Source organism: Brachyhypopomus gauderio, chromosome 2, assembly GCF_052324685.1.
Source record: "Brachyhypopomus gauderio isolate BG-103 chromosome 2, BGAUD_0.2, whole genome shotgun sequence".
In the NCBI taxonomy this organism is placed as follows: domain Eukaryota; kingdom Metazoa; phylum Chordata; class Actinopteri; order Gymnotiformes; family Hypopomidae; genus Brachyhypopomus; species Brachyhypopomus gauderio.
Window position 1 is genome coordinate 7,789,778 of NC_135212.1, and position 140,000 is coordinate 7,929,777.

The window sequence follows — 140,000 nt, forward strand, 5'->3', positions numbered from 1 at the left end:
AACTGTATGATACACACACGCAGACCCACTTTCAAATTACTGTCCCATAATATTTCACAGCCATTACACAGGCTTCAGCATTAGCCCTCCTCCACTGATGTGGTGTCTGCCATACCCTGACCCTGACCCTGACCCTGACCTTGACCTTGACTCCTGCTGAAAGCAAGCAGGGCTGTTTCAGGCCCCCTGGCTGATGCTCAGACCAGCGCTGGTGAGTGTGTAAAAACACTGGCTCTGATTGGCTACCATAACGCTGCCTTAGACAATCGCTTACTGACTTGTTAAGTTAAACAGGTGTTACACCGAGAACTGTGACCTATCGAGATCTGTTACTTCTCACTAGTCTGGGCAGCGGTCCGCTCGCATTACTGTTAGTATATCAATATATAGTAACGTACCGCTTTTAATGACCAGTAACGTCAACGGCGTTGTAACGACAGGAAAAGTAATTAATTATATTATCCCGTTACTAACAAAATTACGGCGTTATTCGCAACACTGCTCAGGATACATACCTCTCAGGACACACACTTCTCAGGACACACACCTCTCAGGACACACACCTCTCAGGATACATACCTCTCAGGACACACACCTCTCAGGACACACACTTCTCAGGACACACACCTCTCAGGATACATACCTCTCAGGACACACACCTCTCAGGACACACACTTCTCAGGACACACATCTCTCAGGACACACACCTCTCAGTATTCCTGAAGAGCCTATGGTAAAGGCCGGAGTCAGAGGATTGGACCCACACCCAGAATCACACACTGAAGACTCCCAAATACAACACAGACTCACAGAAAATATCCAGCCACCAGCTAGAGTCTCTCAGGACCAGTGTCCTGTGCCATGTGAGAAGTGAAAACTGTTTAAAAGGCCAGAGGTGACAGCATCGGTAATCATCCCCTAGGACGTCAGTGCAGGGTCTCTTTGAGCACACTGCAGAAAAGGTCATTGTGAATACTAAATGGCATATAAATATCAATACTAAATTCCTCCAGTTTTCTACAGATTCTCTTTTGCTTTCCAGGTACATTCCACTGTGCTTAGAAAGTGATATTGATATTGATCCTCTGTTCTCTAAGAAGATTGAGTCCTTACTTCAGACTTTCAGCTAAAATGAGTTTGCACACTTCTGGAGCGATGTGTGTAATTACATGGTGGATTGACTAAAGTGTTCACTCTCTCTCCCCCAGCATGACTGATCAATGGCAGCCTGATGCGGTTGGACGGACATGCAGACTGGAGCAGAGCTCACATGGCCTGGCACTGCAGGAACACCATACCACGTGAATGATGTTGAACTCTTCCACATGAAGCCACATGTGTTGTGTAGCAAGAGATGGAGATATGAGAGTTCTACTGCAGTCTAATCTCTTCATGCTTTATTGCTTCTTCAGCTGTTATGGTTAAATAACTCCATGCAAGTATACACATGGTGGTAATACATGTGTAAGTTCAAAATAATAAATCATTATTGAACACATTAATTCATCTAAAAATAAACTTGTCCTCTGTTCCTCCAGGATACTTCACAGACAAAACAGCAGACTGTATTGTCGGCTTTCTGATGGGGGAGTGGCCTGTGTAATCTCTGCCCGGAGAGGCAAGGCCACACTGCCTCCAGCAAAAGAATCCTGGCCTGCACAGCCAATGAGAAGAACAGTGATCCAGACAGGTAAACAAGGGGAATGGAACACAACCAATGAGAAGAGCAGTGATCCAGACAGGTAAACAAGGGGAATGGAACACAACCAATAAGAAGAGCAGTGATCCAGACAGGTAAACAAGGAGAACAGAACACAGCCAATGAGAAGAGCAGTGATCCAGACAGGTAAACAAGGGGAATGGAACACAAACAATAAGAAGAGCAGTGATCCAGACAGGTAAACAAGGGGAATGGAACACAACCAATAAGAAGAGCAGTGATCCAGACAGGTAAACAAGGAGAACAGAACACAGCCAATGAGAAGAGCAGTGATCCAGACAGGTAAACAAGGGGAATGGAACACAAACAATAAGAAGAGCAGTGATCCAGACAGGTAAACAAGGGGAATGGAACACAACCAATGAGAAGAGCAGTGATCCAGACAGGTAAACAAGGAGAACAGAACACAGCCAATGAGAAGAGCAGTGATCCAGACAGGTAAACAAGGGGAATGGAACACAAACAATAAGAAGAGCAGTGATCCAGACAGGTAAACAAGGAGAACAGAACACAGCCAATGAGAAGAGCAGTGATCCAGACAGGTAAACAAGGGGAATGGAACACAAACAATAAGAAGAGCAGTGATCCAGACAGGTAAACAAGGGGAATGGAACACAAACAATAAGAAGAGCAGTGATCCAGACAGGTAAACAAGGAGAACAGAACACAGTCAATGAGAAGAGCAGTGATCCAGACAGGTAAACAAGGGGAATGGGACACAAACAATAAGAAAAGCAGTGATCCAGACAGGTAAACAAGGAGAACAGAACACAGCCAATGAGAAGAGCAGAGATCCAGACAGGTAAACAAGGGGAATGGAACACAGGAATCTTGGACAGAAAGTTCTGATTTCAGCGGTTCTAGATTACTGGCACAGTGACAGCATGGCTATAGTACAGTATGGCTATAGTACAGTGTGAATTGTACAGTATGGCTATAGTATAGTGTGGCTATAGTACAATATGGCTATTGTACAGTATGTATTGTATGTACAGTATGTACTACAGTATTGCTTTAGTACAGTATGGCTATTGTACAGTATGTATTGTATGTACAGTATGTACTATAGTATTGCTATAGTTTCAAGTTTATTTGTCATTTGCACATCATGTTGGGACATAACATACATTGAAATGCTTGGGGTGAGGCTCAGATAGTAATAGTTCTACAGCAGGGCAGTATCACATATAGTGGCAAGACAGTACAAAACAGTACAAAAACGGTGCAAATTGCATTTAGCAGCAACGAAAAACACAAGAGAATATACTCACAACATACACACAATGTATAGCAGTGATATACCAGAATAAATAAAGTATTTAAGATTAAATTAAAATTAAAATTAAAAATTTAGATGTAAGTTGGGGGTTTTCTAGCCTCACAGTTTGTTCAGAAGTCTGACAGCATGTGGATAGAAGCTGTTCAGTAGCTGGGTTGTTCTAGTCTGGATGCTGCGAAATCTTCTGCCAGAAGGCATAATAGTGAACAGGCCGTGTGCTAGGTGACCACTGTCTAGCCTGATCTTCTGAATTTTTCTGCGGCAGCGAGACTGGTAAATGTCATGTAAGGCTGGTAGTTTGTTCCCTATGATGTGTTCTATAGTACACTATGGCTATAGTACAGTGTGGCTTTAGTACAATATGGCTATAGTATAGTGTGGCTATAGTAGCAGCTACTACCATGAACTGATACAACATACTCAGTGTATTCAAGTTGCATGAATCTTTACAGCTGTTATATGATTGTGTTTCTCAGCAGCGCTATCAGTGTTTCATCGTGATCTCCCTCTAGTGGTGAGCAGAGGTAAATGCTCAGAATAACAGATCTGGGACCTTACTGCATTACAAATATGTTTTCTGAATTTCTTAATTAAGACTATAAATCATGTATTCACCAACCAGATTTAACAGATGATATTTTATGTTGAGAATAATTTATTAGGCTATATGTTTTCTAGGCCATACACAAGAGTGCCTTAATGATTCAATTAAAAATAAATGCTAAAGCACTTAGTGTGAGGTTGCTTTAACAAAAAAAATCTCAATGATATATATGTAACACAAACACTGCAGTTTCCTGTTTATTCTGGGTTACCAAACAGGATGTACTGTGGCCATTTGTACCTTTGATACTATCTCTGTAAGAAGCAACATATCTTCTTCCAACATCGATGTTCGGAAATGTCTTGTGTCTGTTAGCCTGTCTGTAGTCTTCACAGATGAGTACAAAATACTGAGTACAAACCCAAACTGGAAGATGTATGAGCAGGAATGATGGAAATCTGACCACTCGAATAAGCTGAATGAACTCATCGCCCTCGACAACCCTGAGGAAATCAACAACAATCTGAGGTCTGACCACAGCAATGAGCTTCACACACATGACCCCTCCCTCTCTGTCTCTCTCCCTCTTCCCCTCTCCCTCCCTCTCTCTCTCTCTCACCCTTTCTCTCTGCCTTTCTCTCTCTCCCTGTCTCTCTCACTCCCTCTCTCTCCCTCCCTCTCCCCCCTCTCTCTCTCTCACCCTCTCTCTTCCTTTCTCTCTCTCCCTCTCTCACTCCCTCCCTCTTCCTCTTCTTCTCCCTCTCTCTCCCACTCTCTCTCACTCCCTCTCTTTCATACACTCATTCACACACACACACACACACACACACACACACACACACACACACACACACACACACACACACAGATGCATAAACTACCCACTCTGCTAAGGAGGAGTGATCACTATTATCAGATAAAACACTGCTCCCACATTTCCATCCAACACATTAAGATCTTGATCCAGATTAGACAGACTTGGGCGTCTTGAACCACTTGGTCCTTAGTTAACCCTTTAGATTTTCTTATTGCCTACATATATACACACTTATCCCATTATAACATGGAGTCTCCCGGCGTAGGATGACAGTAGTGTCAGAGTGGTTCCCATAAAGTGGAATTGGACTTACACAATAAATGTATTTACATTATTGGTACTCTCATCCTAACAAAATTCACTATGAGAGTAAGACCTCTGGATTATAAAGGCAGTAGGAATACGCTCAGTAAGGTGTTGATATAGCCAAGATGGCAGTACATAAACTCTTTCCATACATCATACAAAAGTAAATTCCTTCGCATGTCAAGCAGAAGTGTGTGAAACACAGCAGGAAGAGGCCATGCTGTTTCTGAGCGACCTGCTCATCTCTGGGGTTAAACTGTCTGGACAGCAACTCCTTTGAAGTCCTTAACTGGAAACAGTTGATTGACCACAGTTCAATAGAGCCGTAAGATCCCTGATCCATCCTGATCCATCCTGATCCATCCGTCACTCTGTAACTCCCTCTCTCACCCGGCACCCACAGCTTAGACCTGGATCATGGACTCACAGTCAGCAAGTCCCCATGGAAACAGCCCATTAAAATGTTTTCTGTTTGACCTGTTACACATGGTTTGACATGTGGAATCCCTCACAGCTACATGTGTTGAGGAGTGAGGAGGATGAGGAGGAGTGGGGAGGAGTGGGGAGGACCTATATGACCTACATGACCCATACAGAACCCATACATGACCCATACATGACCCATACAGAACCCATACATGACCCATACAGAACCCATACATGACCCATACATGACCCATACAGAACCCATACATGACCCATACAGAACCCATACATGACCCATACATGACCCATACAGAACCCATACATGACCCATACATGACCCATACATGACCCATACAGAACCCATACATGACCCATACATGACCCATACAGAACCCATACAGAACCTATACATGACCCATACATGACCCATACAGAACCTATACATGACCCATACAGAACCCATACATGACCTATACAGAACCCATACAGAACCCATACATGACCCATACAGAACCTATACATGACCCATACAGAACCTATACATGACCCATACAGAACCCATACATGACCCATACAGAACCTATACATGACCCATACAGAACCCATACATGACCTATACAGAAGCCATACAGAACCCATACATGACCCATACAGAACCCATACATGACCCATACAGAACCCATATGTGACCCATACATGATCCATACAGAACCCATACATGATCCATACAGAACCCATACATGACCCATACAGAACCCATACATGACCCATACAGAACCCATACAGAACCCATACATGACCTATACAGAGCCCATACATGACCCATACAGAACCCATACATGACCTATACAGAACCCATACAGAACCCATACATGACCTATACAGAACCCATACATGACCCATACAGAACCCATACATGACCCATACAGAACCCATACATGACCCATATAGCTGAAGAACAAATCAAGATTAAGCTCAAAGAGAAATGAGAAGCAGGGGCCCCTATGTCTCTCTCACTCCCCATTCTCTCTCTCTTCCCCCTCTCTATCCATCTCTTTCTCCCACTCTCTCTCCCTCCTCTTCTCTCCCTTTCTCTCACTCACCTTCTCTCTCTCTCTCTCTCTCTCTCTCTCTCTCTCTCTCCCCCTCTCTCTCTTTCTCTTCTGTCTTTATGGTCTGCTCCTCCTCTCTGCAGCGGTGCTGGGCAGCCCTGATTGGAGGCAGATGTGGGGAAGGTGTGGTAATGAGGAGTGAAGTGGAGTGGGGACGTAATGAGCTGTGATCAGAACATCCCGCTTGGTCTCACACACGTCTGGTTCTGGCGCGCCAACGTCAGGCCTCTTGCTGAAGCAGGACTTAGCAGAACAGTTTCATCCATCAGCACGTGTACAACAAACTTCAACCTTTCTTGGGTGAGTGTGAAAGCCAGAGCTGAATACTTAGAGGGACACACACACACACACACACACACACACACACACACACAAGATCCACACCCATTCAGCCCACATCACACCTGTTTGCCCAGAAACAGCAGTCAAAACATACTGATAATGGAGAGAGGAACAGACTGACTGAATGAATGAATGAACGAATGAGTGAGTGAGTGAGATTCATCACTTACCAGCAGTGTTGCGAATAACGCCGTTAAAAATAACAGCGTTAGGTAACGGCATCATTTTGTCAGTAACGGGATAATATAATTAGTTACTTTTCCTGTCGTTACAACGCCGTTGACGTTACTGGTCATTAAAAGCGGTACGTTACTATATATTGATATACTAACAGTAATCCGAGCGGACCACTGCCCAGGCTAGTGAGGAGTAACAGATCCCGATAGGTCACAGTTCTCGGTGTAACACCTGTTTAACTTAACAAGTCAGTAAGCGATTGGCTAAGGCAGCGTTATGGTAGCCAATCAGAGCCAGTGTTTTTACACGCGCCGAAGCACGCGAGTGACACAACACAAACGGAGAAGAGGCCGAAATGGCGTCAGGTGCAAGCCGAAGAAAATGTAGCATTTTCAAGGCGATATAAACATTATTTAAGAAAATACTTGAAGTTTCTGAATGTCTACCAGACTGGGTATTTGATTTATTTAATTAAGAATAGAGGTTTTATTGTTAAGTTTACTTCTGTTGTGAACAAACCAGGGGTGGGTTTCCCGAAACGTACTTAGCGCTATGAACGTTTCGGGAAACCCACCCCAGTTGTCTCAGGTTGAGAGAATTTAATTTAATTTCATAGATGTAAATGCCCTTTATATAGTGTAACTTTACTTTTGCTTTTTTTTTCCAAAGATTTGGGATTTTAAAGGATTTTATCCTGCACTGGTCTGTGGATGTGCAATAAATATCAAAAGTTAAACAACTTTCTGATCTACTAATTTCAACTGACGGTGAAAACTGCTTTAAAAAAAAAACTTAATTAATTGGCATATAACCTTTTTTTAACTATAACGCAAATAGTTACTTTCCCTGGTAATGAGTTACTTTTATTATAGAGTAATTCAGTTACTAACTCAGTTACTTGTTTGAACAAGTAGTGAGTAACTATAACTAATTACTTTCTTAAAGTAACGTTCCCAACACTGCTTACCAGATTCATCTACCCTCTCACCCTACAGTTGAATAGATGGTGTCTGTAGTTCTTTCATCAAGACATAGATCATAAACACCCAGTCCCCCACTATAGAAATCCCATCCGGATGATCATTAAATCACACCCACATAAAGACACTAGTCATGTGAACAGTCACTCACTCCCCAGTACTGGGCTTCCGTGTACACGGGGCAACACGGTGGCTTGGTGGTTAGCACGTTTGCCTCTCAGCACTGGGGTCCTAGGTTCAAGTCCCTATCTGAGTGGAGTTTCCATGTTCTCCCTGTGTTTGCGTGGGTTTCCTCCGGGATCTCCGGTTTCCTCCCACAGTCCAAAAACATGGAGGTTAGGTAAATTGGCAGTCAACAAAAAAAAAATTCTCCCTGAGTGTGTGTCTGTGTCTCTATGTTCAATAAAAAGTAGTGTCTGTGTCTGTGTGCGTGCGTGCGTGTGCTTGTATGCCCAGTGGTGGATGGTGCTTTGCCACTAGGGTCTGTCCTCTCTCCCCTTCCTGCTTCCGGTAGAGAGTACGCTGTGCGCAATTGGCTGCCGCTTCTCGCGGGTGTGTGTGTGATTGATTGTCTGTGACTTGTACCTGTGTTAAATTGTAAAGCGCCTTGGGAATCTGGAAAGGCGCTATATAAATCGAACATTCATTCATTCATACACACATGGACAGATGGACAGCAGAGTGAGTTATCAATTAAGTCTGAATCCTTCTGTAACGAAAGGCAGGCACTCTGTCCGTTGTAATGTTATATTATGAAAAATAATATCACATCAAATGATTATAATACATGCACAAGAAACACCGCACTGTACAGAAACCTTCACCGCAATGTACAGTTTATAGGTAAATGTAGTTAGTGTGAAAGTTCAAGAACTTTAAAGGTGACTCTAGTTTATATTCTAATGTAGTGTATGGGTTAATGTATTATTAACTCTATAAGTTAAAATAGTTTAGAAGTGAATGTATGAGTGCGTAGGTTAATAGTTAAGAGGTTAATGTAGTTTATAGATGAATGTAGTTAGAGTATAGATAAAAACTTAAGTTTAATATGTTATGTTGTTTAATGTAAATTGTATTAAAGTAGTATATGGTGAATATAGTTTATATGTTACTTTAGTGTATGGTTTTACGTAGTTTAGATGTTAATGCAGTATATGGTGTTAAGTAGTTTAGATGTTAATGTAGCGTATGGTGTTATGTAGTTTAGATGTTAATATAGTGTATGGTGTTATGTAGTTTAGAGGTTAATGTAGTGAATGGTGTTATGTAGTTTAGATGTTAGTGTAGTGTATGGTGTACGGTGTAGTTTAGATGTTAATGTAGTTATGGTGTTATGTAGTTTAGATGTTAATGTAGGGTATGGTGTTATGTAGTTTAGATGTTAATGTAGTGAATGGTGTTATGTAGTTTAGATGTTAGTGTAGTGTATGGTGTACGGTGTAGTTTAGATGTTAATGTAGTTATGGTGTTATGTAGTTTAGATGTTAATGTATGTATCGTGTTATAAAGTTTAGATGTTAATGTAGTGTATGGTGTATGATGTAGTTTAGATGTTAATGTAGTGTATGGTGCTATGTAGTTTAGATGTTAATGTAATGTATGGTGTTATGTAGTTTAGATGTTAATGTAGTTATGGTGTTATGTAGTTTATATGTTAATGTAGGGTATGGTGTTATGTAGGGGTGGGAATCGTTTACTATCTCACGATTCGATTCGATTCCGATTTTGGGGGCCACAATTCAATTCAAAAATCGATTTTCGATTCAAAAAACGATTTGATTTATAAAAATGTCTGCTTCAGTCTATAAAATCTGCATGATCTTCTACAGTCTGCTTTGCAAGACAGAACGACAAATACAGAAATTAAGTGCTTTGGTAAAATAAAATGGTTTTTGTTGTTACCAAAATTCTTGAGCTTCATTTTGCGAGCTGTCAGGGCTGGCTCGAATGCAGTTCCCCCAGCCGTCGCTAGGGGCACCAGAGTCAGTCCCAGACTAAACCGACGTAACCATACGTTCTCAGTAGGGCTGGGTATCGATTCAAATTCCAAGAATCGATCCGATTCCGATTCTGAAGATTAAGAATCGATTTATTTCGATTTAATCCGATTTAATCCGATTTAATCGATTCGATCCGATTCGATCCAATTCGGGGTTTAGTGTTATTAAAAATGTATTTATTTGAGCTGTTTCCTGACTATGTACAGAAGCAACATGTTAAAACTAGTATTATATCAATATTAATCAGCAAATAGTTACTGGTAGTTGGTAGTTACTGATGGCTGGAAGACTGGTGAAAAGGGTAATCATAAATCTACCTTCAAGAAAGGTAATCCAGGACAATAAACAGAGGACATCTTTGAGGTGTCTATATCTGCAACAGTGGACTCCTACTGGGACACTAACCAGTGCATTATTATTATGATTGAAATAATTAAGAAGTCACCCAAAAGCTGTTGCTACCAAATGCATTTTTATTTTAAAAGTGCTCATGTATGGTGTTATGTAGTTTAGATGTTAATGTAGTTATGGTGTTATGTAGTTTATATGTTAATGTAGGGTATGGTGTTATGTAGGGGTGGGAATCGTTTACTATCTCACGATTCGATTCGATTCCGATTTTGGGGGCCACAATTCAATTCAAAAATCGATTTTCGATTCAAAAAACGATTTGATTTATAAAAATGTCTGCTTCAGTCTATAAAATCTGCATGATCTTCTACAGTCTGCTTTGCAAGACAGAACGACAAATACAGAAATTAAGTGCTTTGGTAAAATAAAATGGTTTTTGTTGTTACCAAAATTCTTGAGCTTCATTCTTGAGGTGTCTATATCTGCAACAGTGGACTCCTACTGGGACACTAACCAGTGCATTATTATTATGATTGAAATAATTAAGAAGTCACCCAAAAGCTGTTGCTACCAAATGCATTTTTATTTTAAAAGTGCTCATGTATGGTGTTATGTAGTTTAGATGTTAATGTAGTTATGGTGTTATGTAGTTTATATGTTAATGTAGGGTATGGTGTTATGTAGGGGTGGGAATCGTTTACTATCTCACGATTCGATTCGATTCCGATTTTGGGGGCCACAATTCAATTCAAAAATCGATTTTCGATTCAAAAAACGATTTGATTTATAAAAATGTCTGCTTCAGTCTATAAAATCTGCATGATCTTCTACAGTCTGCTTTGCAAGACAGAACGACAAATACAGAAATTAAGTGCTTTGGTAAAATAAAATGGTTTTTGTTGTTACCAAATAATAATTAAGAAGTCATCCAAAAGCTGTTGCTACCAAATGCATTTTTATTTTAAAAGTGCTCACACTTAATAAACTGAAAGTATAAAATGTAAACGTGTATTTTTCTTTAAAGTAAGAATATAATAACAGAACTGTCACGTTACGGTCCCCGACCCCTCCCTGTTGGGCGTGTGTTAACGTTGTCTGCGTCTACTCGTCTGCGTATCTCCGCGGGTGCGGGTGCGTCTTGTGATAATCCTCACCTGTGGCTCGTCTCATCATCACGTGGGGTTTGTGTGGTTTGTCCATTTAATGTGCGTTCGCGCAGCGTCCTGTGCTCGTCGTTGTTTGAGTCACACATATTCTATGTAAACGTGTTTTATGTGCGCTGTCTGCGCTTCGGTAAATGTAATAAACGTAACGATTTGGAAAGCGCAAAGGATTCTGTCTCGTCCATCGCCTTGCGCCCAACGTTACAAGAACATTTTAAACTTTTTTAAACTTTAAAAACACTGGGTAAACTGTCAGTGACATGGACTAAATGTAAAAAGTCACTGACACTGGATAAACTGTCCTTCTGTTTTTAGATTGCCGATTTGACTATCGTCGTTACCGGCACTGTCCGTCGCCATGTTGGTTTACAGTTAGTTAGACCGAGCACGCCTGCGTGAATTCAGTGACGAGGTGGGGGTAAAAGTTCACTAAAAAATCGATCTTTGGACGTACGAATCGATAATCAGATCATCATATGCGAATCGATTCTGAATCGGAAAATCGATTTTTTCAACACAGGCCTAGTTCTCAGCCAGTCTCTGCTTTCTCTGTGATTGCTTATCGTTTAATGGTGTCTTGCCACCTCTCTCTGTTATCACTATGGTTGAGTGTTATTTTTCATGCGTTGTATTTTCCGCATTGGTTTTTTGTTTCTATTTACTCCGTGCCCTCACGGTTTTGCTTTCTATTCTCTTGCGCGTTGAGTCTTCCGTGTTGTTTTGTTTGTTCGTTCTGGGTCGCTGTGCGCGTTTCCCTCTTGCTAATATATTTGACGAGTGTCAAACGTCTTGCTCTTGCGAGCCGGCACTTGGGTCCATCCTTCTCTATATTATTTCTCACCCTTAATGCTCCCGTGCTCACCGCGTTACACAAGCCTTGCACACGAGCTACATTGTGTCCAGTTCGGTCTTCCCCGGCATTCTGTAAAAACCAAAATGAACCCATATTTTTGCCTTAAATGAAGACCGGACAGGTTGAATATCTCTTTCCTCCATGTGTTTTGAACCTTTTCCGCGCATGAGTGTGTTCCAGAACATGTGGCGTAAAGTCTCGCGTAATTTTGTAATTAAGTAACGCGAGACTTCACCACGACTTAGAATCGATTTTGGGACATTTAAAATCAATTCTGAATCGTAGTAAATGAGAATCGATTTTTTATATATGAATCGATTTTTTGGCACACCTCTAGTGTTAGTTTAGATGTTAATGTAGTTATGGTGTTATGTAGTTTAGATGTTAATGTAGGGTATGGTGTTATGTAGTTTAGATGTTAATGTAGTTATGGTGTTATGTAGTTTAGATGTTAATGTAGTTATGGTGTTATGTAGTTTATGGGTGAATGTGGAGTGTAAGTTAAAGTAGATCATATAGTTTATGTAATTTTAAGGCAGTTCGTAAGTTGATCGCTCAGTGTGACTCCTGAATTTGACCTTTGGAGAATCCTGCTGATCTTACACAGGAATTATATGCTACTTATAGGTAAAGAATCGACTTATAAATAAAAAAATAAATTAAAAATCTCTTTTCACCAGGCACATACACTCTCACACACCTTTCTCTCTTACACACACCCACACACATTGTGAAAACGAAACAATAGTGTATAATTACACTCAAATGTGTTTCTTACACTACAGACCAGTGGTCAAGGACCCATGGTGTCCTTTGGCCTAACGCCTACAGAAACAGCGCCGCCCCGGTAGGGTCATCATGGTATTGTCACACCTCCAAACCCAAACCTGTCCTCGCCAGCACACTCTCTGCTTCACCACCACCGTCCTACAGAAGAAGGCAGAGTTGCAGCCCACTCAGCAACCCCCCCCCCCCCCCCCCCCCCCCCCCCAAGGGGCCATCTGGGGGAGATTAGAACAGAACTGTAACTGTAGCAGGTTGGAAGCATGTGACTATCCCAGTCTACTGAGAACCCTGCCTCACATCAAAGGAATGTCTGATTCCCTCCCTCTCCCTCTCTCTCTCTCCCTCTCTCTCTCCTTCCCCCGGCTCATTATATTACCCTACTGTAACGCATTATATCATCATGGATGTGAAGAGGACTATTGTGTGTGACTATTGTATTTATATAATATGCGTTCTTATGTTTTTTTTTACTAGACATATTCCTGCATGTCACTTGTAAGATCACAGAGGTTTCAGTGTCGGAGGCTGTAGTGTTAGTGATTGGGAGAAACAGCTGCAGCTGACAGACTCACTAAAGGGTGTGTGCATGTGTACATTCATGTGTGCATGCATATGTGTGTGTAAAGGGGAGAGAGTGTGTGTGTCGTGCATGGCGTGCATTGTGTGTGTGTACGTTGCAGCTGTCTATGTAACGGCAAGAACTCCCACACATACTAGCTTTGACAGACAAGTGCCAAAAAAGTGCTGTGAATTCAGTTCTTCACCAAATCGAATCATCAAATGTTCCATATTTAAACGATTTAGATAAAAAAAACTTGATGTTTAAGTTTTGATTTGGACTTTCTTCTTGTACTGTGAAACATCAGTCACCCAGCAGACAGTGAACCTACTCAGCCTCAGAATCCCCAATTTCCCCTGTCACATGGGTAGTGATGGGGATTGTGGGTAATTACGGGAATTGGATATACCTTCTAGTGGCTGTCTCCTTTCTGGGTGGCTTTGTAATATTAGTCCTGAGCCCGGCTGCGGAAGGAGGAAGTGCCTGTGTTTGAAATAGCCACATACTGATGGGGCAGTCATGGTCCGGTGGTAGGGAACTGGTCTTGTGACCGGAGGGTTGTGGGTTCGATTCCCAGACCTGAGGCCATGACTGAGGTGCCCTTGAGCACCTAACCCCAACTGCTCCCCGGGCGCCGGGCTAGGGCTGCCCACCACTCTGGGCACGTGTGATCCACAGCCCTGTTCTAACTGCACAGATGGGTTAAAACCAGAGGACAAATTTTGATTGCGGTGTAAAAATCACATTTGACAAAATATGGCACACACATGGTACCCCAAATTAGTATGCAGTATGTGACCAAAATGAAATTTTCAAGTGTGCAAAAGACACCCAATATTGCAGTATGTGAGCAGAGCTGTCTTCATGGTGTGCTACATCCCATCATGCAACTTGAAACAAAAATATTTCCCAAGTGTGACATTAAGGCGTAGTACATTTGTGCTTGTCTAATACTGGATACTGTACTGCATACTATTACAGGGACCAGTATCCAATATACAGTGTATTCTGAGTGCAGTATGCAGTATACAGTATGAGCTAATGTATTGGTTACAAGGACAGCCTCCCATGGATACCAGCTAGAGATCAAAGAAGAAGAAGAGGGGAGTGTGAGGTCCAGATGGGGGTGTGGCAACTTAATGGGGGGCGTGGCTTTACTTCAGGAGGGAATACTCCTCCTCAGACACTAGTGTCCCCTTCACCACAGTTCACAAGCATCCCTTCCTGTCAGTTACACCCTGGATGTTTGGCATTTAACTCTTCCAACACAAAATTAGCACACATTATGCTCACTTGAGAGAATCAAGTCTGAGAATGTGTTCGAGTGTGTTTGAATGTGTTTCTTTGTCACTTTTTAGTTAACTTGTTTTTTTAATTCATTTATTTTTTTTCTAAATGTTTTACCATGTATATACATTTGTAGATACAATCCAGGACTCTGAATTGACCAAATCAAAACACAGGTGGCAAAGAGAAGGTGTACAGACAGGCTGCTCTATTTCACCTGGTCCTGCTGGAGTCTTTTCTGTCCCTCTACCCACAACTCCTCCCTCTCCCTTCTTGTCCCTTTCTTCTTCCTTCTCTCTGTCTCTCTCTCTCTCTCTCTCTCTCTCTCTCTCTCTCTCTCTCTCTCTCTCTCTCTGCCTCTTGCTCTTTCTCACCATGTGTGTGTTGTGTGTAGATTTAACTCCCTCCACAGAAAGACCAGTGTGCACATAGCTGCCCCTTTCTGTTTCTTGGCTAATCTCTCACTCTCTCTCTCTCTCGCTCTCTCTCTCACTCTCTCCCGCTCTCCTGCCCTCTTTCTCTTCCACCTTTTTTTGTCTTTGGAGTGGATATAGCACACTCTCCCCTGTAGGAGCGATTCTGTGAAGACGCACAAAGACAGAGACCTCAAACTGGCACTGGGACAACGCGGGGAACTTCTGACGCCGTGTCACAGATGCAGACAAACTCTTAGAGGAAACCAAAGCCCACACACACCTACAGACACCAGACAACGAAAAGCAGCCAGAGCCAGAACAGAAGGATCAAATTGCACAGTGTGGACCGTCTGTGCTAGGGAGGTCAGATAGAAGAGGAGAGGGGAGTTCAGGAGGGGTCCGATGGCAGACGGCAGGGTCGTGGGGCTCCTAGGGTGGGCCGTCCTCGTGTGTCTGCTGCTGACGGAGACAAGCTCGAGGAGGGTGCACCAGCAGCTCAGAGACGCTCCCAGCCACAAGGTGAGGACACATCCTCTCATCAGACACACTCTTCATACCATCTCGTGCGCTCATGGTGATGTAAGAACGAGGGTTGACATTGCAAAATGCTTCAGGACCTACAGCATAAAGAAGATAATCCACAGGAAACTGTCTGAAGAGCTCAAACGACCAGCTGTGTGTTTGATGTGCCGTTAGAGAGTCACAGGAACTAGTATTCAGGACTGTTGTGTACTCTGAGCTTAAAAAGACTTTAGTCTAGTGTGGTCCTTTGTCAGATTTGAGTATTTTTTGGTTTAGTTGACTGGCTTGAGTTGATTTGCAGCTGTAGTTGAGCACTCTGTTAGTAGAAAAGTGTTTGAGATGTGTGTGTGTAAACCTTCGATAGGTCACCTAAGCCATGCCAGCACACCAGTATGTGTGGTGTGTGATGCTGGTTTGGTCAGACAGTTCCACCGCTGCTCTGAGCACGTGCGGACACGCCCACTCCTTCATTCATTCTTTTGCGTCCTTTTGATCCATTTTGTTCTTCTCTTTCACTCTTGGATTCCTTCACTCCGTGGTTGAGTTTCTCTCTCCTCTCCTTTGGAACAGTAGACATCAGCTCGAAGGTCTTTCTGTCTCTGTTTTGTTGTCTCTCTCTGCAACACCCCTCATGTGAACTGTCAAGATAGTGGCAGACTAAACAACACAGGACATAACACATCCACCATCATTAAAGTGGAACTGATAGCAGCTGACCTCATTTCACTGTGTCTGTTAAAAGCAAGAGAACAGCAGTAAGGTTTTCTTACAGTTTGACTGTAGTTGTGTTCCAGGAGTGCATTTAGAAACCACTGCCAACACGACCAGACGGAGCTAAACTGGTCTTGATAGCCTTTGTGCATGGTGAGATCTCAGACATTAGAATGACCTCACTTCTGGATGTTTTGACCTCTGTCTGGACATTTTGACCTCAGTCTGGACGTTTTGACCTCAGTCTGCCGCAGAACCGAGTGACGCTACAGAAACCCAAGGAGCTGAACTAGCAGGAACAGGAATCTCCACATCACTTCCTGTTAAAAGTCCACGGCTGTGTTCGAAATAGCCTACTACATACTACTGGCGTACTGATCGAGCCCCAAATCAGTATGCCATATGCAGTATGTGACCAAAATGAAAATTTCCAGTATGCGAAACATACCCGGATGACCTACTACTTCCGCAAAATATTCCAGTATGCGAACAGAGCTATCTTCGTGGTGTACTGCATCCCATCATGCAACGCTACGTTCACGTTACCCCGTAGTATGCTTTGCTTTTGTCGCATACTGGAAACTGTACTGCATTTACTACGAGGACCAGTATGCAGTATCCAGAATATACTGAGTCCAGTATGCAGTATCCAGTATGTAGTAGTCTATTTCGAACAGAGCCCTAATCTCACATTCACAGTGCAACTATATAAAACTGAAAATTGGTCTCCAAACCATATAACCTCAGTCATGTGTGCATAATAGAAGACCTTTCATCCACACTGCTCTCTAAAATACACTGTAAAGTTTCAGCTGTAAAGTAAAAGTGTTACATGACTTAAATGGAGTCAGCAGTGTACCATACATTTGTGTTCCAGATAGCTGATATTATCTGTCTTAAAACATTTAGAAAAGATCTAAATATGTTGTACTGATAAAAACAATAGAATGAGAAGGACGCCATTGGTGGCAGTCTGAGCGTGTGCCCCCCCCCCCCCCCCCCCCCCCCCCCCCCCCCATGGCAACCAGCCCCAGCTGGTCAGGACATGTTCAGGGGTGTCAGATCTCTACACCATCCGCAGCTGCACTCTTACCTCTGAGATGCAGCTGCACTCTGACAGGACCTGAGGAAGCAGGCAGGTGTGTTTAAGACTGCAACTTCCTGTGCACATGCTGAGTGTGTCTGTCAGTGAGGGTTTTATCACAGCGATCTTCTCTAGCTGGTTCCCACCCTCCATTCCTCCATCCCTCCTCTCCACACACTGGAGCAGAGAGAGTTTTCAGTACACAGGAAGAAAGCATTTTCAGTACTGTAATCTCAACATCTTCGAAGAACACAAAATCTTTCCATTAACTCATTCACAGCACACGTGCGTCCTGGCTGTGTTAATTCACTCACAGCACACGTGCGTCCTGGCTGTGTTAACTCATTCACAGCACACGTGTGATGGGAATGTGTTAACACAGCTAGGGTGTGGCCATGTTCTCAATGGAGACCATAATCCAAGTCTGCTGAGAACAGCATGTCTCAAAATGTTACTGTACTTTCACTGACTCAGCCTTACATGCAGCCCCAATGAAGACAGACTGAGGGTTTGGGAGGCGCCCGTGTCCTCTAGGTGTAGGGGTAGGTCTGGGTTTAAGTCTAGGTGTAGGGATAGGTCTGGGTTTAAGTCTACACTGTAAAAAATTGCTGTTAATTTACAGCAGAATTCCAACAGTATTAACCTGTTATTTTTGAAAACAGCACTCTACTGTTAATACAAACAGAAAATTGGTAATTTACTGTTCTTTAACAGGACTATAAATTCACAGGGAAAATCTGACAGTAAACTACTGTATACTTCATATACAGGAAGTTGCTGTGAACTGATAAGCAGTTCTAGAGTAATAAAGCAATGGCTGCTGGGAGATTAGAAAATCCTGAGTTTTTTCCCTATTTTTTTCTACTTGCTTGAGTGTTTTAGCAGTTGTAACACTGCATTGTGGTGCAAGTTACATCGTGGACCTAAAAACCTAATCTAAGTTTTTAGCTAACCGTACGAAGCTAACAAAAAATATTAGAAAAATACTTAGGCTAGAATTTTATATAAGGGCAGTCATGGCCTGGTGGTTAGGGAACTGGTCTTGTGACCGGAGGGTCGTGGGTTCGATTCCCAGACCTTAGGCCATGACTGAGGTGCCCCTGAGCAAGGCCCTTAACCCGCAATTGCTCACTTGTATAAAAATGAGATTAAAATGTAAGTTGCTCTGGATAAGGGCGTCTGCCAAATGCCATAAATATAAACCCAGCCATTGATGGTTAAGGGTCTTGCTCAGGGGCCCAGCAGTGGCAGCTAGGAGGAGGGGGGATTCAAACTCAGGACCTTTGGATTGCAACACCAACGTCTTAACCACTGAGCTACCGCTGCCCTTTGAGCTGTTGTTTTTGTATACAGAGTTCTGTTAGCTGTAACAGAAATTAACAGTAAATTGCTGTAGGTTTAAAAAAAACAGTAATATTGTGTAGATTGTGTTTACAGTATTATGCTGTAATTGTAATTACAGTATCCGTACTGTAAAAATAGGGTATAATACTGGTGAAACTGCTGCCAGTAAATTACTGTAATTTTACATGGAAATTTTTTACAGTGTAGGTGTAGGGGTAGGTCTGGGTTTAACTCTAGGTGTAGGGGTAGGTCTGGGTTTAAATCTAGGTGTAGGGGTAGGTCTGGGTTTAAGTCTAGGTGTAGGGGTAGGTCTGGGTTTAAGTCTAGGTGTATGGGTAGGTCTGGGTTTAAGTCTAGGTGTAGGGGTAGGTCTGGGTTTAAGTCTAGGTGTAGGGGTAGGTCTGGGTTTAAGTCTAGGTGTAGGGGGAGGTCTGGGTTTAAGTCTAGGTGTAGGTGTAGGCCTACACTCAGAAAAGCGGATACATGCTTTCCATTTCATCTAGATGCAACTATCTCTACCAGACACAGACACACAGCTAATTTTTCATCAAAGGTTTTAAGATTGTAAAGGAAATACTTGGTCACGCAACAGCTGTCCATCAAGCAGACCCAGAACAGAATATGAATGCAGTCAGGACAGATGCTGTCCAGACATCGTCCAGACATCGAAACATCAATCACTACATGCACGGCAGAACTGTAAAAGCACCGCTAGAATGTCAGCAGTGTGAGTGTAAAATTCAAAAGACTAAACCGTGCAGTTCAAAGAAACAAAAATTATCATTCTTAATTAAAAAATGGTTGCAGATGTAGATTCTTTTGCAATTCAAGTTGTAATAAGTAACAAGTATTAGGATATTTATGTATTTGAAGGTGCATAGCATGTTGTAAATGACATATGAGTGAGTTTGCGCAGGCACAGTATGACAGTGATCATGAGGCACTATTGCCTGATCTAAATGACACAGGCATATTAATGACTTTGACTCTAGCAGATGTGCCTTGTCTGATGAACTCAGAATGTGCACTTGAGAAAGTTTGAGAAGAGTTTGAATATGTGTTATAAATTGATATCACTCTTCCTAAATTATCCCAGCTGTCTGTTTAAAAAGCAATTTATAACATTAAGGATTCTGATAAAAATGTGTTGAGTTCAGTACTTTTGTGTGAAGGAAATTCATCTCAGTATTCTGGCTTCTGTTGGGCCAGTGCCTGTGGCCTGAGCTGTTGGTACAGCTACAGAGAACACCTCCCAGCCCTGTAGTCACTCCTCCCAGCCCTGTAGTCACTCCTCCCAGCCCTGTAGTCACTCCTCCCAGACCTGTAGTCACACCTCCCAGACCTGTAGTCACACCTCCCAGACCTGTAGTCACACCTCCCAGCCCTGTAGTCACTCCTCCCAGCCCTGTAGTCACTCCTCCCAGCCCTGTAGTCACTCCTCCCAGCCCTGTAGTCACACCTCCCAGACCTGTAGTCACACCTCCCAGCCCTGTAGTCACTCCTCCCAGCCCTGTAGTCACTCCTCCCAGACCTGTAGTCACACCTCCCAGACCTGTAGTCACACCTCCCAGCCCTGTAGTCACGAGGCACCTCTGACGTCTAAAGTGCCCTGGGACAGGCGTGGAATTTAAGAACTGTTTAACCACCAATATCAACAAAAGGAATGGCTCCAACAAAGGACAGTATTTCTTTAAATGTTTGGATTAGGGAAATGCGGTGAATAATGACAGCGATAGCTCTGAGATTCATCTCTCTGGCCTGATTGGACAGCAGCCGGCGGGGTGTTGACATCAGCGCAGAAGAACCCAATAACCCCCCTGACTACAGCACAGCCTCCCAGACTAAATGAAAATCAAATGTGCTCTTTCAAGAGCTGCCACCACCTCCCTGACCCAGAGACAAACAGGAACAAATAAAAAAGGCCTGAAAAAGGCAAACATGCACACAAATACTCACACACAGACACACAAATACAAACACACACACAAACACACACACGCACACAAACCTTGGCACCAATCTCCCTAGACTCTGGCTTGGACGAGGACACCAACACTTTGTCCTGATGCCAAGTCTCTTGAGAGGAAATTGTAGTTGGAACACCCGCTGTGGCGAAGCATCTACGTACAGCGCATAGTGAAGAGAGCCATGTGATCGGATCACTCTGGGTTAGAGCTGCAGGGTTAGAGCTGCTCTGATGGGACGCTGCTGCTTTAGCTCAGGAGAACTCAGGAGAGACCACCACACAAACATGGGGGGTTATATTCACCAAAATTACAGCCATCATTCAGCTTTTTCAGTATGGGAGTGATAAAACTGTGGAATGCAATTCCAATTTATTTACTTTCACTACTGCAATACATCAACCACAGGAAAAAAGTTCAGAAACTACAAACCCACAATATTGGAAAATTCTCTAGTTCAATTAAATGTGAGTATCTGGTACTTACACAATTGCATACACACACACACACACACACACACACACACACACACACACACACACAGAGTTTTGCTTGTAGGGAGTACCACTGCTCTTACCAAAGCCAGTGTTAAAGTGCACACTTTAAACATCTAAACTTCCCGCACAGACCTAAACGTTCCACACAGACAGTCACACATGCAGTCAGACAGACATGTATCGACAGTCACACATGCAGTCAGACAGACATGTATCGACAGTCACACATGCAGTCAGACAGACATGTATCAACAGTCACACATGCAGTCAGACAGACATGTATGGACAGTCACACATGCAGTCAGACACACACTGACACGGGCAGACACTTATCTACACATACTCAGAGGAAAATACAAACATACGCTATTTACCCCCCTATCTACATAAGCTAATTACAAGCTATCTACAACTAGGCAGACATGTATCTGCACTGACCAACGTGGCCTGCAAAGACTGAAGCGGACGTGTTCGTACATTCAGAATTCAGTAATTTGCCAAAATCACACAAATATCTCTGGAGCTTAAGAGTTTTGAACACAGTGACCTTACTGTGATCTAAACAAATACATGACTAACAGTTTGTTGATAAGTTGTGAACTTACGCAAAAGCCGGGATCTTGAACTAAAGGTCCTCCACAGTTAGATGCTGCCCCCTATTGGTCATAGTAAGTGTGTGTTAAATGAAAAAGATAAAGCCATCTGTGCCGTGACACTGACGAGACATGCGTTCTCTGCCAATACATTGCCAGGACTATGAATACCCCAACCAATCACATTCCACCCTGCACCAGAAGAACGACCGGTGCCCGCCCCCGCCACAGATGCTGCCAGAGAGAGCGTGTGAGGTGCCGAGTTGCCGTGCCGACTCTGAGTGTGAAAGACACAAACGCTGCTGTTACAACGGCTGCATCTACGCCTGCCTGGAGTCAGTCCAGCCTCCGCCTGGTATGAGAACACACACTAAGCACAAACCTATGACTGACAGGTGTGAAGCTTCTGTCTCGTTCACTAAAGCCTCTGTACAAGAGCACATGGAGTCCAGGAGATACTCTATTCCAGAGAGACACAGAGACATGCAGACGCACAGAGACATACAGAGATGTACAGAGACGCACAGAGACATACAGAAATGTATGTGTAGTGTCTTCTTAATGGAAGTCTTCGTAATCCTCTGATGGCCCCATCAGACCTACCAGACCCGTCAGACACGTCCCTGCCAGACACTAGTGGGCTCACAGGAAGGGAAAGATGTGGTTTTTTATTTGTTCACATATAAAGTGACAGGAGCAGGACTTGCTGGGTGAAGAGGCAGGTGTGTGTCTACACGTGAAGACTGTGAGACACTCAGTGACATGGACAGGGTGTGGGATTTCATTCCACCAACTGGGTCCCAGTACAGAAGAGGCTTCATTGTCTCCTCCGCACTGGTGTTGGAGGAGCTGTAACATACATGCATTTAAATGAGCCTGCAGATGATCTTTAGTACTCTAGTACAATTACTAATACTATTTAGTACTCTAGTACAGTTATTACTTTAGTACTCTAATACTCTTTAGTACTTTAGTACAATTTATTATTCTAGTACGCTAATACTCTTTAGTGCTCTTCAGTAGTACTCTATTACTCATTAGTAGTACTCTTTATTACTCTAGTACTCAGTAGTAGTCCTCTTTAGCAGTACTCCTTTATTTTAGTATTCTTTAGTAGTACTGTATTACTCTATTACTTTATTACTCTTCAGTAATACTCTATTACTCATTACTAGTACTCTTTATTACTCTAATACTCAGTACTAGTCCTCTTTAGTAGTACTCTTCTTCTGAGCACTCCCCAGACTGCGACACTAACGGTGATGCTCATTTCTCTGTGGTTCGCCACGGTGCTGCCCAGTGCTGGACTGGCTGGTGCCGCCCAAGCCGCGCTGGCTGGGGGGGAACGGCTGGCTGCTGGACGGGCCGCAGGAGGTCCTGCAGGGTGAGTGCCAACCACGTCACCCCCACCGTCACACCCACAGCGGAGCCCGCGGTTCCTGTGTTGCCCGTGGGGGGCGCTGTCTGACCGTGGTGTGTTTGTGCGCGTGTTGTAGCGGAGGCCTGCAGCACCACGGAGGACGGGGACGAGCCGTTGCACTGCCCCACGGGGTATGAATGCCACATCATCAACCCCGGGAACCCTGCGGCTGGGGTCCCCAACAGAGGCCAGTGCATCAAACAGTGGCGGAACTCAGGTGAACGTGCATATCTGTGCTTCAATCACACCTACATCATCTCCACACCCCTACATCATCTCCACACCCCTACATCATCATCTCCACACCCCTACACCATCATCTCCACACCCCTACATCATCATCTCCACACCCCTACACCATCATTTCCACACCCCTACATCATCATCTCCACACCCCTACATCATCATCTCCACACCCCTACACCATCATCTCCACACCCCTACATCATCATCTCCACACCCCTACACCATCATCTCCACACCCCTACACCATCATCTCCAGCCCCCTACACCCCCATCTCCACTCCCCTACACCCCATCTCAACACACCTACATCATCATCTCCACACCCCTACACCATCATCTCCACACACCTACACCCCCATCTCCACACCCCTACACCCCCATCTCCACACACCTACATCATCATCTCCACACACCTACATCATCATCTCCTCACCCCTACACCATCATCTCCACACCCCTACACCATCATCTCCACACATCTACATCATCATCTCCACACCCCTACACCATCATCTCCACACACCTACATCATCATCTCCACACCCCTACACCATCATCTCCACACCCCTACACCCCCATCTCCACACCCCTACACCCCCATCTCCACACACCTACATCATCATCTCCACACACCTACATCATCATCTCCACACCCCTACACCATCATCTCCACACCCCTACACCATCATCTCCACACACCTACATCATCATCTCCACACACCTACATCATCATCTCCACACCCCTACATCATCATCTCCACAGCTCTACATCATCATCTCCACACACCTACATCATCATCTCCACACCCTACACCATCATCTCCACACCCCTACATCATCATCTCCACACCTACATCATCATCTCCACACATCTACACCCCCATCTCAACACACCTACATCATCTCCACACCCCTACACCATCATCTCCACACACCTACATCATCATCTCCACACCCCTACACCATCATCTCCACACCCTACATCATCATCTCCACACATCTACACCCCCATCTCAACACACCTACATCATCTCCACACCCCTACACCCCCATCTCCACACACCTACATCATCATCTCCACACACCTACATCATCATCTCCACACCCTACACCAGGTATCACCAAATGGCGGACCGCGGTCCGGATCCGGACCCGAACGCCATCCTGTCCGGACCCAATCACATTCCTGATTAACTGGATACGGACCCAAATGCCAAAAAAATTTTAACGGGAGACTATATTTTAAACCGGAGAATTTATTTTCAGACGAGTGTTACGTTCGCCCCCGCTCAACAACTTTCGTTCGCCACCGCGGACCCGGACCTAAGGTCTGAGCTATCTGCCAAAAATGGACCGCGGAAAGATTTAATTGATTACCCCTGCCCTACACCATCATCTCCACACCCTACATCATCATCTCCACACCCTACATCATCATCTCCACACATCTACACCCCCATCTCAACACACCTACATCATCTCCACACCCCTACACCCCCATCTCCACACACCTACATCATCATCTCCACACCCCTACACTATCATCTCCACACCCTACATCATCATCTCCACACATATACACCCCCATCTCAACACACCTACATCATCTCCACACCCCTACACCCCCATCTCCACACACCTACATCATCATCTCCACACCCCTACGCCATCATCTCCAGACCCCTACACCCCCATCTCCACACACCTACATCATCATCTCCACACCCCTACGCCATCATCTCCACACCCCTACACCATCATCTCCACACACCTACATCATCATCTCCACACCCCTACACCATCATCTCCACACCCCTACACCATCATCTCCACACCCCTACACCATCATCTCCACACACCTACATCATCATCTCCACACCCCTACACCATCATCTCCACACCCCTACATCATCATCTCCACACCCCTACACCATCATCTCCACACACCTACATCATCATCTCCACACCCCTACATCGACATCTCCACACACCTACATCATCATCTCCACACACCTACACCATCATCTCCACACACCTACATCATCATTTCCACACACCTACATCATCATCTCCACACCCCTACACCATCATCTCCACACCCCTACACCATCATCTCCACACACCTACATCATCATCTCCACACCCCTACACCATCATCTCCAGACCCCTACACCCCCATCTCCACACACCTACATCATCATCTCCACACACCTACACCATCATCTCCACACACCTACATCATCATCTCCACACCCCTACACCATCATCTCCACACACCTACATCATCATCTCCACACATCTACATCATCATCTCCACACACCTACATCATCATCTCCACACACCTACATCATCATCTCCACACACCTACACCATCATCTCCACACACCTACACCATCATCTCCACACCCCTACATCATCATCTCCACACCTACATCATCATCTCCACACCCCTACACCATCATCTCCACACACCTACATCATCATCTCCACACACCTACATCATCATCTCCACAGCTCTACACCACCATCTCCACACCCCTACATCATCATCTCCAGACCCCTAAACCATGTGATGGTCATGTGATGTGATGGTCATGTGATGGTCATATGATGTGATGGTCATGTGATGTGATGGTCATGTGATATAATGGTCATGTTGTAAACACTTGTTGTGCATGTTTCCCACCCTAGATGTCCACAGCTTGAGGCCCAAGTACTTCAAAGATTACGAGGATTCTTTAGGTTAGTACAGATAATCTACTGATCACTGTATATCTACTGAACTGTGTATATCTACTGAACAGTGTATATGTACTCAACACTGTATATCTACTGAACAGTGTATATCTACTGAATGGTGTATATTTACTCAACGGTGTATATTTACTCAACGGTGTATATCTACTGAACGGTGTATATATACTGAGAGGTGTATATCTACTAAACGGTGTATATCTATTGAACGGTGTATATCTACTGAGTGGTGTATATCTACTGAACGGTGTATATATACTGAGAGGTGTATATCTACTGAGCGGTATATATCTACTGAACTCTCAGGGCGTAACCCAGAGCAACGTGTGATAGATACTCTGCAATCTCTTCTAAACAGGAAGTAACTCCAACAATGCTGTGGGGAGCTGAAAAATATCCCAGACACTTCAGCTAACAGGTACTACACAAATATGATGGTGTAGCTGAGAAACCCTGATAGTATTTATAACACCCCTATACAGCCTGTTTATAATGACACCCCTATACTGCCTGTTCATTATGACACCCCTATACAGTCTGTTCATAATGACACCCATATACAGTCTGTTCATTATGACACCCCTATACAGGCTGTTCACAAAGACACCCCTATACAGTCTGTTCATTATGACACCCCTATACAGGATGTTCATAAAGACACTCCTATACAGTCTGTTCATTATGAAACCCCTATACAGTGTGTTCATTATGACACCCCTATACAGTCTGTTAATTATGACACCCCTATACAGTCTGTTAATTATGACACCCCTATACAGCCTGTTCATAATGACAACCCTATACAGTCTGTTCATAATTACAACCCTATACAGTCTGTTCATAATGACACCCATATACAGTCTGTTCATTATGATACCCCTATACAGGCTGTTCACAAAGACACCCCTATACAGTCTGTTCATTATGACACCCCTATACAGGATGTTCATAAAGACACTCCTATACAGTCTGTTCATTATGAAACCCCTATACAGTGTGTTCATTATGACACCCCTATACAGTCTGTTAATTATGACACCCCTATACAGTCTGTTAATTATGACACCCCTATACAGCCTGTTCATAATGACAACCCTATACAGTCTGTTCATTATGACACCCCTATACAGTCTGTTCATTATGACACCCCTATACAGCCTGTTCATAATGTCACCCCTATACAGCCTGTTCATTATGACACCGCTATACAGCCTGTTCATTATGACACCCCTATACAACCTGTTCATAATGACACCCCTATACAGCCTGTTCATTATGACACCCCTATACAGTCTGTTCATAATGACACCCCTATACAGTCTGTTCATTATGACACCCCTATACAGTCTGTTCATTATGACACCCCTATACAGTCTGTTCATTGACACCCCTATACAGTCTGTTCATTATGACACCCCTATACAGTCTGTTCATAATGTCACCCCTATACTGCCTGTTCATTATGACACCCCTATACAGCCTGTTCATTATGACACCCCTATACAGCCTGTTCATTATGACACCCCTATACAGCCTGTTCATAATGACAACCCTATACAGTCTGTTAATTATGACACCCCTATACAGTCTGTTCATAATGACATCCCTATACAGCCTGTTCATAATGACAACCCTATACAGTCTGTTCATTATGACACCCCTATACAGTCTGTTCATTGACACCCCTATACAGGCTGTTCATTATGACACCCCTATACAGTCTGTTCATAATGGCACCCCTATACAGTCTGTTCATTATGACACCCCTATACGGTTTGTTCATTGACACCCCTATACAGTCTGTTCATTATGACACCCCTATACAGCCTGTTTATGAGACCCCTATACAGTCTGTTCATTATGACACCCCTATACAGTCTGTTAATTGACACCCCTATACAGTCTGTTCATAATGACACCCCTATACAGCCTGTTCATTATGACACCCCTATACAGCCTGTTCATTATGACACCCCTATACAGCCTGTTCATTATGACACCCCTATACAGCCTGTTCATTATGACACCCCTATACAGTCTGTTCATAATGACACCCATATACAGCCTGTTCATTATGACACACCTATACAATGTGTTCATAATGACACCCCTATACAGTCTGTTCATTATGACACCCCTATACTGCTGTGAGAGCTTCACAACTCTCTGCAGTTAACACCATAGACAGGACGGTGGAGATCAGTGATGAATGTAGTGATCACTGTGGAGATCAGTGATGAATGTAGTGATCACTGGAGAACAGTGATGAATGTAGTGATCACTGGATATCAGTGATGAATGTAGTGATCACTGTGGAGATCAGTGATGAATGTAGGGATCACTGTGGAGATCAGTGATGAATGTAGTGATCACTGGAGATCAGTGATGAATGTAGTGATCACTGGAGATCAGTGATGAATGTAGTGATCACTGGATATCAGTGATGAATGTAGTGATCACTGGAGATCAGTGATGAATGTAATGATCACTGGATATCAGTGATGAATGTAGTGATCACTGGATATCAGTGATGAATGTAGTGATCACTGGAGATCAGTGATGAATGTAGTGATCAACGCAGGTACTCTTTTCTTCTGTAGGTGACCTCATGACCTCTGTGACCCTGCTGGCACTTTTCAGCATAACTTGGATTCAGTGACAACCAGATCCGCACACACCCCCTACCAGAGCCGGAGTGGCTAATCGGGAGGTTCGGGAGGACAACCTCTACACCCGCACACACCCCTACACCCCCCTACACCTGCACCCCCTACTCCCGCACACCTCTACACCCACACAACCCCTTCACCTGCACCCCTTACACCCGCACACAACCTCTACACCCACACAACCCCTACACCTGCACCCCCTACACCTGCACACCTACACCCACATAACCCCTACACCAGGGGTGCCCACAGTTTTCAGCTTGCGAGCTACTTATAAGATGACCCAGTCAGAAAGATCTACGTAATTTGTTGAGCGGGGGGGGGGGGGGGGGATGGGGTGTGGCGAACGTAATTTGTTGAGTGGATTGCAGATTGGCTGCCGTGAATGTCAATCAAAATACAACCGTCAGTGCAGATGTGCGATTCATCTACTACTATTTTATGTGACGCGATCTACGCACATTCCTTCGCGATCGACCGACAGTTCCTTCAGGTGTAGGGGTTGTGTGGGTGTAGGTGTTGTGTGTGGGTGTAGGGGATGCAGGTGTAGGGGTTGTGTGGGTGTAGGGGATGCAGGTGTAGGGGTTGTGTGGGTGTAGGTCGATCGCGATCGACGTAATGAGCACCCCTGCCCTACACCTGCACCCCCTACACCCACATACAACCCCTACACCTGCACACCTACACCCACACAACCCCTACACATGCACACCTACACCCACACAACCCCTACACCTGCATCCCCTATACCCACACACAACACCTACACCCACACAACCCCTACACCTGCATCCCCTACACCCACACAACCCCTACACCTGCATCCCCTACACCCACACACAACACCTAAACCCACACAACCCCTACACCTGCATCCCCTACACCCACACAACCCCTACACCTGCACACCTACACCCACACAACCCCTACACCTGCACACCTACACAACCCCTACACCTGCACCCCCTACACCCACACACAACCCCTACACCTGCACCCCCTACACCCACACAACCCCTACACCTGCACCCCCTACACCCACAAACAACCCCTACACCTGCACACCTACACCCACACAATCCCTACACCTGCACACCTACACCCACACAACCCCTACACCTGCACACCTACACCCACACAACCCCTACACCTGCACACCTACACCCACACACGGACCTTAACTGGCTGCTCAAACTCGCTGCTCTGCACTTTTGTGCTGTAAGACAGGGAAGAAATGTCACCATGGCCTCATCCAGCAGCTCACAACATACTGCAGTGTGGCCACTTCTGCACTACATCCTTCTTCTAGTTTCCCAAACAGGAAGTATATACTCACAGAGGTCATTACTTTCAACATTATGGTGATATTACTGATTCTGTATTATATTTTAGAGATATTTAACATGAATAATGAGCAGCATAGCAAACATACTTTATAAGTCCTGCTCTGCTGACACCAGAAACCATGCAGTCTGCACACTGTAAGGATTTTCAGTTTTCTGGATCACAGGACACCACACACACACCCAGACAGTATACTGCATCCAAACACACGTATATCAGTATACTGCAAATACACACCTATCATGAGTATGTATCCTAGTCTCACACACCCCAAAACACTATCCAAACAGCTCCACATACACCCACCCTCTTATGCTAACCCTATGATGGTGTGCTGGTGTACATGACGTGCACTACATGATACAGGCTCTACCCTCCCCCAGCCTGAAAGAACAAGACTCCTACAATAAACAAAATCAAAACACACACCCACTGCATTTTTATTGTGTATCACCAATAAAAATATATCAAGACCTTTTTCTGCGGTCTACCATTGAGATATATTTATTTACATACATATATATATATATATATATATATATATATATATATATATATATATATATAAAATGAAGATTATTCATTTAATCTGAATCTATAACGCCTACTCTGGAGTGAATCTGGACTGAATTTAGTCTTATCGGCAGGGTACGGTGGGTAAATGGGTGAAGAGTCACACAGGGGTTTGTGTTTAGTAAATGTGTGTTTGGTAAACTCAAGTTACACAGGAGGTGGGGGAGATGCATCTTTGCATGGCACAATCCCAGACATCATAAACTACTGTACCGGTCCACAGTAGAACCGGGCACTGTTCAAACATCCCTGTACAATTGTGGACCACCCACAGTCTCCCTGTGTTGCTCAAGACCACCCACAGTCTCCCTGTGTTGCTCAAGACCACCCACAGTCTCCCTGTGTTGCTCAAGACCACCCACAGTCTCCCTGTGTTGCTCAAGACCACCCACAGTCTCCCTGTGTTGCTCAAGGCTCCACCTGTGCTGTACATTCTGCGGTCAAGTTTTAAAACATCATATTAGTCAGACTGTGTAGTAATGTTTTACAGGAGTACCCCATCAGTCATTTTATTACCATTACCTTTTACTGAACACTGAAGTTGTGTGGAGTCCTTGCCCTGTCCCATTAACACGACCAGCTGAACGAAAGACCAATTACCAAGACAAAACAAACACCATGCTGCATGTTACAGTAAATTTATATTTATTACTGTATCAAATAGTTTCTGCAAAGCATAGAAAGGAGTAGGCTAACAATATCTCACTCACTCAGGTACACACACACACACACACACACACACACACACTTATGTGGCGAACTTCTTCTGTCTCACTGGTGGAGGCAGCTGAGCAGCAATGTCCAGCAGAGGGCGCTCTATCACCACCAACGACTGCTCTTCCACGAGCTCCACAAAGAGCAGCTCCTGCATAAGGTAGAAGACCACAGCTGCATCTTACACCATCAGACCAAGAAACAAACCCTCCATCAGGGCTGAGGAGCAACTCACAGGCAGAAGAGGAGGAGCTCACACACGAGGAAGAGCACATGGAGGAAAACTGAGTTCTTACTATTCATAATATTTTTAACACACCTTGTAGGTCTTGCAGATTTTAAAGGCATGGCTGCGTGATCTCCGCTTCAATTCTGGCAGGCTTCTCAGGGTGAACTGGTTGAACAGCTCAGAGTTCTCGTCAGGGAGAGGCTGGAAAAAGAGTTAGAGTTCACATCATCACCCTAACCCCAACACCACTGACTCTCATTCTCAACCAAAACACTCACACAACTGATTCACATTGATTCACATGCTTTCATCAAGATGTGCATAAAACTGCCAGATTATGCCAAGCAAGCAATCAACTGACTGATCAATCATTCATCACCCAAACGGATGGTCAACTCTGTAACTCCAGTCACTTCTTTGTGCATAAACATTTCCTTAAACTCTACAGTTGTGAATGTGTGTAATGACGGTGGAACACAATGCTCACCAGGGATTGGTCGATGATGCAGAACATGTACATGTCATGTAGAATAATGTGGGCGGGGTTTCTGGGACTGAAAGTCACATTTGTGATGGGCGTGTCTCTCTGCAGCCACAGCGGATGAAGGCCACTCCTCTGTACCAGTCTGCTCCAATCAGTGTACTGCTTGTCTTCTATCGAGAACTCGAAGACCTGAAGAGACCGAGCATAAATCTCTGATACACCGAGATGTTTTCGGTAGCGCTACTCTTGCGGCGATCCAGTAACGTTTGGATTTCACCGCATTGTGATTGGATCACTCCACCCACATTCAGAGGCAGTCAGAGATGGAAAGTGGCCATGTTCAATACGAGCGTGGGACCTCAGAAATGAGTCTCCTCTATGCGCATAGTTACGCATGCGCAAATGAACATGCTTCCTAACTGTAAACACAGCAGCTGCCAATCAACCTTGCCCATGGTGATGACATCACAGCGGTGCTGAGGAACCAGAGCTAAAGGCTTCACGAAGTACAATAGAAACACTACACACAGTTGCATTAAAAAGTATGTGAACCCTTTGGTATTACTTGGATTGTTGCATAAATTGGTGGTTAAATGTGTTCTGATCTTCATCTAAGTCACAACAATAGACAAACAGTCTGCTTAAACTTATACCACACAAAATTATATGCTTGCATGGTTTTGTTCAACACAGCATGTAAACATCCACAGTGCAGGATGGAAAAAAGTATGTGAACCCCTAGGAAAATGACTTTATGAGCTAAATGGAGCCAGGTGTCCAATCAATGTGATAAGAATAGATGTGTTGGTTAAAGCTGCCCCGCCCTATAAAAACACACAGTCGAGTTTGCCGATCTTGAGCATTGCTTCATGTGAATCGTTCCTCGCACAAAAGAGCCCTCAGAAGACCTACGTTCAAGAATTGTTGACTTGCATGACGCTGGAGAGGGTTACAAAAGTATCTCTAAAAGCCTTGATGTTCATGTGTCCATGGTAAGACAGACGATCTACAAACAGAGTAAGTTCAGCACGGTTGCTCCTCCCCCTAGTCGTGGGCGTCCTGTAAAGATGACTGAGAGCACAGCGCAGAATGATGAGAGGTGATGAAGAATCCTGGAGTGTCAGCGAAAGACTTACAGAATGTAACATCTGTAATCTGCTAACAGTTTTGTTGACATCTACAATACGTAAAACCTTACACAAGAACGTGTTCATGGGAGGACACCACAGAGGGAGTTACTGCTGTCCAAATAAAACATTGCTGCACGTTTGAAGTTTGCAAAAGAGCACCTAGATGTTCCACAGCACTACTGGCTAAATATCCTGGACAGATGAAGCCAAAACGGAGTTGTTTGGAAAGAAGACAATGCTATGTGAGGAGAGAAAAAGGCACAGTACACCATCAAAACCTCGTCCCTACTGTGAAATATGGTGGAGGGGGCATCGTGGTTTGGGCTGCTTTGCTGCCTCAGGGCCTGGACGGACTGTAATCATCAATGAAAAAAATTAATTCCCAAGTTTACCAAGACATTTTGCAGGAAAACGTAAGACCATCTGTCCGCCAAGCTCAGAGGATGGATGATGCAACAGGACAACGACCCAAAACATAAAAGTAAATCAACAACAGAAGAAATTACGCCTTCTGGAGTGGCCCAGAGTCCTGACCTCAACCCAACTGAGATGCTGTGGCATGACCTCAAGAGAGCGATTCACACCAGATATCCCAAGAATATTGCTGAACTGAAACAGTTTTGTGAAGAGGAATGGTCCAAAATTCCTCCTGACTGTTGTGCAGGTCTGATCTGCAACTACAGGAAATGTTTGGTTGAAGTTATTGCTTCCAAAGGAGGGTCAACCAGTAATTAAATCCAAAGGTTCACATTTTTTCCACCCAGTGTTAAATAAAACCATGCAAACATAATGTTTTGTGTGGTACAAGTTTAAGCAGACTGTGTTCGTCTATTGTTGTGACTTAGATGAAGATCAGAACACATTTAATGACCAATTTATGCAGAAATCCATGTAATCCCAAAGGGTTCACATACTTTTTCATGCAACTGTAGGTTGGTGTGTTTCCACAGGAAACTAAGATCAGACCTCATCTGGTCACACTGGAGACTCGTCTTTGTGAACGTGTATAAACAGAATCCAGCCAAAGTAAATCCAGATACAACGCAGATATGAAAACATAGATCTACACTGTCGGTCTGGTGTTGTTTGGTGTGCAGACGCGGTGAGTGCACAGGTGAAGCCCACCTGCTGGTCAGCGTGCGCCATGAACAGGTTGTTGGTGGTGGGGTTGATGGACATGGCTGTGACCGCAGAGCTGTACACAGGCACCGTGCAGTAAGCCTGAAACACACAAGAGCTCCATTCAGAATACATCATGCTCAACACTGCCACCCTGAGGCCAAATGAGGTGTCTCATTTGTAACACTGTCACCATGGGAGGCTGCATGTTTTAAACAAAAATAGATACACAAATGACTAAAATTAAATAAGCAATAGTAAAAAGATTTATACATAGAATCTAATATAGAATTATTATAATTCTCTTTCTTGGAGATACCTCAACAAATACTTTGTAAGACTATTCAAGAACACTGCTGTTTTGAGGACATAAACATGTTCTCCAATGTCCTAAAGAACAAACGAAGAACCTGCTGACAGGATGATGAGGACATACCTTCATTTTCTGCAGGTTGTACACCTGAACCTCACAGTTAGCGTGCGCTGCTGCGAGCCACTTCCCATCCGCGCTAGCGGCTAACAGGTGAGCGGCCTGGCCAGAGCCTTGACAAGACAGACACAACCACCTCAGAGTCTAATAGACACAACCACCTGAGACTAACATTTAAAACGTGGGATGCACACTCTCAGTACTACAGAAACTTCGGCCAGTAATAAGTTCTCTTACATGACTTGGGCTTGAGGGTACATACAAACGTGCACCCCGATTGGCTGAGAGCTGCCACATGTACTGAAGAACAAGTGGAGGCAGTAAACAGGTAGGAGGAGTCTGAAGAGAAGCATATCTGATTGGCTGAGCCGAGGACCTTTGGAAGCTTTGACACCTACAAGAAAACAGGAATCAGTTCATCACAGCATGTTTCACAGGCAAATTAGTGAAGGCAGATGCAACACTGCAGTAATGAGAAGGCACCGTCTGACATGGACCATCACGCTGAGCCCCGTCCCTGCTGTGACTACACGCGTGTCTAATGTAACGGAGACTGACCTTAGTGAGTCTGACGGTGTTGTCGTCACACTGTAGCCTGTACAATCGCAAACTGGTCACCGTGGAAACCGCAACCCATCCCCCACACGGAGACAGTGCACTGCAGCTGATGTGTTCTTCACCCTTGAGGTCCAGTAAGAGAGACACGACCCAGTTTAGCACAGCTACAACAGCTCTGTTCACACGCTAGAACACGACACTGTGACCCCTCTGCTGAATTCTCAGCGTCTGGGATGTACAGGATGAATGCACAACCTTGATCTTCAAATGAAGCAGTTTCTCTGGTTTCCTTTTAATAGGTAGAGTACTTCCAGGTATTCCTGAAAAGAAAGAAAGAAAGAAAAAAGAACACTAGTAAGACGGGGGTGCCTGTACGGGGCGTGTCCTCTGTGAAGGGTGTGGTCTACAGTGGGTGATGTGGGCGTGTCCTCTGTGAAGGGTGTGGTCTACAGTGGGTGATGTGGGCGTGTCCTCTGTGAAGGGTGTGGTCTACAGTGGGTGATGTGGGCGTGTCCTCTGTGAAGGGTGTGGTCTACAGTGGGTGATGTGGGCGTGTCCTCTGTGAAGGGTGTGGTCTACAGTGGGTGATGTGGGCGTGTCCTCTGTGAAGGGTGTGGTCTACAGTGGGTGATGTGGGCGTGTCCTCTGTGAAGGGTGTGGTCTACAGTGGGTGATGTGGGCGTGTCCTCTGTGAAGGGTGTGGTCTACAGTGGGTGATGTGGGCGTGTCCTCTGTGAAGGGTGTGGTCTACAGTGGGTGATGTGGGCGTGTCCTCTGTGAAGGGTGTGGTCTACAGTGGGTGATGTGGGCGTGTCCTCTGTGAAGGGTGTGGTCTACAGTGGGTGATGTGGGCGTGTCCTCACCAGTTCCTTCACTCTCTCCCAGTCTCCACAGTTCCAGGTGGGTGCGTTGCTGGAACAGCAACGTCTTCGTCCTCCTGGAACACGACACCAAACACCTCTGCACAGCCATAGTAGCACCAACTTCAGCACAGAACCATCACACAAATCAAAGGGGTTTGCAGCCCTGTGGGCGACAACTCACATGGGGGAAGTGGATCTTTCGCAGGGCAGAAGCCGATGTCTTCACATCGAATTTGTCCAACAGAGGCCTCACCACAAACTGAGTGTCCATACCTGAGGAGTGAAGGCGTAAGGGATGTGGACTCTCCAAATATTCATCCAACCAAACAGAAACTGAACACTTCAACGAGCAGTAGACCCACCACCAGACACGATCGCCGTATCGAGCTCCAGCACAGCACGCACATCGTGTGTGTGGTTCTTGAATGTTCTAGTCTGGATCCACTCCTTGTGCTCCTGGCCCAGAATCACAAAGAGGAACTGGAACTGGACCACAGTTCCCTCGGACGTTCCGGCTACAAGACTGGTCTCGTCCTACAGATGAGAAAGCGATGGCAGACATGGAACTATTTTAAATGTTGACCTTTAAAACTTTCACTTTGTGTGTGGTCAATTGTTTTCCAGTGAATCGTTTGTCATTTTTAGGACCATTGTCAACCACAAGCCCCCAAATACAAAATCACACATCCTCAATGCGCAATGAACCTCTCACCTGTGAGACTGATAACGTCAGGACGTCCCACTTGGTAACCTGGTGGTTTTTAACCAGTGTTCCCATGTTCCCATCCCACACTTTAACCTTCCCAGAGGAGTCTCCACTGATGATGGTGCCATCGGAGAGGTACACCACACTCCACACCACGCACTCCTTCGAGCGGGACGTTCCTAGTCCACGTTCCACCAGCATCCTGTGCATGGACTGACCTACAAGACACAGGTAAGAAACTGGCCGATAAAGAGCCTTCGCCCAAGAGCAGTCATACCGACTGATCCAGGAGCAGCAGGTTGAAAGCTGCCCAGCAACGCTGGTTATGTGGTTGGAGTTAAATGGACCATGAGCAGACTAGGAACGGTATTACTGCGTACCTGTGCCAGCGTCAAAGACCCGAATCATGTCCATCATGCCAGCCACCAGCTTGGAACCGTCAGGATGCCAACAGAGAGACACAATTCGCCCCTTTTGTTTAGCCAGATTCACTTCAAACTGTATCCGGTCCTCACACACCACAAACAGTTTCACAGTCCCATCTTCACACCCCACCTGTGCAATGAAACACAACATGACACAACAGCCTTTATCGTTTTGTGTTTCCACAGTTCCACGTGGCGGTCCGAGTTCAGAACCTGCTACTCACTGCTAAATGAGTTCCTTGTTTATTGCTGCTGATGGTCCACACTGGTCCTCCGTACGCGTCTAGGGAGTATTTCACTCTGCTGTTGTCCACATCATACTCCACTACCTCTCCGTTCAGCCCTGCGCTGAACAGGCGCGCGCCAGCCCAGGCCAGAGCCTCCGTCTCGCGCTGCTCCCGTCCCGCGATCACCTGGTGGAACACAGTTCACTTCGGTTAGCGCGCACGTGCGCCCGCGAGCCCTCCGCCGCCCTGACGTCGCGAGCGCAGCCGGTTACCTTCTCTTGATAGTAGTTGTCATGGCGACTGAAGATCTCCACAGAGCCGTCCGTCCTCGCCACGGCGACCCGTCCACTGTGCGGCTCGGACGCCAACGCTCGGATACCCGACGGCATGTAGTCAAAGAACCGAACTCGGTGGACCTTAAACTCCCCCATTTCCGAACGGGTTACCTTGGGAAACCACACAGAAACAAGGTTGTTCGGTACCGGTACCAGTACCAGTTAGCTGAGCTACGTCAGTTAGCTTTGCAACCCCAGCGAGTAAAAATGTTAAGTAAATGTAACTTTCCTTCACATAACGCAAGTACTGTACATGATGAAATAAGCTGAACATAAACACATGTCAAACAAAGCAAAAACAAACGTGTGAATTACGTACCTTCTTTATACACTATATGTTCTTCTCAATTACTACTCTCATCGCGCACACGTTGAGCTGCTGCATACACCACGTTGAGAACCTTCGACCCGGAAACAAACTGACGCCCGATGAGTTTCATAAAAGTCTTTTTCTGTAGAATGGATAAAAGTTTTATCCTTCTCACCATTATAAACAATATTTTGAGAATACGTAAGTATAACATTTGCGTCGTTTAAATTTTTTTTAAGATTACTTTATTAACCGTGAGTGACCTTTTTATTTTTAAATGTTGAATTTTACACAGATTCCTTAAAAAACATGAGGTATATAACGATGCCAAAGGAACACCAAAAACAAACAAACAAAAAAGGCATTTATTTATTTACTTTTTTATGTATTGTTGCATTTAAGTAAGTAACATATACCCGAGGCAGTAAAATATGCGAGGTTTAGAAATAATACACAGTAACGAAACAAAACAATGGCTACCGTGTGCTGTATCTGGAGATTTTTCACATTCCCTATGCCAACAATAGGTCGAGCCATGCAACAACTACATAACAAACAGTCGGTAATATACAAGTAATCAAATGTATAAATTGTGCTTATTGTTAATTTTATCAATGTGTCAGGTTTGTTAGTTTCAGGTTAAACAAGTTCTTAGCCACAAGAGGGCAGTATCACATCGTTAACTGATTAGACTATAACTATAATCAATGTATTATTATTATTTCTTTACTTAAATTAAAATTACATTATAGTTTTAAACGTTTTAAAGGCTGTAATGGAAAACAAACGCTGGTGTTAGAGAGGCAGTTAGTATAATAGTTACTAATTTAACGGTTAGTAGAGGCAGTACATAAATAAAATTGTTTACTAATTTTATCCGTTTTTAGAAAAGTTGTAATTGTAACTGTCATTGTAAATGTTTTACAATATCTCATGTCCACAATAAATTAATTTGCTTTTATTAATAAATTTTTCTTCTTCCTCTTTGTTCCAAACAAATGTGTGTCCAGTAGATGCTTGTTGGCTGTTCAGATAAAACACAGAGTAGTCAGGAAAGAGGGCATTCTGAATCAGACCTGTGCATTCAAAGAAGCATTGCAGAATTTCCACTAGCATCGCGGAGCTGGATGTGCTGACATTATGGGCTTCACAGGTTTGACTTCCTCAGCTTTCTAGATTTCTCAAAAATCTCTGATGGCTTTGGAAGCAAAACATCTTATGTTTGGGAACTAATTGATTCGTTTCATGAGTTTGAAATGTTAAGAGCATATTTTTAAATACAGGAATTATATATATATAAAAAAAACTTTAACAACTGAATAATTTTAGGATCTTAGGGTTGGAGGTTATGGTGGTTTTTCGGCCATTGGGGTCATCTTTATTTTAGAAACAGAGGATTCAGTATGTTCAGTACGTTTCAGTATGTTTCAGAAGTATTTAAATGGATTGCTTCCTTGGATTCTGGGGGGAAATCATCTTGTGAGAAAGTCAGAAGCTCATAGAAGAAACCTTGTGAGGTGAGACTTTTAACAGACAGACTCACAGAGTGAGCACACAGCAAGTATTTCTTCAAGGGAAACAATACTGGACACGTTTGTGTTTTGGTTGCACATGTGAGGACTAGGGAGCACTGTTGTGTGAGTAACACACACATTCCTGCTGGCTTGGTCGTGTCCCTCGGAGACCTACACGCTTCTGAAATGTGAATGACTAGGGTGTGTCAGGGAAGGGGGGAGTATGGTTTTGAATTAAATTTGTTTGTTCTCATACATTTGTGTGTGTCCTGAGGGCACCGTGCCCTCTGCATTTCTGTGTGTTTTGAAAAATCATTTAAATAAATGTTTGTGATGTTTTTTCACTTTGCCTTGTACATGTAGTTCTGACAGAGGAAGTGTGAATATGAGCATGTGTTTGTGTTTGTGTATCTGTGTGATTGTGAGTTTATGTATCTTTGTGTTTGTGTTATGTCTGTGTGTGTTTGTTTGTGTCTGTGTGTTTGTGCGCTGGACACAATACTCTTCTGCCTGTTGAAGATGTAGCATGTTTGTGTCTGGTATACAGACCAGTAGTTTAGATCCTGATCATAGTTTAGATACTGATCACAGTTTAGAACATGATCACAGTATTAGATCCTGATCACAGTTTTAGGTCCTGATCACAGTTTTAGGTCTTGATCACAGTTTTAGATCCTGATCACAGTTTAGAACCTGATCACTTTAGGTCTTGATCACAGTTTTAGATCCTGATCACAGTTTTCTGAGTCACTGTGTGTGCAGTGGTCCTCATGTTATCATGATGTGTATTGTAAGACTGTATATTGTATATTTATTACTGAGAATATCAGTCTGCTGTTTCTGTGCTGTGTTTTCATATTGGCTGCCTTACACAGCACAATCTGTGTTGCCTTTGTTTGTCTTGAGAACACAAAAGGAGAGGTCTGTCTGTCCCAGTACAGTTTGTCACTGCAGTGTGTAAGTCTAGCTCAGTGTGTGTGTGTGTGTGTAGTTTCACTCTCTAACCACTTTACTCAAATGCAGGTCATGCTCTAACTGGGTCATATTTCCCTGGTTGCAGTGGTGTGGTGCTCAGAGAGGACTGTATGTAGATGAGTAAGGAAAGGCAGTAGGAGGGGGTTCAGTGTACTGGGCACTGAACACTGCAGAGAGAGACAGCACAGAGAGACTCACAGCACAGAGAGAGACATAGCACAGAGAAAGACACAGCACAGAGACTTGCAGCATATTTTGATGGAGAGATAAAAATAAATGACAGGTGATGAAAATGGTAGAACTAGAACCAGTACCAGTACCAGAACCAGAGCTTGACCAGTTCCTCTCATGAATCTTCTCCTGAAGAGTCTCTTTGAGTGGGATGGTAAATGCAGCAGCATTTAAGGACTTTGTTGAGAAATAGGAAACCTTTACAACTGTTGTTATGTTGATTCAAGCCAACCAAGATTAGAGGAACTGTAGTACTCGAGCAGGCCAGGGGCTGCCTGGGGTCTGTATGTGGTCTGTCTGTGGTCAGTCTGTGGTCTGTCTGGTGCTAATGTTGGCCCACAGTCCAATACTATTTCTCCATTCTAATCTGATGACAGCTGCTTAATACACAACACTCAAGCTACAGCACTCTAGTGGAACCACAGCCACAACACTCCAGCTACAGCACTCTAGTGGAACCACAGCTAAAACACTCCAGCTACAGCACTCTAGTGGAACCACAGCTAAAACACTCCAGCTACAGCACTCTAGTGGAACCACAGCTAAAACACTCCAGCTACAGCACTCTAGTGGAACCACAGCTAAAACACTCCAGCTACACCACTCTAGTGGAACCACAGCTAAAACACTCCAGCTACAGCACTCTAGTGGAACCACAGCTAAAACACTCCAGCTACAGCACTCTAGTGGAACCACAGCTAAAACACTCCAGCTACACCACTCTAGTGGAACCACAGCTACAACACTCCAGCTACAACACTCTAGTGGAACCACAGCTACAACACTCCAGCTACAACACTCTAATGGAACCACAACACAACAGCTACAGCGCACTAGTGGAACCACAGCTACAACACTCTACAGAACGCATTTGGGCGTCTGCTACAGCAATTTTTAGGGACAGTTTTGAAAAGAATCTACCATTAAATAAAATATATGCTAGCTTGGTAGCTAGCTACCAGAACAAGTCCTAACCAAATTAGCATATATTTTAATTATGTATTAATACACCAACAAACTTATGTAATACACTGATCTGCTGTTATTACCAAGCATGGTACAGTCTCGCTGGGATATTTGGCTGGGATATGCATGTCCATAATATTTAACATGTTTTTCAAAGGGAAAACACACAGAATAAATAAACTGTTGATAAAAGGAAACAAAGGTGAAAGCATGCTTGTCCAGAAACCTCAGAAATTGCTTTTTCTATAAAAGTTGAAACTAAAAATATCATTGCATAAAAAATCAGAGAGAACCCCTATCATTGCCAACCCCTTAAAACCAACACAGGTAGTAGGTGTTTTAAAAATGTAAAAGGGTGGACAAAACACTAAAATCAGTGTAACACAAACATGCTGGCTAAGAAAACCCACTGGCACTACCTTATATAACATAAGTCCTGAAATTGGGAGAAACACTTTTTTGTACCTTTGTATGTGTTTTGATTTTTCAGTTTGTTTGCAACCCCCTCAAAACTATCAGGGTGTAATGTGATATGGTTGGGTTGGTATGGGTGTCCTGCAAATCAAAACCTCTCAAAATCTCTTATTTACCTATTGTTCCCATGACGACGTGGTTATTATTCCTAATTGACCGGGTGTTTCCTGGGACAGGGACCACAAGTCTCTGTGGGGGTGGAGGGGCGGAGCCTGGTTCTACACCACTCTTATTGGTCACCTGATCAAAACTGTTTAATCCATCTCTTAAAACCCATCATCTCTTCTCTCAGCACCTCCACTCCCTCCCATCCTCTCAGTTTGAATGTTTATTTTATTTTTTCCTGCTTTACTTCCTCTATGATGAGAAATAATTTGGCATTATTATGTATTATAAAATAATAATAATTAGCTAATAATTTGCTAGCAATAATGTAATGTAAGCATGCGGTGTGGACCAATCACAGTTCTTCTTCAGCAGACACGTTTACTGTCTCACTCTCTCCCTGTCTCACCCCATTTCTTTTGGGTCTCACTGCAAACCCTTCAATTACGCTGTCCAGTCCAGCCCAGTAGTTCCTTCCTGCCAAAGCCGAGGTCAGGCACCATTCTGCACGCCTGTGTTTACGGTCTGAGGGACAGTGTGCGTTTCACTGCTCCACCCTCACTGTTCTTAGGAAGTCTTGTCAAGGTCAGGTCAGCTCTGCCCCTCTCTGTGCTCCTCTCTCTGCCCCTCTCTGTGCTCCTCTCTGTGCTCCTCTCTCTGCCCCTCTCTGTGCTCCTCTCTCTGCCCCTCTCTGTGCTCCTCTCTCTGCCCCTCTCTGTGCTCCTCTCTGTGCTCCTCTCTCTGCCCCTCTCTGTGCTCCTCTCTGTGCTCCTCTCTCTGCCCCTCTCTGTGCTCCTCTCTCTGCCCCTCTCTGTGCTCCTCTCTGTGCTCCTCTCTCTGCCCCTCTCTGTGCTCCTCTCTCTGCCCCTCTCTGTGCTCCTCTCTCTGCCCCTCTCTGTGCTCCTCTCTCAGCTCTGCTCCTCTCTCTGCCCAGGGGATCAGGCTTTTGTCATTTGGGTTATTGTGATCTGGCATGTTGTCATTTGGGTTATTGTGATCAGGTGAGTTGTCATTTGGGTTATTGTAATCAGGTGTGTTGTCATTTGGGTTATTGTGATCAGGCGTGTTGTCATTTGGGTTATTGTAATCAGGTGTGTTGTCATTTGGGTTATTGTGATCAGGTGAGTTGTCATTTGGGTTATTGTGATCAGGTGAGTTGTCATTTGGGTTATTGTGATCAGGCGTGTTGTCATTTGGGTTATTGTGATCAGGCGTGTTGTCATTTGGGTTATTGTGATCTGGCGTGTTGTCATTTGGGTTATTGTGATCAGGCGTGTTGTCATTTGGGTTATTGCGATCTGGCATGTTGTCATTTGGGTTACTGTGATCAGGTGTGTTGTCATTTGAGTTATTGTGATCAGGCGTGTTGTCATTTGGGTTAATGTGATCAGGTGTGTTGTGATTTGGGTTAATGTGATCAGGCGAGTTGTCATTTGGGTTATTGTGATCAGGCTTGTTGTCATTTGGGTTAATGTGATCAGGCGTGTTGTCATTTGAGTTATTGTGATCAGGCGTGTTGTCATTTGGGTTAATGTGATCAGGTGTGTTGTCATTTGGGTTAATGTAATCAGGCGAGTTGTCATTTGAGTTATTGTGATCAGGCGTGTTGTCATTTGGGTTAATGTGATCAGGTGTGTTGTGATTTGGGTTAATGTGATCAGGCGTGTTGTCATTTGGGTTATTGTGATCAGGCGTGTTGTGATTTGGGTTAATGTGATCAGGTGTGTTGTGATTTGGGTTATTGTGATCAGGTGTGTTGTTTTGCAAGTTAGTGAGTATTAGTAACAAACAGGACCAGTTGAATGAGAAGTTTTTACTACTCAAGTCTTGCTGTTGAAGAGTATTATAGTGGTATAGTGGTAGAGTGTATGGGCGCATGACTGGATGAGTTGTAAGTGTATGGGTGTATGGGTGTGTGTTTGTGAATGTGTCAGTGTATCAGTGTATAGGTGTATGGGTGTGTGAGTGTATGAGTGTACACATGTATGAATGTATGGGAGTTTGAGTGTATGAGTGTATGAATGTATTGGTATGCGAGTATATGTGTATGTGAGTGTATGGGGGTGTGAGTGAGGCTTGCTGTTTCCAGAATGTCTCCAGAATTTGATTGCCCTTTTCTGAATTAGTTATAGTGTTTCTGGCAACTTTTAGGATTGGTTAACAAAACTCAGCATGCAACGACTCAACTGGGTATTTTTGGACCCCAGACTATGTTCAATAATTGATTCATTTGATTAATTCAATTGGAATTTCCACAAATATTCATTATTCATTATTTATTGTTTCATGGCATAGAACGCTCTGTGTCCTTTTTCTATGAGTTCATTCACTCCTTAGTTAAATTTCCTCCCTCTCTCCCTCCTCAGTATTTTCTCTTTCCCTTCCTCTCTCTCCCTCCCTCTCTCTCACCTATATTAGGACATCCACTGAGCGCCTGCTTCTTGCTTCTTTGTGAACGAATCAGGAAGCTCTTCTGCCCTGAGCTGAGGGATTAATACTGATCTCCTACTGAGTGCTGGGAGCCATGTGTCACTTTACAACATCTGCTTACCTCTGAAAAGAAAGCACACACTCAGAGGGGCAGCTCCAGGCATGCAGGGATCACCCCACACGGTCACTCTGGAAACTGAAGTGGTATGCTCACCTGTGCTGCTACATAAATGCTAAAGCACTTTTATTCATGACAGAATATTCTGGAACTTTCCATAAAAGTGACATAATCTAAAATGTACAAAATTTTAATTAAACAGACACTATCTCCAAATGGCGCTGTTAACGTTTTATGTCAGAGAGAAAAGTAATCTTTTCCTAAATGAACATGATATCATGTCTTAAGAGTTTATTATGGAATGTTCAAAAATTATGTTTTTGTAGAAAACTGAAGCTACAGCTGAGTGAAGCTACTGCTGTTACTAACACTGCTGTTATGTGTCATTACTGCTGTTACTAACACAGCTGTTATGTGTCATTACTGCTGTTACTAACACTGCTGTTATGTGTCATTGCTGCTGTTACTAACACCACTGTTATGTGTCATTACTGATGAGTGTGTGTGTGCGTGTGTGTGTGTGTGTGTGTGTGTGTGTGTGTGTATGTATGTGTGTGTGCTTGTGCCTGTGTGTGTAAGTGTGTTAATGTGTGTGTGTGTCTGTGTGTAAGTGTGCATGTGTGTGTATGTGTAGTGGTGTGTGTGTGCAAGTGTGTGCGTGTGCCGGTGTGTGTATAACTGTGTGTATGTGTAACTGTGTGTGTAAGCACGTGCCTGTGCGTGTGTAAGCATGTGTGTGTGTGTGTAAGCATGTGCGTGTGTGTGTGTGTGTGTGCATGTGTGTAAGCATGTGCGTGTGTGTGTGTGTGTGTGTGTGTGTGTGTGTGTTAATTCCTGCATGCCATCTGTGGGATCATATCCTTCTGTATTGCATAACAGGCCGTGTAGCAGCTGGATCTCTTACACCCTGCTGTTTTACATCACATACATATTCCAGAATATGTTTGCAGATTTTTTATTAAGTGGTGTAAGTAAAACAAACAGATGAATGTTTCTCATATCCTACAGTATGATGAGAACTGTGTAGCTTCACTTCAGAAAACAAACTTTATTCGCTGCAAGCTAGTTTTTGTTGAAAATATATATCAACTTATCTCTCTCTATCTCTATCTTTATATTCATGGCTAAATGAATTTGTTGAGAAAAACATACCCCTCTGATGCCCATTAGGCAGTGCTGGGCTTGGTGGAATCTCTCAGTGCAGTAAGGAAAGCAGGGACAGCATTTGGAGGTCTGTAATTGGCCTGCAGCTGGAGGTCTCTGATTGGCCTGCAGCTGGAGGTCTGTGATTGGCTCTGCAATTGGGGAATGACTCATGTTTATTTGAATATTTGCCTGCTCATGTCACCTCCATTCCTGTATTAGAATGTGAATAAGCTATGGAATTTGTGATCAACATTTGGTAGCAATCCTACTTGATCTCTTAGCAGTGAGTCACAGGAGAAAGTGACCAGAATCTGTGTTTTACCTGGAGTGATCTGTGTGAAACACCTGGAGTGATACAGATCTTTAAATACTGTTCCTGGGTGTCAATAATGTGAGGGTAAGTGAGACATATTTCAATGTGCTTTCTATTGTTCTTCACAGTTTGAGAATTCTGAATAATAATTTCACGGTTCTTGCTCAATGGAGTAGGATCAGCGATAAAGGATACAGAATCACCTGTTATTGGGGATGCTTGCAGAAAGCATCAGTCTGACATGTGGGGGTGTGGCTGGCAGAAAGAGGTGTGGCTGATGTGAGGGGTGAGGCTGCCTGGAGGGGGTGTGGCTGATGGAAGGGGTGTGGTTCCATTTTCAGAAGATGGATTTCATAAGATAAGATTTCATATCTTTAGTGCTCTTGGGTATTATTAATTGTTGTCCCTGGGTGAAGTGCCTGAATCACACAATATTTAGTGTGCTGTTATGCTATTTATATTTCCCAAATCCAGTGCCAACAAAAGTGATTTATTTAAAACCTCAAAAATGTAATAATCTCATAGTAAAATCTTACTACATCATCTATTCATTATATGTTGCAATATTCATGGAGCCGTGGTCTAATGGTGTCCGTAAAAGGAACTGTCTATCTCTGGTGAAAGACAAGCTGTAGTTGTCCTGCTAGGAACTGTTAGACAGGGGCTGTAGTTGTCCTGCTGGGTGCTGTTAGACGGGGGCTGTTAGACAGGGGCTGTTAGACCGGGCTGTTAGACAGGGGCTGTAGTTGTCCTGCTGGGTGCTGTTACATGGGGGCTGTAGTTTTGCTGCTGGGTGCTGTTAGACAGGGGCTGTTACACGGGGGCTGTAGTTTTGCTGCTGGGTGCTGTTAGACAGGGGCTGTTAGACAGGGGCTGTTAGACGGGGGCTGTTAGACGGGGGCTGTTAGACAGGGGCTGTTACACGGGGGCTGTAGTTTTGCTGCTGGGTGCTGTTAGACCGGGGCTGTTAGACGGGGGCTGTTAGACCGGGGCTGCTAGACGGGGGCTGTTAGACCGGGGCTGTTAGACGGGGGCTGCTAGACGGGGGCTGTTAGATGGGGGCTGTTAGATGGGGGCTGTTAGACGGGGGCTGTTAGACGGGGGCTGTTAGATGGGGCTGTTAGACGGGGGCTGTTAGACGGGGGCTGCTAGACGAGGGCTGTTAGACGGGGGCTTAGACGGGGGCTGCTAGACGGGGGCTGCTAGACGGGGGCTGTTAGACGGGGGCTGCTAGACGGGGGCTGCTAGACGGGGGCTGCTAGACGGGGGCTGTTAGACGGGGGCTGTTAGACGGGGGCTGCTAGACGGGGGCTGTTAGACGGGGGCTGCTAGACGGGGGCTGTTAGACGGGGGCTGTTAGACGGGGGCTGCTAGACGGGGGCTGTTAGACCGGGGCTGTTAGACCGGGGCTGTTAGACCGGGGCTGTTAGACGGGGGCTGTTAGACGGGGGCTGTTAGATGGGGCGTGGCCCTTTGTGGTCGCCTTTTGTTTCTTAGCTCATAATGAAGCTCCTTTGTATCTAGCAACGATCACGTCACAATATTTGAACAGCTGCAGCCAGTGTGTGTGTGTGTGTGTGTGTGTGTGTGTGTGTGTGTGTGTGTGTGTGTGGGTGTGTGATGCAGAGACTGTACAGTAGTGCTCTGACAGTGCAGTGTGAAGTGTGCATGTGTGAAGTGTACATGTTGTGAAGTGTGCATGTGTGAAGTGCACATGTTGTGAAGTGTGTATGTGCGAAGTGTACCGGTACATGTGTGAAGTGTGCATGTTGTGAAGTGTACATGTGTGAAGTGTGCATGTGTGTCTACATGACATTTCAGCCTCACATTGTTTTATGCATTCATGCTCATGTTGTAAATCTGACCTTTAATTCACTGTACAATGGTATTCTGTGCTTTTGTTTGCGCTAACTCTGGCAGTTAGCTGGGCCAGAGCATGAGGACAGGGTTGGGGGGGGGGGGGGGGGGGGGTGGAAGTGGGTGGACATTGTAGACTGGCTGGTCTTTAGGGTCACTGGGTAACTTTTTGGGTGGTGGTGAATTGTGGTTTTGGGTGGTGAATCATAATTAGGGCCTCATAAAACACCCATCTAGAGCTGAGAGTACAAGTAGGCTACATGACGGCAGGACTGCTGGACTGCCGGTGGGGGAGGGAGCTCGGTAACACAGTGCACTAATGTCGTTCAAATTCAGGAAATGCACCAAAGCAGAGAAGCGTGCGGTTTGGCAGCGTGTCACTGTTTGTGTGGCAGTTATTCATACTGCAGTTGTCCAGCATTCCAATCCCATGTGATGAGCTGAGAAAACATTTCAATGAATATTATTCATTAAAGATTAATTATGCAATTTACTTCAACAGCAGAATCCTTGACCAAAAAACAAAAACAAATGTGGCGTCTCTACCAGTTAGTGCTAGTCCTTAACTGATGGAGTAAGTGCTTGCTTCGAACTGTTGGAGTTAGTGCTAGCCCTTAACTGTTGGAGTTAGTGGTATCCCTTAACTGTTGAATTAGTGCTAGCTCATAACTGTTGGAGTTAGTGCTAGCTCTGTTGTAGTTAGTGCTAGCCCTTAACTGCTGGAATTACTGCTAGCCCTTAATTGTTGGAGTTAGTGCTAGCCCTTAACTGTTGGAGTTAGTGGTATCCCTTAACTGTTGAATTAGTGCTAGCTCATAACTGTTGGAGTTAGTGCTAGCTCTGTTGTAGTTAGTGCTAGCCCTTAACTGCTGGAATTACTGCTAGCCCTTAATTGTTGGAGTTAGTGCTAGCCCTTAACTGTTGGAGTTAGTGCTAGCCCTTAACTGTTGGAGTTAGTGCTATCCCTTAACTGTTGGAGTTAGTGCTAGCTCATAATTGTTGTAGTTAGTGCTAACCCTTAACTGCTGCCCTTAACCATTTCAATAATAATATTTCAAAAATAATATTTTATGCAATTCATAGCACTCATACATATTCCGTTACACCACGTTAAACTGAAAAATGTTGAATGAGCCATAATCCTTAACTAGATTCTGGTGTGGAAAGGATAGCCTATTGATGATAATTTTGGAGAGAAGATGAGGGAAGATCTTTCATGTCATACGTCTTTTAAAAGTTTTCTGAACTCCCCAATGAGTCATCAATATTTTGCTGTGGGCAGTGTCAGCTCACTTATAAGATAAAACCTTCCCCTTATCTTAGTGTCAGCCAGCACACTGCTATGAAAGGGACCATTACGTGTAGCTCTGTGAAAGTAATCCATGGTATTCTCTGTCTGTGTGGGTTGCTCTGTGTGGATGGAACCTCAGGATTAAGCACATATATACTTGGCAGTTTTGTCTGTCGCAATGATCAGTCCATTCCAGCTTTTCATGGAAATTTCTATGAAAGTCATTCCTTTTGACATTTTGACATTGAAAAAAATTATTCTTCTACCATTCTAGCATAAATTGATATTAATAGGTGTCCTGAGGGCAAGGGAAAGTATATAGATTTGCTTGATACTCTGTCCCCAAGGACTTTTAACCTGAAGAAAAAATATATTTTGACCCTCGAAAATTGTATTGTTCTCTGTTAGGAATCTATTGACTTTTGACAATCGAGGCTTCATTGTCTAGGACCCAGAAGATGTGTGCCTGTTCCCCATGATTTGCCTGTGTAGATTAACAACATTATTAACAACATTAATAACATAGATTCATAACAATTTGGATTATATAATACATTATTTTTATTTATTTATTTATGCACTCACACACACACACACACACACACACACACACACACACACACACACACACACACACACAGTGGGCAGAGGTCCTAAAGTTCCTAAAGTTCTAACATACTTGTAACCACAGTTGCTCCCTATAATCCTCTTGAGGGTGTAGTGCAGTATTTTGTCCATTCCATATTTGAGTATTCCGGCTGTTCTTTGGATGAGTATTCTGGCTGTTCCATGAGTGATGAGGCTCTTCTGGAGGTCAGTGATGTTTCATTCCTCCCTATTAGACGGCACAGTCCCAAGTGCCCCTGTCACAGTGGAGACAACCAAGGTGTCAACCTTCCAACTTTTCTGTAATTACTTTTCACTCTTTCAGTCACTGGTATTTATGTATTATTACACATAGGTCTGTATTGAATGCTAGACATTTGGGCAGACAGGAACCACACATTACAAGCTCTGTCCGAGTTCTGTGTTGTTTATTCACCACTGCTGCGAATTTTGGACAGCTGTCCCAGATGACGATGTGAACCGGAGTTGTGCAGCGCAGCTGTCTGTAAAGCTGTCTGTAAAGCTGTCTGTAAAGCTGTCTATGTCATGTTCGTTCCCCCTTAAAGACCCTCCTGCACTGATCAATAGTGACAAAAGGCTAATGTGGTTGTGCTACTTTACGTTACACAGCCTGTCCTCGATTAGACTGTTGCAGCACTGAGGGCAGAAGGACTGTGAGATTTATGCCTCCTCCAGCAGCACTGTTGCACAGTACTGTCCTGCTATTAATACTCCACCTCACTCATGTGGCTCAGACACTGGCACTGACCCTTTGGCTAGCAAACAGCTGTTGTATTTTTTGAGAATCTAAAAATCTGTTTGTTCCAACAATCTATTACAAGAAGCAGATGTTTGGAAAACCATCATTTTAGGCGCGTTCTGTGCATAGAAATAATCTGATCTCAAGGGCCATAAAGTTGCTGTTTGCAAGAGCAGACCACACCTTCAGTGAATCGGTTACAGTCCAGTCCGAGGAGTGAAGGGGACGGGGGACTGAGCAGGACTCTTCCTGAAGCTGCAGAGCAGGACAGAACCTGCTACTCGAAAGATCCCTCCTGATATCAAGATGTGAGAAATGGGTACAGGATTTGAAGAGAGTTGGTGGGTTGCAAAAACCTCAGAGAATACTGTATCTGTGTAGGTCTGTGCAGGTCCACCCCTGAGGTGAATCAGGAGTAGCATCTGTGTTTCCCAGTGTGTGTGTGTGTGTGTGTGTGTGTGTGTGTGTGTGTGTGTGTGTGTGTGTGTGTGTGTGTGTGTGTGTGTGTGTGTGATTGTGTGTGTATGTGCGTGTGTGTGTTGTTTGCATGCCCTGCTTCACGAGTGTTTCATGGAAGTGCTGTATGCTCAATGGCCTGTGACAGACTCATAATAGCTGTGCTTGTTAATGGGGCGATGAGCATCACTGCTAAAGCCCTTTATGAGTCTGTATTGACCCAGAGGAGGGGCTCGCTACTTAAATCATCTCCAGTAACAGGAGATCCTCATCCTCTCTCTCTGCTCACACAGCCAGCAGCAACCTTTAAACGACACACACACACACACACACACACACACACACACCCATATGACATGTGAGTCTGAGTCGGAGTCTGAGACAAATATGGATGATAAAGATGCCAGTGTTCTGTTTATATGTTTGGTCAGAGTTGAGTTGCATTGTGTGTGTGTGTGTGTGTGTGTGTGTGTGTGTGTGTGTGTGTGTGTGTGTGTGTGTGTGTGTGTGTGTGTGTGTGTACAGTGTGTAATTTGTTACAGTTTGTGTATGGTTACAGTGTATAACTGCTAAATGAAATTCAATATCTTTCGATTTGTGGGCGGGCCAGAATGTTGCCCTTGTGAGATCATGACATCAGAACAGTCCGGCCGCGTCTTTTTCTCTGACTCAGAAAACACAATAAACTCCATTAGCCTGTGCTGCGGGAGACAAAGACCAGTCTTCACGCCGGAGCAATGAGAGCACACTATGATCACATCAGTGTCTCAGAGCACCAGACCTTGGCTGTAGCCCCACTCTCATGTACCATGGACACAGTCTGGCTTGTGAAAGATGGAATGTTACATGGACATAGCTTCTAAAGTCATGTGCTTCTTTGCAGCTATTGGTCAGTGAATGCACTTTAAATAATCACTTCATGCATGTTCCCTGCTACCTGCCTAAACACCACTCTAGTCATGCAGTTTCTATTCTCTTTTTCTCCCACAGTGGCAGGTTGATCTGAGCACATGTTCAGATACACCAAGGTTCATGGATAACATGTAGCTATGTGTAGTTGCCACCATCTGATAATGCTGTAGTATTTCTTACTATTTAGAATGCCTATTTGGCTATTTTAAACTGTGGCTGAATAGATATAAAGGAGAGTTCTGAGAGTTCTGAAATGAACAATAGTTCTGAGAGTTCTGGAATGAACAAGAGTTCTGAGAGGTTTGGAATGAATGAGAGTTCTGGGAGTTCTGGAATGAATGGGTTCTGACAGGCCTAAACCTTAGGGTTAGGGTTAGTGCCTATGTGCAGTTTTGCGAGGACTTTAGCTACAGAACAGCAGACATTTTGACAAGGTAGTAATAGTGATTAAAACAAAGGAAGCAAACCTACACTGTGAAGTCGGTCCCAGCGAATCTGTGTTGACATTTCACAACAGAACGTCAGAACATCTCACACTACGTCACAAGTATGCTGTTTGCAGTGGGCAGTAACGTCTAAACCGTTATCCCTACCTGCACCTCTCACACAGGGATTATGGGTAGTGAGATGCTTCCACATCCACGCTGCTATAAATAATGTACGTCTAAGAGGTCTGCCCAAGAACGCAGGGTCAAGCGCGTCTGCAATGCTTGGCTTTTTCATGGTGTGTTATTCCTGTAACCTGGCAGCCTATACTGTGTACAGGGTGTGCTTACCCAGACAGAGCTCAGAGCAGCCAGCCACACCACACCCCGCCCCCCATCACACACAGACACGCTTGCCACACCCGTCTCTTTAACACGTATGCTGTCTGCTTGCAGGCAGTCAGAGCGCCCTGTGTTGTCAGAGAGACCGGCCTCGTCTGTAGGGGGAGGTGCCACGGGCTGCCCACCTTTCCCTCGTGCCTGCCAGCCAAATCATGTGACGCCTTCCTCGTCCAGTAACCATGGTGATGAGCTTTGGTCCAGACTGCATCTTGCAAAAGGAGGAACTAGAGAAGGAGAGAGAGTGTCAGAGAGGGCGCCAGAGAGCAGATAAGCCATCCAAACGCAGACACACGCAGTCACAAAGGGAGGGAGTCTGTCACGGATCCCCACACAGGGGATCAGTACCAAGCCTCTCACTTCCCCACTTCATGTCCAAGCTGCCAGTCTCAGCGGGGGAGGGGGGGTTTCACCCCCACCCTCATGTGTGTCTGCTCAACGCGGCTGTCGTGTTGGGGGCTTCCTGCTTTGTTGTGAAGAGATGAGACTTCATCCCTGAGCAGATGTGAGGTTGTAATTCAGAAAATCAATGATAAGACACAAGTTCGTAGACGTGTGTGCATTTCTAAAGGTGGATCCCTGGGTCTGTTTCTAAGGGTGGATCCCTGAGTCTGTTTCTAAGGGTGGATCCCTGAGTTTGTTTCTAAGGGTGGATCCCTGAGTCTGTTTCTAAGGGTGCTTCCCTGAGTCTGTTTCTAAGGGTGCTTCCCTGGTCTGTTGTTTCAAAACAAGCACTGAGCTCATGGGGTTGTTAACCTTACATTAATAGTTCTGCAGATTTCAGCTGGACTGCAGTGTGGTCGTCCCGCCCCCTCGTGCTGTAGCTAACGTGCAGGCAGCCCCTGTGTGTCAGCTGCGACTGTGATAAAAGCCTTAGACAGAAGCACCTCTCACCCTCTCCACTGATGCGATTGGCTATTTAAAGCCAGTTTTCTACTGGCTGGTGTCTAATCCATTTTAAAGGTCAGCTGATCACAGCATTGTAACAAAAGATCATTTAAGTAACTACATTAGCAAACACAGTAGTGTAAACAGCAGGCTGCATAAAATCCACTGATGTAAGATTAGAGGGTCATTGACTTAATTAATTTATATTATTCTATTCTAATCTGATTCTCTTAAGTAATCTTGAAAGGTTTTATGACATAGGAAGCAGTTGACAGTGGTTTTGTGTTGTGAATATTTTGTTGTTTCAAGACCAGCAGGTCCTTTCTGAGATGCTTCCATGACCTGTACCTGTCGTTTCAGTAGCAGTTATCCTGATCTTGTCTGTATGCGTCCTCACCAGGAACACTGTTACATCAGCACTAGGAAATGTGAAATGAATGTGAAATATACCATATTTGTCAATTGTGATTTTTTCACTGCAATCAAACTTTTCCTCTACATTTACCCATCTGTGCAGTTAGAACACACACACACACACACACACACACACTAGTGATTACTAGGGGGCTGTGGTGCACACGTGCCCAGAGTGGTGGGCAGCCCTAGCCCAGCACCCGGGAGCAGTTGGGGTTAGGTGCTCAAGGGCACCTCAGTCATGGCCTCAGGTCTGGGAATCGGACCCACGACCCTCCGGTCACAAGACCAGTTCCCTACCACAGGACCATGACTGCCCCAAAATGCAGTCTCCAAGCATTTAGGATCCTATGTTCCATGTCGTGTTTACTGTAGGGTAATACTTATATTACCAACTGATGTAGACTTCATTTGTCATCCTGTCATTTTTTTTTACACACAAACTGCTTAGGCTTTTTGTTCTGTTTAATGTAGAATTTACATAGAAATCTTGCATACTATTCCTGTGTGTTTTATGATATTTAAATAACAACAGTATTTACTAATATCTTACTGTTGGTACACGCCCTGTGAGACTGCACGTCTCTGTGTATCTGTGTAGTCTCTGTGTAGATGTGTACTTTCTGTGTATCTGTGTAGTCTCTGTGTAGTTTGTGTATCTGTGTAGTCTCTGTGTAGTTTGTGTATCTGTGTAGTCTCTGTGTAGCTTTGTAGTCTCTGTGTAGATGTGTACTTTCTGTGTATCTGTAGTCTCTGTGTATCTGTGTAGTCTCTGTGTAGCTGTGTAGTGTCTGTGCAGTTGTGTAGTCTCTGTGTATCGGTGTAGTCTCTGTGTAGCTGTGTAGTCTCTGTGTAGCTGTGTAGTGTCTGTGCAGTTGTGTAGTCTCTGTGTAGTCTCTGTGTATCTGTGTAGTCTCTGTGTAGCTGTGTAGTCTCTGTGTAGCTGTGTAGTCTCTGTGTAGCTTACATCTTATAAATGTTCTTCTTGCATATGCTGGAAGTATAAACCCTGTCTTCCAGTATAAACCCTATTACCATAATTCTGTTCAGCAGTACACTGTAAATAATAGTTCAGTTCAATAAGTGTGATGGAATTTGGAAATATGAATGACTATAAGGGTTCTGATCTACTGCTCTGTGTTAACAGTTTCCTGGGAAGACTGTAACATTTTTGTAAATATTACATCCTTACATACTCCATTTTTCTAACATATTTTGTTATATCAAACAGTTCAGAATTAGTTAAACAGACACTATGACTGCAAATGTTTAATTTTGCCACTGTGATGTGCATAAGGGAATATTTGTCCATCAGAATGTCACAGTAAAGTCCAGAGTATTGACTGGTTGTCTCAGAGCACTGTGAGTCTCCTGGGGTCACATCCAACCCCACAGACACTGCCCCAGACAGTTGTAGTGATTCTGTTTCCTGCTTTGAGTCATACACAAGGAGGCGTGTCCTCATAGTCCACTCCATCTGCTCTGGTACCATTAATGCAAAGATGCTGCAGTGATCCAGAGCTCGGTGGCCATGTGTGGAGGGTGTTGTGCAGGCTGCCAAACACCCAGCGGCAGTCTCAGCTTCCCACCATAATGCTGATTCATTTCATACTTCAAGAAATCTGTTTAAGATGTTTATTGCTTACCATTAAAATAGTGGGAAGCACCCTTCTTCAGACTCTCTGTGTGTCTAAATTTGGCATCTCTTTGCTTTCAGGAGACAAACAAGAGGTGAGGTCACTGCAGCGGTCTGTGGCTGAACAGTTTCAACAAAACCGAATGTATTCATGGTTCTGTCATCTATTCAGGGTTTGTGTGTAAATATATCTCCCCGAATCTCTTTCTGATTGTTCTGTTTGGTGTGCCCAGAACATTTTGATCTTGTGTCTTGCTTTGTTCAAATATCCTTACATATTTGATTTTTTAAAACCCCAAATCCAGAATGGTGTAAATTGGTTTTAGTTACTATCAAGACGTTATATAGTCACGTCAGGATAATTGGATAATATAGTCAAGATAATTGAGGTCAGGGACTTGAATTTAGAATTACACAATGTTCTGTAGCCGGATAACACGGACTTTATAGGCTTTCTATCACTTAGTAGACATTTTGCCTTTAAGATTAAAGTTGATGGTGTTTGTGGACCGGAGATGGCAAACTGTATCCAACCACCCTCGCCAACAATAACACAAACAAAACCTTGAAGATCCTGCGGGCGAAACTGGTCCTGTTCTCTGTGGGCGGGTTAATGTGGAGCCCGCCGTTGTGTGCGGTTGGGGATCTGGTCTTACAATACTGCCGTTTAAAGTCCGTCGTTTGTAAATATTATGGATAGTGTGCAAAAAGCACGACCAAAAAGGACGACCAATTGTAAAAAAAAAGCGTTTACTTGTCAACACTAAACAGTTAAAAGTGGACAACCAAGACGTGGACCCGTCGGTTCTGTAACGCCCATTTTCACGTCATGGTAGAAAACCAATCGGATTAAAAATGTGAAAACGTCCTGCTGCATTTCGAGGGGGAATACGGGGAGAATTCATTTGTTTTACATTTCACATCTATTCTGGACTGTACAGTAATAAATAACACAAGTAGATATCGGATGTGTTGTGTACGTAGTTTTGCACAGACGGGACGGAGCGGTTGGTTTGAGGGAAACCAGCACACGTTTGGGTTTCGGTGCCCCTTCTTCCTGCTGGACTTGTGTGCTCCGGATCCGGAGAGTCGCCCATGATCGCCTCCCCGCCGCCGCATGTGAATAAACAAACACGGGTTCAGAAGGAAGGATCGGTGCAGGAGCTCCGTGGCGATCGGAACTTTGGACGCACGTTTATTGGACCGATTTCACAGGAAATGCCTTCGCTGGAAAAGCTGTTGGGGTCGCGCGTATAGGAGGACTACCCCGCGGTGGTGTGACCCGTGTCCGTTTCTCCTGGTTCCGCCGAGGTGAGCTCACGGATCCGCTCGATCCTGCCGACCCAAACGCGACCACGTCGGGCTGATTCGGTGATCTGAGCGATCATGGGTCATTGATTCCTTCGCGCCTGTAATAGATCAAGCGAGCGGAGGCGGTCGTGCTCCCTGGCTGCCCGAGGCAGGTGTGTGTGTTGGTGTAACACTCTGTGCCCGGTGCCATCACGTCGTATTGCGGAGGGAGCTGGTGACACACTTTGGTCACGCCAAAATTCACTTCGTGCGCGCCTTTGTTTTGCAGGATGATGATATACCAGCAGAACTGCATTCTCGGACACTTTTAAGACCCCCCCCCCCGGTTCTGGCATTTCACGTTAGTCAGAACCGTCTATTCTGAGCGTCTATTGAGCAGGACGTGTAGTTAACTTCTAGTGTGTATGAATGGCAGACGAGCTAAAGGACAGTCCAGATCACACCAGCACCATGGGCCTGCCTACGTCAACGTCCATGCATCGTAGAACAAAAACTATAACGTCATCAGTGACAGAGAGGTGAAGGGACTCCCTTTATAGCAGCCGTTTGTCAGGGTTATGATCCTTCATTTTATGTTGCGGTGTTTATTAAAGCTTTATTGGGTGTCCTTAAAGCTGGCGTCTGACCTTTGAACGCCATGGCATGGAGACATAGCTAGGGGTCTGATCATCAATGTTCAGAGAAAGCAATGGCAGGAGTGTTTTAGCTAATGGAGAAAAATGATCACAGATCTGACGTTTTCTTTTCAGTCTTCGTTCTGTCCGCTGCCCCATTGTGTAGTTGTTTGTTGGTTTATTGTGGGAGCACGGAGTCACTGAGGGGAACAGCTGAGGGCTGGGTTGGGTGGTTTGTAGATTTGCTATAATAGTTGTGTTGACAGGGTCTAATAAAAGGGTTACTCCTGAACAGTGTTGATGATGTGCTGAATAAACAGGATTTTGGATTTTCTCACAAATGGCACAAATAAGCACCTCATTAATGAGAGGTTTCTGAGGTTCATCAGAGCCTCTTGGTTGACGGACATCTTGGACGAAAGACTCTCCGATTGTTGTTCATGTTTGCAGGTGAGCTGACGACTCTGAGAGCAGGAGAGGGAGGGAAGGACTGGAAAGAGGGTTTCCTGCTGACTCAGAGTGCAAGCGGTTGATCCCAGTGGTGTAAACGCCAGGCAGAGACGGGATGTTTTGCGTTCTTTCTAAAGCTCTCGTCTGCGAGGGAGTGCTGGTTTTCTTTTCTGTTGTGGTTACTGGACACAGAGGAACCCAGGTCAACCTTACATAGACTAAAACGCGCCTGTAGTAGGACCACCAGTACGGCGTTGGTTTTGGTTTACTGTCACTGGGATTAGACATTCAGGAACAGAGAAGCATTAACTGTCTTCCAGAATTCCAGTGAGCGATCACTAACTGGCACGGAGTCTGCCAGTGGTCACAGTCGCTGCGGGCACTGAGTTAGCCTTAAGGGAAGGGTGTTAACCCTGTGCCTGCTATTGCTGGGGTGCTGCGGGCTCAGGAATTCCCTGCTGCTCTGTTTCATGTTTAAATGCTGGTCCCTTCTCCAGAGGTCAGATCAGAATTGGTGTGGAAGGAGAGACAGGTGGTCTGGCCCAAATAAGAGCCTACATGGGAACTGAAGGCAAATGAGAGTGTAGTCGCAGTATTGAAGGGTGCTACTGAGTGTAGTCGCAGTATTGAAGGGTGCTACTGAGTGTAGTCGCAGTATTGAAGGGTACTACTGAGTGTAGTCGCAGTATTGAAGGGTACTACTGAGTGTAGTCGCAGTATTGAAGGGTACTACTGAGTGTAGTCGCAATATTGAAGGGTAGTACTGAGTGTAGTCGCAATATTGAAGGGTACTACTGAGTGTAGTCGCAATATTGAAGGGTACTACTGAGTGTAGTCGCAATATTGAAGGGTGCTACTGAGTGTAGTCGCAGTATTGAAGGGTGCTACTGAGTGTAGTCGCAGTATTGAAGGGTGCTACTGAGTGTAGTCGCAGTATTGAAGGGTGCTACTGAGTGTAGTCGCAGTATTGAAGGGTGCTACTGAGTGTAGTCGCAGTATTGAAGGGTGCTACTGAGTGTAGTCGCAGTATTGAAGGGTGCTACTGAGTGTAGTCGCAGTATTGAAGGCGGGTTGGTGGTTGCTAGGGCTCTACTGAGATTATGAATTTTTTTTACATTTGCAAGAGTTTATAAGTCTCGCATTTTTTGGCAGTTCCTTTATAGATCTGATTCTAATTAAACACACAGTTTTAACAAAAATGTGGAGTCCTAGTGACCTCGGTCTCCTAAAGTATTCAAAGAATTTTTACCCCAAACAGAAAGAACATGTGGCGTAACAACATGGGTCTGAACGTGCATATATGGCTGGTGTTTGTCATGTTTCATATTTTAGCAGAGAAATAGGCAAATGATGTCTGTGATGGCTGTAACAAGTTTGCCCTCATGTGACCTTTGTGTTGTATCTGCTGGTCTTATCAAGGATAAAAATACCTGACTAATAAACCAGAGTTCAGATGCTGTCTTTGTTGCTATTAAATGCAAATATGAGATCAGTCACAATGCTTTCAGATGGACTGCAGCATAGTTGTGGTATTCATGCTAGCCTTTGCGTGTAGATAGTGAATTGTGTTTACTTAGTGACCCTTGGACTGGTGTAGTCACTGCCATGACACCACCCTGCAGCCCAGGCAGGTTCCAGGCAGGTTATGATTAGGATTATCTGCAGTAGGTTAGGGCTGGGGTTACCTTTAGCACGTTAGGGTTGGGGTTACCTTTAGCACGTTAGGGTTGGGGTTACCTTTAGCACGTTGGGGTTGGGGTTACCTTTAGCACGTTAGGGTTGTGGGTTCAGCAGGTTCCAGGCACTCCCATGTGATGTGAATGTGAGTTTAGGGTTTAGGGTTAGGGGTTAGGGTTTCCTTCAGAAGGTTCCAGACACTTGTGTATGTTATGAGAGCATAAAGCAACTCTTGTTCTTTAAACAGCCTGTCTGGCTTTGTTGACTTTTGACTGACATGGGAGTTTTCCTTCTGTGGTGAGAGTGAGGACAGCTTTTCTAAGGAGACATGTCTGACTTCTTGATTCTGCTCTGTGCAAAAGCACTAAAAGCTCCACCTGGGTTGACCTTGTGGTAGGTGTGTTCTACTGTGTCATTTTGTCCACGGTGAAGGTTGTTTCTTGGATTTATTATTGTATTCTAGTGACCATTGCTGTCATTGTCTGCTGTGATATTGCCTCGAGCAGCCAATCCAAACTGCTTGTAAAATCGCGTGTTAAGTATAAAGGACTATCCCACAGTGACTGACATTTCAAATTACACATCTTCTTACCAGGTAGGTACAATTACAGGTCACGCATATGTGGACTGGCGGGAAAGACATGGCTTTGTTGACAGTGTCTCCTTAAGTGGGACGTGTGCTGCCCGTCCTGCCTGCGGTTAGCGTTAGCTCTCTCTTTTGCTCTGTGAGGTGCGTCAGGTCGATCCATATTTGGTGTCTTTCCTTCTCCTGTAATCTGGGTGTGATGTCATTGTCTTTTATTGTCGTCTGTGGTGTGGTGGAGCTCAACCCCACGTGCCTCACGCCGTCGTGTGCAGTCACAACACCATTAGAACCTTCCAAACCTTCAACGCCCTTTCTTACCCTTTACCACAAATCCACTCTAACTGTACGTTTATCTCCTGGAGGCATTTATTAATGAATACATGAATACACAATGACACACATCCTCCTGAAACATGAGCAGAGAGCCCTCTTCCTCCTGCCTCTCTGCCCACGGAGCTGAGGAGATGTCAGGGCGTCTTCTTGTGGGTGTTCTGCCTCAGCTGTCACTGTACCCTGGTCCACAGTGCTTCCTTTAACGCCCCACACTGCTGCGTCATAAATTGGTCTCTTCACTAGCTCGGTTCTCTTCTGAAACGGAGAGACGGCGGGACGGAGAGACGGAGAGACGGAGAGCAGCTTCCGTGTTGCCCTTGTTCTGCTGGTCTCCTTTTCCCAGGATGCCGCAGTGTCCTCGGTGTCGTGCCGTGGTGCGCGTGTGCGTTTCCGGCCCGCTGCCTCCCTCAGTGTGCTCACCTCAGCAGGGAGTCTGGCACATGCACACTCACACAGTTCCTTCTTAGCCCCACTTCCTTAGCAACTGTCTCTAAGCATGTCCTTTTAATCGGAGGAGTAGAGGACCACACAGTGATTACAGCTATGCGTGTATGTGCACAGCTATCCATGTAGGAACTAACCCTAACACCTAGTCTACAATTTGAGGTGTGTCCTGTGTACTTGGAGTTCTTCATGTTTGATAATAGACGGTGCAGTAATGTTGTGAATGTGCAGACAGGTCGTTAATCATTATCTTACAAGACCTCGGACAACAAAAGGAAAATGTTAATAAGCATCAGTAAATAAAAATGTCATCTTGGTTACCCTTTGTTTGTGTGAACGAAGAGTTTCTCCAGTGTTTGCTTAGAAATAAATATACTGCTGTATTCCCCAGCAGTTTGTTTAGAGACCTGTTGTAGGTAGGTCTGTTGTTGTTTTTAGTCATCATCTAGTCCATGATCAGTGGTTGGTTTCTGATCACAGGGCTGTTGCTGCTGGGGTTTTTGTGTGGTGGAATCAATTTCCAACTGAGCAGACTGACGAGATAAAAATAAAAAAATAAAAAGATCACCAACACTGCTTGTGCCTCAGAAACGGCTCAACACTGCTTGTGCCTCAGAAACAGCTCAAGGATGTTGTGTTAAGGATGGTTCTCCCAAAATATATACTGAGTCTGTAATGTTAACAACTAAAGTCACTGAGAGGGGGAGGGGGGTGTGATCCCAGGAGCGTGATGGGTGAGGGATCATCTACATTTACACTCTAGGACTCTCTGGGCAGATATCTCACCTCAACATGCAGCAGCTTCTCCATCTAGCAGGAATTCCAATACAGTGGGAGTTGTAGTCCTGGAGTTGTAGGTGGGGCTGGTGGCCTGCATCAGCAGAACGCCTAGAGTTGTGGGTTGGACTGTAGGCGGGGCTGTGGGCGGAGCTGTAGGCCTGCATCAGCAGAATGCCTGGAGCTGGAGGCGGGGCTGTAAGTGGAGCTGCGTTTGTGGAGCTCTGGCTTGAGACGTCCTGCAGATCTGTGGTTATCTTTAGCACACATCCAAGTGGTGCTGGGGTTCCAGTCTTCTGCAGAAGCTCTTTCACACTGAAATACGAGCTTGTGTAAAAAGGTCCTCACAATTTTATAGTGTCTCGGTTTGTTTAGCTCACTAAGCTAGTGAACCTGTGTTTATTTTGCATAATGCAGTGTTGGTGGATCTCTGCGATTTGCAGTCCACCCTTGGCCTGAATCTTAGTTTTTGTGTTGCTAGTTTAGGTGTAAATATGTTGAGTGACGCTGCACTTGCTTTGAGGTTTTCACACATTCACCTGGTTAACCACACACATCTGTTGGTTGTGAGATATGCAAATATAAGAATCTGATATTCAAATGTTACGATTCTGGCAACCAGTCATGACATGTTTGACATGCATGACATACTTTAAGTATTGATCACTGTGGTGGGAGGAATGTGTCTAGACAGTCAGGTGGCGTTCTTTGACATTTTTGTCATGGACGTTGGCTTCATCTTCTCCACGTTGTCTGAAAGAGCAGTGATGGTGGAGGAGTGTGTAGACCAGCCTGAGGTCTGGGCTCACTGGGGTCATCCAGGAGAGTAGGGTTTAGCGTTAGGGGATAGGCATCAGGGCCATCTCCTCCAACAAACCACTGGTGTAGTCTTAAAGCTTGCATGTGATTGGTTGTTCCCTTAAATGACCAAACAAATGATCTATCATAATCTGTACTTATGAATGATTTGATGACTCTCCAGAAGATGGACAGTTTGTCTGATTGTCCTTTGCCGTTGGACACATCACATGCTGGTTTTGAAAGTAGCCCAGTTACTGGGTGTTTTTTCCATGATTTTGAAGCATTTCTTTTGCATTTGTTTGTGCCTTTTGCTCTGTAAGATGTTCAGTTGGAAAATTACTGTGTTTGCCTTGGTGGAAGATGAGGGTGGTGTTAGATGGAGGTGTCCCTGTGTCGGGGCTCCCTGCTCCATCACAGAGACCTGCACTGATGGTGCTGTACGGTGCTTCACCCTCCTCTCCATCGGGAGCGCTGAGCTGACACAACACCATGTGAGACATTTTTTTTTTACTGTTGTCGATGTGGACACCACCTTCCTGGACACCACCTTCCTGGTATCACTGCTGTCCTGTTTCTGCTGGTCTTCTGCAGACTGGCACATCGCCTGGTCTTGTGTCGTCCAGGACTGGAGAATGCAGGATGTCCTGCAGCGGGACTGGTGTCTTGCCGTGCGTGTTGTCCGTGTGTCGTAACTGTTCCTTAAACGTGCTCAGCTGAACACTTGAGCTGTCGAGCCAGAGCGCTCCGCTTCACAGCACGAGTTAACGCGCCTCATCGATTTAGGAAATATTTACATGTAGTGGCCAACCAGATGATGAAGTCTGCAGTCTGAATGTGGGGGTTACATAAGTGGATATGTAAAAGGTATATTAGCATGTATTAGTATATATTAGTATATCAGCCTCTATGTATTCAGTGTTCCCATTTCCCACTGATCCCAGTGCGCAGGCAGTCCACCTCCTTCAGAACCAGGTCGCTTTTCCTCTCGAGGACTGACTGATTTTGACAGCACACTTTCCTTCTGTGTGCTTGTGGTATATATAATATGCACAGTATACAATATATAGAACTGTAAACCTAATTGGAAGTCTTGTATATTGTGGTTTATTAACTGTAACACTAATATGAAATCCTGTACATGTTTCAGCAATGAAAACAAGCTAAACGGGTGTTGGGGTTGTTTCTACAGCAACCGTGTGTGTGATTCTGCCATCCCTCTCACATTTTCCAACTGGCAGCCATGCTCGGTGTCCTCCGTCATCACCACAGAGATAGTCAGCTTGTGTCCTGTGATGTAACTTTCCCTTGGAGCTGTTGCTACAGCAACAGCATACGGTCTCACCACGTGACCTCGCTGAGAAGAGAGGCAGCCGTGGAGGTTGATGACACCATAGCTGCACGGTGGGAGTGCAGGTACTGGTGTGACTTCCTGTCCAGTTTGGGGTATGTGGGAGTGCAGGTACTGGTGTGACTTCCTGTCCAGTTTGGGGTATGTAGAAAGCGTGTGGACCGTAGCTGGGGCGGGGGGGATTGGAGAGGAGCAGACAACGCAAAACAAGAACACAAACTCAGACACGGTGACCTCTGTGCCCCGCCCCTCTCTCTGCTCCGCCCCCTCTGTCTACTCCGCATGAAGGTCTCTTGAGTCTGATATATTGAGCTCTGTCATGTTAGCATGCGCAGGTATCAGCTGCTTTAACTCCAAGATGACCTAAAAACCTCGTTTAACTCGTAGCTTGTTTCCTATAATAGGAGAGTACATTTTTACTGAGCTATGGACTATGGACTTTTTTGTAACACACACACACACACACACACACACACACACACACACACACACACACACACACACACACACAAACCCTCTACCAGGCTAATCCTGGAGCCTGCATGTAGTATGTTTTTGTTTTGCGTGTGTTAGGGTCCATCAGACTGATTACTCACACACCTGTACGCATGAACATGAACAAATTCACATGTGAACGCACGTCACATAAATTCATTATGCATGTTCACATTTGTGTTATCTTTATACATTTGCATGTGTATTATTGTATTGTATTACTCCCCTTTGTGTGTGTTGGTGTTTGTTTACTCTGGGGAGGTGTGGTGACTGGGTAATGAGAGGGGGCGGGGCTTGGTAGTTTGTGGTGTAATGGCTCCTCCCACAGACTTTCCTGGCCTACGGTCCATAGCATGTTAGCACATCTGCATTACACCCTGTCAGATCTGAACAGGTCTGATGAGACTCCTCCCTCCTACTGTCTGCTCTGCTGTGTCAGGGGGTCACGCGGCGGTGTGGGGTCACGTGACTCTGGCTGCATGCAGGTCCGTTGACCATGTCAGAAGTGTAATATCCCTGTAATGGCACTGTCTCTATGGCAACAATGCAGTGCAAAGCATTTCCGGTGGGTGGACCGGATGCTGCAGGTAGAACTTTCAGGCAGCAATGTGATGATGGGGGCGGGGCAGGGGGCGGGGCATCGCTGGCTCTTACTGCAGCCTGCCTGGGGAGATTGAGTGGCGACATGGCTACTTTATGGGCGCTGGGCCAGAAGTGCAGGCCACCGGGTTGGAGGGTGATCCCTCACAGACAGACATGCCCTGTCCTTACAGCAGTGGCCCCATTACTGCAGAACAGCAATCAAAAACCTCTCAACAAATCGCTTCACAGAGGTGCAGACTGTGGATTCTGGTTATTTGTCAGTTCACACAGAATTAAAGTGATCACTCCGAAGTGTTTTAGCTGCAGTGTGTTCTCAGGAGAAACAACGTGGTGTGCCTTACCTTTTAAGGGATATTACGTTGCATTGGTGAACCTCAGCGGGCAGTGAGTGTGTGTGCGTGTACGTGTACGGATTTGCCATGAGTCCCGTGCTGGTGCAACTGATGTGAAGAGTCTGTATGAACCAAAAGGACATTGCGGTTATCTGTGACATACAGACACGGGGAGGGGAGCAGACAGCATTGTTTCTGTGATCCAAACACGCTCGTCCTGCCGTCTCACGTGGACGTCACACGTGGATGTCTCACGTGGACATCACCGCAGACCTTACTGGTGTGTCTGAGCAGCCGTGAAGATCTGAAACACAGACGGGGCCGCAGAGGCAGAAAGACAGACTTGACCGAGCTTCAGGGTGGAGGCCATGCTGGTTCCACAGGGGTGGTGGTGAGAGTGGAGAGCTGGAACGCTTCCTCCAGCCCTGCACCACCTCCAGACCTACACCACCCCCCCCCCCCCCCCCCCCCCCCCCCCTCGTCATTTATCCATCACTCTGTCCACTGGGTGGAGATTTCCTTGGAACAAACCACACTGTGCATGACTGTGCATATGTGCACACCCATATGTGTGTGTTTGTGTGTGTGAGTATGGGCATGTGTGTGTGTGTGTGTGTGTGTGTGTGTGTTTAAGAGGTGGAGTTATTTACCTTGGTTACTGTGGGACTGTCCTTGGCCTACAGAAATCCATTCTTTTAACACCCCCATGTTGTGATCCAGGGTCATAGTGTGTGTGCTCACCTCCAGGGTCATGGTGTGTGTGCTCCCCCCCGGTCCACCCGGGCAGGGTTAGGAGGGCCTTCCACTGACCACCACATGCAGGGAAACATTCTCTTCAGTTTAGTGGCATTTTGACATTCACTCAGACGGGATTTACTGCCGGTGTGTAAAAGCTGCGCTCTGCGTATGATCCTGTCTGATAGAGTCAGACGGACGTCAGAGATGCTGCTGAGAGGTTTGGACCCATGGGGCAGGATGATGGTGTCCACTGGAGCAGGAGGAGAGTGTGATGAAGCAGCCTCCCTCAGCCTCCACCCTCAGCTCCACCATTAAACAGTCATACACTGAAATGCACTCTGTGGGTAGAACCATCCTGTGTAAGGGACTTTGTAGCCGGAAGTATCAACATTGCTAAGATATATATGTGTATATGTATTACATATGTATATATATATATATATATATATATATATATATATATATATATATATATATATATATATATATATATATATATATATAATACAAACAGGCACAGAGCTGAGGTTTGTTTGGCTGGACAGCACTTGATGGTGTGGCAACAACTTACAGTTGCGTGTTCCCTGTTGGCACATGACTGAGGTCTTAAATACTCACTCTACAGGTACTGTATAAATATAAATACTCACTCAAGACATTCTTCGTTGAAAGTTGCGTGTTTAACTTGGACACCGTTGGGTAGATTCATCGTAACTAATACATCAAAGTACATTAATCCATTGAGTGTTGCTGCCTTGTGTATCCGCATTGGCTGTGCCTGCCAGCAGGGGGTGCCGGTGTGTACTCTTAGCACTCCTTCCGTACTCATAACTGTGACTCCGACAGCAGCAGGTGGCGATGGGTCTCCCTCTCCCACCACGTGTGCCGGCCCCACCACGCGGGCCCCACCAGGGCAGGGTTCTCACGTGTCCTTGTGCTCTACACATGACCTTACTGTAATGCATCACACTCCAGTACCGCCTGGACGTTCTCGAACAAGCCGATTCGCTACAGCGCGATCAACCAATCAGGAGCAGATGTGCGGGTTCGGTGTCCGGTGAAATCTTGTTCAGCAGAAAGTTGTCTCGTATTACAAAGAGCAAACGTACACAAACTTTTATGATGTAAGAAAAGGCGTTGACTGTACTGTCTCCATGAAGTTACACTCTGTTTGATGTTTCCTGGACAGGAAAACAAAACGGTCATTTGTCAGGGAGAGGCCATGATCTCTCCTGGGGGAGTAATTTATTTATTTATGTATGTATGGTGCAAAGTGAGTTGGCAGTCTTTCAGTTTCTTGGCAACAGTGCTGCTCATCAGTTAAAGTTCTCTCTCATGTCCTTTCTCCGTAGGACAGAGATGTGTGGAGCAGGGAGCTGAACCTCAGAAGCCCCACATCGGCCCCACGTTCCCCCCCGGCAGGGGTGACGGACCATGGGAGATGGAGGTGTTACCTCGGCAGGAGAAAGGGTCAACCAGTCCCACGTGCTGTTCGACGGCTTTGTGCAGGCCTCCACCTGTAAGGGCACCCTCAAGGCCTTCCAGGACCTGTGCGACTTCCTCGAGCTCAAGCCGAATGAGTACCGCGTGTTCTACCACAAACTCAAGTCCAGGCTGAACTACTGGAAGGCCAAGGCTCTGTGGGCCAAACTGGACAAACGGGCCAGCCACAAGGAGTTCAAGAAAGGCCGCGCCTGCTCCAGCTGTAAGGTGAGGAAGGAGGGGGCACGACCTCGCCCGAGAGGGCACGACCTCGCCCGAGAGGGCACGACCTCGCCCGAGAGGGCACGACCTCGCCCTAGAGGGCACACCCCACTGTTTCATGCCATGCTTTGATCTTGTGTGCTCAACCTGTGTCCTTGGTGCTTATGATTTCTTGTTTGTGGCAGTGTTTGATCATCGGTGCGGGACCATGTGGGTTACGCACCGCCATCGAGCTGGCATTCCTGGGGGCCAAGGTGGTGTTGGTGGAGAAGAGGGACGCCTTCTCGCGCAACAACGTCCTGCACCTCTGGCCCTTCACCATCCAGGATCTGCGTGGGCTCGGCGCCAAGAAGTTCTACGGAAAATTCTGTGCAGGCTCCATAGACCATATCAGTGAGTCCACAGAGCACGCTGATGAGTTGGGTCTGATTTATGTCTGACCAGAGTCTGAGTTATTTCTGTTTTATCTGGTTAAGGTCTGAGTAGGGTCTGTTGTATGAGGTAGGTCTGATTACATCCGAGTTGGGTCTAAGTTCCTTTCCTACATCTTTGCAGGTATTCGTCAGCTCCAATTGATGCTGCTTAAAATGGCTCTGCTCCTGGGTATTGAGATCCATGTCAACGTGGAATTCAAAGGCCTGATCGAACCCCCAGAGGACCAGGAGAATGAGAGTACGCTGCTTCTTCGTGTCTCGTCTGGGACCAGGTGCTGTGTGAGTGTTGCAGCCTGTCGTCATTTCCGTAACACTGACTGTCCTCTCCAGGAACGGGCTGGAGAGCCAACGTCAACCCCAGAACACACCCTGTCAGCGAGCTGGAGTTTGACGTCATCATCGGAGCGGATGGCAGGAGAAACACCTTGTCAGGTAAACAGAATGATGGAAGAATGTTGTTTGTTAATCTCCTCATTCAATGAGGGTTTTTATGTCAAGATCTTGGTCTTGCTACGAAATCATGGCACATTCATCCTAGTGGTTCTAATATGCTTAGTCTGCTGGTGTTTACTCATGCAGACTACTTTAACAGGAAAAAAAAACGTTTAGAAGATCTGGGGCTTTCATGACTTGTTTGGCTGGTTTTGCCATTTGAGGATTAATGATAATTATTAAATGACATGGGAGATCTTGGCTCCTGTCCTAAATCCTGATGTTCAGTAGAGGGCACTTTCTCATAACAGGAGAACCAAGGCAAAATGTACCTGGATCTGTTACAGATGTTCTGCGTTACAAGAAAATGAGTAATACGGGTAAAGAGAAAAAAAAACATGGAGCTGATTGGCATTAAGGCCTAATTCTATTTTACCCCCCCCTCCCTTCCACTCACACACCCCTCCCCCTCACACACCCCTCCCCCTTCCACTCAGACACACCCCTCCCTTTTTCCTAAGCTCCACCCCTTATCTGCTACTCAGCCACACCACTTCTGTATCACTCAGGTCTGTTTCCATATAAGCAATCAAGGACTGTTGGTGGTGTATTGGGATTTTGAAGCGTTGTTCGTTTTGTCGGGGAAGATTTCAGCTACTAAACCAACAGGGATACTCAAGAGTTAGGAGTAAAAATAAGAGAGTTAAGTTACCATATTGCCAGTTGTGACTTTCACCCCAATCGGAATGAGTCTTCCACATTTACCCATCTGTGCAGTGAGAACACACACACACACACACACACACACACACACACACACACACACACACACACACACACACACACACTCTAGTGATCACTAGGGGGCTGTGGTACACACACCCACGCACACACACACACACACACACACACGAGTGATCACTAGGGGGCTGTGGTGCACACACACACACACACACACACACACACACACACACTAGTGATCACTAGGGGGCTGTGGTACACACACACATACACAAACACACTCACAATCACTGGGGGGCTGTGATACACATATCTAGAGAGGTGGGCAGCCCTATTCCAGCCCCCGGGGAGCAGTTGGGGGTTAAGTGCTCAACTGCATTTCAGTCATGGCCTGGGAATCGAACCCACGACCCTCTGGTCACAAGACCATGATTGCTCCAGAGTGGACTCTTTCTGAGGCTTTAGTTTCTTGTCCTCTCTCTCTTCCCTTGCCTCCCTCTTTACTTCACCATTGCTTATTATGGCGTGTCCACAGGGTTCAGAAGGAAAGAGTTTAGAGGGAAGCTGGCCATCGCCATCACGGCCAACTTCATCAACCGCAACACCACCGCCGAGGCCAAGGTGGAGGAGATCAGCGGAGTGGCCTTCATCTTCAACCAGAAGTTTTTCCAGGACCTCAGGGAGGCCACAGGTTTGGCGTGTGTGTGTGTGTGTGTGTGTGTGTGTGCCCGTCCTGTCCTTGATGGCTTTGTGCTGAGTTGGCAGCGTTTTAAGAGGCTGTTGTGTTTGGTCTGCCAGTCGTGTAATTGCTACTGTTGCTCTGTAATAAAGAGCAGCACAGAATCAGTGAGGACAGACAGGCTGAAGGAGTGTAGTTCTTTCTCTGTTTAAAAGAGTGTAGGTCTCTCTCTATGTAATGTCCATTAAAGAAGTGTAGGTCTTTTTCTATGTAATGTCTGTTAAAGGAGTGTAGTTCTCTCTCTATGTAACGTCTGTAAGGGAGTGTAGTTCTCTCTTTGTAATATCTGTTAAAGGAGTGTAGGTCTCTCTTTATGTGACATCTGTAAAGGAGTGTAGTTCTCTCTCTATGTAATGTCTGTTAAAGGAGTGTAGGTCTCTCTTTATGTGACATCTGTAAAGGAGTGTAGTTCTCTCTCTATGTAATGTCTGTTAAAGGAGTGTAGGTCTCTCTTTATGTGACGTCTGTAAAGGAGTGTAGTTCTCTCTCTATGTAATGTCTGTTAAAGGAGTGTAGGTCTCTCTTTATGTGACGTCTGTAAAGGAGTGTAGTTCTCTCTCTATGTAATGTCTGTTAAAGGAGTGTAGTTCTCTCTCTATGTAATGTCTGTTAAAGGAGTGTAGGCCTCTCTCTATGTAATGTCTGTTAAAGGAGTGTAGGTCTTTTTCTATGTAATGTCTGTTAAAGGAGTGTAGGTCTCTCTCTATGTGACGTCTGTAAGGGAGTGTAGTTCTCTCTCTATGTAATGTCTGTTAAAGGAGTGTAGGTCTCTCTTTATGTAACGTCTGTTAAAGGAGTGTAGTTCTCTCTCTATGTAATGTCTGTTAAAGGAGTGTAGGTCTCTCTCTATGTAATGTCCATTAAAGAAGTGTAGGTCTTTTTCTATGTAATATCTGTTAAAGGAGTGTAGGTCTCGCTTTATGTGACGTCTGTAAAGGAGTGTAGTTCTCTCTCTATGTAATGTCTGTTAAAGGAGTGTAGGTCTCTCTTTATGTAACGTCTGTTAAAGGAGTGTAGTTCTCTCTCTATGTAATGTCTGTTAAAGGAGTGTAGGTCTCTCTCTATGTAATGTCCATTAAAGAAGTGTAGGTCTTTTTCTATGTAATGTCTGTTAAAGGAGTGTAGGTCTCTCTCTATGTAACGTCTGTAAGGGAGTGTAGTTCTCTCTTTGTAATATCTGTTAAAGGAGTGTAGGTCTCGCTTTATGTGACGTCTGTAAAGGAGTGTAGTTCTCTCTCTATGTAATGTCTGTTAAAGGAGTGTAGGTCTCTCTTTATGTAACGTCTGTAAGGGAGTGTAGGTCTCTCTCTATGTAATGTCTGTTAAAGGAGTGTAGGTCTCTCTCTATGTAATGTCTGTTAAAGGAGTGTAGGTCTCTCTCTATGTAATGTCTGTTAAAGGAGTGTAGGTCTCTCTCTATGTAATGTCTGTTAAAGGAGTGTAGGTCTCTCTCTATGTAATGTCTGTTAAAGGAGTGTAGGTCTCTCTCTATGTAATGTCTGTTAAAGGAGTGTAGGTCTCTCTCTATGTAATGTCTGTTAAAGGAGTGTAGGTCTCTGTCTTTAATGTCCGTGTCTGTGAATTGTCTCTCTGCCTGTCAGGGATCGATCTGGAGAACATTGTGTACTATAAGGATGACACACACTACTTCGTCATGACTGCCAAGAAACAGAGTCTACTGGAGAAGGGAGTTATTCTGAACGTGAGTGATGATGGAGCTACTCCACCCACTCCACCTCCACACTCCCCTCCCCTCCTCCACATTTACATTTACATTTATGGCATTTGGCAGATGCCCTTATCCAGAGCGATTTACATTTTTTAAATCTCATTTTTATACAAGTGAGCAATTGAGGGTTAAGGGCCTTGCTCAGGGGCACCTCAGTCATGGCCTCAGGTCTGGGAATCGAACCTACGAGCCTCTGGTCACAAGACCAGTTCTCTAACCACCAGGCCATGACTGCCCACCACACTCCTCCACCACACTCCCCTCCTCTCCTCCACCACACTCCTCCTCCACCACCCTCCCCTCCTCCACCAATCTCTCTATGATTTCTGCTTTAGCTCACTACATATTCACTGCTTCCTTCAGGACATGTCCTCATGTCCTGGCCTACGGTCCTGTAGTGTCCTAGAGGACTACGCCTGTCATGTCTGGGTGGGGGTGTCCTCTCAGAATGCCTCCATCAGAAGCACAGTTCCAGTTTCTAGTTTCTGCTATGTATGTGTGTGTGTGTATGTCAGGACTATGTGGACACGGAGATGCTTCTGTCCCGCGCTAACGTGGACCAGACCGCCTTGCTCGCCTACGCTCGTGAAGCAGCTGACTTCTCCACCAACCACCAGCTACCTAAGCTGGACTTCGCCATCAACCACTATGGGCAGCCTGACGTAGCCATGTTTGACTTCACCTGCATGTACGCCTCGGAGAACGCGGCGCTGGTACGACAGTGTAACGGGCACCAGCTGCTCGTAGCAATCGTGGGCGACAGTCTTCTGGAGGTGAGGGTCGACCTTCCCTGCCCCACAGCCTCACACGGGCCTCACACGGACCTCACACGGGCTTCACACGGGCTTCACACGGGCCTCACACATGGATGGAAGTTACCAAGAACTAGAGCATCAGTTCAAACAGTTTTGAAAGCGTGTGTGTGTGTGCACGTGTGTGTGCGCGCGTGTGTGTGTGTGTGTGTGTGTGTGTGTGCGCGTGTGTGCGTGTGGCTCTCATGCAGCCCTTCTGGCCGATGGGCACGGGCATCGCACGGGGCTTCCTGGCAGCGCTGGACTCTGCGTGGATGGTGCGTAGCTGGGCTCAAGGCGCCTCCGCCCTCGAGGTGCTGGCCGAGAGGTGAGAGCAGCTCCACCTGTTGAGGGGCTCTAGCACTGTTGGGGGACATTGTTACACACACACACACACACACACACACACACACACACACACACACACACACACACACACACACAGGGAGAGCTTCTGGGCAGCGTCCGTGCAGTTGCGGAGACATCTACACTCCCCAAATCTGCGTTTGTTACAGGCTTGTAAGACACACAGGGAGGTTTAATCGAACGCCAGCATCTGAGAGCCTGTTTACACACACTCCAACTTGTCTAAGTGCGTTATGAGGACGTCCGTTATATCTCCAGAGACCCAGAGTCAGAGATGATGGATGACAGCTGCTCTAAAGAGTTCTGTCGGATCTCTCAAAGCCACGTGGCCATAACCACGACCCCGTAACCACGCCCCCGTAACCATGGTTCCCTCCTCTCTCAGGGAGAGCATATATCGCCTGCTCCCACAGACCACCCCCGAGAACGTCAGCAAAAACTTCAGCCAGTACACGGTGGACCCAGCAACACGCTACCCCAACATCAACCTGCACCTGCTCAGACCCAGTCAGGTGGGGGCGCTCACATCACTCCCCCCCGACTCCCTGTGGTCGGGATCAAAGCATTAGGTCCAAACCTGGAACATTTATCATACTGTCTTGTTTCTCTGCCAATTCAAGGTGCGCCATCTGATCGACACCGGAGAGAGCAGAGAGATTCGTCTAGACGTGGAGAACGTGGTCAACTCTTCCACTCCCAAACTCACACGGAACGGTGGGTGAATGACGTTGGGTCCAGTTAAAGCTCATGTTGTATTGATTTTTTTTTGTCTGAACAGGACAGTGTTGACATGTCAACGTAATTCCCTGTTATTTTAATCCTAGAACTTCTGCTTGAGAAGCATTTGCAAGGTAACTGTAACAGCCGATTGAAGTTATCATGCATGAGGTGCTCTCGCTCGTGAGGGCTCCCTACAGAGCGTCTTGTGATTGGCTGTGTCTTGTGATTGACAGTAATGGAATGGGCTGTTGCAACCTCCTTTTGGAAGTTAATAGATCCATGTCCTGGTTTGGACTAACAGAGTTGCTTTCGCTACGATGGTGTTTGTGACCACGTCTCTCTAGGGTTCCTAATAACCTCTTATGCGTGACTGAAATGCACCTAGACGTCATTGAAAGTGTTCTTCTCCCTCACTGTACAACTAACAGTGACTGGTTGGATGGCCAAAGCCCCTCCCCCAAGCTGTTGTCTGATTGGCTGTGTCCTTGTTTCTGCAGAGTCCATTGCCCGCTCCAGCAAGCTGTTGAGCTGGTGTCAGAGGCTGACAGAAGGTTACCATGGCGTTGCCGTGTCTGACATCACCACATCCTGGAAGAGTGGCCTGGCTCTGTGTGCCCTCATTCACCACTACCGGCCCGATCTCATGTGAGCGCTACGCCCTGTCCCAACACCACCCGATCACATACAGGCGCTCCGCCCTGTCCCAACACCACCCTATCTCATGTCAGCGCTCCGCCCTGTCCCAACACCACCCGATCTCATACAGGCACTCCGCCCTGTCCCAACACCACCCGATCTCATATAGGCACTCCGCCCTGTCCCAACACCACCCGATCTCATACAGGCACTCCGCCCTGTCCCAACACCACCCGATCTCATGTCAGCGCTCCGCCCTGTCCCAACACCACCCAATCTTATACAGGCGCTCCGGCCTGTCCCATCACCACCCGATCTCATACAGGCACTCCGCCCTGTCCCAACACCACCCGATCTCATACAGGCACTCCGCCCTGTCCCAACACCACCCGATCTCATACAGGCACTCCAGCCTGTCCCAACACCACCCGATCTCATGTCAGCACTCCACCCTGTCCCAACACCACCCAATCTCATACAGGCGCTCCGGCCTGTCCCATCACCACCCGATCTCATACAGGCGCTCCGGCCTGTCCCAACACCACCCGATCTCATGTGAGCGCTACGCCCTGTCCCAACACCACCCGATCACATACAGGCGCTCCGCCCTGTCCCAACACCACCCTATCTCATGTCAGCGCTCCGCCCTGTCCCAACACCACCCGATCTCATACAGGCACTCCGCCCTGTCCCAACACCACCCGATCTCATATAGGCACTCCGCCCTGTCCCAACACCACCCGATCTCATACAGGCACTCCGCCCTGTCCCAACACCACCCGATCTCATGTCAGCGCTCCGCCCTGTCCCAACACCACCCAATCTTATACAGGCGCTCCGGCCTGTCCCATCACCACCCGATCTCATACAGGCACTCCGCCCTGTCCCAACACCACCCGATCTCATACAGGCACTCCGCCCTGTCCCAACACCACCCGATCTCATACAGGCACTCCACCCTGTCCCAACACCACCCAATCTCATACAGGCGCTCCGGCCTGTCCCATCACCACCCGATCTCATACAGGCGCTCCGGCCTGTCCCAACACCACCCGATCTCATGTCAGCACTCCACCCTGTCCCAACACCACCCAATCTCATACAGGCGCTCCGGCCTGTCCCAACACCACCCGATCTCATGTCAGCACTCCACCCTGTCCCAACACCACCCAATCCCATACAGGCGCTCCGGCCTGTCCCAACACCACCCGATCTCATGTCAGCACTCCACCCTGTCCCAACACCACTGCAGAACATGCAGCTGACAACTCCCTTCCACCTGAGTCCTTTAAGTCTAAATGGCTGTGGAGGGCAGCTAACAACATACAGTATGAGTATATAGTCCAAATCTAGTGTCAGTGAGCTGGTCATATGGTAATGGAAAAATCTCCAACGCTGATGGGTATCATTTCTCTGTCTCTCTCTGTCTCTCTCTCTCTGTCTCTCTCTCTCTCTCTCTCTCTCTCTCATATATATATACAGTGACTTTGACTCCCTGGATGAGAGGGATGTGGAGAAGAACAATCAGTTGGCGTTTGATGTGGCGGAGAAGGAGTTGGGGATCTCTCCCATAATGACGGGGAAGGAAATGTCCACAGTCCTGGAGCCAGACAAGCTCTCCATGGTCATGTACCTTAGCCAGTTCTATGAAATGTTCAAGGACACAGTGCCACCTGGTGGTGAGTTGGTGTATGGACAGCAAATGATTCAATAAGTGGCGACTGACTGTGCTCGTTTATTCTCGAGTCTTGTTGGTGAGCACCTCACAGCCAACACCAAGCTCCTTTGAGACAGTTGTGGTGTGTTGTAGAGAACCACAGCCTGAGTCCAGAGGAGAAAGCGGCGCTGATGGCCTCCACCAAGTCCCCCATCTCCTTCCTCAGCAAGTTGGGCCAGAACATCTCGAGGAAACGAATCCCCAAGGTAACGTGGCATCTGCTGTGGGGCTGATTGACCTTTAACCCCCAGCCGTTCTGCCCTGGGCTCTCATTGTCACCTCCGTCACAGGAGAAGAAGGAGAAGGAACTGGATGGAGTGGGGAAGAGGAGGAAGACGAGTCAGCCGGGTCAGCCAGAAGACGTAAGTGCTCTTGACCTCTGACCTCTGACTTGCCGAGAAAGACGCTTAGCAAGAATTTGAACCGTCTGTGTGGTCTCGGCACAGGACGGGACGCAGCAGCTGGTGCGTGAGGAGAGAGGCCGCTCCACCCTGATGGAGCGCAAAGTGGAGTCCACTACAGCATCCAACCACACCAAGGTGAAGTCCATGGCCACACAGCTGCTGGCCAAATTTGAGGAGAACGCACCAGCACAGTCTACAGGCCTCAAAAGACAGGTGTGTTTATAAAAGCAGTGCTTCGTTAAACACCCTTGCTCACTTCCTTAGTGTGGTGAACTGCCCTGTCTGCGGAAGAGTGTTTCAGTACATCAGTGTTTCAGTACATCAGTGTTTCAGTACATCAGAGCTTCAGTACATTATTATGGTACACACATTATGAGGTTTTTTTTTGCTTTCTGCAGTGGGCTTCAGTTAGTATCTGATTGTCAGTACATTCTGGGGTTAAAATGTGTACATAGAAAACACACTGACAAAAAAGGTTAACATGCTTGTCCTTGCAAATAATGTAAAAATAATTCATATTAATTATTATTCCTTTTTTGGGGGGGTAAATATAAATATATGTACCGAATACTGAAGTAACGATTTTTATTTCTGAAGCAAATACTGAACAAGTATTTATACTCCCCTGCAATTAAAAGAAAATTCAAGCAAAATTCAAAGAACGTTTCTAACATACTATTGTTTCAGTATGTGCTACCGTAACCGCTTCAGTGCTGCTCAAACAGTGCAGCTGCAGTAGATAAACAACACGTGATAAATATCACGATATCTTCCATTACTACGATGCACAGTTACAGGTCTGTATTGTGATGAATGATGTTGCAATGCATTTTTGCATTGATGAACAGCTGATAGGTATAATGAATTAGTCAGAGGTCTGAACCACCCTGTTGTTAAAACTATTCATTTATTCTGCTGAAAGTTTTAATCTGAAGTTACTGGTGATCTACAGAAGAATGGAAGCACATGTCTTCTTTATCATAGGATTTTTCCAGATTTGATTCACTTTCACACTTACTGTTGCACAGTAGATCACGTGTGTAGCCAGAAGGTCATGAAACAAGGGTCCCATAACACCACAACGCCAACATGTGTGTGTTGTGATAACACTGGACATTATCACCCCAGATGTGTAGATGTGTGATTTGTATGCTGGGTCTGTGTCTGTCTCTGTCTTTTTGTGTGTGCGTAATTAGCAAGTGACTTGGCATTTTTTGTACTGTCCTGTCATCCCCCTTAAGGCCAGTAGGGGCGGTGAGAGCCCGAAGAGCTGGCCTGGTTCTGTTCTGCTTTCTCCTCCTCTTCCTCCTCTTCCTCCTCCATTCTCTTCATACTCCTCGCTACACACACAGGTGACACTTTGTTATACAAAAGCAACATCACAGTGCTCGGTTACATCATAAACTTTCTCTCTTTGCATTTCCCCACGTCTGCCTTCTGGGATGTTCCTCTTAGTTTATTCTGCACCAAATCATCTTTGGAGTTCCATGTTTAATGTTCCTTAATCTTCAGCTCCGATTATTTTAAAAGCAGATTGTCTTCATACTTCTATCTGAGATGTTACTGCGTGTTGAGTGAGCATGTTCTTGGCTGAAGAGTGCTTATGTAGATCATCACAACAGCGCCATCTGTAGATTATTAAAGGGACGTGAGGTGTACCCAGAGAGCAGCTGAATTGTTTCATGCATGTAACTCCAGTTGTGACCTTAAACACCTCTCATAATCTGAAACAGTACTGTTAAAGGGTTGTAGTGATGCGAGATGGGACTAGATGTCTAACTGTAGTGGATAACTGTAGTTTGATAAAGCCTGGAACTAGATGTCTAACTGTAGTTATCTGTGCTCTGCAGAAGAATGTTCAGAAATTGGAGATAATTGAGGATGATGATGATGATGGTGATGAAAATGACTCGACCTGGGGCCATTGTCCCCTCTCATGCAGGGTAACCATGGTTATGGCATGGGGATGTTCTGCTGCCTGACGACTGCTCTTCGTGGCTGTGTAGAGTTGGTTGTAGGATGGCGATGTTCTTGAAGTGCTTTAGAGACATTAAACAGTACTAACGTGATGTGGCATGTACCCACCACTGAGAGGAATAACATGGCTTCCACAATTCAGCTCTTATTATTTTAAGCCTTTGTAAAAATATTGTGCATTGAACATTGTGTGTGACCGCGACTCCTTGTGCGTGATGGTGCATATGCTTGTTTGCCCGATGAGGTGTGTGTATGTGTGTGTGTGTGTGTGTGTGTGTGTGTGTGTGTGTCGGCGGCTGAGGCGAGTCTCACGTGAGTCCTGTTTGCACACAGGAGGCGTCTGTGCGGGGCCGTGTGCCCAGCGTTCAGGAGAGAACAGAGATGCTAGCTGCCAGGTTGACAGGGCAGCCCCATCCCTCTGTTAAGCCCCAGGTAGAGAGGCCCGTCGGCCACGCGGCCTCCCGAGGTTGGGCCAGGACGGCCACTGCTTCAGTGTCGAAGACGTTGGCCTGTTTGGGTTGCACCGGGTCTTTTCTGGGTTACTCTAATGCTCTGCACTGCTGGACATTTCTCTCACTCTCCTCTTCCTCCTCATCAGCCCATGAAGAAGCCCTCACGCTTCTTTATCGAGCGGTGGTTACAGACCCACGCGCTGGAGCCCCAGCAGCAGGTAGTCTGGGCTGGGCGTGGCTGAGTGCTGCCCCCTGCAGGCCAACACTGCCTTCGCATCCCACCAGCTCGTACTTCACTCTCTACAGCCTAGCGTTCCTGAGCAGGTCTGTGTAACTGGTGCCTCTGGTTCTGTGTGTGGTGACTGAAGCACCATTATGTGCTGCAGGAGGAGCAGAGGCTGCCCCCTAGTGGCCGAGGGCCTTCCCACATCCCCAGCATCCAGGAGAGAGCGGAGAGGCTCGACTGGCTATTTAACCACAAGCCTGTAAGCCCCAAGGTGACCTCCATGCTACTGTGTGCACCATCCTGCCCCGTCACCACACGAGCAGACAAACGGGGAGCCGAGTCCAGCTCGCTTGTGTGGGACAGGTTCCTTCTGTCTTCCTTGCAGCTTGTCTTGTCTGCACTGATGGCTAATATTTCTCTCCTTTTCTCCTCTCTTCTCTCCTCCCACCCTCTGTCCTGTGGAGCCTAAGAAAAAGCACTCACACTTGCTCACTCAGCAGCAGCTGCAGGGGGAGGAGCTTACAGATAGCCCCCTCCCTTCGCCTGCTTCTTTGAGACAGGTAGCCCCTCACCCTACCCGCCTCTCTGTGACAGGTAGCCCCTCACCCCACTGACCGCTCTGTGATAGCCCCTCCCCCTCTCTGCCTCCCTGTGGTAGCCCCTCCCCCTACATGTCTCAATGCAACAGATAAACCCTCCTCCTACCTGCCTGTATGCAACAGGTAGCTCCTACCTTCACATGAATTTATCAGATATCTGACCAGGTCTTCATTAGTAGGCTACATTTAACTATTGGTGTTTTTGAGCATTATTGATTTTGTGGTCTTTAGGTCTTTTTGTGTTATACAGTAATTTCTCCATCAAAGATTTATTATTTTTTTGGCAGACAGATCACACAGATGATTTATACATAATTTATACCTTGCTCTTCCATTTCTGTCTGCAACCTGTACACCTGCTCACCTGTATTCCTGTACACCCTCTCACCTGTACACCCTCTCACCTGTATTCCTGTACACCCTCTCACCTGTATTCCTGTACACCCTCTCACCTGTACACCCTCTCACCTGTATTCCTGTACACCCTCTCACCTGTACACCCTCTCACCTGTATTCCTGTACACCCTCTCACCTGTACACCCTCTCACCTGTATTCCTGTACACCCTCTCACCTGTATTCCTGTACACCCTCTCACCTGTATTCCTGTACACCCTCTCACCTGTACACCCTCTCACCTGTATTCCTGTACACCTGCTCACCTGTATTCCTGTACACCCTCTCACCTGTACACCCTCTCACCTGTATTCCTGTACACCCTCTCACCTGTATTCCTGTACAACATCTCACCTGTATTTCTGTACACCCTCACACCTGTATACCATCTCACCTGTATTCCTGTACACCCTCACACCTGTACACCCTCACACCTGTATTCCTGTACACCCTCACACCTGTATTCCTGTACACCCTCACACCTGTACACCCTCACACCTGTATTCCTGTACACATTCCCACCTGTACACTCAACATGTACTTCTTGTATATCTGCTCTGTCACCTTTCCATCTCTTAATTTCATTCTATATTTGTCTGCCGCTCCTAGCGATATATAAAGATGTACACAGGTGGAGTGAGCTCACTGGCAAAGCACATAGCCAGCCAGCTTCAAACTCAGGAGGACTCCAGGGCCCCTCTTGAGAAGAGGGATTTGGTAAGAATTCTGTGTGTGGAAGTGATTGCATGTAGCATCTGTTGTGAACCTCCTCATCACGGACATGGGGTCATGCTGTTCATGAGAACGTCCCTTTGCAGGTTGAAGGCTTCCGCCCACTAACTCTCCTTAGGGTAGTGTGATAACAAGTGTTCAGTCCTCTGCTGTGTTAACATGTTAACACCAGCTACTGTGTATCCAGTCTGATTTTGTCTTTTATCCATTTTTGTTGCTTAACCGAACATGGTCACACTGAACACCAAACATGGTCACACCAAACATGGTCACACCAAACATGGTCACACCAAACACCAAACATGGTCACACCAAACACTAAACATGGTCACACTAAACATGGTTTAAACAAATGTTCAGTCTTCTGCTGTGTTAACATGTTAACACCAGCTACTGTGTATCCAGTCTGATTTTGGTCACACCGAACACTAAACATGGTCACACTAAACATGGTCACACTGAACACCAAACACGGTCACACCAAACACGGTCACACCAAACACTAAACATGGTCACACAAACATGGTCACACCAAACACTAAAAATGGTCACACCAAACATGGTCACACCAAACACTAAAAATGGTCACACCAAACATGGTCACACCAAACACTAAAAATGGTCACACCAAACATGGTCACACTAAACATGGTCACACTAAACATGGTCACACCAAACATGGTCACACCAAACACTAAACATGGTCACACCAAACACGGTCTGATTTTGTCTTTTACCCATTTTTGTTGCTTAACCGAACATGGTCACACTGAACACCAAACATGGTCACTGAACACCAAACTTGGTCACACTAAACATGGTCACACCAAACACTAAACATGGTCACACCAAACACCAAACATGGTCACACTGAACACCAAACATGGTCACACCAAACATGGTCACACCAAACATGGTCACACCAATCATGGTCACACCAAACATGGTCTGATTTTGTCTTTTACCCATTTTTGTTGCTTAACCGAACATGGTCACTGAACACCAAACTTGGTCACACTAAACATGGTCACACCAAAAACTGAACATGGTCACACTGCTGCTTCCGCTTCTGCAGTTGATGCTGTTTTATGTTGTGTTGTGGTTTAATGTGTGGTGCCGAGTTGAAGCACAACTTTACCACTATTTCTTATAGCTGTTTATGAACGGTGTGTGTGTGTGTCTGTCTGTGTTGTTCTGCACAGGGCTCCTTGCGTAAGGAGTTTCCTCAGAACATCGGCGGCAGCGATGTGTGTTTCTTCTGCGGGATGCGTGTCTACGTGATGGAGCGTTTGAGCGCGGAGGGGAAGTTCTTCCACCGGAGCTGCTTCAAGTGTGACTACTGCAGCACCACCCTACGCCTCTCGTCCTACGCCTTCGACGTGGAGGACGGTATGACGTCACAGCCCGCCTGCAGTCACACACGCACGGGCAGAAACTATGTGCTTACGTGCGCACTCATTTACAATGAGCCCAGTGGTACTCAAACATGTCATTACACAGAGGGGGTAAACAGAGTTGTGGAAGCGGCCCCCGAGACTGTACTGTATGGAAGACGCATCTTTTATCATATGATATGAATTCTGCCTGTTCGTGACTTTTGTTGCCTACATTTCAGAGTTTTGTGTGACAGAATTTTCTTTTGTCCTCTGACACACAGGGCGTATTGTTGCCCTGCGTGTGCGCAGGAGTTAGGACCCTGGGGCGCAAGCCCTGCACATGGGCTCAGCGCTCTCTCAAGGACTTGAATGTGTGTGCTGATTTTGTGTGTGTGTGTCTTCCAGGGAAGTTTTACTGTAAGCCACACTACTGCTACCGCCTGTGTGGGCAGGCCCAGAGGAAGAGGCCGGCGTCCAGCACAGCTCCACTCCACCCACAGGTAGGCAGCACACAGCCCCACGCGAGCCCCCATTCACACGTGAGCCCCCTTACACACGTGAGTGACCAGGACAGCAGCTGGTGTCAGGGCGTGTTTCTTCTTTAGACTGTGGATGTCCATTGTGGATGTTGTGGTGCTAATCAGCTGGATGGTGACCATGAAACATCTCCTGTTGTATGTTTTATGTACTTTATTGCTATGGACTTTGCTGTGTTTTACGTACTTTGCTCTTCCGGCTGTCAGGAACGGCAGGTCCCGGAGGAAACACCAGACAGTGCGGAGAGCAGCGTCCGGGGGCCGGCCAGTGAGGCTCCCGGGGACCGCCCCCCCTCAGGTACCCGCCTTTCCTCTCTCGGCCACGCCCTGCGGCCCTTTTCTGCGGCGAGGCCCCCTTCGCTGCGGCGTGCAGTGTCCTGGACTCGCCACCAGGTGGCACACAACCCCTTAGACTTCCCTTTCCTCTTCACCTACTGCTTGTACCTGTTCTCCTGCCTGACGCTTCACTTCCTGCTCAGTATCCTGTAGCCTTCGCAGACAGGAGGGCAGACCCCACCCCACCAGTGTTCACTCCAGTAATCGCTGCCTAAACCAAAAACACAGCATTATGTTTGTTATGTTTCATTAATATTTGGTTAGCTTGGATGTGAGTGATTTCTGTAGCATAATAAGATGTTATTCCAGTACAGAGGTAAAAAACTAACAAACAAAATATGCATTATAACAAAATACACATTACAAGCTGTTGAACATGTGAGATAATATCAGCAGAGTGAGATACAGAAATAAAGGTTCAAATGTGACTAATTAGGCTCTTGATTGGCACTTCTTTGCCTGCTGGCTATTTATCATATATTTATATAGTTCCAATAGTTATGTAGTTATAATAATTATAATCATTATAGTGGCTATTTTGCCTGTAGGCTATTTATTATATAGTTATATGGTTCCAATAGTTATGTGGTTATAATTGTATCATTATTATAGTTAAAATAATTATGTAGTTCTAACAGTTGTATAGTTATAGTAGGTATATAATTATAATACTTATTTAGATCTAGTTATGTAGTTCTAATATCGTTATGATAATGTAGTTATCATTATGTTATGATTATGTAGTTATGATAATTCTATGTGGTAACTGTATTGTTTAGTTGTATTTTATTTGTTTTGCTGAAATCTCCTCCTTTCTGCTCTCTGTCCCTTTAGTTTCTTGCCTGTAATAGTGCCTGTGACTCTGTACCTGTAATTTCCCATGTATTCTTGGTGAAACACTGTAATGTGGTGCCTGTATCGTTGCCTGTGGTTGGTTGTCTCTGTAAGCTTTACCTTTCCCCTGTCCTATCAGAGCAGCCTGTCGCTTGGCAACTGCGTGATTCGTTGCCTGTGATTCGTACACAGCTTTCTCAAGAAAGCTGTTCTCGTGGTGTTTGTGCGTGTCTAATCCTTCCCTCCGTACTAACCCTGCACTTTACTGTCATTACGAACAGCAACTGTCATGCAACTGGAAGACAATATAAACATTAGAGAACACTTTGAAGACTGTAAAAACAATTTTAGTGGGATGTTGGAGGTCAGACTAGAGTATCTGATTCCCATCCTAATGCTACAAATGTTCAGTATTCCTGTAGCGTTTCAGCTGAACACGTGATGTTCACAGCCACTGCTTTACCTCGGTGACCAAGATAGTGTAGTCTATTGGGCTTGGGACTCTGCCACACTGCACATGCATGTTATGACATTTCCTCACATGTATTTATTGTATTCACATGAGGTTGTAGGATAAGCGTGTGTTTAGGATGTGTGTGTGTGTGTGTGTGTGTGTGTGTGTGTAGGATAAGTGTGTGTAGGATACATGCGTGTGTGGTACAGCAAAAGTATTCACCCCCCTTTACATTTTTCAAATTTTGTTACCTCACAACCTGGAATTCTAAGGGAATATTTGAGGGTCTGCATCATTTAATTTACAGACCATGCCTACAACTTTCAACATTTAACATTTTTTTTATTGTGAAGCAAACAACAAATAGGACAAAATAACTGAAAACGTCAGTGTGCATAACTATTCACCCCCGTAAGTCAGTACTTTGTAGAGCCACCTTTTGCAGCAATTACAGCTGCAAGTCGCTTTGGATAAGTCTCTATGAGCTTGCCACATCTCGCCACTGGTATTTTTGCCCATTACTCATGGCAAAACTGCTCCAGCTCCTTAAAGTTAGATGGTTTCCGTTGGTGAACAGCAATCTTCAAGTCTGACCACAGATTCTCAATTGGATTAAGGTCTGGGCTTTGACTAGGCCATTCCAATATGTTTACACGTATCCTCTTAAACCACTCAAGTGTTGCTTTAGCAGTATGCTTTGGGTCATTGTCCTGTTGGAAGGTAAATCTCCGCTCTAGTCTCAAATCACTGACAGATGTAAACAGGTCTTGCTCAAGAATATCCTTGTATTTAGCATCATCCATCTTCCCCTCGACTCGGACCAGTTTTCCAGTTCTTGCTGCTGAAAAACATCCCCACAGCATGATGCCTCCACCACCATGTTTCACTGTGGGGATGGTGTTCTTGGGGTGATGAGATGTGTTGGGGTTGCGCCAGACATAGCGTTTTCCTTGGTGGCCAAAAAGTTCAATTTTGGTCTCATCTGACCACAGTACCTTCCTCCATACAGTTTGGGAGTCTCCCACATGCCTTTTTGCAAACTCGAAACGAGCCTTCCTATTTTTGCCTGTAAGTAAAGGTTCTTTTCTGGCCACTCTTCCATAAAGCCCAGCTCTATGGAGTGTACGGCTTATTGTGGTCATATGGACAGATACTCCAGTCTCTGCTTGGGAACTCTGCATCTCCTTCAGGGTTGCCTTTGGTCTCTGTGCTGCCTCTCTGGTTAATGCCCTCCTTGACCGGGCTGAGAGTTTTGGTGGGCGGCCCTCTCTTGGCAGGTTTGTTGTGGTACCATGTTCTTTCCATTTGATGATGATAGATTTGATGGTGCTCCGGGGGATCATCAGAGATTTGGATATTTTTTTATAACCCAATCCTGACTTATACTTCTCTACCACTTTATCCCTGACTTGCTTGGAGAGCTCCTTGGTCTTCATGGTGTTGTTTGGTTAGCTTAATGGTGTTGCAGCCTCTGGGGCCTTTCAGAAAAGATGTGTATATACTGACAGATCATGTGACAGTTAGATTGCACACAGGTGGCCTTCATTTCACTAAGCATGTGACTTCTGAAGGTAATTGGTTGCACCAGAACTTTTTAGGGGCTTCATAACAAAGGGGGTGAATACATATGCACATGCCAATTTTCAGTTTTTTTATTTTCATATTCTTTATGTACATATATTTTTTTCTCATTTCACTTCTAAAACATAGACTATTTTGTGCAGATGCATCACATTCAATTCAGATAAAAAAAAATACATACAGGTTGTAATGTAGTAAAATAGGGAAAAATCCAAGGGAGTGAATACTTTTGCAAGGCACTGTATATGCATGTGTTTGAAGGATAAGTGTGTGTGTTTGTGTGTGTGGGATATGGATGTGTGTTTGTAGGATACGTGTGATTATTGGACACGCATGTGTGTCGGACAGAGGTAGATTTTAGAAATTGTGAGTCTGGGGTTTCAAGGCATTCACACCCTTCATGGCATCACCACACACACATCAGCACACATGGCTTTTGTGTGTCTAGATACAGAACATTTTGTTGTGGGTGAGGTTTGAGATCACTTCCGTTGCCAGGGCAACATTTCATCGTTCATTCCTGCCATTGGCTGTGTAGGTCAGGGGGTCACGCCTGAGTCTCCTAGCGCTGCGATTCTCACTAAATGTTGCTTTGTAGGATGGGGAAGGGAAAGGTACCACCTTCCTGTACTTATTACCATGGAAACTCACTGACGATATATTTACATTTATGCTATTCATCATATTATGTAGGAGAACAATTAATCTGTTAATAAAGAGACATAACTGAGTTTGTGTTTGTCTGTTTGTATTCGGCTAGTGCATACAAACCCTAAAAGCACTTATTCATCACTTAAGTCTGTTAATCTCGGCATTTACTGATCAATTAAGACTGTTCGTATCTGCACTTACTGATCAAGACTGTTCATATCTGCTAATATCTGCACTTCACTACTGTTCACAGCCCCCCTCAGAAAAACCTGCTGTTATACTCAGATTATATTCACATTCTGCACTGTCGCCTGTGTATTCTAGTGTTGATGGGTGTCTTGATAGGTAAGGGATGAGCTAATCATAGTTTTTTGATGCTATATTGGGCTTTTAACAATAAAAATTGAATCAGAACTGTTTTATCAGAATCAGAACTGGCAGTAAATCTAGAAGCAGGTACATGTGACAGACGTTATAATGAAGACTATGGTCATTCATGCAAGGATCCTGACTAATTCTGCAGACCCTGACCCTAGCTAGACCCCACATTCTAGGTAGACCACACCCAAACACCCCCACCAGATCCCACCCACAGACTCCACCCACACCCCCGCCCACCTGACTCAGTCCACGCCCTAGTCTCCTCAGGTTCCAGGCCCTCCTCGCTTTGATCTCCTGGTTGACCCCACCCTCTCGCTCCTCCCCCTCACTGCAGTGGAGATGAACGGTCAGACGGAGCTGAGCGTGGTGAAGCGTTTAAAGGGGACCCCCGAACGCATCGAGCTGGAGAACTACCGGCTGTCCATGCTGCGCGAGGAGCTCCAGGAGGTTCCCGAGGAGACGCTGGCTGAACACAACCTCAGCAGCATCCTGGACAAAGCTGCGGGCGTAGACGAGGCTTCCAGGTGGGTCCTGCAGATGGCGCTGTGAAGCTTTAGAGGTTCGGGCAAGCAGTGCAGGGTAGTTACCATGTGCTCCATCCCCTCCGCAGTAGCTCAGAGTCTGACATGGAGGAGGACGATGAGGAAGCGGAGCCTGAAGCAGGTCCGGCCATGCCCTCTGACCTTGGGGGCGTGGCTTGGAAGGAGGCGGTGGAGATCCATGCCAAACTGAAGAACGGTAACGAAGGCAGGCAGGCAAGCCAGGTTGCAGAGATTGAGGAAGATGAAGAGGAAGATGAGGAGGAGGAGGAAGAGGAAGAAGAATCGAGTGATGGTAAACGTAGTTTATGTATTATGTACCTGTTTCATTTGGTTGAGACTAACATTCTGAATGAACGTAGAAGTGGTCCATGTCTTACTGTGAGTGACGACCGCTCGAAGCTTTTTCCACGTTATCCTGTCCACCCCAGTTTCTCTATGTGTGCTTTGCGTTTGCTTTGGCCAGATTAGTATTTATGGTAAGATTATGTTAATGTCATTATCGTGGACACAGTTCAGGAGCAGCTGAGATTATTACACTGCATGTTATTTTATTTAGTAGATTTCCCTCGTGAACAAAGAACTGTGGAAAAAACCGCAAATGGGATAAATCATAAGGCATAAAGACACAAAGACATATTATTGTGCCTTATTAGGGGAGCTTGTTTTGCATAAATGAGTCTGAAGGACTGATCCAGCAGGACCCATCCATCAGGACTTTAGTAGCTAGTGTGGCTCAGTGCTGCACATGCCCAGTTGGCCTTTCCTCTCACATCTGCATGAATTCTGCAGTTTTGTTTTTATTTCCTGTTGCTCTTTCACTGAATTTCTCAAATTTCTGGACACCAGGTATAAGTGAAAGGAGCTGTGTGGTTGGGTTAGTTAGGGTTGGGTTAGTTAGGGTAGGGTTAGGTTTGGGGTAGTTTTAGGGTAGGGTTGGGTTATGGCTATGTTAGGGTTAGTGTTGTTTAGCGCGTGTGGTTCGGGTTAGGGTAAGAGGTTAAGAGGGTGATGTGTGGTAGGTGATTATGTGGCATCTGTTGTGGTGTATTATGGAAAATCTTCAACTTCTTCCTCTTTCCTCATTCCCTCGTCCCCTTGCTTTGTGTGTACTTTGTGTGTGTGTGTACTTGTGTGTGTGTGTACTTGTGTGTGTCTGTGTGTCTGTGCATGTTGGGGTAACTATTTGGGCCCCTAGAGGGTCAGTATTACCCCTGGGAGAGGGAACTCCAGTCAGGTCTTTGGCTGGAGAGCCTCACAGATGAAGAGGAAGCATTCATGTGTACAGGTATCTGCTGTGGATGCCTCTGGGCTGTATGCACCCCCAGGATCTCCGTGACTGGCTGGAGAGAGCTTGCTTGATCTAACCAACCCCCCCCCGCCGTTCTGTTCTTGATTGAACTTGGTGTTCACTCATGTGTTTACTGACACAAGTGTGTGTAAATTGCAACCAGATCAGTTATCCAGAAGAAAGGACCTTCTCATTTCATTCTGTACCACATCATCTAAAAGAGGAGCTGTTCTTCATCAGCTTTTGTTTGAAGTGTGAAGATGAGGAACACGTTGCTCAAACTATCCAGACTGTGATCGGAAACATTTTTGTTCTTTTTTTGATGCATGGTTGCATTGAAACGTTCCAGATATTTCTCGCTTTTACCACGATACTAAATTAGGGCTGCACAATATATCATTTTGTAGTCGCACTTGTGAAATTAGCATTTTGGTACTGATAACAGCCTTTCAGTACACGTAAGGCTGCAAATTACGTCTTTTATTTACAGATGAGTATTCTGACCAATCACAGATGTTCCAGATTAGTATTCTTGGGTTTTTTTGATAAATGGCATTGACATCAAGGAACAGACATTAATAGGTAATGTTGAGTTAATGCCACACAGAGGTTGTACTGGGGGTGAAAGTTCACTGCACTCACACTGTGTCGGTGTATCTACATTGAGATGTATTCAGCCATATTGTGCAGCCCTACTGCTAAACTGAAAATGAATTGCAATGTAACATTGCAATATTTTTGTTCATTATATTCAGTGTTTGGGTGTGAATGTAATAATGACAGAGTAATGTTTCTCGAGATTTGATTTTGTAGGTTCCCTGCATGCAGTTCTTAATGCTTCAGCTATGACATTTACATGCTCTTCTAAGATCTGAAGTGTCTGTTCCTATTTCTCTTCTCTCACTGTTCTGTGTTTCTCCTGATCTCTGCTCTCTTTGTTGCTGATGTTGGACATCGTGTCCCCTGGGATGTGCTGTCTGGTCCATTTTTGGACACCTGCTCTTCTTTGTGACCTCCTCCCGTGTAACCCCACCACGTGTCACACTCCCACTCCGTAAAACACCACCCACCACGGCCCCCTGCAGCCAGGGACGTGCATCTCCGGCCTGTCCTGAAGCCACTGGCTGTCCTGCTCTCCCAGCGGGACACGCAGGTGGCGGGAGGGACGGGCCCAGACCCGCGGCTCAGCCAGGCCCCCTCCGGCACAGGTAACCCCACCTGGAGGAGCCCTGCCTGCTCACTGAGGCTCTCCGGGGGCTGGTGCTCTGGTGTGTGATGGGGAGATGTGAAATTCTCTTTAATGCGACTTTTCTCTGACAAGCAAACAGTCAGACATTTCACATCCTTTCATAATCCCTCTAATCACCCTCGAGACCCTCCAGATTAACGAGCCTTGTTGTTTGTTTGTTTGTTGTTTTCATGTGTGTTCTCCATGTTTGTTTGGCTTGATTTTGTCTCCTTGGTCTGTTATGTAAGTGTGTGTGGGTGGGCGGTGCCTAAACTAGACCCCGCCCACCGCAGGCCCAGTTCCTGCAGCCCATGTTGTCCTTGCTGTGCTGTTTTAGTTCTTGTTTTGTGTGCTGTTGTGTTTTAGCCGCCTCCCACACGTCTGCACGGCATGAGGCTGTCAGGGCCTGGCTGGACTCGGTGTCTGGAGGTAGAGCCAAACCCCAGTGTTGCAGCTTTTGCTACACACACACACACACACACCAGTGTTGTAGCTTTTCCTCTATACACACATGCACATATGTACACGCTCATACAAATATAGAGGGTGTGTACATAGCAGGCCAGCCGGCCTTATGTGTGCACACTCAAATTAAAGGTGTCAGCTGCATGAATCTTTCTGATCTCTGAGTACTCCTGCACTACACCGTCACACGACACCAGAGCTGCATGCCCCCTTTTACCCAGGGAAATGCCTTCTTCTGTTCTTCCTAAATCTAAATATCAACCTGCATCCCTCTTTAACTACCTGCGAACCAAAATACTGACTCTCTTCAGTTTTGATTGTCAAAGGAGTTTATTTAATTTAAATATAATTGTTTAGAATAAACTGATATTAATCACATTATCATTAACTAGAGATGTTCATAAGATTCATATTCTCTTTTTCTGTCTATAGGACACATAGGAAAAATATGTGATTACTTAGATTTGTAGAAGGTTGATGTACAATAATGACCATAAATGCACTTATAAAAGTTATAACAACTTGCCGATAAGTGACAATACGGGCTTGAAGAGTGAGAGATTCACCCGCCTGGTTCAGCCCTGTGTGGTACTGCTGCACTCGAGCAGGATGGTGCTCAGCTCAACAAACCCAGACCTCCAGGCCTCCTGCCTCGAAGCGCAGAGGCAGCAGTTAGGTTCACCCCACACCTGCAGTTCACCCCACACCTGCGGTGACCTGGAGGTCCGCTGGGATCCATGTAGCAGGAGTCTCTGGATCTTCCGATCCCAACTGTAGTCACTTTAGTTAAAATGTGACATTTTGGATCAAAGATTGAGGGCTTTTATTTTGAAATGGAAAACGCCTTGTCCAGACAGCCGCTCAGATGTTAAAGCCTGTCTTGCAAGATTGTCAGGCTCTCTAGGGAGCAAAACCTGCATTTTTCTCTGATGTGCACTTTGTGGGAGGGTGCTTGTTTATCTGTGTAAAGCTTGTCCTGTTCTCGGTTTTCCATAAGGCATCTCCGCTATTTTTCCGTATTGCTGAAAGGGTACGGCATGCATTTGTGTGTGAATGGACTCGCAGCATGCGTTTGTGTGTGTGTGGCCTCAATGCATGTGTTTGTGTGTGTGTGTGTGTGTGTGGCCTCAATGCATGTGTTTGTGAGTGGGTGTATAGCCTCTCTGTGCTCCACTATCCACCGGTGACCTTCACCTACATGATTGCTCTCATCTTTATGCCAATCTGTTCTTGCTTCATATAGTCTAGAAAGGAAAATCATTTTTGACAATTACTACTTATTCTGCATCTTTATATTAAATGCTTTATAGGAGTTTTACATTACATCGGATAGTAGCGTAGCTTATATACTGTCTTTGAGAGCTTATATTTGGTCTCTCTGAGACGATGTATTGAGGTTTGTCAGATTGTGCCTGCTATATTTATCTTACATGGTGATTACTCTTCCTGGGACCTCAGAGCCATGTGAAGAGGAGGAGGAAGAGGATGAAGACTTGGATGCAGAAGCAGGCAGTCCTGACATTGAGCCTGGCACGGAACTAGATGAAGGTTTGATGTCTTAATTCAGCGTATGATGGATGACTGCTATGTTCAGTATGGTCATCACATGAGGGTTTTCCGCTGTATTCAGCACACATGGGTGATTGTCGTTACATGCAGCCTGTGACGAGTTTAACTGGAGGTTGTCAACTCAATGATTTCTGTCTCACAGATGAAATCCCTTCAGACGCAGAGGCAGACGCTCTTTCCCAACATATGGGGGAAGAACTCTCACCAGACAGCAGCCAACCAGAGGGCCCCAAGAACCTTTGCAGAACTGGTGAGCTGGAATACATGCTGCAGTGTGCAGTAGTGAACGCTGGTGTACACTCTGTAGTGTGTCATAGTAGTGAACGCTGGTGTACACTCTGTAGTGTGTGTTTATATGCTGTATTTGTTTATATGCTGACTTGTTTGATTATTGCATTATTGCATTTCTCAGCTGCTCAAAGACCTTAAGTCAAAAGTCAGTCCAGCTCCTATGTAATGTGATCTGATTTTGTGTTTGTATTCTGTAGAGCCAGGGTCTGCTGGTGCAAGGGAGTTAATCGTGGATGTCATTCTCTCTCCAGTCCAGAAGCCTTCTATTCTTGAGGAGCAGGTAGCCTTCTTTGGGTTTAATTTTCTGGTTTCCACTTCAGCATTTATGGTGTATAAAATGGCATTTATGGTGTGTTTTTATTGTATTGCATTTAATGCCATTTCCATGTTCCAGGTCATAGAAAAATCTCCGGTACTGGTTAAGTCTCCAGGAAAGCGATTTTTCCCTGAGCCCTTCTTGCCTGATGACAGCATAGCACGTCTTCCACCTTCACCGACTCCAGACACCAACAGTCCCAGTTTGTCAGCAGCTGTCACATCTCCTATCCGCTCCCAGCCAGTGTCCCTTCCAGAGGCAGTGCCCCCTCCAGAGGCAGTGCCTACTCCAAAGGCAGTGGCCCCATCAGAGGCAGTGACCCCCACGGCTCCCAGCCCATCTGAGGCATGTGCCTGTTCACCCCCACCCAACCCCTTGTCGCCAATCTGTGCCCAGCCGCTTCCGTGCCAGGAGTCTCCCACTCCACTCACTACGGGCTCTCCTGTGAGGACTCAGCCTGTCCCTGCCATAACGTCCACCCCTCTGGCCAAAGCCCCTCCAGACCGGACGAACACTGAACCTCTGAAACCACTGGAGGAGACTCTGGTCAAGAAAACCGACATCATTGAGGAGTTCTGGCTGAAGAGTGCAGAGATCAGGAGAAGTCTGGGCCTCACCCCACTAGACAGGACGAAACATACGGAAAAGAGCATCGTCAAAACCCCAACACCTGATCCCATCTTGTCCAAAGTCCACATCCCAGGGGATTTGTCTGAGGAGATGAAGCCTACCTTCACAGGCCGTTCGGTTATCCGCAGGCTCAACATCACTCTGGAAGGGCAGGTCATCTCCCCCGTGGAACCCGGGAGTTCAGGCTCGGACAGGAAGGATCTGAGCTGCAGCTCCGGCCTCGGCCTGAACGACAGCACCGTGACCAGCCAGACGGCCACCAGCGACAGCTACAACAACTCTGACTCCACCATGCTGACGCCACCCTCCAGCCCGCCCCCGCCCCCACCAAACGAGGAGCCAGCTGTGCTCGTCGGCGAGAAGCCTCGGGCTGTTTGGGACAAAACACCTGCAGCTGATGAGGTATGTGCAGTAGAGGAAGCCCCCGCCAAAGCTCCGAGCCCAACCAGTCCACTCCAGAGTAAACCCGTCACCACTCCAGTCCCTGCCCCCAGGACAAACCCACCTGTGGTGATGAGGACGAAGGACCCCAACAAACCACGGCGAGATCACGTGAGGAAGTCTTTTGTGGAATGTGTGGAGGAGATTCCGTTTGCTGATGATGTGGAGGACACGTTTGACGAGCGTACGCCCGACACGAGTGCACTGGACAGGTTTTACACGCCACCTACTAGCAGAGTGAACAAGGAGAGGCCGCCATTACACCTTGCTTTGGCTGAGGTGAATGGCAAACCCAACACCCCTGCAGGCCTGTTGTCTAAAGCGGCTAAAGGGCAGCCGCACGTCTCTCCTGAAGCCAAGGAGATCGCAGAGGAGCGGATGAGGGAGAGGGAGAAATCAGTCAAGAGCCAGGCCCTTAAAGATGCTATGGCCAAGCAACTCAACAAGATGAAAGAGGCCGATACAACGAAGAGAGCCGTAGCCCGAGCGGCCTGGAACGTTCCGGAGGGGGCCGTCAAGAAGCGCACAAGCTTCCCCAGGAGCTCGGCTGGTAAAGCTTTGGAGACCAGGCAGCAGATGGAACCACAGGCAGATCGTTTCTTCAGCTCCCCACTGAGTAAGAGTGGTGACAGCTCAGTCACTTCCTCAGAGAGCTCCACAGGGGGAAAGAGTAAGAAACGCAGCTCTCTCTTCTCTCCAAACAAGAACAAGAAGGAGAAAAAGGCCAAGAATGAAAGCAGACTGTCTGGAGTGGAGGAGACCCCTCCCAAACACAAGTCCCTGTGGAAGGCTGTGTTCTCTGGATACAAGAAAGACAAAAAAAAAAAGGAGGAGAAGTATTCTTCCAGCACCCCCTCAAGCTCCACAACTGTAGACTCTGGAAAGAAGAAGGCGTCACCTGTGAATCGCTCTTCAGGTGAGTTGTAATGTTTTGGATAAGGCAGAGATTTTTGAGTGTTCCATTAAAATACTCTAATGAACAAAATTCTGTTCTTTCATGTCAGACTTGCGACTGAGAAGAAACCTAAGTTTTTCGGAGGACTCTGATCTCTCCTGTGATGATGTTCTCGAGCGATCTTCCCAGAAGTCCAAGACAGACGTAAGTTCATCTAATAGTTATGGAGATGTTTTATAATAAAGTATGGAGATGTATTTTGGGCTTTTTTAAAAACTTAATTAGATTAGTTTTTCAAATTAGTATTTTAACTTTAACTTAGAAATTAGATATTATGAGGATAAGAAAAAGTTTGGAGAAAAAAAAAATAATGGTGGGAGGAGCAATACCTTTTATTGTTTACACCCCTCCCATTAGGGAGGAGCAATACCCTTTACTGTTTACACCCCTCCCATTAGGGAGGAGCAATACCCTTTACTGTTTACACCCCTCCCATTAGGGAAGAGGAAGAAAATGAAAAGAAGGGCTGAAAGAAAAATGACAGAAATGGGTGGAGTAACAGGGATGGAGAAAATACAAATGAGGGATGTCTGTTCTTATTGAGTACTGCTGTAGCTGTTAGTTGATGGATTTTATTTAGGAAAGCAACCCCCCCACAATTCTAGTTATTAAGTTGTTCAGTGCATGTGAGTCTTGTTTGGAGGTCAGGAGGCGGAGGCATGATGTTTGGGGATGTAACAGCTAGAGGTGTGCCAAAAAATCGATTCACACATCAAAAATCGATTCTTATTTACTACGATTCAGAATCGATTTTAAATGTCCCAAAATTGATTCTAAATTGTGGTGAAGTCTCGCGTTACGTAATTATATATTACGCGAGACTTTACGCAGCAGATTCTGGGACACACTCATGTGCGGAAAAGTTTCAAAACAAATGGAGGAAAAACATATTCAACCTGTCCCGTCTTCATTTAAGGCAAAAATATGGGTTCATTTTGGTTTTTACCGAATGTATTGCCGAACTTGACACAATGAAGCTCATGTGCAAAGCTTGTGTAACGCGGTGAGCACGGGAACGTACACACCGCGTTAAATAATATGGAGAAGGGTGAACCCAAGTGCCGGCTCGCAAGAGCAAGACGTTTGACACTTGTCAAATGTATTAGCGAGAGGGAAACGAGCACAGCGACCCAGAATGAACAAACAAAACAACGCGGAAGACTCAACACGCAAAAGAATAGAAACAAAAACCGTGAGGGCACGGAGTAAATAGAAACAAAAAAACAACGCGGAAGACTCAACGCGCAGAACGTAAATTGTTACCGGGGCGGTGTAAAATGGACACAAATTAAGTATTAAATCGCGATTGATCGATCGCCGGTGGTTGGTGCCAGAGCGAACTAGTAACTCATTGAATCATAGATATGGTTCAGAGGTAAATAAACTAGATTATTTTTTTTTGGCGTGAGAAATCGGATGTGTAGCGTGAGAGCGTGTGAAGTCGGTCAAATGCGTGTGTCTCACGCTAAATGCGTGAGAGTTGGCAACCCTGTAACTATAAAACAGCGCGGATAAATGCAACGGGAAACCGAAACCGAGGACGCCAGGAGAAGTAACTGGCAGCAGGCAAAAAACGCCGCAGCAAAATAAAACCTTTCCCAAAAATAAAGGCAGTGCTTAATTTGTAAATCAAACGATGCCGGAACGCAAACAGCGGCATGACACAAGGGGTCACTGAGGCCAACAATGTCACCGGATTGCACACAAAACGCAACGCTTAGGCACACAAATGTCAAAATAACAAGCCAATTTGTGTATATATAAATTACTTTTAAATTATTTACGTGTTTTATAAGTGTTTTAAGTGCAGAAGTGCATTTTAAGTGCATTTTCAAGTACTATAGCCTAAATTCCAGCACTTTTCAAATCTGAAACACAAAGCAACATTAAAATTCATCAGGTAAATGTTCCTTCCCCTGTTTTTGAGGGGTATTTCTTTATACTACAACATCATATCGTTTCGGACAATGCTGCATAGAATGTGACGCGGCAAGTATAAACGCCTCCGCCATTCGCAGAGGTTCGCACGAGGTGTGCGGAGTCGCGCACGAAAGTATAACTAGCTTTATAGGGGAGACGCGGAAAGGCATTGCTAAAAGGAAAAGCTTTTATGTGATTTAGGAAGCCTGAATGTGGATCTTGTGTTTAAAAAAATGTCTTTTATAGAATTATTTGTTCAGTTAATTGGTTCAACGCAGACAGATTTCTAACTTATAATTAGTAGGCTTGAAAGTTACCGGATCGAGGCAGACAGTTCCCAGAACGCACCCTTCAAAATGAAAGAGTTCCTGGACTCTGTTCTGGCAGGATCCGGTTCATATTAAGCCCTGAATAAAGGCAAAACGGATAGGAAGAAATACAGGATTTTGAAAACTTGAGATGGCTCAGGAAGCGACGCAGGAGATAGATACTCGAATAAGTAAAGAGAACGCATAAGAGAGAGGTGGCGAGACACCATTCAGCAGTGATCTGTCTCCACAAGCTTCCTTAAGAAGCCTAACAAAGAAGCTGAGACGAATCACTGCTGATTACGCCGGTTTAGTCGGTAGGTAGGTAGGTAGGTAGGTAGGTAGGTAGGTAGGTAGATACTTTATTGAGCCCAAAGGAAATTTAGCATGGGGACTGGGACTGACTCTGGTGCCCCTATAATCGGCTGGGGGAACAGCATCCGAGCCAGCCTTGAAAGCTTGCGAAATGAAGCTCAAGAATTTTGGTAACACAACAAAAATCATTTTATTTTACCAAAGCACTTTGTTTTTGTTAATTAAATGTGAAAGATTTGTCTGTATTTGTCATTCTGTCATGTAAAGCAGACTGTAGTAGATCATGCAGATTTTATAGACTGAAGCAGAAACTTTTATAAATCAAATCGTTTTTTAATTGAAAATCGTTTTGAATTGAAAATTGATTTTGAATCGAATGGTGGCCCCCAAAATCAGAATCGAATCGAATCATGAGATAGTAAACGATTCCCACCCCTAGTAACAGCTCTCGTATTCACCCAGCGCTCTTTTGCCCAGTCTTAAACTATGCCAGCAGTCGGGCATTTTGAACGTCTGGCTGCTTGAGCAACTACAGAAGGGTTGTCTCTATGCTGCAAGTTTGTGCTACTGACTGTTTGTCATGAGTGCTAACACACCACCACCGTGGAATACCAGGGAGTGCTGTGTTCCACGTGTGCCCTTACCCAGACGATGCTGGAGACACTAACATGGTTAAATGTTCAGTCAGGTTTGCTGGTTGTTATTGTGTTGCCATAGATTTTAACTTTACATTAACCCATTTGATCAGTTTTGTGTTTTTCATTGTTCGTGTTTTATTTGTTTGTCCCCCCCCCCCAGTCTGTTTATGTTCCTCATGCGTTGGCGTTCAAGAGATCATGTACCACAAAGGTAGTGTGTCCCCGCCCTGCTGAAGTGCGTTTGTCTACCACTCTAACCCTGTCCACTGTGGCCCATACAGTCCATCACTGTATCACTAACAGTTTCCTTTGTAAGCATGAGCCAACTAGACTACAGTGCCTGGTGAGGTGGTCATGTGCATGTGGTCACATGTTTTCTCAAAAGGCTCTTTCTGCTGGTCTGTATTCTTTACTGAGTGTCTCACTGAGGTTTATATCAGCTCTGTGGCTCCCCAGCGGATACTGAGTCCGTCTGGATTCCATAAACATCGCCTCTCACTTACCTTCTCTTTTCTTTCTCTATTTATCTCCATTTATCTGTTTTGGATAACAGGGAATTAGGGAACACCTGGCCAAATAGAAATTTTAACAAGTACAGGAGTCCAAACACAGAACTACAGTCAGTACGTGGAACCATACATACAAAATGCATAAAATTTAAGTAAAAAGGACATATGGATATTTCCATAGTAGTCAGTTCAGTGTAGTAAGCTACCCTCCAAACACATTGGTTCTGATGTCACTTTGGAAAGTATCTGAATGAATGAGCTGTGGCTGAAGCACCTGGCTACCTTGTTCTCCGTGAAGACATCCGTAGTGTCCGGGAGCTCCTGGCTGTGCGGCGTTACAGTTAATGCTTTGGTTCGTTTTTGCAGAAGACGTACACAGAGGAAGAGCTGAACGCCAAGCTGACACGCAGAGTCCAGAAAGCAGCACGCCGCCAGGCCAAGCAAGAGGAGCTAAAGAGACTACACAGGGCCCAGGTAAGAAGACCCTACTGTACACTGCAAAATGGTTGACTCCCACTGATCATTTTTGAAGCCACCTAGATTGCCAACATGGGAGCTGCCATCTTGGGTGCACTTGTGCATTGGATCAAAATTGGAATATCTACTCCAAGCCTGGCTATGTTTGTTAGTTCATGCCCCCTCTCTCTTAAAGCAACCCAACATAATTAAAGAATACTTTCTTAGACTTCACATAGTAATCCATGGTCATTCATTATCACAATGTGCCTTCATTTCCAACATCAGTGCTCTAGAATAAAGCTATTAATTTCTTAGCTTGTAAAACATTGGACATTTAGCTAATATTAGCAAGCTAGCTAAATAACCATAATAATATAAGACAATATAATAAATGAAGCATCTTAACCATAGCTTTCATATTCAGGTCTTCGAAATATTTAATAATATCCTATTATTTTAGTTTTGCCTAATTACAAGATATTCTTCATTTTATTTTATTAAATGTAGAATGTGCAATATTTAAAAACACAAGCTAAAGTAAAGTTGGATTTCAAGCGCTTCAGCGACACAAACTAGCTAGTTTAGCAAGGTAGCTAGCTAGCAAGTTAGCTAACAAGTTAGATTAGGCCTATGTGTTAACATTAGGGAGGTACTTACCTTGGCAAACTGAAAAGAACTTGACACCAAAGGCTTCAAAATGTCAAATCGAAAAGTAAACGTTATTAACATGATGAGAGGTTAAATATGTCAATTCAGCTTCCTCTTAATGCAGCAAATTGCTGTCGATCACCTTATCGGCATTCCCTTGTAAGTATCGCCAGATCACTGGAATAAAACCTGTTAATTCGCAAAGGAAAACATAATCGTGAGGTGAATTTAAAGATTAACCAGATCACAGCTTTGCCCCCCACCAAAAAATACTGTAGATACGTTATATGAAATGAAGGTTTGATGTAACATGGGAATGGGCGTAGTTATGTTATGCTGCAGCCTGCCACTAGAAGGCATCAGATACAGAGGCTTCGCATTTCACCTGCTGTCATCCACTCCACTTTATATACACTCAATGAGTCCCACAGACAGACCTCAGGTAGAACATCCCTGATCCGCTACAATAATATCAGGCACCTGGTAGTACATTAGACTCCTGCTTATGGGACCATTTCCATCCCCCAGATCATTCAGAGACAGCTGGAGCAGGTGGAGGAGAAGCAGCGGCAGCTGGAGGAGAGGGGCGTGGCTGTTGAGAAGGCCCTACGAGGGGAAGCAGGTACCTCATGGTCCCCTCTCTTCTACGTGTGTCTCCTAGATATGAGAGACTGCCCTTAGAGTTGTGCCTCTGATCATTCTGGAAAGGTTTTATTTTGTGTGTACCACCTCCAGACAGTAGTCTAGGATTTCACTGCAGACGGTAGTCTAGGATTTTACTGGCGTCTGCTAATGTGAGTGTGCGCAGCAGCAGGAAATGACAGCATCTACGCCTCTCTGTTCTTCCTCTCATTGTTGATGCTACAGACACTGTTTTCCGATTTCTCTTTGTTGCATCTGCATCCATCTGTGCCAATTTGCTGTGGTGTAAACAAGCTCATCCTACTTTTGCAATAGTATGTTTGTCTTTGGTTCTGTCATGCAATAATTATCGTGGCGTGTTTATGTGCTAAGACAGCTCAGTCAGCAGTAGCTGTGTCACAGATCACGAGTAAACTATCGAACAGCAAGTGGTCTGTTTTCACAGCGGTAGCAGCCAGAGAGGCTACAAGCTGCATTCGCCTCTTTATTTCACCCAGACATAATGTGTGTTGTGTGGACTGTGTGCAGTGTAGAATCCAGTGTGGAGTGTGGAAATTGTGTCTTGTGCCAGCAATGTTTTTTTCAGTCTCATTGGAGCTTTTCTAATTCTTTGTGTTCTTCATATTCAACTCCTGTTTGAGATGTGCATGACAAGGGACTATCAAGGACTTGATCACTGGCAGATTATCGAGATCCAATGAAAAGAACGTCTGGGCTTCATGTTCAAGCGTTTAAGTTTGATTTATATGGTCTGCTTGATTAGTCATGTCTATTACAATTGAAAAAAGACTGAAACTGACATGATTTTGAAGTGTCCTCAATGAGAAGGACAGTGTCCTTTGGCCTGGTCCTATTGGTCCACTCCTGAGAATGCTGTGCTGTATGACTGCCTCCTATAACCTCTCTGTACTTCACTCTTTTCAAGGGCTGTGTAAAGCTTCTAGTGTTAGTCCAAAACCGCACGCAGGGCGCTCAGGTACCCAGCCCGTAATGGTAGTAGGTGTTCACAGTCGTCGTCCACAACCTCATCATGACCACCCTCGCCCCTCGTGTCTCCTCGTGTGTGTTGTAGCTGCATGCTTGTGATACTGGTTCTGTAAGTGAGCGTGTGTATGATAGTGTGTTAGTGTTTTGTGTCATAGATTTGTGTGCCCTCTTACCAGCAGAGCAGAATATCCTAGTATACTGCATTTAGGGTCCAGTGAGCTGCACAGATGCTCCACACCTGCTCCGAGGCAGCAGAAGTCACTGATCAGATGAAGGGTTTTACATCCCCAGGCCTCTTTGTTCCACTGCACAGTGGTTCTTGGTTGAGACTAGCGTCTGTCCCGGCTGTAGCGGACACTGAGCTCGCTGCTGTGGACACAGACCCAGAACTGTAAGCCTGTGTGAAGAGTGGTGCGGCAAATCTATGTGCCCATGGAGTCATTCCTATGCATCCTGTGTACAAAGAATCAGCATTTAACCCACGTGTGTGAATACAATGTAAGATGCTGTTGTGAGTGTGTGTTCTGTACACTGCAGTGGGGGAGGTGTGAGTGTGTGTGTGTGTGTGTGTGTGTGTGTGTGAGGGTGGTTCAAGTGCAAGCATATGCATGACCCTTATTGATTTTATTTGTTTGTTTGTTTTCCTTTTTTTAAACAACTTGCCAAGTGTCACTGGCTGTGCCCATGTGCAGTAACACATCTTTAATATCCTCATTGTAGACTATTGGGGCGAGTCTAATTACAGTGAGATCCTGGACTTGCATCTGGGCGGTATGTATTTCAAACCTGTCGCTTCAAACTAAGAAAACTGCTAACTAACCTGTTTTTCCCCCTGTACTTACTGTAGCTTATCCATCAGCCAAGCCCCTCCCCCTTCAGTCCTCAAGCCCCTCCCCTCCATCCATCCCGTCCCCATCAGTCCTCAAGTCCCTCCCTCCTCAGTCCTCATGGCTGTCTACCTGACTCATGACTCAAGTACCCCTCAGTGTAATATACAGGCCTTTCTAGAAGTATGTTGCTTAACATACCAAATGACTTCACATAGTCCAGTTAGTTTTCGTTTGTACTCATCAGGATTGCTAAGTATGGTCCTGCTGTTGGATCAAACACTTTTTTAATGGGAATCCATTATTTGGTTCCGAGTTCATCAATACAAACACATGCTTGCATGCACACACACAGACCCCAAAGTTGCTAGTAGACCTAACGCTACTAGTAAATGATGGTGGCCGCAGTAGGTTAAACAACTTTTACTTTTCGTTTTGACCCCTGTAGTAAGGACAGTTTGCTTTTGGCTGTCAATGTTTTACCCCACTAGGGTCTGTGTGTGTGTGTGTGTGTGTGTGCGCGTACGTGCGCGTACGTGCGTGTGTGTGTGCGTGTGTGTGTGTGTGTGTGTGTGTGTGTGTGTGTGTGTGTGTGTAGTCCAGAGATCAAAGCTTCCCTGGCTTTTCCCTGTGTTGTGTGTTTGGCTGTGCTGTGCTGTGTTATCGATCATCAAACATCATGTTGTTTTCAGTTGCTGATGAGTTCTGCTTTAATCAGTCTGACTGGCAGGAGATAGCGTGGAGCTATTCAAACAAATCATTACCTACACCCCCACCACCCCAAAACTTCTCAGGCCTTGTTTTCTCTTACCAAATAAAAAACATGTCTTTTTCAGTGCCATGCAAGCGTGAAGTGCCTTCAGGTTCACAGCATGCGGAGCTATTGTGCAAGTGTCTAGTGCCCTTGCTGGAGCTCACTTCTGAGGGGCTGCCTTCACAGTTGCTGCTCTCTGCATGTGTGAAGTCTGCTTCCTTCGTGTGTCAGTCATGCTGTCTTTCATACTGTGTTTTACAATAGCACTTTAAATCTAATCTAATGTGCCATAATCTCAGATAAACTGTGTGTTGGTTTTGTGAAGGCCGGGCCGAGTCACCGTTTATCTCTATCCAGCTTGAGCTGGAGATGTGAAGATGTTAATAACTGCTTCAAGACGATGTCTTTGACATCCCAATGTTGTCTTTTCCATTCTAAGTTGTTGTAACTCGTATTTTACCCACTATTTCTCACCTGTAGCATGTCCAGGTGCTGGTTTGGAGAGCCCCGTGGGCCATGTGGGGCTCATGGCCTGTCTGTGTGAGGCTGATCTGCATATATGAATATGCATGTGTGACTGTGCACTATAATAGCAGATGTTTGGTACTTTAGCGTAATGGCCCTGATGGTGTCTGCTGTGAGGCGGAGCTAGGGAGCAGGGAGCACACACACACACACACACACACACACACACACACACACACACACACACACACACACACACACACACACACACACACAACACCCACACTCCTGCTGGGAATCATTTAGCAGATAATGCCTGGTTCACACTACACGATTTTAGGCTGGTTTTTCAGTCGCCGGCTGATCGCCGACAAAAACTGTGGTCGGAGGCAAATCGGCGATCACTCGTCGCTCGCTCAGTCGTGTAGTGTGAACTGCTGAAAGACGCTGATAGACGCTCGCCGAGCCGTCGCCGACTGGTCGCAGACGACTGGCAGATATCTAGCATGTTTAATATCTAGCAGTCGGCGACTGAGAGTCGGCAGCAGCGTCTAGCTACAGCCAATGGGAACGCGGAGAGAAAACTTTCAAGAATGCTTTCAACAGTAACCACACAAAATCCTCACCTTTCTTACAACTTTACTACAACACTGTTTAAGTTATTGTAACAGCACTGGAGAAATAGTGCGATTGATTATATCTATCACTGCAACGGAGAGATGAAATAATTCTGGCAACTTGGGACTATGGAGTGTTTAAACGGTAAAAAATAATAATAACGAAAATGTGGAGTACATGTACATTGTTTTTTTCTTCTACGTGGTCTTGCTGGTTCTGGGAGAGTTTCGTTTTCATGTTCTCGTGTTTTTGGACGGCAGCCAGATGAGTCGGCGATTCCCCAGTCGTGTAATTCGTGAGCCTGCGTCGCCGATCAGTCATGTAGTGTGAAATCCACAACAACTGAAAGACTTGCGATTACAGCACGACCAGTCATGTATTGCGGACGGCACAAAAACCTGACGACTGAAAAGTCGTGTAGTGTGAACCAGGCTTAAGCCGTACTTGCAGGGACTCTCTGACGATCCTGTCCCGCTCTGTGATAGTCCCTTGTTGCAATCCAGCTTTCCACCTGCGCCTTGGCACTGAGCCGCTGTGAACCATTCCAGTGTTGTCCGATGAGGGCGTGGGAGGTCACCCGTCATCCGGGGTCACCCGTCGCTGCTTTTGTTGCCTCTTGTGTCAGGGTCATCACCGCCACTCATGTGTCCGTCATCGTTTTGATGTTTTCTTCTTGTTGGCATGTTCGTCTGGCCGATACATGCCTCACAGTACTGCTTCACACGTCAGCCGTAAGCAGACGAGAATCTGGATGGCAGAACTGAACGATACTTCTGTACTGGACTGGATGTTCTCAGAGGTGTGATGGTGGAAGCACCATTTGTTGTGCTCATTCTGCTCTCATCATTCTGGTTACACATACTTGCATTGTAAGGTGTACTGAGACAGTGGTGTTTGATGTAGGGTGTACTGAGACAGTGGTGTTTGATGTAGGGTGTACTGAGACAGTGGTGTTTGATGTATGGTGTACTGAGACAGTGGTGTTTGATGTATGGTGTACTGAGACAGTGGTGTTTGATGTAGGGTGTACTGAGACAGTGGTGTTTGATGTATGGTGTACTGAGACAGTGGTGTTTGATGTAGGGTGTACTGAGACAGTGGTGTTTGATGTATGGTGTACTGAGACAGTGGTGTTTGATGTAGGGTGTACTGAGACAGTGGTGTTTGATGTAGGGTGTACTGAGACAGTGGTGTTTGATGTATGGTGTACTGAGACAGTGGTGTTTGATGTAGGGTGTACTGAGACAGTGGTGTTTGATGTAGGGTGTACTGAGACAGTGGTGTTTGATGTAGGGTGTACTGAGACAGTGGTGTTTGATGTATGGTGTACTGAGACAGTAGTGTTTGATGTATGGTGTACTGAGACAGTGGTGTTTGATGTATGGTGTACTGAGACAGTGGTGTTTGATGTAGTGCCTATTAAGACAGACAGTGGTGTTTGATGTAGGGTGCATCAAGACTAGGGTTGCAGCGGTAACCGGTTTCACGGTATACCACGGTATTAAAATGCACGGTTATCATACCGTGTGCGTTTGCTTATTACCGGTAAAAAGCAAGCCAGCGGAGAAACTGACCCGCGCATGCGCAACTCCGCTCCGGTTCAGCTACTAAGCACACAGCAGTGAGAATGGCAGAAAGTGCATTAGACTTAACAAATTTTTTAACAAAAAAAAAAGCTTAACTAAAATCAGCGGCGAAAATGACGTAATCGCGGTGGCTCCGCCGGTGAGCGCGGGTATCGCGCGCTGTCGATTCGCGAGGTCGTGCACGTCTCGAATTTTGTAACTTTGCGCGCGTCGCGCCTCAGCGCAATGAACAAAGTCATGTTTGCAGGGTTCATACACCTTTATAAGGTGGAATTAAAGCACTTGTACGTAACTTTAAAGGTCCGTTTCAATATTTCCCAGCACCTTAAACTTAATTAAGTTAAATATTTATACATATACTCAAAATAATTCGCTTTTTATTAAATTATTTAATGGTTGTTTATTTTCAAAACGCCCAGTCTTAACGTCTTCACGTTCTCTCGTGTTTCGTCCTGGAATTACAAGAGGCTCGTATTTGTTAACGTAATACAAAAGAACTGTGCCGAGTCGCGCGCTACGGTCACTAGTGAAAGTGTAAATCCATAGATTTTTAAGGTCCTTGCTTTCACTGGATGTGAAAGATGCCATTAATTTACATGCGTTCATTTTCAAAATTTTACGTGCCTGTTTTTCATATGTTAAAACCAGACTCGGTGTGAAAGCCTTAAAATAGAAATCTCTATTGTGAGGGTCATGTCAGAAATAAATCCTCTCTTTCTGCAGTATCTGGTTATATTCTAACTTGGCAGTACAACGGACGTTTACAACAGTTGTTGATCAGACACTGACCCAGGTTGAGTTTATCAGATATTAAATAATTTAAACTTAAATAATTGTACTGAAATCCATGATTTAGGTTTATCTAATTTTGCAGTATTTATTTAAACATGTGTACAGCTTATTTTTTTAAAGGAGACATTTTGTATACAATAGTTCCAGGTTTCTACAATAAATAGTTAATTGAACAAAAAAAACTTGTAATTTCTTTAAGGGTCAGTGTATCTTTTAATAATATACAAACTAACTGTGATACCGTGATAACCGTGATACCGCGGTATTTTCTGAGACGGTTATCATACCGTGAAAATCTCATACCGTTGCAACCCTAATCAAGACAGACAGTGGTGTTTGATGTAGGGTGCATCAAGACAGACAGTGGTGTTTGATGTAGGGTGCATCAAGACAGACAGTGGTGTTTGATGTAGGGTGCATCAAGACAGACAGTGGTGTTTGATGTATGGTGTATCAAGACAGACAGTGGTGTTTGATGTATGGTGTATCAAGACAGACAGTGGTGTTTGATGTATGGTGTATCAAGACAGACAGTGGTGTTTGATGTAGGGAGTATCAAGACAGACAGTGGTGTTTGATGTATGGTGTATCAAGACAGACAGTGGTGTTTGATGTATGGTGTATCAAGACAGACAGTGGTGTTTGATGTATAGTGTATCAAGACAGACAGTGGTGTTTGATGTAGGGAGTATTAAGACAGACAGTGGTGTTTGATGTATGGTGTATCAAGACAGACAGTGGTGTTTGGTGTAGGGTGTATTAAGACGATTCAAAGACGGTGGTGTTTGATCTCTTATGAAGCATTATGAATGTTGCGGCAGTACAAAGCAACACTGTATTATTATTTACCTCCAAATATTTTTGTATTTTCAGTCTCAATCTCCTTCGTACCCTCTTTTCCTCTCTCTCTCTTGCCCCTCTATCTCCCTCCTTCTCTCTCTCTCTCTCTCTCTCTCTCTCTCTCCCCTACCTCTCTCCTGTTTTACCCTCCTCTTGTCTCTCTTTTCTCCCTCTCTCGTGCACACATATGCTCACTACATTGCTTTGAGTTTCTTTCCACAGTTCCTTCACTTTTTTGATTTTTCTCCTCATGCTTTTCTCTCCCTCCCCCTCTCCTTCACATTCGCTCTTCTCCCTTCTGCTTCACCACCTTCGTCACCTCCACTCGTGCTCTCTTTCTCACTCTTTCCTTATCTCCTTCTTTCTCTCTCCCTTACTCTCTCTTTCTCCCTCTCTCTCTCCCTTTCTCCCTCACTCTCTCCCTCACTCTCTCCCTCTCCCTCCCTCTCTCTCTCGTTATTTTGTGGAAGTTGAACACTATGTCGGGACCCCTCGCTGGAGAGCCCTGTCCTTCTGCCCATGCTGTTCCCCTGAAGGTAACGTAACTCCGCCTCACTGTCGCCGGCCAGCCTTGTTACCATGACCGCCTGGCCTGCCCCCCTCACCCGTTACCATGATGTTCCCCCCAACTACCAGCTCTGGACTTGGAGTTTTACTCCTGGCCTGCATCCCAAGAGTTTGCTGCCTCCTCTTTTCTAGATTCTTTCTTCCAGAAGAGCAGTTTCATCACGTCACTAACCCAGACAGCTCTAGCTAGCCCAGGGAGACAGTATCGCTGATCTGGAGTGTGTGACCAGAAGCATGGTGGTGTGTGTGGTGCAGGACTGAACTAAAACAGTCAGTGTGTCTTTGCTGTCATGCATCTGTGGCTTTGTGTGCTGTGTCCTGTAACCTCGTCTAAATGTGGTTGCTGATTGTGATGAGTTTCGGGGGGGGGGGGGGGGGGGGGGGGGGCTGGGCTAGACAGAAGGATAACTTGTTCACATTAGCTAGCATGGCATTAGACACACAATTGGACCGGGACTCTTCCTTCTAAACTTAACCTAATTAATGTATGTGTGTGTGTGTGTGTGTGTGTGTGTGTGTGTATGTGTGTGTGTGTGTGTGTGTGTCAGAGCTGCGGAGGGCCTCTGAGGTAGTGTTGGAGCACACAAGCTGTGCTCCTTTCTCCCCTCTCCTCTCTCTCTGTCGCACTCTTGTTCTCTGTCGTTTATGTCTGAGGATCTTTGCAGTGTGGATGGCAGCAGAGCAGCTGTGTGGTCTCTGTGTTATGTGGATGGCAGCAGAGCAGCTGTGTGGTCTCTGTGTTGTGTGGATGGCAGCAGAGCAGCTGTGTGGTCTCTGTGTTGTGTGGATGGCAGCAGAGCAGCTGTGTGGTCTCTGTGTTGTGTGGATGGCAGCAGAGCAGCTGTGTGGTCTCTGTGTAGTGTGGATGGCAGCAGAGCAGCTGTGTGGTCTCTGTGTAGTGTGGATGGCAGCAGAGCAGCTGTGTGGTCTCTGTGTTGTGTGGATGGCAGCAGAGCAGCTGTGTGGTCTCTGTGTAGTGTGGATGGCAGCAGAGCAGCTGTGTGGTCTCTGTGTAGTGTGGATGGCAGCAGAGCAGCTGTGTGGTCTCTGTGTTCTGTGTTTATTGTTGTCTAAGAGAAAGAGAGAGACACGAACACGGAGACTCTCAATGAGTAAGGATGAGATGGGCTGTATACCAGGTTTTTATTGAGATCTAGTATGGACTGGACTGGTCCAATATGGAACAGGTTTGGTCAGTATCTCTCCAGTGGTCATGGACTTCAGTGCTGTATGTAACTACAGTCTTTACTCCTGTATGCAGAAGGAGCAACACAAACTGCATCCTTAGATTAAGGACAGGGATCAACCTTGGATTAAGGACAGAGATCAACCTTGGATTAAGGACAGGAATCAACCGTGGAAAAAGGACCAGGATCGACCTTGGATAAATTAGGGCCCGGCCCTGTGGGACAAAATTGTATTAATAGCTTATAGTGTTGACTAAATATGAGCAGGAAGGGGAATTGTGACTCTAAAGGCCATAGATAAAGAAAACAGCACATTGAATTGTTCTATGCATTTGATTTGCATTTAATCTTTTTTTCTCTGTTTACAACATAGACCTGGACAGGAGCATAGTGTGGAGCAGTAATATGGTGTAGTGTGGAAGAGTAATATGGTGTAGTGTGGAAGAGTAATATGGTGTAGTGTGGAGCAATAATATGGTGTAGTGTGGAAGAGTAATATAGTGTAGTGTGGAGCAATAATATGGTGTAGTGTGGAAGAGTAATATAGTGTAGTGTGGAGCAGTAATATGGTGTAGTGTGGAAGAGTAATATGGTGTAGTGTGGAAGAGTAATATGGTGTAGTGTGGAAGAGTAATATGGTGTAGTGTGGAGCAGTAATATGGTGTAGTGTGGAGCAGTAATATGTGGGTCTTCTACGCTGAGAAGAACATAGAACAAAAAGTATTTCCCAGAAGGCCAGTTCGATTGGACACTTACTGCTTATAATGTGCTTTTTAAAATCAGAACCCCGATCTCCACGCCATCTTCTGTGAACTGAACAGCCAGGCTCAGCTCTGACGCTGGGGTCTTGCTCCAGTCCCCTTCGCCCCCATCACCTCCACCCTTCTCCACCCCCTCCAACACCCCCACCCTCTTCATCTCCCTCGACCCCTGACAGAAGACACCCAGGCGTCAGCGGCATAGCTTCGGCTCTGTGGTGTCCGTGACGTGTGTGTTGGAGACCGGCTGGGTGGGCTCTCACTCTTCATGTCGTCTCTCGTAGGGATGGGAAAGAAGGATGACCCTAAACTGATGCAGGAGTGGTTTAAGCTCGTGCAGGAGAAGAACGCCCTGGTGCGCTACGAGTCAGAGCTGATGATCTTGTGAGGACACCACCGCACACGTCCATCACACACACCACCACACACACACGTCCATCACACACATCTCTATCACGCACACCACCACACACGTCCATCACACACACCACCACACACACACGTCCATCACACACATCTCTATCACGCACACCACCACACACGTCCATCACACACATCTCCATCACGCACACCACCACACACACGTCCATCATGGTCTACTCTGCTTGTCTAGTAACTGGGTGAGATTTCTGGCAGAGATTACAGAACACAGCTGTACAAGCTGTGTGCATGTTTAATGAAGAAACCCTCCAAACATCACGTCCCGTGTCTCTCTCCACAGCGCCCGTGAGCTGGAGCTGGAGGATAGACAGAGTCGCTTACAGCAGGATCTCCGAGAGCGCATGGCCGTTGATGGTACCTCCCTCTCTCTCTCTCTCACTCTCTCTCTCACTTCCTCTTGGCATCACCGCTTCCAAATCAGGAAGTGTTTGTTTTGTTCGGTTCATCATTCGGTTCATCATCTTGCTGTCTCCCTGCAGACCACTCGAAGACTTCGGTGGAGCTGGCGGAGGAGAAGCGGATCCTGAATGAGATGTTGGAGGTGGTGGAGCAGCGCGACTCACTGGTGGCGCTACTGGAGGAGCAGAGGCTCAGGGAGAAGGAGGAGGATAAGGACCTGGAGGCCGTCGTGCTCTCCAAGGGCTTCAACCTCAACTGGGTTTAGCAGCTGTTGGCAGGACGACCCTGCTACTGCCCCCCCCACAACAACCCCGCAGCTGCCCAACCCTCAGCTCCTATAATTCAGCTGGAGACTCACTGACGTTTCAATATGATCGGTGTGATGGGACCGATATCTCCACCTGATGGAACGGATGTGTCCCCCTTGGAGACTGGGTTCATCTTGCATGCCCTTTTTGGCCAGCTGTTTTGGAACTGAGAAAGCGAATTCAAAGACACATTTCAAGGAGAACACAAATTAGCCAAGATTTACATTATTTTTTATGTCCCTTTCAGCACCTGTTACATAAGAACAGAGAGAGGACTTTGGACTCCAATGCTCCATTTGGACTCCAGTTTTGCAATGCGCTTTTCTACCGTGACTACTGACTGACAGTAGTAACAGCCTATAGCTACGCTCCCTTTCGCTCTAATCACACCTGTCCACAGTTCAGTGGGTGAACACTTAACGAGAAGGCGATAAAAGTCCCTGTGACGATTCTTGTGCTCTGCTACAGTTACAGGGTTGTATAGATCAATGAATACAGCCAGAAATGTTTAAACAATGTATTTATTTATTATCGTTGCTTTCCTGAAAGCATGCAATGGATTCTTTACATTGAGCTAATCCAGAGAATCTCCAGGCCCAGATCCAACACCTGTAGTGATTGGTGGGAAGACCACGGCTTCGTTCTCCTCCTCATTCCAAGATAAGAACATCTGTGAGAGCAAACACACATGTCCTGTACCCTACGTAACACATGTCCTGTACCCTACGTAACACATGTCCTGTACCCTATGTAACACATGGCCTCTGCTTCCTGTCACTAGTGTAGTGGAGCTCCTGCTTTGTAGTTTCTACTGCTTCCCTGGATACCAGCTGTTCCTATGAATCCTGCTGCAAAGTTTACAATCACATCAGATGTGAATTTCTAATAGTCACAGTAAAAGTTACGGACCCTGTGGAATGTCACGTAAATCTTCTCAATCAGGACAGTTTTAACATGGGGGGAAAAAAGGTTTTACCAGAAAGATGATGATATACATTGTTTAGATATTGTTTTCCTCTACAAGCTTTGTATGAGTAATATCGCTGATATTATGGTCTGATATGATGGTCTGATTCATCATAATTTCCTGGACTGTTGACAACCTAAGGGGTAAACCAGTGTCATTTGCAGCGGAGAGCCGCTCTACCATCAGCCTGCTGAAACAGAATCGCCCAATCACGGCACTGATCAGAAACAGTCAATCAATCGCCACGCTGGTCAGGTCGTCTGCATGGCCACAGGGTTTACTCATCATTTCTGAGGCTGTTATTCTTTTTCTAATTTGTTTTTATAGAATTTTATTTGTATGCCATACAAGTGTGCAAACATTACTAATATGTAACACAGGACACTCAAAGCAGCAAATGTTCACATACCAGGCAAATCAACTTGTATGCCTTTAACCAAACTGTACATTTCAGCTTGGTCACCAAGCTGTAATGGTGAACAGATGTTTTCTTTTGTTTTTTGTTTTTTTTATGTAAGTAAATACAATGTGAATTGAAAGTTACAGTTCAAGACTAGTTGATTAGACTGTGTAAATTGTTTTACAGAGTTTATTGGTATTTATTAACACGTGTGAGAATTTATTATGTAAAGAAAATGGAACCTAATTTTTAAAATTGTATGTTGTCAACTCTTGACACGTGTAAATGCTTCCTGTAGCTAATTTGCATATGGAATATATTGGATGTGCGTGTAAAGGTAATAAAACAGCTTTTGTTCTTCATATTGATGTATATTTATGTTGTCTAAAAAACCATTTGGTCTATTTCCCAAGAGTCGTAACAGAAATGTGATGTGCTTGAAATGTCTCGTTCACAAAGCGTTTAATAAGGGATTTGACCCGCTTCCGCAAACCACCGAATCCGGTCCAGATTTTCCTCCTGTTTTCCTTCTCTAGTTGTCTTATATTAAAAGTTTGGAGCAGCTAGCAAACGACAACTTTTGTGCCATGATTCCGTCCAGCTTTAGAGATTGTGAGGTAAGGACTATCAGTTATTGAACAGGCCTGAATAAACTGCTGTAAGTTATTAAATTATATGTTTAACTGATTTTAGTACTTTGCGTTCGGATCAACATGTCAAGCGTTGCAAAACAACAGATCCTGGTGGTGTGATATTGGAGGACATACGTGAACATGCACAACATGCTCATTTGGACTAATAAAACGAGAGTGCAAGGTTGATCTCCGTTTAGAGTTAACGTCTTAGTTTAGAGTTAATCTCTTCTGTTAGAGTTCATGTCTTCAGTTAGAGTTAATAGTTTCGTTTAGCGTTAATGTCTTCGTTTGAGTTAATCTCTTCCATTCGAGTTAATAGTTTAGTTTAGAGTTAATCTCTTGGGTTATGGAGGTGTTCGGGGACTGGTGAGGAACCGTTTTCACATTGGGCAGTGTAAACACTGAATGGGTCTCTTCCTCGGCCCGTCGCATGAAGTGTGTGTGTGTTTCAGGCGTGGAGGGCGGAGGGTCTCGGTCTGTCTACGTCCAGCAACGAGGCCTGCAAACTGTACGACGCCATCCTCACACAGGTGGTTCAGAGAAGTGAACTAATCAAACTAACATACAGAGAGCAGTGTGAAGGCACAGCTCAATATCTCTGTAAATCTCCATCTGTTCCTCTCTGTGACTACAGCCAATTATGTAAATGTTTACCTCACTCATACATGACTGACATGGCAGAAAATATGAATAGATATGGCTAAAATAAACCCTGTACTATCGTTTTGTGGCGAATTGGAAAATGTAACCTGACGAAAACTGTCGTACCTTTCAAAGCTGTTATTAGATAAATCTCAGGTGTCAAGAGGCCTCTTGGACTGTTAGATAAAAAGCGTGTGCAGATATTGCTTAAAAATACGATAAGGCTGCTGCTCTCCTTTCTGCAGTATGTGACATGGCGCAATGAGGAGACGCTGGGAGGAATAGAGGGGTGTATAGCGGCTCTTCACACCGCCGACCCCAACTTTGGTATGTGAATACTGCTTGGAGACGTTTTTCAGAGATATTAAACTTTGGCGTTTCTATGAACCTTGAAGTTACTTGTTGCTGTAGGCTTTACCAGTAACATCTATAGCGTAGTTGTAGTCACAGAATGAAGACTCACCTCAAAATAAATAAATACAAAATAAATGCATACATTTTACTGCCATCTTTTCCTCTCTAGCCATGGTTTTAGCATCATAATATCTATTCTCTCATGACAATATGTGCTGTAGTGGGGGTCACGTGGCCCTGCTGTGTTTGTTGTAGTGGGGGTCACGTGGCCCTGCTGTGTTTGTTGTAGTGGGGGTCATGTGGCCCTGCTGTGTTTGCTGTAGTGGGGGTCACGTGGCCCTGCTGTGTTTGCTATAGTGATGGGGCACGTGATCGGTACCGGGCTACAGCTGGTGGGCACTGGCAGCTCGGTGCTGCGAGATGAGAAGCTGGCGGGTGCAGTGCGGAGGGTGGTGGAGCTGTCGCAAACCCAGGACCTCACGCCCCGCGAGAAGTTGCATGTCCAGGCGGTTGAGCTCTTCTCCAGGGGGTGAGGCATGATCGTGTTTCCCCATCACATGGAGCACTTAGCAGACGGCCTACCTGTCCTGAACCTGTTCTTGTGCTTATAAAAGGGCTGATTGTAGATGTAGTATTGTACTCCTGGACTGAGTCACGAGTCCACAGCCATATCAGAGCTACCCAGAATGCTGTTGGCTCTTTTAACCTGAGTGTTGCCAGAAATGTCATGTGGAACTGGTCTCAGACTTTACATTGACTTTACAAAGCTCAGTGTGTCTGTAACACAGACCCTTGATTGTGATCATGATTCCAATAGTTCTCTGGAGTCATACGAATGATTATATTAAAGAAAGACAGTGATTCATTTGTTGTAGAAATATCATAAGATAAATGTGTATTGTCCTATTGTCATAAAAAAATTTCCTTCTTGCAGCTGGTTCCCAGGTGGTTAGCGCAATAACACTGAAGATACTTGTTTTGACATTTTTAATATATTCTTGGGTATAGCCGCATATTCATGTTATTGTGATATTTCTGACACCTGCTTCTTGAATGCAGTGTCTGTCACTCCTGTAAAGCTGCTCAGACAGACCCGTGTGTTTCAGAGCCCTTTCTCAAGCCTGCTCCGTGTGGGAAGACATTCTAGTAGAGCACCCTATAGACATGCTCGCCCTGAAGTTCTCGCACGATGGCCTCTTCTACCTGGGGGACCAGACCCAGATGAGGGACTCTATCGCTAGGGTGCTTCCGCACTGGAAGCCTCATATGCCCCTGTACAGGTACCCCGAGCTTTGCTGAGCCCCTCGAGTATAAGTGTGAATGTACTATGAATGTACTGTGATGTCTCCTTCACTAATGTTCTCTGTGTTTGCCTGTAGTTTTCTTAAAGGCATGTATTCATTTGGGCTTCTGGAAACTCATTTCTATGACCAAGCTGAGACAGTAGCAAAGGAGGTAATAATCTTAACATTAATAATCTTAGGGCGTACTCACACTAGGCTCTGTGATCCGGGCACGGTTCCCTGCCGAAGCACGGTTCGTTTGGCTAGTGTGAGCGCTCCAACCGTGCCCGGGCCCGGATCAGTTAACTGTGCTCGGGCCCGCTTGAAGAGGTGGGCCAGGGCACGATTCGCGTGGACTCTGGCACGGTTCGCTTCTAGTGTGAGCGCTATCCGTGCCCGGGCCCGCTTGGTGCCTCGTCTGATTGGTTCATTTCGCTGGAACTCAAACATGACGTCAGTGATGCGACGCTCATGTTAAACAGTCATAGCGGCAAAGCGATTAGTAGACAATCGTTGTGTTAAATTATCGATAAATCTGTGCTTGCACCGTGTTTCTGCACTCCCAAAACAACTCCAACAATACAATAAAACGAGAATCGTGAACTCCATAGTGTTGTGCGAGCGCGCTTTTATTCCAAATAAAGTCACGTTGTGATGACGTAAGCGTGCTCGGGCCAGCTTGATGAAGGCAGTGTGAGTGCAGGCCAGAGGGGGAGTGGGGAGGGGGGATAACCGGGCCCCAGCACGGAACCAGCAAACAGTGCCTAGTGTGAGTACGCCCTTAGTGTGACATAACAGTAATGTGAGTATGAAGTATTGTACAGTATCAGTATGAGCTTGTTGGCTCTGTATGTCTTTGATGAGGATGGTAGTAATTATAATAATCACCTTTCACTCCACCCAAGGACCCTGTACAAGGAAAAAAATAAAATGGAATGAAGTAGAATTTGAAAACAAAAACGTAAAAAACATTGATTCTTTAACAGACAGTCAAACCATATGTCCATATAAACTTCACATGTACATACAAACATATGCTGATGAAACAATAAAAAATACTTAATAAGGAACCTTGTTAATAATATTGACAATATTTTATTACACAATTGTAGGTGTTGTGATTTGGAATTCATGATGTCAATATTAAATCAGATCTTTCCGTCCTACAGCGAACAGTTAAGTACTCTGGGTTTGTGAGTGTTTCGTAATAGCACGCGTGCTGATTGGATGTTGTGGCTGATTGGCTGGCTGCTCCTCCCCCAGGGTCTTGCTCTCCACCCCCAGGATGGCTGGGCTGTCCATTCCGTTGCCCACGTCCATGAGATGAAGGCAGAGGTGGAGAAAGGTCTGAAGTTCATGGCCTCCACAGAGAAAGACTGGGTGGTCAGTGTCCAAGTTTCTGTTAAATAGACAAATACCACATTCAGCATTTTTGGTTTCAAGACATTTTGCACATTTTGTACTGACTTTCTGTGTTTTATTCTTAAGGTGTGTGACATGTTGGCATGTCATAATTACTGGCACTGGGCTCTTTGCCACATTGAGAAGGTAATCTTTTAAATTGTCCTTTAATCAAACTAGCTGTGACCATACCTACCACAGAATGTGTGGAGATCTTCCATAACCTTCAACACACTTCCGCAATGTGAGAAATGTGAAGAAGACAGAAGTGTTTTTCTATTGCATTGTGAGAGCTCTGCCTTTCTGCAGTGTTGAATTATTGAATCTCGTGTTGTAAATTCTGCACGTGTGTGTCTGTGTGTGTGTGTGTGATCTCCAGGGAGAGTACGAAGAAGCTTTGAAAATCTTTGATGAGCAGGTCAGTGGCCAAATGAATTCTTCTCATGGATGTGTGTGTGTGTGTGCAGTGAGGAGACCTGGTGTGTGAGGGACTACACTGGTATGTGAGGGACTACAGGAGTGTTTGAGGTTGACCTGTCATTGGTCTCACCTGGGAGAGATTCATGGTTAATGGTCTGCATGCTTGGTATTAAAGTTTAAATGGTCCTGACCTTCCTAAAGCATATTAGGAGCTTGAGAATATGTGTGTGATGTGTGAAGAACATGAATGATGCTGGCTCCCTGCACAGTCTCATAGTAACACAACGTTCTGTCAGCACACCTTGCTTGGCCCAGATGATCTCCAACCACTGCAGAATTGCACTCTACTCTGACTGGCTCCTCTAATCACACTGGCTGGAGTTCACAGCTCTTGAGAAACATCTACGATTTATGGCACCTTGGGAAGTGGTGGCCGTACAGTGTCATGACCCAAAGGGTTCTGATGCCCCGGCTTGTTCTGATGCCCTAGGTGTCCCGTCGCTGTCGGCAGTCCGGAGCCATGCTGGACACGGTGGACGCCTGCTCTCTGCTCTACAGACTGGAAATGGAGGGTGAGGTGTAGGGCACGCGCGGGACATCTCCATACACGCGCGGGACGTCTCCCTCTCAATACACACGCGCGGGACGTCTCCCTCTCAATACACACGCGCGGGACGTCTCCATACACACACACACACACACAGGACTTCTACCTCTCCACACACACACGCGTGACGTCTCCATCTCCACACACTCATACACACACACACACACACACGCGTGACGTCTCCGTCTCCACACACACACACACACGCGTGACGTCTCCGTCTCCACACACACGCCTGCCCTGCACTTCCCTAAATGTCCGGCACATCCAGAGCTCATCACTACTGCCTTAATGGCAGACGCACTGATGCATCGGGACACCCAGCCGTTATCTTCATCGCTTACGTGAGTGTGTGTGAGCAGCGACTGTGTGTTTGCACGGCAGGCGTGAGTGTGAAGGAGCGGTACCGGGAGCTGCTGCGTGTCACCGAACCACACTCGGAGGACCACACTCTGCTCTTCAACGACCTACACTTCCTCATGGTCTCTCAGGGCTGCAGGGACAGTCGCACCACTCAGCGTGTCCTGGACAGCCTGCAGGAGCTGGCCAGGTGAGCTCCGCCCACAAGGTCCCGCAGGGCTGGGGGAAGGGGGCGTGTCACCTGTTGGCTGGCTGTGAGAGATATGAGAGTTAAAGTAGGTCCGGGTTCTGGGAGAGACCGGTGCTCACAGATATAGGGTGACTGCATGTGGTATGTGATTCCAATTTAGCCTGACAGCCATATCACATCCAGAATCTGTAAGGATGTCACTCAGGGGATGAAAAGTGAAAAAGCAGAAAGATTTCTCCTGCATGTTCATCACTGGGAGGAGTTCCAAGCTGGAGATCTTCCCACAGATACAGAGAGCAGGTCCCACACTGTGAGAAGGCGTGTTTATGCCATTTTTAACGGAATAGCACACAGACTGCGTTAACTTTAATCTGTAACTTTAATTTATGTGTAACTGCATTTCACTGTACAAACATAGATGTTACGTGATGGTTGACTGATATGATTATCTTGGTTTCTGGGGGTCTGAGGGCCTGGTGTTCCCATGGTGTGTCTCCTGTCCTCTGAGGGCGTGTCTCCTGTCCTCTGTGCAGAGAGCCAGGAGAGAACAAGCAGCTTCAGCTTGCCACCACGGTGGGTTTGCCCATGTGTCAGGCGGTGGTGGAATATGGCCAAGGCAACTACAGCAAGACCGTGGAACTTCTTAAACCACTGCGATACCGTTTTGTGGAGATAGGGGGCAGTGATGCACAGGTCAGTCACACTGTCAAGGATCCCACATCTTTGCTAAGATCTGCTAACAGTACCCACAGTGCCTTATACTGTGATGTATAGTAAATCCTTGGATCCTTAGATATGCTCTATGAAAATCCTTTTGAATCTTTGTTTTAAAGAGGGACGTGTTCAGCCAGTTACTTATCCATGCTGCCATGAAGTCAGAAGATAAACACCACCAAAGATTTTCCAGGTGAGGAGCAACCAGGCAGCAGACGTCTCTGAAGGCCTGTTGTCACCTGCTGTGACCTTCTATGTGCAGTGAACCACAGGTTCTGCATTACTAGTACAGAGTGACGTTCAGAAGTACTTTGAACATCCTCATATTAGCAGAAATAAATGAATGTCAAGAGTACCATTCAGCTAAAGTTGGAGAGAAGACCGTAAAAGGTTGACTTGTGTTATGTAAGTACATATTGAAGTGCTGTGTGAAAAGGTGAGTGTTCAGTCTTCGATTGAAGACAGACGGTGGATACCAGGACCGAAAGATCCTGATGGGTCCTCCCTTCTGAAGGCCTGTGGGTGGAGGAGGTGTGCTCCATGCTCAAGAGCAGCGTGGTGCAGGGTGGGGTTAACTAACCCTAAACCCAGAGCAGCAGGCTGGGATTAACATAATGGTTTCCGTGGTTCATCTGTGTTTTCCTCATGTGTCTGCGTGCGTTCGTCCAGGTGTCTGGTGGTGGAGCGGGAGGCCGCGCGGCCAGGGTCGCTGCTCACAGATAGGCTGATGAAGAGAGTCCAGGCCCTGCACGTCTAGCTGACCGCACACGCCCGCCCACGCAAAACCACCATGAGACCTGCGTCAGAGACGCTCCTCTGCACCCCTCCCCTGCAAGCCCAGAAAATCACCATCCTGTGAATTTCAGTACGTTAGATAATGTCATATGAAGCCAATTGATTGCAATACAGTGAGCTTTAGACTGGTTTCTCACACACAACTAATGATTCAACGTTAGATGTAGTTTTAAATTTACGTTGTTAGAAGGTAAGTGAGAAAATCATCTGTAGTTGGACATCATAAAATGTTGTGTAAAATAAATAAAAAAAAAACAGAAAATGTTTATTAAATTGCATTCACAACATGGTTTTTACATTTCATTTTTTAATGTCCCTCTCACTATCTCCAGTGGTGTTTTTTGTGTATGACCAGCAGGTGTCGGTAATGTTTCAGTTTTGAGATTTGCTTTTAGATGCAGACAATATGCTTGCTTGTGTAACTGAATTATTAGTGTAGACTTGTTATTATCCTAATGTTATTAAAGGCATCTTTTATCATGATGGGTGCATCACAAAGGATGTGAAGCAAGAGAATACAGCTCTCTGTCTGCCATTGAAGTCTGGTGCCCTACAAGTATCCGTCTCATACATTTTCATAATTGCTGACCTACATGACATGTATATAGAGCAGGCATGAACTAAGGCTAACCTCTATGAGACTAGGGCCACAGCAGAGAGAATGGCACTGCACAACGCCCCCTGCTGGAGACACTCCAGGACCAAAGGCTGTAGTTGTTTTGGCCATGGCGCAGATAAGGCGCAGGGAGGAACTGTCCAATCAGAAGTGTTACTGGACAGCGGCCACTCTGCTGGCCTCTTGGTTACCTCATGACTCCTTCATTCTGAAATAGAGAACTTCACGTGTTCAGGCAGAAATGGCACAGACCTCCAAATACTGAGATGGTTTACCAAAGGCTGCTGGATGTGTTGAGTGACTGGTTGACATCTTGCATGTTGTATGTCTGAGGCATAGACCACCAGATGGTCAACACATACATGCAGTGGTCACACACACCAGACACTCCCCTCACATACAGTGGTCACACACACACCAGGCACTCCCCTCACATACAGTGGACCCACACACACCAGACACTCTCACATACAGTGGTCACACACACCAGACACTCCCCTCACATACAGTGGACACACACACACACCAGGCACTCCCCTCACATACAGTGGTCACATACAGTGGTCACACACACCAGACACTCCCCTCACATACAGTGGTCACACACACCAGACACTCCCCTCACATACAGTGGTCACACACACCAGGCACTCCCCTCACATGCAGTGGTCACACACATCAGGCACTCCCCTCACATACAGTGGTCACACACACCAGACACTCCCCTCACATACAGTGGTCACACACACCAGGTACTCCCCTCACATGCAGTGGTCACACACATCAGGCACTCCCCTCACATACAGTGGTCACACACACCAGGCACTCCCCTCACATACAGTGGTCACACACACCAGACACTCCCCTCACATACAGTGGTCACACACACCAGACACTCCCCTCACATGCAGTGGTCACACACACCAGACACTCCCCTCACATACAGTGTTCACACACACCAGACACTCCCCTCACATACATGCAGTGGTCACACACACCAGACACTCCCCTCACATACAGTGTTCAGACACTCCCCTCACATGCAGTGGTCACACACACCAGACACTCCCCTCACATACAGTGGTCACACACACCAGACACTCCCCTCACATGCAGTGGTCACACACACACACCAGGCACTCCCCTCACATACAGTGTTCACACACACCAGACACTCCCCTCACATACAGTGGTCACACACACCAGGCACTCCCCTCACATGCAGTGGTCACACACATCAGGCACTCCCCTCACATACAGTGGTCACACACACCAGGCACTCCCCTCACATACAGTGGTCACACACACCAGGCACTCCCCTCACATACAGTGGTCACACACACCAGACACTCCCCTCACATACAGTGGTCACACACACCAGACACTCCCCTCACATATAGTGGTCACACACACCAGACACTCCCCTCACATACAGTGGTCACACACACCAGACACTCCCCTCACATACATGCAGTGGTCACACACACCAGACACTCCCGTCACATACAGTGGTCTCACACACACACCAGACACTCCCCTCACATACAGTGGACACACACACACACCAGACACTCTCACATACAGTGGTCACACACACCAGACACTCCCCTCACATACAGTGGTCACACACACCAGACACTCCCCTCACATACAGTGGTCACACACACCAGACACTCCCCTCACATATAGTGGTCACACACACCAGACACTCCCCTCACATACAGTGGTCACACACACCAGACACTCCCCTCACATACAGTGTTCACACACACCAGACACTCCCCTCACATACAGTGGTCACACACACCAGACACTCCCCTCACATACAGTGTATACACACACACACACCAGACACTCCCCTCACATACAGTGGTCACACACACCAGACACTCCCCTCACATACAGTGGTCACACACACCAGACACTCCCCTCACATATAGTGGTCACACACACCAGACACTCCCCTCACATACAGTGGTCACACACACCAGACACTCCCCTCACATACAGTGTTCACACACACCAGACACTCCCCTCACATACAGTGGTCACACACACCAGACACTCCCCTCACATACAGTGTATACACACACACACACCAGACACTCCCCTCACATACAGTGGTCACACACACCAGACACTCCCCTCACATACAGTGGTCACACACACCAGACACTCCCCTCACATACAGTGTTCACACACACCAGACACTCCCCTCACATACAGTGTTCACACACACCAGACACTCCCCTCACATACAGTGGTCACACACACCAGACACTCCCCTCACATACAGTGTATACACACACACACACCAGACACTCCCCTCACATACAGTGGTCACACACACCAGACACTCCCCTCACATACAGTGGTCACACACACCAGGCACTCCCCTCACATACAGTGGTCACACACACCAGACACTCCCTTCACATACAGTGTTCACACACACCAGGCACTCCCCTCACATACAGTGGTCACACACACCAGACACTCCCCTCACATACAGTGGACACACACAAACCTCTGCCATGTGCCTTAAGGACCTGGTCACACTGTCAGATGCACCTCTCACATTTTATAAATGTACAGAAACGGACTGTAGCATATCTTCATAGTTGCGTGGCGAGGGCGTGGTGGGGGGGCGTGGCAGGGGACTGTGGTATTAAGAACCAAGCAGTGTCATACTGGGGTTTTAATGTGAGTCACCTCAGGGCTGAAGGTGATTCATAACCCCCCAGAATGTCCAATCGCGCCGTGGTTAGCAGTGAGCCAGTAATAAGGGGTCAGAGGGCCAGTGGATGGGCCTGGTGCTCGTGTCCAGGGGGGTGTATGTTCAATTTGCAGTTGCATAAAAAGCGAATACAAAACTACAGAAGTGAGAAAGAACTTTGAGAGGTCGGATGCAAGGGAAGGAAGTGATGATGTGAAGAGGAGGAGGGAGACAGACGAGCACTTCTAAGGTGAAATGTAAATGAGGAAACTGAAGCAGCCTTGAGAGAGGAGGATTGGGAGACGACCGATAACCCTGCACTGGGCCAGGAGGAGACAGCCTCTCACAGTCTGCACAGGAATTTCAAAGAGTTGGAGAGGCTCTTGGTGTCTTAAAAGAAAGGTCAACAGTAAGTTGGTGCGGACAGGAGGAGGTAGGGTCACGAGTCTGACAGGGTTCTGGGCTTCAGCTCAGACATCTTGGACTACTTGCAGTTGAGCATGAGGGAACCTGGCAGACAGAAATCAGGAGGATGAAGGAACAACTGTAACAGTCCAAGCATGACGTATTGACACATGACGTATGACAGCGCTGGAGGTTTGTTGGGGGGGTTGGGGGTGTGATGGAAGCTCAGTGAAGGGAATATGGCAGGTGAGGGGAGCACCTTGTGCAAGGGAGTCTGGGTAGGGCACAAGAGTTGACAAACCACACCTGTGAGATTCACCCTAATGAGAGGAGCAGGAAACACACTGAGGGTGGTGGTGGATGGTGGGGGTCATGAAGAAACCAAAGGTACAGCACAACTGTTTGAAACCCCTGTCTGAACATAATCCTTGTTTGTTTACCCACTGAATGTAATCCTGGTTCTGGAAGTCTGTTGTAATGCACAACAGCCCCAGAGAATCCTGTGTCTGAAATTATACACGCTGGTTAAATTTCATGTCTTTAAGTTCAGCTGTATCTATTTGAGATATTTACGTATCATACAGACACCTGCAGAATGCCCGGGAGGCCTAACGGTTTGACAGGTACACTAAGATGTGTGTTTGTGGTAACTAACGCTCATTTCCCCCTGACATGGCGAAAAAGAAGACACCTGGGTGGGTGGGTGGGTGGGTGCGTGTGTGGGGGGAGGGGGTGATCAGAATATTTTCGGCTACTTCACCACTCCCCTTTTCGCTCAAGCAAACCAACCGAGGTAGGGGAGGGCGTGACTAGTTTGTGAAAGAAGTTTGATGTAAGCTCTAATAAAACAAAATCTCGGACGTTTGTGAAATTCCACCTGGACGTTTTTTTTTTAAGTCTCAAAAAAAGGACGTGCCCGGGTAAAAGAGGATGTGTTCGGGTAAAAGGGGACATGCCCATATAAAAGAGGACGTGTCCGGGTAAAAGAGGACGTGTTTGGGTAAAAGGGGGCATGTCCGGGTAAAAGAGGACGTCGGGTCACTGTAGATATTCTTGTCACCATCCTCAGACCTTGCGCTCAGTGCTGGGGGGCTGCAGTGCTCTTTCTGAATGGACCCTTTGGTGGATGTTGCTTGTGCATGTGAATGGTGCTGCTCTGGGAGTTTGGGAATTAAGAACAGTGTGTTCAGTGAGTTCACAGCTGAGCCGTCGTAGAGGCAGCCGCGTGTTCACAGAGGGGCCAGCTCTGCTCCTAGTGCACTGAGTGACTACACTTTTGGATTCACAGACCTGATGATGAATTCCAATTACATTTTCACTTGTTAAAATAAGCAAAAGCAAATTTCACATATAATGGCCTTTGTAATTGTTTGATACTGATTAAGTAGCTGGATGTGTGTGGATGTATGGTGTTTGTGCAGGGATGTTTGTGTGTGTTTGTGTGTGTGTGTGTGTGTGTGTGTGTGTGAGAGAGAGAGAGAGAGAGAGAGAGAGAGAGAGATAAGGCACCTGCTCGGATCAGAAGAAGCTCAGTGTCGCTAGGCGAGTGAAATCAGGGCCAGACTAAATGAGACCTGGCTGAACACTGCTGCAGTCCTCTTGCAAGGCATTGTGGGAAGGTTCTGTACCATTTTAAAGAGTCAGGTGTTTTCTTGCGGTGGTCTGATGCAACAACAGTAGGTGATGACGGCTACAACACCCAGCACCATCAGACACAGTAGGTGATGACGGCTACAACACCCAGCACCATCAGACACAGTAGGTGATGGCAGCTACAACACCCAGCACCATCAGACACAGTAGGTGATGGCAGCTACAACACCCAGCACCATCAGACACAGTAGGTGATGACGGGTACAACACCCAGCACCATCAGACACAGTAGGTGATGGCAGCTACAACACCCAGCACCATCAGACACAGTAGGTGATGACGGCTACAACACCCAGCACCATCAGACACAGTAGGTGATGGCAGCTACAACACCCAGCACCATCAGACACAGAAGGTGATGACGGCTACAACACCCAGCACCATCAGACACAGTAGGTGATGGCAGCTACAACACCCAGCACCATCAGACACAGAAGGTGATGACGGCTACAACACCCAGCACCATCAGACACAGTAGGTGATGACGGCTACAACACCCAGCACCATCAGACACAGTAGGTGATGGCAGCTACAACACCCAGCACCATCAGACACAGTAGGTGATGGCAGCTACAACACCCAGCACCATCAGACACAGTAGGTGATGGCAGCTACAACACCCAGCACCATCAGACACAGTAGGTGATGGCAGCTACAACACCCAGCACCATCAGACACAGTAGGTAATGGCAGCTACAACACCCAGCACCATCAGACACAGAAGGTGATGACGGCTACAACACCCAGCACCATCAGACACAGAAGGTGATGGCGGCTACAACACCCAGCACCATCAGACACAGTAGGTGATGGCGGCTACAACACCCAGCACCATCATACACAGTAGGTGATGGCAGCTACAACACCCAGCACCATCAGACACAGTAGGTGATGGCAGCTACAACACCCAGCACCATCAGACACAGTAGGTGATGGCAGCTACAACACCCAGCACCATCAGACACAGTAGGTGATGGCAGCTACAACACCAAGCACCATCAGCGAGATGGCAGAAGAAAGATGTCTGCATCTGTTAAGGACCCACAAACCCCAGTGACCAAACTGTGTCTGTAGTCTACTCCTAACATTCAAGAAAATCTAAAATCTGTATATATTGTTATACATGTTGCTTTTTGGAATGTAGCATATTCTCATATAGGAGCAATAAGCAGAATAACTAAACGAGGAGGGATGAATGAATCCACGCACAATGTAAAACATTCAAATTCTGCTCAGAGTTAAACAAAGTGGTAATTTGGCATAAATGTCTTGGTCAATCAACAGATGCAATGGAAATATTGTCTTTTGTGAATTGAACTGATAAACGCTTGTTCTTGGAGTGTACGTGTAGACGGCATCTGTGCGATTGCCCTGGGGATAAAAGAGCAGTTCCTGAGGGTGCCATTCTCTCCATACGCTAGTGGTACGATCAGATTTAGGATTAAGATTAACTCTGCCCTCTATGGCTAGTATTAGGATTAACTCTGTCCTCTATGGCTAGGGTTAGGATTAACTCTGCCCTCTATGATTAGGGTTAGGATTAACTCTGCCCTCTATGGCAAGGGTTAGGATTAACTCTGCCCTCTGTGACTAGGGTTAGGATTAACTCTGCCCTCTATGGCTAGGGTTAGGATTAACTCCACCCTCTAGGGTTAGGTTTAGGATTAATTCATGATACCAAGTGGTTAAACTATCTCTGCATGTTAAAATGTTAGAGGTATGTATGTTAGAGGCAAGTCTTTCCCACAGTGTACATATTGTCAACCTCGGCATATTGTCAACCTCAGCAAATGAGTTTCAGCTTCTGCATATAATAATAAGAAGCAGACCGTGACAATACGCTAACAGTTTCACATGTGAACAGTTTTATTCAGGTGCAATAGTGTGAGAAGTAAGATCCAAGCAGATGCTATTTTCTCCTGCAACCTTGACACACATCACATCAGCTCTGAGTTATTCTTAGCAGAGAGATGGAGATTTCACAATGAGACAGGTGTCTCAGAGGACGAGTGCTTCTCTGCAATGTCAAAACCAGCAGCAGGGCCCCTTTGGTCTCCTGAGTGCTGCCTCTGCTCTCTCCTGCCCTCTGTGATCCAGCACTGGGGTTGACTCACCCAGGAAACTGCTGGCAGCACAGGGTTAGGGTTAAATAGGTGTGTGATTAGGGTTAGGGTTAAATAGGTGTGTGATTAGGGTTAGGGTTAAATAGGTGTGTGATTAGGGTTAGGGTTAAATAGGTGTGTGATTAGGGTTAAAGAGGTGTGAGGTTAGGGTTTAGGGTTAAAGAGGTGTGTGATTAGGGTTAGGGTTAAATAGGTGTGTGATTAGGGTTAAAGAGGTGTGAGGTTAGGGTTTAGGGTTAAAGAGGTGTCTGATTTAGGGTTTAGGGTTAAAGAGGTGTGAGGTTAGGGTTTAGGGTTAAAGAGGTGTGTGATTAGGGTTTAGGGTTAAAGAGGTGTGAGGTTAGGTTTAAAACAAAAGTGGTATAAAGAGTTTTAGGTGCACTGGCTCACTTAGCTTTTAGGGTTGGGGTAAGCTGAGAAGGATGATAGGGGTCCTGTTGGGGATTGGATGGAGGTTGAGATTGGGAGAGGAGGGAGGAAGGATGGTGAAGGCCAGGGTGGGGAAAGAAAGTCCAGGTTGGGGTTGAGGGTATAAAAGTTGTGAGAAGGGAATTATGGTTAGGGTTAGGGACAGGGAAGGTTATGGTTAGGGTTAGGGACGGGGAAGGTTATGGTTAGGGTTAGGGAAGGAGTTAAGGTTAGGTTTATGCCGGGGAAGGTTATGGTTAGGGTTAGGGAAGGAGTTAAGGTTAGGTTTATGCCGGGGAAGGTTATGGTTAGGGTTAGGTAGGGGTGAGGTTGTGGACCGTGGACTGTCGACCCAGAGAGCGTTGGTTCGAGCACCAGAGGAGAGAATGACGAGGGTCAGATGCTGGGATGCACTGAGATCTGGCACAGCAGTGGGCCCTATGCAGAGAGGACAAGTGAGTATACTCTCGACTATTACACATAAACCCATACATACACGCTAACATGCAAACCCGTGGAGAAATGGAGGTTGTGGGCAGCAGGTTGGAGAGAGGGGTTTCTCATGGGCTTTAAGTGCCAAGAAAATGTCACACACACACACACACACACACACACACACACACACACACACACACACACACACACACACACACACACACACATATACACACTACAAAAGTCTATACAAAAAATAAGAAAAACCACAAGTACAATCCGAGGTGCCCTAAGAGAAGCCCCCTCTCATGTACAACCTTCCCAAATATCCTTTTAGGTGTACAGATTTACCAGCCAGTGTGCGTGTTCTGTTTCCTATGTGTTCGGTCCTTCTCTGATGTTGAGACCTGTGGGTGTGTATGTGTTAAGAACTCTAATCCAGTGTCTCTCTCTCTCTCTCTCTCCTTTGGGGTGTCGTCCAGGTCAGATTTGATTCCAGTACCGTGATCCGTAGGTGCTCAGCACCCACTGTAGAGAAATGTCTCACCAATGAGGTGGGTATTGTACCTTTTCTGATGTTGTATAGGTGTTTGGTGAGTCTGATCTTTGCCGTATGTTTAGCTTCTCCAATGTTTTTTTTCTTGCAGTGGGTGCATAGGATCATGTAAATTACATTTATGTCCCCAGGGAGGATATTCCCTAGAATCTACCCGCAGACTCCTCTTGTGTACATAGTGTGGATTACTGGACACCTGAGGTCTAGAGCTGGGTGATATTTGGAATTGTGGTATTGATCCGATACCAAGTAAATACAGGGCCAGTATCGCCGATATCGATACAGATACTTTTTAATATTTAAGCTTCATAGATCCAAAGGATCCAAAAGATCTAGGATACAATTTCACCAAACAATTTCAATTATCACAATCAATATTTTTGTTTAGAAACAATGAAACAGTAACAAAACAAAGTTTGCCTTAACATTAGGAAAATAAATCTTTTTTGAATGAATGAATGTTCAATTTATATAGCGCCTTTCAAGATACCCAAGGTCGCTTTACATTTGGCGGCAGCCAATTGCACACAGCGTACTCTCTACCAGAAGCCACAGCCCCCCGGAGGGGTGCAGGAAGGGGAGAGAGGACAGACCCTAGTGAAAGAGTACCATCCACCACTGGGCATACAAGCATACACACGTTCATGCACAGACACCTGCTTTTCTATTGAACAGAGACACACAATTACACACTCAGGGAGAATTAGTCAGGGAATGCCAATTTACCTAACTTCCATGTTTTTGGACTGTGGGAGGAAACCAGACACCTGAGCAAACCCATGCAGAGAACATGGAAACTCCACTCAGTTTTGTTCATATTTTTTCTAGTCCACCTCATATCTTTCAATCCTTATGAAATTTTGTTTGCACTATGTGCACTTGCCTGTTACTTTAATTCTATAAAATTCCCTGTTGTGGGATGATTAAAGCTTAATCTAATGTTATCTTGGATAACACAACGACAAAAGACGGGGGCGGGTCGCTGCTCCGTGCTGTGTGACGCAGCACTGCTCAGACGGAGGAGACTTTGATGAATCCGCATGCAGAGCAGTCAGTGTGTGCGGGAGAGGAAAAAAAAGCTAGAGTATCGATCTTTTTACACGAGTATTGTTCAATATCAATACCAGCGTTGGCATCGATATTATCGAGATCGATCCGCCCACCTCTACTGAGGTCCACTAGATTCCCTGCGTAGGGTGGAGTGCACTAGAAGGTCCTGTAGGTTATGGTTTCTACGGTATGCTGCTACTAATTGCAGAGATGTTAAGGGTGGGTGTTGGTTCTAGGCCTGTTGGAAGTTCTGTCTGATCCGTTTGTTAAATAGAAGGGAAGAGTTGTTGTAGGTGGAAATGAAGGATGTGAGGAAGGGTGTTTATGTAGTCTGGTCCCCGGGCTGGCTGGTTCTGATGGAGATGATGTAGTACCCTGCAAATAGGGGGAAACAATGAACAGACGAACACTCTCGTTTCGTTTCTCGCTCGTCTCACTCTTGAATGTGCAAACAATAAAAATATACAATTCATTTCACTTTTCTTTTTTTACACACTACAATTGTTAATTCTTTAGAACCTTTGTACATTCATGTGTGCACCTTGTTTAGCCAATTAAGCAAAGGAACAAAAACATATTGTACACACTAATTCGCATGAGTAACGCTAGTACATGTGCTAAGACAGTGGTTCCCAAAGTGGGGGGCGCGCGCGGAGCTTGGAAGTAAAACATGTGCACATGTGTTATATGTGGGGGTGTGTGTAGGGGGGGCGCAAAAATATTCTCATATACTCAGTGGCGGACTTAGCAATTTGGAGGCTCAAGGCGAATTTACTTAGGGGGCCCATCAACATTAATATGCGAGAAATAACTTAGCTAGTCATGGGGCCCCTACAGTGGGCTGCAGTGGGAGGGGCCCAAGGCAGTTGCCTAGCCACGCCTCTATGCAAAGACCACCTCTGCATATACTAAAGGGGGGCATGGCAGAAAAAGTTTGGAAATCACTGTACAAAGACATTTGGCTCACTGCCAATCGGTAGGCGAAGCAGACAGCGAAACACATACAACCATCAACATCTTTTACATTCAGGTTCACAAACGTACATGTTAGTCATGACACAATTACTACTAATCTAACTTCTCATAACATGCCACGAGTTCTTCTCTAATGTTCATACTTAAACACATATTGCTTCTCATCAGCTCAAGGCGCACAAGCCCAGTACTTAGCGAATACTTTGCGCACAACATCAAAAAGAGAATTTCCCTTAAAACGGCATTTTACTAATGTAATATACTGACTAACTCATTTATAAAGAAAAACATTCACATTTCTTTTACAATTTACCTGCAAATAGGGGGAAACAATGAACAGACGAACACTCATTTCGTTTCTCGCTCGTCTCACTGTTGAACGTGCAGACGTAACGAGAGCGCCCCCTCCTCCTAACCCAAACAGGCATGACCAATCGATCCTCCCCATTTAGTATGTCAGGCAATACCACCCGATCACAATTGAACAGATCATTACTTATAACAAAATTAACACCCTAACAAACTTTCTCCAAATAGCAAATACATTTAAACATATAAACACAACTTTACATTGACGGCATGTTGATGATTTAATGCAGGGGGGGCCAATACGTCGATCTACTGGTCGCTCGCGAAGGAAGCGTAGGTAGATCGCATGACATTAAAAATGAGACGAATGACACTTCTGACCACCTACACATGTGCGTTAAACCGTGCTAACTTGTTACTTTACTGCGTAGCTAGCCTAAAATTTACTTAAACTAAATACAAAGGGTATAAAAATGAGTGCCGTAGCTGGTCCAAGTAAGAGGCCTAAAACCTACCACTTCATACAGAATGGGAGGAGGACTATATTTCACTATGTCATATTCTAAGTGCGTTTGCCTCATCTGTCAGTGTGCCGTTGCTATTCCAAAAAAGGGAAACGTGGAGAGGCATTTTCAGACTGTTCATAAAAACTATGGCATTACTTTCCTCCGAAAAGCGAGCTGAGAAGGAGAAAAGGTGGCGCCCGTTGAGGCGACGCTGCTCTGGGTTTCGGTGCTTTAACACTGGGCCCTGAGCGAAGACGCATTTCGCCCTGTACTTGTGGAGTACAATGTGTGAAGAAGAATAAATATCTGAGAGAAAGGTGAAAGAACTAAAATCCAAGTTGTCCGCACACCAGTCACACCAAGACGAAGCCGCTAATTCCTTTTTTTTATAAATGGACCACCTCCACCCCCCCATCTTTGGAGGACAACTTTGTTTTTATGTACAGTTCAAATGACAATTATAACAAATATAACAATATGCAAAGTGATAATTATTGGGGTTAGGTGGACCAAGAAAAGAGGGGGAGAGAAAGAATAAAAAGGGAAAAGACAGAAGGGCAGGGAAAAAAAAACAATTATATATATATATATATATATATATATATATATATATATATATATATATATATATATATATAGATAAAAAACACAACCAGCTCGAATGACCACAGCAAAGTAAAGCAGAAAGTGTACCCAAGACATTTAGCACAAATGACGTGATGTATGTGTATGTGTGAGTGTGTGTTTATGTGTAACCTAGTAGTGCAACATAGTATAAATGTATGGAATGTACTTACCAGCAAGGGTAGAAAGCTGCGACAACATTATGGAGTCAAATTAGGGTATTTAATGGTGATGAGAAAAAAAAAATATCGCAAATATAAGATTAGCATTTTGCATTTTACGTTCCTATTTTGTTTCTGCAATACTTTCTCCCTTTTGCGTTTCTTTTGTTTGCGCGTCACTGCTTTTCTTTGCGTCTCGCATTTTACGTTCATAATTTTTTTTGCGCTTCTCTCTTTTCTTTGCTCCGGTTTTACCCTCTGTGTGGGGGCGGGGAAAGAGGCGTGGCCAAGAGCAAAAGGCGTGCTGTGAACGTTCAGCGTCAGTTCAGATTCCTTCCACTCGCTGAACTGAACTGCTGCTGCAGCGCATCTGGTGTTAAAGGAAGAGAGAGGTCGGGTGTGTGCGAGGTGGTGGCGCATTTCAGGGCATTGTTTTTATTCGCTCAGGTTTTCAAAAGATCATTTCAAACCGGCCTCAGTAAAATGTTAATAATAATAATAATAATATATTTTTTTTAACGAAGTTTTAAAAGGGCACTTTCGTTGATAAAGGGCAGAGTTGGTGGTGCTTTAGCACCTGATGTCTATGTCTGCACGCATATACCTGTGGTCCAGCTGGGCGACCGTCTGCCATGATACCAGTAACCAAATTGCCGCGCTGTGTGACGGTTCAACTGATGACGCTGAACCTTCACAGCACGCCTTTCGCTCTTGGCCACGCCTCTTTCCCCGCCCCCACACAGAGGGTAAAACCGGAGCAAAGAAAAGAGAGAAGCGCAAAAAAAATTATGAACGTAAAATGCTAGACGCAAAGAAAAGCAGTGACACGCAAACAAAAGAAAGAAACGCAAAAGGGAGAAAGTATTGCAGAAACAAAATAGGAACGTAAAATGCAAAATGCTAATCTTATATTTGCGATATTTTTTTTTTCTCGTCACCATTAAAGACCTAATTTGACTCCATACAACATTCCCCCAGAGGCCAGAGGTAGGCAGAGAAAGACCCGGGAATTCCACCCGCCCACAGCCCCCCAGGAGCAGTTCCGCACTTCCACGTGACCCACGCATGCCCGCCCCCACAGGCGGGAGAGTGAGAACCTCGGACAGCGCCCCAACAGCCAAGTGGTGTACTGCATCCCATCATGCAATGCTACGTTCACGTGACCCCGTAGTATGCTTTGCTTTTGTCGCATACTGGAAACTGTACTGCATTTACTACGAGGACCAGTATGCAGTATCCAGTATATACTGAGTCCAGTATGCAGTATCCAGTATGCAGTAGTCTATTTCGAACAGAGCCTATGACTTGGTCATCTTATGAGTCGCTCGCAGGAACCGTTTGGAGTACCCTCGGTTCCTGAGAGCCTGAAAGTAGTGGCTTGGTGGAAGTGGTACGGAAATGAGCATATCCTATGGAAACATGATTTGGGATTTATTGAGGCCCTTGAAAGTGTGTTTTGGATGATAGCTGCTTGTATGTAATACACAATGGGTGTCTGTGGATTTGAAAAAGACTTTGGTGTTGACAATCTTGTCAATCTGTTGTGAAGGTGAGTGTCAGGGCTGGCTCGGATGCCACGCCTTCTACCTCTGCAAGAGTCAGTGCCAGACTGAATCAGCGCAATCAGCAGTGATTCGTCTCAGCTGTTAGTTAGGCTTCTTAAGGAAGCTTGTGGAGACGGATCACTGCTGAATCGTTTTGGTTATGCCGTTACGCTTTCAGCCTCTCCTTTACTATTGGTTGTGTTCGTTTGCAAGGTGTCTCGCCACCTTTCTCTCTCTCGCTTATCTTTCACTTACTCGAGTCTCTATCTCCTGCGCTGCTTCCTAGCCTTTCTCAGGTTTTCTTCTAATGTTTTCTTCCTATCCGTTTTACCTTTATTTTGGGAAGGGTTTTATTTTACTGTGGCGCGTTTTGCCTGCTGCCGGCTACTTCCCCTAGCATTTTCAGTTTCGTTTTACGCGTTGTTTTTTTCCGCGTCCTTTTGTGTTGCCTTTATTTTTTCTTTCCTGTTTCTCTATGAATAAGTTTCGTCTTGCACATGTTGAATTATCCGCGTTGTTTCGTGTTTATTTTTATCCTGTGTGCTCGTGTCTCTCACACTGACGATGGGCATTGCCTGTCTTTCTGTCAGCGTGAGCCGGCACGTTGGGTCCACCTCTGACTCTTGTTTTTTACACGAGGTGTGTACTCGTTAGCACCACCGCATTACAGTGAGAAGAAAACTGTAGTGTCCACTCTTACTCTCCCGAAAAGTAAAGACTGCTCCAGAGGACTCTTAAGTTGTTAAGAGTTGCCACCAGGGGGCTGAGATGGCACTGAGAAGACAGAGATGCGTGCGAACCTTCCAAGAGAGGAAGAATGTCTTGGAAATGTTTGATGACTTTCAATTAATCAAACGATATAGACTGGACAGAGCAGGAATCATCTTTGTCACTGACAGATTCAGGTCCTCCGCCTGAATGTGATCCGGTTAGAATGTCTGCAGTCTCCAAAATAAAGAGAAAATATATGAACAACAAAAGAAAGAAGGGAAAATTATACATACCAGTGCATGTCACATAGGACTTAGATATGAAATTTTTTTTTTTATTAGGCTTATTTATTAACTACTTAAATACGCTGTGTTATTTTACAAAAATTATGACCAACATTATTAAGTGAAATGTGAAGGTATTTCAACATTTTCTGAAATTTATCTTGACATTTCTCAGGAAATATTATTTGAACATGAAATCCGATCCAGTGATTGGTTCTTGCAGGGGGTTTTGAAACGACGTCATCCAGGATCAGCTTTGCGGCACAGCCAGGTGTTGTAAATCAGCTCTGAGACTGACACTTAAGAATTATTCCTACACTTCGCTTAAAGTGCAACTGAGAGGCTTCATAACTAACTTTTAGTCTCAGCTTTTAACTAACAATTATTTTAGACAAGTCAATTCTTAGCAGCGTTCTTAGGAGTAATTCTAAGAAGTTTGATAAATACGGGCCCTGGTTTGTAAGTGAGATGTTGCAAGAATGTAGCTTCCCAGTCAGCCATGTAGATGTTCGCATACGCTGGGGCAAATTTTTTGCCCATGGCCGTCCCGATGATCTGTAAGAAATGATCACCGTAAAATTCAAAATCATTTCTAGTCAGGCCCAGTTCCAATAAGCTCAGGATGGCTTTCTCTGGGCGTTTGGGATCCGGGTGTGTCTGAAGGATGTCCCTGACTGCCTGCAGTCCCAATGTGGTGTCAATGTTGGTGTATAATGATTGAATCTGCAGTGAGTATGAAAGCATGTTCCGGAAACTGCAGTCCCCTAATCTTCTCCACAAAATCGTACGTATCCTTAAGGTAGCTTGGATGTATTTGCGAAAGGGGGTTGAGGAACACGTCCACATACTGGGCCGCTTGGTAGGATTCACTGCCGCAGTCCGAAATTATAGGGAACTTGGGGAACTTTACAGGGAACAGTCCACGTCGCTGGGTCCTTATGAATTTTGGAGAGAAGATAGAATTGTCTGGGTCATGGTGGGTTTGAGCCTGATGAGTAAGTTTTCTGTTTATTGTTGATGTAGCCATGTTGTGTTAAATCCTGGAATATGTGCATGATTAATAACTGTCTGTTTCTGTAAACTGTGTTAATTTGATGTAATGTTTGGTGTTATGGAGTTGTCTGCGTGCTTCTAGGAGATATTGGCCTTTGTCCATTAAAACAACAGCGGAGACTTTGTCAGCAGGTTTGATAATGATATCTATTTTTCTTTAACTGGTGTAGTGCCGTTCTCAGACCAGGGGTGAGGTTGTCTTGTTTGGGGATGTGACTATGGAAATGGTTGATGCTAGTGTTGTTTTTGTGGATGAGTTGTCGTTTCGGGGCTGAAATTCTCTGGTCGTGGGGTGTCCAGTTGGAGGGTGCTGTAAATGTTAAATGTACAGTATCTGTGGAGGGGTGAAAGTAGTCAGTTTGAACCGTCTATTGAAGGCAGATAAGTCACCCAAGTTCCCCCGAGGCCGGTGACCGAGGTGTTGGGATGAAGGACAGTCATCTGTTAAGGAGGGCCAGCTGTAGGCTAAAAGGTGCTGGAGAAATTGAGAATATTATTAGTGCTAGTAAGTGTCTGACACCTAGAGGGACAGGTCAGTTAAATTGGTCAAGCCAATAGCTAAACATTTCCTGAGCTGTACCCTTTATCCAGTGGAATAGATCCCTGGGTTCCACTTTGAATCGAAGACATGATATTTCGTTCAGGAAAGTGCCATTGTCCGCTATAAGAGTTTAAAGCCTGTAGGTTCCGCTGCTGGGTCTGAAAAGTGAATGATAGGTGTGTAAACTGTAGCATTGGGAAAGACTTCGGCCGCCGTCCTCCACAACTCTTGCAATTGTTTCTTAGGAGTTTGTGTAAATAGCTGTTCTTTATTGTTAATTCCCAGTGCTAGTACTACAATTTCAGTATCTGGATGTGTTCATTTTCTGCAGTACCTTAGCCATGTGAAGGAAGTTAGCTTCGGGGTGTGTGATTAGGGTTAGGGTTAAAAGTAAAGGTTTAAAAATTGGTGTAATAACCATACATGCACAGGCTCGCTAATCTGTTAAAAATGTTTAAGGGAAGGAAGCCATTGAATTATGGGTTCCTGGGAGTGGAGATCTATGACTGTGTTTAAGCACTGACTGAGGGCCTATCAGTGACAAATAGGTTAGGGTAAGGTAGGGGTCTGAGGATTGAGGTTAGGTTTAAGGTTGGGATGGAGTTGTGTGTGTTGAGTCCTGCCCTTGGCCACTGACCCAAGACAGGTTGCCGCCCCCCCCCCCCCCCCCCCGGAGAGAGAGAGAGAGAGAAAGGACATGTGGTTGATGGGGTGTTTGTCTTTCCCCTTCTGTATATTTTACCCTGCAGTTTCATGGGTAAATGTTTTTCATAGGCATACATTTGTATATAAAGCAGAAAAAGATGTCTTGCTGATGAGTGTTTGATGTAAATGTGAAAACAGAAGTATTTGCACACTGTGATGGTAAAAGCAGAGCAGGTATGACAGTGTGGCTGAGCTGTTCAGCGTGACCCAGACAGTGTGGGTGAGCTGTTCAGCGTGACCCAGACAGTGTGGGTGAGCTGTTCAGCGTGACCCAGACAGTGTGGGTGAGCTGTTCAGCGTGACCCAGACAGTGCTACTCAGATGGGACTTCACAAGATACAGATCTGTGTGCTTATGGTGCAATAGAAGCACATTTTCCAACAATCTATGAAACTTTTCACACACTCATGAATTGTTTATCTATAAATACATAAACAAACCCATTTATCTCTTTTATTCTGTCTGGATCATTAGTCTGCATTTGTACAATGTGTTTGTAAACTCCGTTCCCATGTGTCCACTGAGGCTGGGAGAATGGCCATTTTAATGTTCTGCAGTTGGTGGCTTATTGTGTATTTTTGTTTTTTTACCAGACATGAAGATGGGATAAAGTCACTACAGTAGGTTTATTACAAAATGTAGAACACCACCCTAATGAGGGGCTTTGCTTAGAGTTTAGAGAGGACAGGAAAATAGTGTAGGTGAAGTGGAATATAAAGAGGAGTGTATCTTAGCATGTGTGGTCTCATGCGCCACGTTCTTCCCTGTTGTGGTTTTGATTTGCAGCAATGTTGGGGCAGTTTCAGGCTATTTGTCATCATAGAAACAGCAGCACCACCTCATGTGGAGATAATGTGCCAAGATTTAAACTAAAGGTCATTGTGTCTAAAATGCTGCATACAAAATATTTTAGTGATCAAAAAGAAGAAGACGGTGACAACATTATCCTGGAATTTTGCGACACGCTTTATTTAAAAAATAGTTGGATTTTATAGAATGAAATTTAGTGCACCACCTAATATAGATATTTATAGTGTTTTACAAGTAGTAAATAAACCTCCACAGGACAAAGTTGGGTGAACAGGATATTCAAACCGCCACCCACCATGACACTGCATCCACCCAGCTCTTAGGGGGGTGGGGGTGGAGGTGGGGGCACCATTCCAGCCCCTCCTCTCCACAGAGAACGGCCACTCTGGAACAGCGTGTCAAAGACAGAACACCTGGATAATATCTGTGAGCAACACAGGCACAAAATAAAGAGCACAAGCAAACAGCAACATGCAACGGCCGGAGCGATGTGGGAATAAGGGCCTGATGACACACAGGAAAACACTGGTGCAGAATGGATAAGTGAGACCAGGTCTGATCTATAGCTGACAGTTCTCAGCTATTTCCTCCCTCTCTCTGAGGGATCTGGAGGAATTTACGGCGAGTTGAATGTGTGAAGCGTTAGCATGTGAACGCTAGCAGAGAGACATCGCCCCAAAACTAGGTTTTGTGGTAAGTATATTGGTTTGATCCAATTATGGAAAAGTTTGAAAGGAGATATTTCTGAAAGCACAGAGCATTTGCCACAAATCTGTTCCTGTATGAGGAGCAAGCCAAAATGGAAGCTTCTGTTTTGACATTTCGGCATTAATGTTAGATGATAGAAGTCTTTACACAGCACTAAGATCATATTTAAATGAAGCGGATACAAGGAAAAAAGAAAAAAAAAGAAGACTGGAATAAAGACCAAAATGACAATAAAAACAAAAGTAACATTTACATGTTCAACTCTTAAAGTAACATTTACGTATGAACTCAAACAGGGCTTTTGTTTGGCCCAGGTATAACACACTCAGCATTTGTAACACCGCGGGACAATTTCAAAATGATTCAGAATATTAAAACCAGTTGTAGGCAAGTGATACAGTTGTTAGTTTTGCATAATATAATTTATCTTCAAATTCCTTCATACACAAATTCCTTGTCTGCCTGTAGCCGACTGTGTGTTTAGGACAATGAAAATGATTTCTTCATGTAAGGTCACAGTAATTAAATAAAAAAATGATGGTTATGCAGAGACATTGGGAGCTGGCTTTTGCACTGTACATCTGTCTGAAGACATTAGCGTGTTGGAGCAGAGCAGTCACCATGTTTCCATCAAAGAGAATTACACAGGATGGTTATTTCTATTCCCCTGACCTCTGAATTGACGATGCTGATCTGATGTCAACACACAATCTTCTAAAATCTAAAGCGCCAACCACCTCTGGGCCCTGACTGTCTCAATTCAATATTTCCTACAGTACAGTAAACAGAAATACCATGTCTTAGGCACTAAGACCTCATTAGATGAAATGGTGTTTATTATCCACGAGCAATTAAGAAAGCTAGTCACGTCCAGGTGGGTCAGGAGACGGTGAGCTGCTGCAGATCCAG

General features: G+C 45.6%; 5 protein-coding genes across 25 annotated transcripts in view; 3 read left to right on the plus strand and 2 right to left on the minus strand.

The window, feature by feature from the left end:
- Positions 1–3,326: 3,326 nt before the first annotated feature.
- Positions 3,327–30,746, plus strand: wfdc1 (WAP four-disulfide core domain 1). 2 transcript variants are annotated; one of them, XM_076985576.1, is made up of 10 exons: positions 3,327–3,523; positions 3,919–4,071; positions 6,288–6,504; positions 15,248–15,637; positions 21,993–22,188; positions 23,134–23,217; positions 23,330–23,470; positions 26,192–26,242; positions 26,613–26,672; positions 28,855–30,746. In XM_076985576.1, the coding sequence occupies exons 4-9, from the start codon at positions 15,521–15,523 to the stop codon at positions 26,642–26,644; spliced, it is 621 nt and encodes a 206-aa protein (XP_076841691.1). In that variant the 5' UTR covers positions 3,327–3,523; positions 3,919–4,071; positions 6,288–6,504; positions 15,248–15,520; the 3' UTR covers positions 26,645–26,672; positions 28,855–30,746. The 2 variants fall into 2 exon arrangements, with proteins under 2 accessions (XP_076841691.1, XP_076841681.1); XM_076985566.1 differs by lacking the exons at positions 3,327–3,523; positions 3,919–4,071; positions 6,288–6,504 and having other exon boundaries at positions 13,319–15,637.
- Positions 30,747–31,468: 722 nt separating this feature from the next.
- On the minus strand, positions 31,469–38,505 carry utp4 (UTP4 small subunit processome component). Its single transcript, XM_076985590.1, has 16 exons — positions 38,380–38,505; positions 37,998–38,171; positions 37,723–37,911; positions 37,454–37,628; positions 37,080–37,291; positions 36,730–36,901; positions 36,549–36,640; positions 36,368–36,464; positions 35,760–35,824; positions 35,505–35,627; positions 35,184–35,340; positions 34,953–35,059; positions 34,523–34,618; positions 32,271–32,456; positions 31,874–31,984; positions 31,469–31,705 (listed from the first exon to the last, which is right to left on the minus strand). Exons 2-16 carry the CDS (start codon positions 38,154–38,156, stop codon positions 31,589–31,591), a joined length of 2,058 nt encoding a protein of 685 aa, XP_076841705.1. The 5' UTR covers positions 38,157–38,171; positions 38,380–38,505; the 3' UTR covers positions 31,469–31,588.
- Positions 38,506–57,120: 18,615 nt separating this feature from the next.
- Positions 57,121–111,417, plus strand: mical3a (microtubule associated monooxygenase, calponin and LIM domain containing 3a). Of its 16 annotated transcripts, XM_076985598.1 has the most exons (45): positions 57,121–57,597; positions 68,148–68,505; positions 68,685–68,892; positions 69,055–69,171; positions 69,264–69,365; positions 70,642–70,797; positions 72,447–72,547; positions 73,090–73,347; positions 73,578–73,693; positions 74,117–74,243; positions 74,352–74,445; positions 74,556–74,582; positions 74,949–75,096; positions 76,570–76,766; positions 76,898–77,010; positions 77,095–77,166; positions 77,251–77,421; positions 78,450–78,560; positions 79,059–79,151; positions 79,519–79,617; positions 79,784–79,855; positions 80,024–80,134; positions 80,328–80,423; positions 81,466–81,573; positions 82,791–82,977; positions 83,370–83,464; positions 83,708–83,798; positions 88,072–88,261; positions 88,348–88,571; positions 89,475–89,564; positions 90,653–90,775; positions 92,719–92,808; positions 92,972–93,079; positions 93,318–93,400; positions 93,515–95,423; positions 95,512–95,606; positions 98,804–98,854; positions 99,519–99,626; positions 100,788–100,881; positions 101,827–101,877; positions 102,609–102,659; positions 108,241–108,306; positions 110,567–110,666; positions 111,004–111,077; positions 111,203–111,417. In XM_076985598.1, exons 2-45 carry the CDS (start codon positions 68,230–68,232, stop codon positions 111,385–111,387), a joined length of 7,038 nt encoding a protein of 2,345 aa, XP_076841713.1. In that variant the 5' UTR covers positions 57,121–57,597; positions 68,148–68,229; the 3' UTR covers positions 111,388–111,417. The 16 variants fall into 16 exon arrangements, with proteins under 16 accessions (XP_076841713.1, XP_076841719.1, XP_076841738.1 ...); XM_076985604.1 differs by lacking the exon at positions 101,827–101,877 and having other exon boundaries at positions 57,122–57,597; XM_076985623.1 differs by lacking the exons at positions 101,827–101,877; positions 108,241–108,306 and having other exon boundaries at positions 57,122–57,597.
- A 1,841-nt stretch (positions 111,418–113,258) lies between these two features.
- Positions 113,259–120,485, plus strand: ttc38 (tetratricopeptide repeat domain 38). The gene is made up of 14 exons (XM_076985736.1): positions 113,259–113,414; positions 113,885–113,962; positions 114,320–114,401; positions 114,786–114,957; positions 115,535–115,708; positions 115,808–115,883; positions 116,975–117,094; positions 117,200–117,259; positions 117,492–117,530; positions 118,023–118,104; positions 118,524–118,689; positions 119,223–119,382; positions 119,523–119,596; positions 120,073–120,485. Exons 1-14 carry the CDS (start codon positions 113,385–113,387, stop codon positions 120,158–120,160), a joined length of 1,401 nt encoding a protein of 466 aa, XP_076841851.1. The 5' UTR covers positions 113,259–113,384; the 3' UTR covers positions 120,161–120,485.
- An 18,019-nt stretch (positions 120,486–138,504) lies between these two features.
- The window catches only part of tspan9a (tetraspanin 9a), a 139,368-nt gene continuing 137,872 nt past the window's right edge, over positions 138,505–140,000 (minus strand). For 4 of the 5 annotated variants that reach the window (XM_076985763.1, XM_076985756.1, XM_076985775.1 and 1 more), the window contains one exon: positions 138,506–140,000. This exon is cut by the window's right edge and continues 1,397 nt beyond it. The gene's annotated coding sequence lies outside the window, so the exon portion shown is untranslated. The other variant, XM_076985749.1, reaches the window with a different exon arrangement.

What these genes read in the sequence shown, in the direction of transcription:
- wfdc1 (XM_076985576.1), top strand. Translation starts at nt 15,521, where the DNA reads ATGGCAGACGGCAGGGTCGTGGGGCTCCTAGGGTGGGCCGTCCTCGTG. An exon ending in GTCAGTCCAGCCTCCGCCTG is followed by an intron (nt 22,189 to 23,133) that starts GTATGAGAACAC and finishes GGTGCTGCCCAG; the next exon opens with TGCTGGACTGGCTGGTGCCG. An exon ending in AGATTACGAGGATTCTTTAG is followed by an intron (nt 26,243 to 26,612) that starts GTTAGTACAGAT and finishes TCTTCTAAACAG; the next exon opens with GAAGTAACTCCAACAATGCT.
- utp4 (XM_076985590.1), bottom strand. Translation starts at nt 38,156, where the DNA reads ATGGGGGAGTTTAAGGTCCACCGAGTTCGGTTCTTTGACTACATGCCG. An exon ending in TGACGTTATCAGTCTCACAG is followed by an intron (nt 36,902 to 37,079) that starts GTGAGAGGTTCA and finishes TCTCATCTGTAG; the next exon opens with GACGAGACCAGTCTTGTAGC. An exon ending in TACGGCGATCGTGTCTGGTG is followed by an intron (nt 36,641 to 36,729) that starts GTGGGTCTACTG and finishes TTCACTCCTCAG; the next exon opens with GTATGGACACTCAGTTTGTG.
- mical3a (XM_076985598.1), top strand. Translation starts at nt 68,230, where the DNA reads ATGGGAGATGGAGGTGTTACCTCGGCAGGAGAAAGGGTCAACCAGTCC. An exon ending in CCAGGCCCCCTCCGGCACAG is followed by an intron (nt 90,776 to 92,718) that starts GTAACCCCACCT and finishes CTGGGACCTCAG; the next exon opens with AGCCATGTGAAGAGGAGGAG. An exon ending in AGAGATCATGTACCACAAAG is followed by an intron (nt 98,855 to 99,518) that starts GTAGTGTGTCCC and finishes TCGTTTTTGCAG; the next exon opens with AAGACGTACACAGAGGAAGA.
- ttc38 (XM_076985736.1), top strand. Translation starts at nt 113,385, where the DNA reads ATGATTCCGTCCAGCTTTAGAGATTGTGAG. An exon ending in ACGACGCCATCCTCACACAG is followed by an intron (nt 113,963 to 114,319) that starts GTGGTTCAGAGA and finishes TCCTTTCTGCAG; the next exon opens with TATGTGACATGGCGCAATGA. An exon ending in CCTCATATGCCCCTGTACAG is followed by an intron (nt 115,709 to 115,807) that starts GTACCCCGAGCT and finishes GTTTGCCTGTAG; the next exon opens with TTTTCTTAAAGGCATGTATT.